Source organism: Pinus tabuliformis, chromosome 8 (genome assembly GCF_031772625.1).
Source record: "Pinus tabuliformis cultivar Carrire ecotype Pingquan chromosome 8, CPIR1, whole genome shotgun sequence".
Taxonomy (NCBI): domain Eukaryota; kingdom Viridiplantae; phylum Streptophyta; class Pinopsida; order Pinales; family Pinaceae; genus Pinus; species Pinus tabuliformis.
The window spans coordinates 315,847,576-315,991,754 of record NC_142294.1 but is presented as its reverse complement, the minus strand read 5'-3'; the positions used below and the strand labels follow the sequence as shown (position 1 = coordinate 315,991,754).

The window sequence follows — 144,179 nt, the reverse complement described above, 5'->3', positions numbered from 1 at the left end:
AGAGGTAGGATTGGTCGGAAGCATGGGAAGAAGGGAGGAACAGGAATTTAGGACCAAAGAGGAAGAAAGGGAAGCTAGTTAAGAAAAAGGAGATATGCCTGAATTTGGTTCTTGGAGTCGACATCCAAATCGATAGGGTACTGGAAGCCACATAAGTGGCTATGCTTGGGAGAGCGAAGGGGAATTAAGTCTTTGCAAATTATATATCAGAATGGATATACAAAGAATGGAAGGAAGTCTTGGATCAACAATCTGAAGTGACTACTTTAGCAAGGGGGTGGTTTATGATAAATTCAGTAAGGGAGAAACCCTAGAAAGGGTAATGAGGTGGAACTAGTGTTTTGGTAGAGTGCCAATCGTATTCAAAACATGGAACCCTCTCTTTGATGCACAGAGAGAAAAGGTGGTGGAGATTCCAGTTTGGGTCCGTCTTCCAGGACTCCCTCCACAATTTTGGATGGAGGAGGTTTTCAGAGCTATTTGGAATACCCTGTGTCTTTTCCTAGAGGTAGACATGTCATTTGTTGAAACAAGGGATAAGAGGTTAGCTCAAATTCTAGTAAGGTTGGATAAAGGGGAGGGAGTGGGAGAGGAAATGCATGTAAAATACAAAGAACTAACTTATACCCAAATCATAGATCATTAGAAACTCCCTTTCCACTATCAGAGGTGCCATAAGTATGGTCACTTGGCAAGGGATTGTCCTCTAGGGTTCAGAGGGAGAAGAAGACGTAGAGGAGAGGAAGGAAATGAAGAAAGGTGATGGAAAGAGGAGGAGGGTTTTCCACAAGTATAAGGAATGGGGATCAGGACAGAAGGAGATCAACTGTCGATGGAAATTCTAGAACCACATGAAGTACAAATGGAGGAAGTGGTCGAGTAGGAGCAAGAACAACCTCGAGAGTTGGTTCGGGAAGAGCAGGAGGAGAGAGGTGCCACAGTGCCTACGACATAGTTAGAAGGTACTGTCTCTTCTAACTCCCATTCTATTAAAAAATCTTTTATAGCTCTACTCAATTAGATTCAGAGGCCTGGTCCCTCTAGGCCTATTTCTTTCGTAAATATGCATGTCGAATCTATATTGGATGCACTAGATAGTATAATCACTTATAATCCGGATATTCACGTGAACCATCCTATGTATTTGAGCTTTGTAACCTCATCCTCTTATGAGAAAATTGTTGAGAAGCCCCCTTTTAACATTCGCCCTCGAGAAAAGAAGGGAATTCCCCAGGGAGTTGTGGGTGGGTTGGGAGACCATCAAACTTTGATTGGGCCTCAAAAGACCAAAGGGAGGAAGTCAAACCTTTTAAAGGCTCAACAAAGAGAAAAAATAAACATTGCAGACGAGAAACAATTATCATTAAAAGGGGCTCTTAGCCTCTTGGAGCAGCGCAGGCCCCATCTCAATTGACTAAATGATTTTGTTGTCTTTTAATTGCCTTGGTTTCGCTAGTTCCTCTAAAAAAATAGCACTTTCCATTATTACCGTGCTGATGTTATTATGCTCCAAGAAACTCTTAGAGCTAGAGAGGAGATCAAATTGGGTCTTATCAAAATGCTGCCAGGATGGACTTTCATAACTTTATATACCAAAGGAAGGTCCAGGGGCCTAACTTTGGGAGTCAAGGATAGGGGTGTGAAGTTATTAAAATATTAGGGGTCAAATCTGATTTTGGGGGCAGAGGTCTATTCTCAGGAGTTATGTTCAGAATTCCTACTTTTAAATATTTATGGCCCATGTTAGGACATTATGAATAACTTGAATTTGGTGGTGGTGGTGGTGGTGGGGACTTGAATTTTCCCCTAGGTTTATCAAAAACCTGGGGCCATGTAGCATAAGATGAATCCCTAGCAGATTACTTCCTAGACAAGATTCATTCTGGAAAGATTTTATATATAAATATGATAAAACCTAGAGGCACTTGGATGAATAGGAGAGTGGGGGAATCCATGGTAGCTAAGATGCTAAATGAGGATTTGACTACTGGGATTCCTTATTTTAGACACTTGGTGGGTGAAGGCGAAGATTCAGACCACCTCCCTATCATATTAAAAATCAAGGGGCCCAATAAAAAGCTAGGGTCTCCATTTAAATTTACCCTAGCTTGGCTTAAGGAAGACTCATACAATAATCTAGTTAAAGCTACATGGAGGCATCTGTTGGGAGAATAGGGGTGGTCATCAGCCCAATCCTTTATAGGGAACTTAAATCATATGAAGAAGGAAACCTTAGAATGGGAAAAATCTAAGAATCATAGAGATGAAGCTGAATTAATCAGGATCGGGGAGGAATTAGATCTATTGGACAGTCTGGAAATGGATGGACATGAAACGATGGAGAAGGGAGAAAGGATTAAATAGTTGGAGACAGAAAGAAGAAAAATTTTAAATGACAAGGAAGAGCAGTGTAGCCTCAAAAGAAGAGTTATATGGTTGGTAGCAGGGGACGAAAAATCAATTTTTTTGTAGAACTATGCTAAAGGTAGGAAGAATATAAATACAATCTAGGGGCTAAAAACAGAGGAAGGAGTAATTGCAAAATCTTTTGGCCATATAGCCTTGCTATGAAATAATCACTTTAAAAATATATTTAAAGCTCTAGAAGAGGTATCAAAAGTTGATGGGATTTGGGTTGCCTAAAGCTTTCCTCGATATGCTGAGGAGGAGGAAAATGATATTCTTATGGCCCCTGTGTCAAAAGGGGAGGTAGAAGGGGTTTTAAAAATCTATACAGAAGGATAAGAGCCTAAGACTGGATGGTTGGACAATGGAATTATTTTAAAATAAAATTGAGCTCATAGGGGATGAACATATGGGGGTGGTGGAGGAATCCTAGGATAAATGATCAGTTTATGAACCTTTCAACTCTACATTCCGGCCTTAATCCCAAAATTGGAAAACCCATCATCTTTTGAGGATTTCAGGACTATCTGCCTATGAGACTGTATTTATAAAATTATAGCAAAAGTTATAGTTGTCTAGTTGAAGCCTATCTGCTCAAGCAACATGTCAAAGGAAAATTTTGGCTTTCTAGATGGTAGATAGATCCGTGAAGCGATAGGGGTTTCCCAAGAGACATTGCGCAATATAAAGGGGAGTAGGAGAAAAGGTGTGATTGTAACAATTGAACTTTCCAAAAAGCATGACAAAATTATTTGGCTATATATTCGTATGCTAAAGACCCATCTAGCGTTTAGTATCGGGTTTATAAATTGGGTAATGGGATGTATATCAAATGTTAGCTTTTTTGTCCTGATCAATGGGGCAACAACCCCTTTTTTCCATAGTCAAAGAGGCCTTAGGAAAGGATGCCCATTGTCTCCTCTTCTTTTCCTATTAGTGGAAAAAGGACTCAGTCAATTGATACTGGAAGCGAAGAGAAGAGGGGATCTAAAAGGCATTGAAGTTGCTATAAACATGCATATCACTCATTTGCTGTTTGTTGATGATATCCTATTATTCAGTGATGGAAGTAGAAGTGACATTCAGTACATAAAATCATCTCTTAATCTATTCCTCGTAACTACATGTATGTCTAACAATGCTAAAAAATTATCTTTGACCCTTGAAGGTTTCACAAGAACAGAAATATTGAGGATTTCATCGACCCTCCCTTCTGAGACAAACTTTTTGAAGGAAAGTTTTAAGTACCTAGGATTTCATCTTAAACCGGATTCATACAGGAAACAAGTTTGGTTCTCGATGGTGGCAAAACTTGAAAATTGGATCAAACACTAGGCTGTCGAGAGCAGGGAGGTTGGTTTTAATTAAATATGTCCTTGTGGCCAACCCAGTATACTGGACTTCTTTGACTTGGATCCCAAAAGGAATACTCTCTCGAATAAGGAAAATATGCAGTAGTTTTTATGGGTAGGATCAAAGGAGGATTCAGTGCTGCCATGGGTGGCCTAGAAAAAGTAGCTAGACCAAAGGAATGGGGTGGTTGGGGCATAAAATACCTTCTATCTTTTTCATCTTCGCTAGCAGAAAAATTGGGGTGGAGGCTAATATGAATGGAGAATATGTGGGCGTTAGTCATTAAAAGGAAATATATAGATTTGACTCCTATGGAAGAATGTTTGAGGAACCTTAAAAGGAAGTCTCCACATGCTTCTGTAGTATGGATGGCAACTTTATAATCCTTCAGGATTATAAAAGAAGGATTGGATTGACACATTGGAAATGGGGAGAAGCTTAGATTAGGCATAGACCAGTGGGTAGGATGTTGTGAGAGGTATGCTCTTTCAAGAGAGCTCATGATATGCTTACATTCATAAGGCTTAGTCTTCTTGAATCATATTGCAAGGGAAGGTCTATCGATAATCTGGCAACAAGGATGGGCTTCAGCAGAGGAACTGCAAATGGAACCCCAATGGGAAGAGGAATGACAAAATTATACTAGAGAGCTCCAAAGAACAGATGTTCATCTAAGGGGTCACCCTGATGTGTTGATATGGGTCCATGCCCCCACAATAAACTATTCCTCAAAGTTTGGCTATTGTTACCTAATTGGAAGAAAGACATGGGGAGCGCCATAGTGGTGGTTTAAATCACTCTGGAAATTAATTTTTTTTGTAAAATCAAGACTCTTTTTTCTGGTGCATCTTAAGGAACAAAATCCCTACATGGGATAATATACATAAAAGGAATAAGATGTGTCCATAATGGTGCACCCTCTGCAAAGGGAAGGAGGAGTCGTTTCAACACCTATTTTTAGAGTGCACCTATAGTATTAGAACTTGGGAGGAAACATTGAGATTATTGGGGAAGACTCATACATGGATCGGGGAAAAGATCTAAGGTGCATGGCAAAGATGGTGGGATGAGGTTCAAGAGGAAAACATGAAAAATATCCCTTTAGTAATATCATGGGGCATTTGGCTGGCTCCAAATAGAAGCATATTTAAGGATTTGGTCCCTGCACACATCCTTGTGCAGTAGAAGGTGCCTCAATCTCTGCACTTATTCCTTTACCAAATCCTGTAAAGACTACTAGGTAAATTAGAGAAGAATAGATTAGGGGTGACATAACATGGGCCTATTTTTATGGTGTGTCCGATCTACATGACCACTATGGTGCGAGCCTTGTAATTCACATCAACAATAAAAAAAACATAAAAGCATCGGTGGGATTAGGTCGTGGAACAAATAATTATGTGGAACTTCAATCCTTGAAACTTTTATTGTGCTCACTAACTCAAATGAGGATCAGATCAATCCATATATTTGGAGACTCATAGAATGTTCTTAAATGGTTTAATGGAGAACAAAGATGTCAAAATTATATTTTGATTTTGTGACTTGAAGAAATCTTACATCTAAAGAAAAATTTTGACTCTATATATGTGTGGCATATTTACATGGATTGGAACATACTCACATACCTCCTTTCTAAGGTAGATATGTAACAGGTTATGGGTAGCTGGCACAACACTGAAGTTGACAACGATAGGATCCATGTATCGGATCAACAACCTTATGCCTCCTGATCGTGAGGGGAAGCCCTCTTTCTACAAAATGGTTATTTTTTCTCTGCTCGAACAATGGTCTCTTTTTTTTATATTATTTTTGTTATTACACAGAAAAAGAACTTGATAGTTTATTGAATCATAAATTTTTTGTAATTTTGTACTTTATCTATGTTCCTGTTTTGGTCGTTTTCTTCACTAATGGGAAGGCCTGGGAACTGGACTTGGCTCGTTACTTTTGGTTTTTTTTTGGACTGAGTAGTTGTCACAATGCTATGAACAACCCATAGATGATTTACTTTATGTTTATTTTCATGGACATACAGTATTCAGAATGCTTAAATGCATCTACAAATGTAACATTTTAGTGCCTTAATAGCAAGTTCAATTTTTTCCTTGGAAAAAAAATTGTTGATACATTTACATTGTTTTTTTTTAAATAACATTAAATATTCAAGACTCAAAAGATTAGTGATTCAAATTTATATATTTAATATTAAAAATAATTTTATTTTAAATATTAATGATTAAGAGTAAAGAATAAAATTTTTAGTGTGAGATATTTAATAAATTCAATTAATAACTAAGAATTAAAGATTGCTCTGATTAGTAGTTTAGTTGGTTGAAGCCTCCATTGCCAAATAATTGCCCCTCTGTCATGAAATTTGGGTTTAATTTTCCTTAAGTCCATCAAAATTAAGTGTCTTTAAGTAACCCCGTTTAAAAAAAAAAAACAGCAGAAAACAAAATATTAAAAATTGAAAATTAAAGATTAATAAGTAAAAATAAAAATATTTAAAATTAAAAATATTTTGTTGATTAATTTTAATGAATATTAACTAGTTTAAAACTTTAATATATATTTATTTTTTAACAATAAATTTCTAAGTAAATAATAGAAACTATAATTTTAATTGTATATTTCTAATAATTTTAGCATATACTTTTAATTATTAATAAATAAATCCACTTTCAAGATATTGTTATTTTAATCCATGTTACAATTTTTGCATAAGCATATGCTAATTATATAATTTCTAACTAAATAATAGAAACTATAATTTTAATTGTATATTTCCAATACTTCTACAATATACCTTTAATTATTATAAATAAATCAACTTTGAAGATATTGTCATTTTAATCCATGTTGACTCATTATATAATTTTCATTGCATTTAAATTTTTTCTTAAATCGATAAAAAAAAATTCATTGCATTTAAAAAATTATTTTATATCGATAAAAAAAAATGTCTAAAACAGTTTTAAGTAAAATTTATTTTTCATTTATAGATTTTAGATTTCTGTGATCCATAATATGTTTGTGAAAATAATTTCGGCAAAATCACATAAAAAATTATTCGTCGACGCTTTTCGAACCAACCAGTGTGATTCACTGTCAGGACAAGTTGAAGATCCAATCTTAGTGACAAGTTAAATAGGGACAACGGGACAGTCCAACATCTATATTTTACAGAGTAATAGATAAACAAGACCTCTAATGGCTAGATTTAACCAAGGTCCAAGATTGTTAAAAAAAATTTAGTTAAATTATTTATATTGTTAAAAATATTATTAATATAAATTAATATTATTGTTCTTATAAATATATTAGTGGAAAATTCTATTAAAAATAATATATTAATATTAACCATGTAAATCTTATGGTAAATCCCATATTATTTTTCATTTGTTATTACGCCGTAAGGCGTTCCCTCTGAGAGGAACTCCCCTCCGTGCCGCGGTGTCTCGTTATGGGCCCTTAGATCGATTGTTAGACGATGGAATAAACTCCAACCATTAGATCATCGGCCTTTTTAGAAACCAAGCGTCAGCGAAGAGAGGCCAAGCGTCTGTGGATGGATGAGAGAGGACAGCAATCTGAGGCGCCTCGATCCCCTTCGATCTGAACATCAAGGAGCTCTATGAAGCGGATCATGTCCCTTGACGAAGATGGCAGGGTGTGGTGAGGAGAGTCGTCCATCCATTCGGCGGTGAAGAAGGTGACAATAATGCTCTGCCCAACCAGTTCCTCGAAAGACTTGGGACTGTACTTTTGACTCAAGCTTCTATTCACTAACATGTTTTCGTTAGTCCTCATCTGTAAGGATTCCTCCTCTGTCTCATATTCACTAATCCCTGACTTTCTGGTCCTGTGATGAGCTTGAGCAATAATGCTTTGCCCAACCAGTTCCTTGAAAGACTTGGGACTGTACTTTTGACTCAAGCTTCTATTCACTAACATGTTTTCGTTAGTCCTCATCTGTAAGGATTCCTCCTCTGTCTCATATTCACTAATCCCTGACTTTCTGGTCCTGTGATGAGTTTTGATGAGAGGATGGAGATCTAGCTCACTGAAACGTCTGTTGTTTACATGGGGAGAATCACCATAATCGTCCAGAGGCGAGTCCAAGGTTAAAACATTCGTGTGGGGGGGGGATCTAACCAATGGGGTTTCATCCTTTGAATAGGAGCAATCCGAGGAAGAAAAATCTGTAACATATTCAAATTGAATAGGTTCTTGATAGTGCAGAGTACTAGCAGAATCAGAGAGTGATTTTCTCCTATTGGCAACCAGCACACCACATGAAAACCTCTTCCCTTTGATGCCCTTCAATTTTTTACCTCTACCATTTCGCCTTCCAGACCAGGACCAAGGAAGTCTGCATCCATTTCTTTCAATTGTTTGACAAGCCCCAAACTATTCAACATTTCTTTGTATATCGATGTTGTTTTGCAGATTTTCCTCCCTTAAAGTTTTATGATCATAAGGCCCAATGTAAGGGTCTATAGTATAAGCCCCATTGTCATCTAAAACAAGTTCAAAGCTTTCTTCTTTGCAAGTATTAGCAGGAGAACTAATCAATGAAAAATCATCTTCATCTATAGGCAGTGTAAACTCATGGAAGGAATTCAGAGCTGCAGGATGGTTTTCATCGGTAAATCCCTGGTATATTTTGAATGATCTTGAAGATGTAGATTTGCTCTTTCCAGCAACAAGTTTTCTTTTCTGAAAGTACTTGGGATTTTTTCGGTTGCTTTTCCTTCTATGATATTTGAGTGCACCTTCAGCATCGAGATCCTCTACCAGAGTACTTCCACCAACAAATTCTCTTTTTGAACTCTTAATATTTTGTATGATTTTCTGTACTGTATCATGTATGCTGTTTTTATCAGAAGTTGTCAAGTTGGTATCAGACACTTTTCCTTCTTGTAAGGCCATGGAACTCATTTATATTGAAGCAGTTAAAGATAATTTTGCATAGGTTATTCACATTAAGGACTGTAGCCTTTCAATTGTTCATCACAGACCAACATTATCAGAATTCAGTCACAAGTCTGGTGTTGAGATAAATTTGCCACGTCACCTGATTTTTCAAATACAAAAACAGATATCTTAGAATACCCAAAATAGGAAAGCTTATTTCCATTCCAAAATCTACTGTGCTTTTTGGCTTCTCTAAGCTCAGGTTTCTACTTTATGCCTGCAAGTTTCCTCATTCACTCAATTTTATCTACATTAAGATACCCATGAGTTCATGGACTCTCATTATGATGTTTTGATCTATTAATTCGTCGCAGAAATCCATCTTGTTTTATCTTACTTAGTGGTACAATTCCATCTTTACTTCGTAAAATTCCTGGATGTACCAATTTCAATGATTTTGAATAATTAAGACTGACACATCAAGGAGTTCTGGTTCAAAATCTCTCAAGTTAGACTCAGTTTCAGAATTCCAAGTCATATAATACGCACACCTAAACAGTTTAAAAGCATTAAAGTTTTATCGGAAATTTAAGGTTGAAAAGGCTTTCTGATGAGATTCTAGCTTTAGGAAAATCTGTGCGAAGATAGAATTTCAGTGCCATGGATGGAGAAAGTCAAAGTTATCCTCTACCGCTAGCTTAGACGCCATTAAATATTCCAAAAATTGAGGACTTCCTGTGAAAGTTCACGCTTTCCCTTCATCATTAATAGAGCAAGCAGTAAGAGCTTATCATTTCCCATGCACATGTACATATTATTCATAATGATCCCTATCCATGATTAATACACAGCAGTTACGATGACTCTACCACTCAATATAACTTCCAATTGCAGGGAACAACACTAAGAAAAGAAAAGAAAAAAACCCTGCAACACAAAAATTGGACGAAAAATTCTATTATCTATAATAAACTCTTTGTGAGTTCATAACACACAGATTATCCTTGAAATGAGAAAAAACCAATAACTTCCCTTTTTGATTCGGAAAGAGTAGGCAGGTTGCTTACTTGAATTTTGAATTTGAATGATGATATTCTCAAAATCAATGCCCAAGCCAGCACCATTGAATTATAATTGCTAATGTGACTAACTATATATATATATATATATATATATATATATATATATATATATATATATATATATATATATATATATATATATATATATATATATATTTATAGCACGATTTCCATCTCTACGACTTAATATAGATTTGGAAATGGTGGCCATCAACTACTCCATCACCATTAGCAGGCCTGCATTTAATAATATTCAAATTAAATTTTGTGCAGGCCTAATGGAGTCATGTAGTTTAAATAAACAAGATAGAACTCTTCTTAAATTAATTAATAGAAAATGCTGGTTGGTGGCAGAATGCAAGGTCATTTTAAGATCAGGAAGGTGACTTTCATTGTATTGTGGATTTGTGTTGGTTTATTAATCACTTATTTTGATTCATATATGTTGATCTCATTATCTATATGATCCGAATATAAAAAGCAGAGGATTCCTGAGAATAGAGAATATATTCATTAGTTTATAATTTATGTTCTAGCATTATTTGGCTAGCTGACCAAGTCATTTGGACATGGCTTTTCCCTGGTTGCAGGTATTCTTCAAAGTGATCCACTAGTGCAAGTGTTTATCATAGATCTCCACAAAAACAGTGAAGTGTTTATCATAGATCTTTATCATAGATCTCCACAAAAACAGTGAAGTGTTTATCATAGATCTTCACAAAAACTATTAACAGTTAATCCATATGGATATAATTTCGAAAACAGTTTGGGATACAAAATTCAATTCATTACGCCGTAAGGCGTTTCCCTTTGAAATGAATTGCCCCAGCCGATGCCGTGTCTTATTGTTGACCAAGTTTGGGATACAAAATTCAATTCATTACGCCGTAAGGCGTTTCCCTTTGAAATGAATTGCCCCAGCTGATGCCGTGTCTTATTGTTGACCGTAGATTTGTGGTGTTAGACGATTGAAGGAAGTTTGGTCGTTGATCCTCACACTGTCCTTTTCTCTCCCAACCCAATGGCCTCTGTGTCTTCTGAGTTATTGTTCGGGCGGTGGCAGATTAAACATTTCTTGCTGTCGAGCCTCGCACGGACACTGGAGGCCTTTCCTACGATGGTCATGATTTTCGCCGACTATGAACCCCATTGGCATTGCAATGGAGGGAAAACCCCAGAGGATTTCCTTTCCGTGAAGCCAAGGTTCGAATCCTGCAGCCCGACGGGATCTATATGCTCCATGGACCGGGCCTCATGGGACTGGGACGGAGGCCCCGGGGTTTCGACGGTCTGCGGATGGGATCTCGTCTGCGGCCAGAAATACAAAGTTGGGTTTCTGCAGTCTGTGTTCTTTGTCGGGTGTTTGCTTGGTAATTGATATTTTCAGCCCCTGTGCGCTTTTATATCTGACGGCTGATCGCCATTAAGATTTTCTTTCAGTTTCTGATTTATTTTTTGATACAGGTGCAGGGATATCTGGGCATCTATCGGATTCTTCGCTGGGGCGTGAGGGTGTCCTGAAGTTGGTCTGCATCTGCAATGCCATTTTTGGTTTCTTGACGGCAATGTCGCCGAATTTCTGGGTTTATTTAATTCTCCGTCTATTGACGGGAATTAGCAATGGTGGCCTGGGGTTGTCGTCGTTCGTCTTGGCGACGGAAGCCGTCGGACCGTCCAAGAGAGCACCGGTTGGCATGTCGACTTTCTACTTCTTTTCTCTCGGCATAGTAGTGCTGCCGGCTCTGTCCTACTTTTCCGGCAACTGGAGATATCTGTACGTCACGGGTTCGATTCCCTCGGCCGTGTATTGCATCTTCGTTCTGCCATTCGTTTGGGAGTCCCCGCGGTGGTACCTGGTGAAGGGCAGGCTGAAAGAAGCCATGGGCATCATGAGATAATAATCATCATCCCTCCATGATTCACATTATAGAAATAATAATTGACATTATCCACATACACAACTCTTGTGATGCATCTTTCTCATATGCTCAGGTCATTTTTTGAAATAAGTGTACTCATCCAATGATGGAGACTCAACACGCATGAGGTACATTAGTCATTTGTTCATAAGAATATTTTTCATTTAGTATATTGGGATGTAAAGATTGTGGGTTGAAGTTGGAAATGAATCATGATGCTTGGAAGTTATACTTGTTGCATTATTTCATTTTTGTGGTTATATCCTCCTTCTAGTGAAGTGTAACCATATAGGGACTTGTCCAACCTCATTAAGAATAATAAGCCTAAATAAATTAAAATAGAGTGGCTATATCATTTCATACTCAACACCTTCCATGCATCCCTTTTTTCCATTCTCCTGTCTTTTAACTTACTTAGTGTCATTAGTTTGCAAGTTTCTTACTTGTCTCATTAAACCGATCGAGTATGATGTGTAAGGGTGTCCCTCCATCATCAAAGTTGAAATTTTGCTCATATCCACCAAAATAAAATAAAAAATAAAACTTTACAAAAACAAAAATAAAAAAAATAACCGCACAAAACATTAAAATAATATTTGTTAAATAAATTAAATCCCTCTAAACTCATGTTAGATTTATATTTAAAATAAATCTAAATTAATTCTATTGGAAAAAATGGTGTCCATTTTCCCTGCAGTTCAACCTCGCACTTTATTTCATTTCATAAAAAATGAACACCACTCCATTCAAGTACAGCCTTTGACATGTTACAAAAATTGAAAGATCCATATAACCAGCATCCATATGCTCTTAATCCGTGCTGCTATGAAGCCTTCACATGGGTCCCCTCGACCTAAAATTATTTAATGAGAAAGTTCAAAGGGGAGGTGCATTTTCGAACGGGCTCGCCTTTTAAGAACCTGCGGATCCTCACTTGATTGTCCGTGCTGCACTAATTTGTTTATCCTGTCGCACAAAAATCCTGTTTTCAATGACAAATTTTACAAGTAATAATAATTTTTTAAGATACAGTGAGCATTTACAATGATTCAGTGCATGGTTTAACGACGTTTTAGGAGCTAGCAACGAGAGATTTCAGAAGACTATGCTGCTGCTGATGCCTAGAGAGGTTTGTCTATTTTGTTCATGTGTGAAGTCCCGAGGAGACTGCATTTGTAGTTGGGACACTGTTGCCTGCACCTTAAAGGCCTGCTTAGACCTTCATAAACAAAGTTACATTCAAATGAAGCATGCCAACCGAGCCAACATACTAAATAAGTAGCTTCCACTAGGTATTTAGTCATATATTCTCTGTTTGATATGTGCTTATTTATTTTTTATTTTTCAACTTGAAAGGGTGTACCTAATGTCTGTGCATATCCTTCTTACTTCCAGAACACCTAGAATAGGTTACATCATTTGCATTATCAAAAGTAGAATCACAACACACGCAAACAAATACATACGCCCACCAAGCACAAGAAAATAGTGTGATGGCTATCAACTTTTTTAAATCAAACTTGTAATAATCTCAATAATAAATCTAATGTTCTTTAGAGAAGACCTGCTACTCTAGTTTTTGTTGGGTTTCGTACAATTTATAGTGTATCATAAGGAAATACATTTCTTGAAGGGATTGCATCAGAAGGCTCAACGGACCTTTGAGCATTTTTGTAGGGGTTTATGTTATCCAATCATTAAAACTTTTGATAAAATTAGTCTGGACTATCCACATGCCTATTTTTTTCAATAAATTTGAAGAAGTGCATGTTTTTGCTTTAATAATATGTATACTCCTAAATTTTCTGAACTGTAGTTTTGTGGGCCAATTGTTTTCTGTATTGTACGATATCCACATTTGAATTCAGATTCTATCTTGATAACTATCATTTCTTAGTATGTTTTTATGAATATATTGCATTGTAAGTGTTCTCTCTTCTTACATTGGACAGGAGAATACGACTGTCTTTGACAATGTGAAGTTGTGGAAGATGCAAAATTTCCCTTGCTTTACATGAGCCAACTTGACCTTCAATAGAAATGTTGCTGAACACAATGAGAAGTTTCATGCTTCTTTAGAGAGCATCCCGAAAGGCTTGTGTAATTCCCGCTTTGTTTTGGTTGATGCCTTGCTGAGGAATCATTGAGACTCATCATGGTTTTGTGGTCCAATCAGAACCTATTCAATACTCACCTTCGTTGACTATATTAGTCGAACACAAACCCTGTCAAAACTCTCAAGCCAGTAGGGCTCGGGCACAATGTTAGTTCCTCAATATGGTGATCAAAGTCTGTCTTCAACATTACAATTGTCTTCACGCATCCTTTTTCTAAATGAATCTATATTACATGCACTTGAAGAACTAGATTTGAAGTCTCTATTCTCAGGCAATGTTAAGGTCTAAGTTCATGTAGGCAATTCTATGTTGAAATTATACTTGCATACCAGAATCTTATATTGGCGGAAGACCGTTACTCAAATGTCTGCCAAAAAGAGAACCCATTTTGACACACCACCTATGCAGAGGAAGAAGCTTCACAAGTGTTTGGGCTCCTTTTCTCTATCATGGCTGGGGAAGTAGCCAAGAGTAAATATCTCTACAGGCATGAAGTCCAATAAAAATAATGTATAAGACATATTTGACAACCAACAATTGCATCTAAAATGAAAAATATGTTCCCGACCTTTCAGAAAATGTGGAGTCTAGCAGAATGTGAGGCCGTCATTATCATCGAAATTCCAACCAGATATGAATCTTTCAGTCTTATGGTATTATGGGACAATAACATCACTGATATATGAACTATATATCAAGCTTTTAATCCTAAAATATAAGTGATGGATGCTTCATTACAAAGCCTAGAAGTCTTCTTTCAAATGTAACAATTGGATGATGCACAGAAGTTGATGCTAATAGAAGTCCGTATGGAGTGACCAACCCATAACATGGTGGTGGGCTCTTGTACGAGAAGCCTTCTTTCAAATATAACAACTGAATGATGCACAAAAGTTGATGCTAAAAGAAGTCAGTATGGAGCGACCAACCCTTAACATGGCGGTGGGCTCTTGTACGAGACTTAGTCAACTCAAATTCACCTCCTACACAAACTTTGATATGCTTCAAGCAAGAAATGCAAGATAGGTTATACCTGAAGGGGAAAGCAGAGGAAATCATGAAGCAATGGATTCATGTAAGGCAAGTACCTAGTCAAAGGCATCAAACAATATTTTTGATGGCTTCAAGTCCATGGTGACGAATTGGAAGTTCCTCGACTCACTTCTCAGAGGACTCTCAACCAAAATATCCAAAGAAAAATGGACCTGCTTAGTATAAATGCTTTGGAGAATGCTTTACAAGTAGCTTTCGAGTTTGAGGCCAAAGCTTCAGAAGAAAATGTACTAAGCCTCCACCAACTAAAGTAAGGTTCTCGAAGCCTTATCTTTTAGAACCGTCTCTATTAGTAACTCAGAGCAGCCTTTAAATCAGGGAAATGATTACACAATAGATAAAATTGGCCAGCGCTTATCAAAAATTCCATCCAGCCAGATAGTCGATGCTCAATCCTACTTTATATTTTCTAAGTGCAACCAATAACTCCACGAGGATAACATGATCCCTATTTAGCAAATACACCCCCTGCCTGCTCAAATGGTTGGTACCTATAATCATAGCCCTGTATGGATAAAAATGATGACTACGAGTTACATTGGCTCTATACATTGATGGCAATTTCTTTAGCTTTGCCAACAATCATTGTACTCTAGTATAGACTAAATGGACACTAGAATTTCCGTTATCCAGAAGATCGAATCTTACCCAAGGAATTCACAAAAGTTGTTGCCAACCCACAACTGGTTGAAAATAATCTCCATCATCATAACCAACTTTATGCCCATAATATGCACAAATGGTAACACATGATACATCTCCCAAACCAACGGAGTCCAACTAAAGTCTAATCCGAGATCCTCCATTCTCGACACTTTATACATAAAAAAACTTGTTTGTAATCGACCTCTCTTTGCACTTTTTGGGGCAATTGCTAGTTATATTAAGTTACTTGAAAAATCGGTCTCCTACAATGTATTTTAGGTATTAGAGGAGGGAAATGGTTATTTCCATTAATTGAGGAATCATTTAGGCAATTTCAGTCTTGTAGAAAAGATTTGTGTTGGTTCAACCTAGGCTCGAAACTTTTTTGTTGTCATCTAATTAATGAATGCATTAGGTTGACCATAACAAAATATCCATTTTCAGAATACACATTATCGTCCACCCTTGCTTTCAACAATGCCCATTCACATGTCGCTATTCTTCCCCACTCTATGCCTTACCACTCTATGCCTTACGGCGTTTCCTTTGCAACATAAGGTGCAAATGCTAGTAATATATCTTTTCATCTCATATTATATGCGCTATATATTTATATTTTGGCTAACACACTCACATATATAATTGAACTGTTACTTTGTATTCTATTAAAATGGATGGTTTTTGTTAATACTTTAGACTATAATATTATATGATATATAAATTTCTTTAAATAATTATGAACTAACTATCACAAATTTATGAACATATGTTTATCGGTTAGTTATATGTTTTGGATCTAAATTATGTTATAATGGTTTTAATAGCAATGCGTATAGTTGACGCTTAAGCGTTTCAATAGTAGTGTTTAAGGATAACTCTTAAAGATCAACGTTTAAGTAAAAGTAAGAGTTTTGATGTTTTCTCAATAAACAATTATTTTAATTTAGTTTTTGATTTACATTATATAAATTAATTAATTAATTAATTAAAATTATATATTTTTTACGAAATCAAATACAAACTCATTATATGTATCTATATATTAATATGTTAATTACATATTAAATACTAAATTATTATTTATTTGGAGTCCACTGAAATACCTGTGATTTTCATTTCTCTCATAGCAGTAGTGTGATTTTTTTTTTTATAAAATCGTAAAATAGATAAATGAATATTTGTGACCAAATTGAAAATTAATGGATTCAAATTATTCTTCTACTGTATGGATTTAAGAATGAAGAATAATAAGATTAATGATTAATTGGATATTTGTCATATGAGAGTTAGTTTTTACTTGTTAATAAATTAACTAGTTAATTTTGGGCAATGATGTATCCTTGTTATTTATTCTTTTAGATTTAGTGATTTCTCACCTTATCTCGAGAATGAACCACATTAGTTGGGTTAACTCTGGGCAATGATGCGTCCATGCTATTTATTCGTTCAGATTCAGTGATTCTCACATTGTCTTGAGAATAAACTACATTAGTTAGTTTGAAACACTGACCCAATCCTAACAATGTGATTAATAAAAAAAAACTGATATTTAGAATAATTAAAATTATAATTAAGAAATAAATAAAATTAAAAAAAATCTCACTCCATGCTTATTAGTTTATTTTTGTTATTATTTTTAAGCCCGTAATACTTTTTTTCCTTCAATATAATTTTATAGTTAAAAAAAAGAAGTAAAAACATGTCTAGAGATACAATTATGTGTTGTTTTACTCACTGCGTTTTTTTCGATTAATAATAACTTTTAGTTGAGTTATTAAAATTTAAAAAGATTTAAATAATAAAAAATAATCATTCATATATATAATTTTAAGTTGAAAAAACAATGTTGGTACTGTGGATTTGCAATTATGGAAGCTAAACTAGTAGCAGAAATATGATTTTTTTTAAATGATTTTTTTTCGTTAAAATAAATAAATAAACATAAATATTATAATTAACTTATTATAGGGTTAACAATAAGGCTAAATAGTGTATTTATATCTATTATATATTATTAAGAGTAAATTAAAAATTAAATACTCTTAGTTTTAGATAGGGGAGAATCTATTTGTTAAGTTGAAAATTTAGCCCCATATTCCTTACTAGTTAAGAGTTTTAAGTTTTTTTTCTTTCCTAGAAAGGGTGGTCACCTTTCAGTCGAACTTTGATACATATAGTTGCAATGCATCTATCCACAACAATATTTCCTATTTCCTATTGTGCTTCACTTTATTCTACCATAATCTTTCTCATTATATTATGGTCTTAATATGGTTGTAGAGATCAATTATTTGCATGTATTATGTTTCGTTCAAATAGGTATTATAATCAATTATTTTCATGTATTATGTTTGTCTCAAACATGTACTACCTATATATTGATTGCATTATCCAATGTCTTTCTCAATGCCTAAATCCAAGAGGAAACACCTTTATACTCTTGTCTTATTTTCAAATATATCAATTTATTCCCATGTAGAATTGGATGTGTGGTCCCAATAGCACATATCAAAAGAGCTAGCATTGGCCCAAGCTCTATTCCAAGAGGGTGTCTCACATCCACATCTTGCATGAATACTACGTACAAACGTAGGGTGTTGCATGATGCGCAACAAAATGGGGCATAGGAGGAAGTGAATTCTACAATCAAATAAAAGTAGTTATAGGGGTTTGAGAATAGAAGTAACCATTAGCAAGATAAGTGAAGAGGAATGATTGAGGAATTTAATTAAAATAATATTTGTAAAATTAATGAAAATAATATTATTCCTCTGAAGAAGTAGAATTCTTACCTTAAAAATCTTTATGAATCCCCTAATACCATGGATACCATTCGGAATGTTGTTATAGAGGATGTTACCTTTTCCTTTGATTGCCTCTATAGGGGATGTGACATTTTCTCTAGATGACATTGACTTTGACGTTAAGAATTAGTAATGGAAAAGATAAGGATATCGAAGGCTACAAAGATGAAATTTTATAATGGGAGGGCCTATCCTCAACCATCACATACATGAGATATTCAATTTGGTAGTGAAGTAAGGATCTCATAAGCCTTGGATACAGAGCCTCATTGTGTCTATAATTGAAAGTGGGGTAAATCCATTCCTCTGATTAGCCACATTTTAGTCAATATTTAAGAAATTATTTTGGTAAATAAGATTATCATATGGCTAAAATGTTAGTGTGAAATTTTTTGGAAGGCGTACCAAAAACACTTCACTTAAGTCAATAGGTGACAACTGACTCTAACAATAATTTGTGGCTGTTTACGATTCAGATCTGCAATAAAAGGTGGAAAACATGCAACAAAAACATATACGATCTAGAATAACAAACAACGGTAAAGATATCCAATGCAATAAACCAAATGGAAATAATTTAATTGAGTAAATTCTTTACTGATAACACCTAGTGAAAGAGATCTACAAAAATCGTATACAAAATCCCCCTCAGTGGAATGGGTTCTTTGATGTCCTTTATGCTTTAGTAATTGATCTTCTCTCTCAGTGTGTGAATAACCCAAAACAATGCAGAGAACTTAAATGGGAGCTCAAAAACATGAGATGATAATGGTGACGATGATAATGATCATGATAAAGAATGAATGAAAATCCCTCTTATTTATAACAAAGTATTGAGTTAATCTCGAAAATGGAGAATAATAAAATAATATTGACCAAATGAAGATCTACTTCCTAGGAATACTTTAGTATATTTATTGGAGAGGGAAAATATATTTAAAATGGTCAAATATCTTTATTTAGAAATAATCAACAAATAAAATGATTTAATAATTATTTCACAAGGATTAAGAATTGTGTGAAATTGCAATAATCATTAAATAGTGATTTAACAATTATTCGAATAATAGAAATCAGGAATAATAAATAAAGAGTGATTTATTTAATTATTCCTAGGGGATTTAGTCAAATGTGACAATGAACAATTATTTAAACAACGATTTAATAATTATTCATAGAGAAAATTAAATAAATAATGGTTTATGTAATTATTATCATGAGTTTTTTTATTTTAGTAAAACAAAATAATTTAATAAAAGTAGTTTACTAAATTATTTTCCACAGTGAAAGTGATTTTACTATGGAAAAATTAATCCTACATGGTGTATTTCGATCCACCTAGTTAGAAATGGCTTGGTGATAATTTTTTGGTGACAACAAATTTCCCCCCAACGTATGAGTGTTAGAGGCAAACTGTATGACCGAAATATGTTTTAGGTTACACTTCCATGAGACACCAAAGGGGAGTCAAAGAGAGAGAGAGAGGTAACTGAAGTAATGCAAGGATACATAAAAATAGAGGGGGCGAGACCTACTAAAATGATAGAAGTCTCCTTTTATGTGGGAGTACATGATATCAAATGAGGCAGGGGAGGCACACCCATACCCATCGAGATAACTAAGTACAAAGAATAATGATTATCCCAGGAATGTGGGATTGAGATACAAAGTACATGATACATGATACACTGGCATCAATGGGCCATAAATAATACAATGGATCCAATATACATAATGTGCTTGGAAAATATAGGCCAGGACTAAATACAATATCATCTAAGTACATGAGACACAAAGCCCCTCAAGCTGGCTGAACAGAAAATGGATTTGAAGATCTGAATGGATCATTTGAAGGAGACATGTGTGTTATGGACGCTGCAAGCAGCAGAAACCGAACCCATCACATCTGTAGAACTCCATCTGAGGCTGGATCAACATCTATGGTCATCCAGGCATGTGGGGGGCTACCTGAAGTGCCCACCCCTCCCGAGGTCTAAAAAATCTCACACACACCCGAAAAGCACTGGGACAATCGTTTGCATCACGGAATCGTCAAATGTATGAATCTCAATCGTGTGATAAGGAGCTGGCGGCAATCACATGAGAAAAAACCAAGTCAAAGGGAAATGATCATTCCCTTTGATTGATCTGAGTCATCGAACAAAGATGGAAACTAGAACCAGGGTACAAAACCCTCAACATAATAGAGCCTGCTAGAGTTAAGGCAATAAGGATTCCTTAACCAAGGCATGAGGAATCATAGTAGAGTGATTGATGGACTGACACTAGGGATGATAATACAAGGAAACAACATGAGTGATTGACTTATGACTTCCTTTATCATAGTATAATAAGGATGGTTTACCTGGTAGTGACTAACTAAATTCCGGAGGGGATGGTCAATGACTCAAATGGGTATTCAGAAAAGATGGAGAAGTAGAGCTGAAGGTGAAATATGAATAAAATGGGATGGATGTGACACAACGATGTATGGAACAATGTAACTGGACTCAAGGGGGCTTAGAAAAGACTCCATAGATACAAGGGTGACTCATCTTGAATGCTCTTAACAAGGGGGACTCGATGATGTTGCCACATTGGGGAAGCCTAGAGCGAACCATGAAAACATGAGTAAATGATGGTTACTCATGAAATAAATTGACACATGAGTTAACCAGTGCAAAGGTAAAGTGGTGCCAAAGTATAGGTGGCTCAAATGAAGAAATTTGATATTAATCGGCGACAAATTGAGACCTCATGGAAAAGCTGGTTTCCCAGTGAAGTTTCAAATTACTAAAAATGAAGGTAGACCCATTATAAAGCTCGGTGAGAGATTTCCAATGATGTTGACAGTTCATTAAACAGAGCTACGATTTGGTCACAATGGGTGAGGGAAAAACAAGGTTTTTCCTTATAAAAGGGCTTCTTTCCGACAAATCCAATTCATTTAGATAGCGATCTGTGCAGAATTTGGAGAGAATGAGAAGGCCCTAAATCTTGTGGACATTGTAGCAGAAAAACTGATTGTAAGAATCAAGATCTACAACTTTCAGGTATGTGTCCTTACTTGTCTAAATATGGTCTTAATGCTTCTTGGAAGGATGGTTCCTTATGAAGAATCAAGGTAAGAAAGGAATACAAGAATGAACTACTAGAAAATGTCTAGGATCATCCCCACCCACCAAGTCAAACATGGGGGCTAGTTGGTAAATGGTGCATCTCATAGAGTAGAATGTTTGAAAATATGCAATCAATCATCTACAATATGCAATGTTTATATGCTCACCAGAGAGGCTGGTAGGACAATCCATCCAAGGAATGGAAGGATAATTGACCATACCTTTATGATTAGGGTCTAGGTTGAGACTTATGCTGATCAAGTGATGGTGCAGGTAGGAGCCATCATGCCCCCAAGCATGGGATATTGCACCCCAACATATGATGATGAAGGGGGCTGATTAGTTGGGAATTGTTAGGGTCCTATAAAATAGATAATAAGAGTATGTTTGTTCATTTATTTATTTGGAGAATATTCTTGTGAATTTTAGCCTATGATTCACTGGGTGTTATAGCCTAAATTTTCACTTGTCAAAAAGTCATTCAATCCTTGAAATTATGTGGTCAAATCAGTCTTAGTTTGGGAATGATTTCTTCTTTTGTAGATTATGTAAATTACCTAGTAGGTATTTTCTGTTGAGTGTGGAGCATGATTGTCCAGAGGTCTTTGTTTTAGCCGGATGTATACCCCAGGAAGTTTGTACACCCCTCCACGCGGGGCGGGGGGGGGGGGGGGGGGACTTGTCCCCCCCGCGGGGGTCCGGGGGGGGGGGGGGTTGATCCCCCTCGCTTGGGGAGTTTGGGGGCCAGCAGTCCCCCAGCGGGGGTTCGGGGGCAGCGCCCCCAAAGCTAAAAACAGATGTAAAATTGCCTTATAAAATATAGTAATTTCTAGTCAATCTGGGCCATTCATTAGGTGGATGATATGACAGTAGAACTTATGTTTAGTTTAGGGTGTTTTGCCCTAGAAGGAAACCCCTCTCTTTGTTTGAGGGAATTGTATTTGAGGCTGAGATATAGATGTGTATTCTGTGAGCGAGAAACAGAGAGGTGAGACTGTGAAAGAAAACAGAGGATATTTCAACGGATCTGCTGTAGGTTGTGTCTCTTCATTTTGCTGGATAATAGAAAGGAAGGACTGGTTGTTCAGGGTGGACATAACCCAAACTGGGTGAACCACGTATATCTGTGTCTCTCTTGTTTTATGCGTTTTCTGTGTTTATATTTTTGCAATATTTTATGTGTTCCATTGCTTCGTAATATATAATTTTATAACAACTGGTATCAAAGCCGAAGGTTGATTTGGCTGATAAACTGGCAGGAAAGAAGGATTCCTTGTTCAAGTGGGAGCAATGGTGGAAGATGGTAAGTTTAGGGTCGAGAAATTTAATGGCCAAAACTTCTTGCTATGGAAGATGCAGATGGAAGATTATTTGTATCAGAAAGATTTGTACCTACCATTGAGTGAAAAATCAAAGAAGCCTATGGCTATGACAGATGAACAATGGAACCTTCTGGATAGAAAGGCACTCGGAAAAATACGGTTGTGCCTCGCTGTGTCAGTCGCCTTCAACATTTCAAAGGAAACAACGATGGAGGGTTCGATTCAGGCATTGTCGAAACTATATGAAAAACCCTCGGCCTCAAACAAGGTATTTCTTATGAAACGAGATGTCGGAAGGTGGATCTGTTGCAGATCATTTAAATCATTTTAATATAGTTACAAGTCAATTAAGTTCTGTAGGGGTAAACTTTGAAGATGAAGTTAGAGCTCTGTTATTCTTGTGCTCATTACCAGAAAGTTGGAATGGTTTAGTAATGGCCATTAGTAACTCTATCTCTGGATCTAGTACTTTAAAGTTTGATGATGTTGTCGGTGCTATCCTTAGCGAGGAAATGTGACGGAAAAGCCCCAGTGAGACATCGGGTAATGCTTTGAGTGCAGAGTCTAGGGGAAGAAAAATGGAAAGAGGAAAGAGCTCAGGATATCGCAGTAAATCAAGGAAAGGCAGATCCAAGTCCAGATTGGGGATAGTGTGCTGGAAATGCGGAAAGAAAGGACACCTAAAGAAAGACTGTAGATCTTGGAAGGGAAAAGAAGGAGATGCACAACAAGAAAACAATCATGAAGCAAATGCGACAGGTGAGGTGCTACAAGATGCTTTGATTCTCTCTTTCGAAAATATCACTGATTTCTGGGTGGTAGATTCAGGGGCCACATTCCATTCCACACTTGATAAGAAATATTTTCATGACTATGTTCAAGGAGATTTTGGACAAGTTCGTTTGGGTGATGATAAACCCTGTAAAATTGTTGGAATGGGTAAGGTTCTTGTAAAATAGCAGAATGGAAACCAATGGCTACTAAAGGAGGTAAGGCATGTTCCAGATCTAAGGAAAAATCTGATCTCAACAGGGCAGTTAGGCGGTGAAGGTTGTGTGACAACTTTCACAGATAAAGCTTGGAAGGTCACCAAAGGAGCCCTGGTAATAGCAAAAGGTGAAAAGGTTGGTACATTGTATTTATGCAATGGTATTTCTAACTCTGTTAATGCTTTAACTTCCAAAGGAGCAGATGCAACATTATGGCATCATAGGCTCAGACACATGAGTGGAAAGGGGATGAAGATTCTTCACTCAAGGAATTTGTTGCCGGGTTTGAAGAATGTTGATTTGGACTTTTGTGAGAATTGCATTTATGGAAAACAGAAGAAAGTCAGATTTCTCAGAGTTGGGAAAGAAAAGAAGAGCGAAAAATTAGAGCTTGTGCATACAAATGTATGGGGACCTGCTCAGGTATCATCTCTCGGTGGCTCTCGTTATTATGTTATTTTTATTGATGATGCAACTAGAAAAACTTGGATTTATTGTATTAAGAATAAATCTAATGTATTTGATACTTTCAAGAAATGGAAAGATTTGGTTGAGATTGAGACAGGAAAGAAATTGAAGTGTCTTAGATCAGATAATGGAGGTGAATATTGCAGGAAAGAGTTTGATAGGTACTATTTAGAGCATGGAATTCGCAGAGAGAAGACAGTTCCAAGAACACCACAAGAAAATGGTGTGTCAGAAAGGATGAACAGAACAATGATGGAGTGTGCAAGGTGCATGAGATTGCATGCAGGATTGCCTTTATAGTTTTGGGCAGATGTTGTAAATACTGCTGTTTATCTAATAAACAAAGGGTCTTCAAGTTCCTTGGATGGTGGTGTTTCAGAGCAAGCATGGACAGGAAAAATGGTAAACTACTCTTTTTTAAAGCCTTTTGGTTGTGAGGCCTTTGTCCATATTGATAAAGAAAATAGAACAAAGCTTGAGGCAAAGTCAAAGAAGTTTACCTTTATTGGATATGGTGTTAATGATTTTGGTTATCGCTTATACGATTATGAAAATCACAAAATCATTAGGAGCAGAGATGTAATATTCAATGAAAAGGTCTTGTATAAAAATCAGTTGCAGGAAAAGAAACAGGAAAAAGAAAACAAGGAATATGCAGTTCTTGATGAAATCACTGAAAAAGTAAAGGTGCCTAAAAATAATAATAATCAACAACAGCAACCACCACAACAGCAACAGGCACCCCAAACACCTGAAAGTGGTGTTAGAAGATCTACCAGGATAAGTAGACCCCCTAAACGATACTCTCCTTCATTATATTATTTATTGTTGACTGATTCTAGTGAACCTGAATGTTATGAAGAAGCAATGCAGGTTGAAAGCAGGAAGAAGTGGGAGGTAGCCATGGAAGAAGAGATTGACTCCTTAATGCATAACCAGACTTGGGACTTAGTCAGGTTTCCTACAGGAAAAACTATATTGAAGAATAAATGGGTTTATAGGATGAAGGAAGAAGATGGAGGAAAACAGAGGTACAAAGCGAGACTTGTGGTGAAGGGGTTTGCATAGAAGAAAGGTATTGATTTTGATGAAATATTTTCTCCTGTTGTTAAAATGAATTCAATCAGAACTATTTTAAGTCAAGTAGCAGCTGAAGATTTGCATCTTGAGCAGTTAGATGTAAAGACAACCTTTCTCCATGGGGATTTGGAGGAATAGATATATATGCAGCAGCCCCAACGATATGAGGTGAAAGGGAAGGAGAAACTAGTGTGCAGGTTGAAGAAGAGCTTGTATGGCTTAAAATAGGCTCCAAGACAGTGGTATCTAAAATTTGACATCTTTATGTCTGAAAAAGGTTATACTAGATGCCACTCTAATCATTGTGTTTATCTAAAAAAGAAAAATGATGGCAGCTATATTATATTGTTATTGTATGTAGATGACATGCTTGTTGCAAGTTCTAACATGCAGGAAATAAATGTGCTCAAAAGAAAATTGGCAAATTCATTTGCAATGAAGGATTTGGGAGCTGCAAAACAAATCCTTGGTATGAGAATCACTAGAGACATGAAAAATGGCAAGTTAACATTGTCTCAGAATGAATACATACAAAAGGTGTTGAAAAGATTTAATATGCACAATGCAAAACCAGTTAGTACACCTTTTGCTAGCCATTTCAAACTTTGTAAGGAAATGTGCCCAAAGACCCAAGAAGACATGGATTATATGTCTAAAGTTCCATATGCATCAGCAGTTGGAAGCTTAATGTATGTAATGGTCTACACAAGGCCTGATATTGCACATGCAGTGGGAGCTGTAAGCAGGTACATGAACAATCTGGGAAAGGAACATTGGATGGCAGTGAAATGGATTCTCATATATTTGAAAGGTACCACAAATCAAGCATTATGCTTTGGTGGTGCAAACATGTCTCTACAAGGATATGTTGATGCAGATATGGCAGGTGACAGAGATAACAGGAGGAGCACTATAGGATATGTATTTACTATTGGTGGAACAGCTGTCAGTTGGGTTTCAAAAATCCAAAGTGTTGTTGCACTTTCAACAACAGAAGCAGAGTATGTTGCTGCTATAGAGGCTAGTAAAGAAATGATTTGGTTACAAAGGTTTATGGGTGAATTCGGTAAGGAGCATGATATGGGCACGCTATATAGTGATAGCCAAAGTGCCATTCATCTTGCAAAGAACTCAACATTTCATTCTAGGACTAAAAACATACAACTCAAGTACCATTTCATACGATAAGTGTTGGAAGATGGAGAGTTGAAGCTGGAAAAGATACACACTACCTAGAATCCTGCAGATATGCTAACAAAAGTTGTAACCAGGGAGAAACTGAGAATATGCTTAGTTTCAATTGGTCTTTAGGGATGATGATGAAGATGAGAAATAGCCAGGTCCAAATAGGAGTCATTGTCCATCAAATGAAGCAGCGGTGGAGTTGCTACAATCATTCTCCAAGTGGGAGATTGTTGTGTGTGGAGCATGATTGTTCAGAGGTCTTTATTTCAGCCGGATGTATAACCCAGGAGGTTTGTATACCCCTCGACGTGGGGGGTGCAGGGGGGACTGGGGCGGCCGATCCCCCCCGGCTGGGGGGGTTTGGGGGTTAGCGGTCCCCCAGTGGGGGCTCGGGGGCAGCGCCCCCGAAGCTAAAAATAGATGTAAAATTGCCTTATAAAATATAGTAATTTCTAGTCAATCTGGGTCGTTCATTAGGCAGATGATCTGATGGTAGAACTTATGTTTAGTTTAAGGTTTTTTGCCTTAGAAGGCAACCCCTCTCTTTGTATGAGGGCATTGTATTTGAGGCTGAGATATAGATGTGTATTCTGTGAGCGAGAAATGGAGAGGTGAGACTGTCAGAGAAAACAAAGGATATTACAGCGGATTTGGTGTAGGTTTTAAAGAGAGATTCCATACAGGCTGGCAGAATGTTTTTTGTTAATGGAAAACCTGTGAGGTTGTGTCTCTTCATTTTGCTAGATAATAGAAAGGAAGGACTGGCTGTTCGGGGTGGACGTAGCCCAAATTGGGTGAACCACGTATATCTGTGTCTCTCTTGTTTAGTGTTAAAGTCCTGGGAAATGTCAAAACAAATTTACAAATTAATTTCTTGTAAAACCAATCCAGGTTGGGCCTTTTCTCTCTCCTCCCAAAGATACGCATGACAGTCAGTGATTGGTTCTGATAAAGCCCATGTGGTAGCTGACATCACCATGAGGTGGCTATATGGTGGACACGTGGTAGGAAAATTCACTATTTTCACAGTCTCAAAGGGCTGGAAAAGGGTGACACGTGGCAGTGACGATGTCGGGATCAGAGTTCGCAAGTCAGAGGTTGATGGATATCAACTTTTTGTAACTTATGACACTTTAAAATTTTTGATAGAGAGGAGCTCCGATAAAGGGATGAAGTATGTTCATGTGAAGACTCAAAGGACCAAGGTCTATCACATATCAGCAATTGCAAAGGAAACGATATGAAAACATATATTTTATGTGTTAAATCATGAAATGGGGAGGAAAATTTTTAACAAGGTTTTATGTGTTAAAACCTTCACGTGAGCCCTCCCTTTTCTTTCCCTACCTGAAATCAGGCTAGGCCGCACATTCGCGATCGCAAGTTTTAGGTAGTGCAAACAATTATAGTGTTATGAAATCACCGATTTTGATGTTCTGGTATCCTAAAGAGCCCAGGTGCATATGTTTGATCCTATGCGGGGATGCTTTATAATGCGATATTTCAAATAATCAACCCCCTTTCTAGCGAAAGAGTTTTAACACACAAAGAGGTTTTGGCCCTGTGATTCCACTTGAGCCTTGGGGGCTGGGTGCATTAGAGATTTCACACCCCACATAATATAAAGTGGCACACAATGAAAACCTATGATTGAAAGTTCTGATATTGGGACTGGCATACACTTTTTCCAATTTAAAGATTTCAGGCACCAAAACAATTTACAAAGGAAAAAATAGTCCCAATAATAAATAAAATCCTTAGCACCTTAAGGAAAAGCACCAGATCACAACCCTTGGTCCTATGCGAAGAAGTACAGGAAAGGGTTAAACATAAAAGGGCCAAGGGAATATCATAATTCATTATCATTTTCATGTTTCTTAAGTAAAGTTCTAATGAGGAAAAATCTTTGAAATAACATCACGGCGATATTACACGGTTTAAAGGCTCCCATAATGAAATAATTTGAAGTGTTAGAGCATGAATGGATCGAAAAATGTTGAATCACAGGAAAGGAGAAACAAAATGTTTTATATGGACAGTGCTACAAAAACAACTACAACCACTTAGATTTCAAGAAAGAGGATTAGTATTGAAAAAATGATTTCCTATTGTTAAGGCTCAAAATTTTTAGCGGAAATGAATGAGAAAGAAGAAGTAGTTGCAGAGGGACCTGTTCTACTTTGAATAAAAGAATATTTCTTATAGCTATTATAGGACATTCAAAATATCTTAGTTTATCTTTTCATTCATGAATTTGAGAGATATTGAAAATATCTTTGTTTCTATAATTAAGTCATAGCTATTACTTTGAAAAAATCTATTATGTCAAAACATTATTTAAACAATTTATAAATATGTAATAAGGGTTGGAACTTGTATGAATAAAGGTTGTATATTGATGTAAGCTGTGCATTGTACTAGAAGGGATGAATTTACAATAATATAGAGAGATTTCTTCCAGGATTCCAGTGTCAAGCAATTGGTGATGTGATTTCTCTTGTGAAATTGTTTATTTCTTTAGTTTTCCATATGTTTTCTATCTCTATTGTTTCAAGAAGATTAAGGGTTGAATTTTCTTAATTGTACTCTGCTTTGGCTTGTAAACAATATGAATGTTTTATGTCTGATGTTAAATATAAAATTCATCTCAGTATGCTCCATATTTAATTGAACCTTAGTCATATTCATCTTTTCCACTACACAGACACTTTATAAGATCAAAAAGCTTGCCTATCCTTCCCCGTTATAACTACTCTGTTGTTTTGTGATTGATTGACTCAAGTTTCATGACTTAATGCCCAATGGACTTTCCATGCATCTTTCAACCAAACCTTTGAAAAATCCCACCTTGCACTTTCATGACTAGCCTAATATCTTGAACAAAAATCTAAATCAGATAGAGAGATCCCTCTCTAAAGTTTGAAGGGCTAGATCTCATCTTTAAAAGTGGTTTTGTGGTTACCTTTGGGTTTCTCTCTTCAGTCTAAAGAAATTATAGAGTGATAACAGGAATGATTCCCCCTAGTTAGAGGAGTTTGTGGAGTGCATGGAGTTCCAATTTCTCAAATAATGGATTCAAGAATTTGACCCCACTGGCACAATATCCTGTAGAGGATCATGAGCAGATATACGGGCATATGTGCCCCCCCAGCATGTAATTGACATACTAGGTGCATTTAGAGTAATGGACTTCAAAAACATTAGGATGGTACATAATATAGTTATGAACGATGTGGTTCACCATTTGTTTATGTTATGGATGTCTTCTTGTGGGAAGAGCTACTGGATGCAGTGAGAGAAAGGAAATGGTCGATTAGCAGTCTTTCTTGGCATTGCATATATAATTCAAATGGATTGAATTTCTAGGTTCGCATAAATGGTGTCACTATACCAAAGAGTGGTTTCAGATATAATGAATTGATGCTCACCTACACAACATGGTGGTTGAAGAAAAACAATGTCTAGGGGATTGGGTTGTTGATGTAAGATGAAGGAATGATTAAGTGGGTCATCCCCAAGGTGATTTGGAGTGATATGAGACCTTATATTTTCTTCGAAAAGGGGAAGAATAGTGGCACTTGAGTCGACACTACGATATGCACTAGGAGGGTTAGGGAGAATTACTTCTTTCGGACTCTGAAAAGGGGATACCCCTTACCCAAATATTGGGTGTCAGTGTAATGGCCACAAGGTGTATGTGGTTTGAATTCATGGGTTCAAACTAAGGGGTCATTAAACAAATTGACCTCACCATGGATGAAGGATTTTCACTCCACAACATATTGGTCATGGGTTTGTTGCGGAATTAAGTACGCATGATGGTGCATATCATCCCAAGGATAATCAAGAGTGGTCATGGCTTCTGTGATGTATTCAACAGAATGAAAGTTTGGGGGACTGGAGTAAGAGGAACCACGTGATGAAGAAGAGCTACTTGAGTCATCTTCATGAGAGACAAGGTTCACATACGCATCATCAACGTTGGGAGACATATAACAAGTAGATGGAATATCTACAAATGTTGAGATTTGGGTGTTCATCGAAGAAGGTTCAATAAAATCACAATAGGAGACATCAAGGGAGTTCAAATGCATAAATCTCATGGATGATGATAGGTAGAGAATGGTAGTGGTATTATCCGTGATCTCGACATTACGGGGAGGGATCACAATGGGTGTTTGAGAGACCTTTTTCGGTGTAGGAGTGGGAACAGAATCCACGTGTAGAGGAGAGGCAGACTCACTAAGAGTAGCCTCTAATTCACGAGACATTTGAAGTGTATCACGAAAATCTTTGATATAGGGACAACGACGAGAATAAAGGCCATAATTATCACACAAAGCAAATGGGTGATTTGTACGTAATGATCTATTCTTCTTATCTAACTCAGGTAAGGTAAAATGGACCTTAAGAATGTTATAATCAGGGAAGGTGTTAGAGACCAAATTATTGACATGAGGGATTTCAGGACAATTATTGGTGGCAAGACAAACAACATCACACAAAGTGCATGGAGGAATAGGCTTTGGGGGCTTAGGAGGAATTGGAGCTACTAGGGATGCCTTTTTTTCAGTTCCCTTTTTATGGGTTTTTCCCCCCTCATCAGATTCTTTCATAATAGGAGTAGGTTCTTGTTGAATTTGTTGTGGAACTGAAGCAAAGGGAGGGGTAGGAACAACAGGTTGGACCAGGGCCAAAGCAGTCTAAAGTATGAGTTGATTGGTTGGAGTGTTTGCAGGAGGACCGATGTACTAGGCTAGGATCCCCAAGTTAATGTTGGGTAAACTCAATGTAGCCATAATAGGTGTAGAATAAACTCTCGGGGGGAGGGAATAAGAATGATATTTGACCAGAAGGGTAATGGCTTCGGGGAACTTCTCTGAGATGCTTAAGGCTTGGGGGAATGGTTCCGGGTGGAAATAGACTAGGAGAGATACCAGCAGAATGAAATAGTCCTTAAGGAGTAATACCAGAAGGCTGGGTTATGTTGGGAACAATAGTTTGTAGAGGTGCTGACTGTTGTGAAGACATAGCAGACTGTTTAAGGGCAGCCCGTGATGCTTGGAGCATGCAAACACTAGATGAGCTAGGCTCAAAAGGAGTAGGTGGCAGACCATAATAAGCACAAAGAAAAGTGGAATCTTTGTAGACTCCTAGAGAGACATTGGTGAGGGGTGAGGTAGTTCAGTTGTAAATTGTTGGAAATAATACTGAGAGGGGGGGTGAATCAGTATTATCAGATCAATAAAACCTTTTGAATTTCATACTCAGAAACATATACGCGACTTCAGTTAAGTGAATCCGCGTGTACACGCGACTGTGTCTAAAGCAACTAGCGTATATGCAGATATCTTATGATTCAGTTAATCTTATCTTCAGTAAATGCATCAGAACATTATTAAGCAATTTAACAGTAAACAGGTGCAGTATAACAGAACAGAACATCACACAAGAGCCACACACATGAACACCATGATATAAGGTGGAAACCCAATGTGGGTGAAAACCACCTGCTGCAATTCGTCTCTTTCTTCTTTAATGAGAAACTTCTTTTACAATATACTGGTGCAGTCCTTTACCAGTATGCAGGCTACAACCTGCAGAGGGCTACAACCCTCTCTTTCGTTTTCCAACTACTTCTGGAAGGGAGCTACAACCCCCTCAGCTCTTGTACTAGCTGATCCATTTACTAGTACGTAGGTGCTGACCCTACAACCTTCAGGGACCACGTTTCATCAATTTTCAGACTGGATCCAAGAGTACAAAGCAAACATTACCGCAATACAATCATCAACTTATACTTGCATCATAATTCATTAAACAACCCAATACCGAATCACTGAAACCCTGTCATCAAGAACACAGAACCCAAACCAGAATCTAGAACTCTGCAACAACCACCAGAATCAACAACAACCTGAAATATCAACCCTTATCATGCATACGCTACTTCACTGTACCAAAACCGCGTGTATACGCGCTTTCTCCAAAGGCAACCCGCGTGCAGATCTAGAAATGATTACTTCTGCCTTTTCTGTCAGATCCGACCCTTGCCAAGCGTCCCGAACAGATAACCAGCAATACCAGATCCTCTCACTGCGTCAGACACCCACACACCTATCTTTGCCTAGTGATCTTCTCCTTATATAGCCTTAGGCCTTGTTCAATACCAAGAGCCAAAACCATAGAAACACAATACCATCAACTTCAAAACTAGGGATCGACACGCCCGTCGAGACACAATGGTCCGAAACCATAGGCACAACTTCCAATGACTAACCGCCATGGACCAAAGGTACTTTTCCACATACACGCGCTTTTTCTGAAGCCAACCTGCGTGTACACGCGACTTGGGCTTAACAAACCTGCGTGTATGAACTTCCTTGGTAAGTTGTACTAGGATCTATCTTCTGATTAAGTTGCCATTACCTGTACCAACTTCTGAGCATCTGTACGAACCTCTGAGTGATTTGCCATCAAGGACAACACTTGAATCATAATGCCAACAATCTCCCCCTTTGGACTTGATGGCAACCACTACACCAAGTCACTCTCCCCCTTTGACATCAAGGGCAAAGGGCGGACCAAGATATTCTCTTCTTTGGTATACCTTCTGCTGTCCATACTCCCCCTGAGTACTTGCTGAAATCTCCAACTGTGCTCCCCTTTGTGTATGCCAAAGTGTACCAATCTATCCATCCTGCTCTTGCTGAATTGTGCTGTTCATGCTCCCCTTGACTGTAGGCAAGATCTGCAAAAGATGTTCTTCAAGAAGAACAAGGACTCATACATCATAGAAGACCTTCCTATCACCAAAAGACTCAACATACATTCATCATTCATCCCAGGCATAGTGGGGAAACCAACATAGGCCGTTACATGACCTTGACACCATAAAAAGAGATATCACAAGAGATACATGACATAGAGACGAAATATCTAGACCAAGACTTATGAAAGCCACCAACAACATCATGATCTGTACCAAAAGACATCAGCCTGCAATCCCATTCCTAAACAGTAAGATGTATCATTTAGCTTCATAGACTTTATCAACAACTTCTAACCATAATGCCAACAATGCATTATTTGAAGAATATTCTCCCCCTGAGTGTGAGCCAACCATGTCTGAACCATTTCCTGAGTCTGTTCTGCTCCCCCTGAGCCTGAGCCAACCATGACTGAACCTGGGTCTGTTCTGCTGCCCTTTCTCCATATACGCGACTTTGCAGCCTGTAACTTGCGTATATACGCGACTTGTCTTCATTATCTCAGCGTATGCAGGATGGAATACTGAATCTCATCACTTTCAGATTCCCCTGTGTCTGTTATGTCAGCTGACTGAGTTGTCCCACACCTTTCTGTCTCTGTCTTCTTCAATTCCTGCAACTGTGATGATGTATGGTCCCCTTGTCTTGAATTTTGAAATCTGCTCCTGCATTCCCTTGCTTTATGCCCATAGTTGTTGCATGTATAACACCTTATATTTTTCATGTTCCTTCTATCACAATCAATTGCTTTGTGTCCATATGCATTGCAGGCAAAGCAATACCCTCTGAAATACTTGGGATGCGATGATCTTTCTTGAACCATTCTACTTCTGCATCTGGCTGCAACATGTCCAAGATTATGACATACATAACATTCAACATTATTCAGCGGAGGAAATAATCGTCTATCACGTCCATAGTTAGGAGTAAAGGATCTTCCTTGAGGAATTTCTTTCCTTGGTTGTTCCTTGAGCATTTCAGATTTCTCATTAGAGTTTCTTGCCTCACCTTGTGAACTAGATTCACCTTCACCATATTCATGAAAACCAAGACCAGTCTTGATAGCAGGAGATCTTTGACTATTAAGAATATCATCCAAGACTTTAGAACTATCTTGAAATCGTAAGAGCTTATCCTTTTCTTCTAGTTTACCTTTCAAGATATTTACCTCAACCTAATGTTGTTCTTCCTTTTTCAGATACTGCTTCCTTAGGTCTTCTTCAACTTTTCTCCCTTCTTCCACTTGTCGCTTTAGTTTGATCACTTCATGTTCTTGATCTTCAAGATCTTCTTTTAGAGAGAGGATCTTTGATTCAAGTCTCTGAATAGTTGTGCTCTGATCTTTTGCTATATCCTGCAATCTCTCCCTTACCCTGGTTTCTGTTTCCAATAGTTCTTTTAATTTGGCAGCTTCTTCAGTTTCTGCATTCTTCTCTTCATGTGCCATGAGACTTTTAATATCCTCGCTATTATTGGATGAAGCATTCTTCTTCTTGTGCGCCATGAGACTTCTAATATCTTCACTATCATTTAATGAACTTTTAATGTGGGAATAATAGCTTCTACCATCTTCTTCATATATCCTTTCTTTGTTATGAGGACATCTAGCAGCATAGTGACCAACTCTACCACATAGAAAACATTTGAAAGGCAGCTTATCTTTGAACCGTCCAGTTCCCCGTTCAAGATTCTTGACAAAATTTACCTCATCTTCTTCCTCTGACACTTCGAATGCGGCCTCTGGTGGTACCTCTTATCGCATTTCAAAAGCAGTTAAGATCCCGTGAAGCTGTGACATGGTAATTTTCCGCACATTCTCCTTTTCTTCTATGGCAGATACTTTAGAATCAAATTTAGTAGACAGAGATCTCAAAACCTTTTGAACTAAGACAACTTCCTCAAATTCTTCACCCAGATCCCTCATACAATTCACAATCTCATCCATACGCAGGAAATAATTAGCTACGCTTTCATTACTTCGCATCTTAAGAGTTTCATACCGGATTCTGAGAGTTTGAAGCTTCGCTATTTTTACCTGATCATCTCCTTCGTAGCTTGTAACGATTTTGTCCCATATTTCCTTAGCTGATTTGAGATGCATGATCTTCATAAATTCTGATTGAGTCAAAGTACTCAATAGGACATTAACTACTTTGGCATTGAGCTCATATTGCTTTTTCTCTGCTGGATCTGTAGGAGTTGCTGATGGGAATTTGTATCCTCCTTCTACGAGTCCCCAAACTTCTGCTCCAAGAGACTGTAGATATGCAGTGGTTCTTATCTTCCAGTGAGTAAAATTGTTCCCATCAAAGACTGGTGGCCTGATGTGTGCCTCTCTTTCTGGATTAGCCATTTTGATGGATCTTTTCCTTCAAGCGATCAAGCTTCCTCTGAAGGACCTGCTCCGATACCAATTGTTGGAAATAATACTGAGAGGGGGGGTGAATCAGTATTATCAGATCAATAAAACCTTTTGAATTTCATACTCAGAAACATATACGCGACTTCAGTTAAGTGAATCCGCGTGTACACGCGACTGTGTCTAAAGCAACTAGCGTATATGCAGATATCTTATGATTCAGTTAATCTTATCTTCAGTAAATGCATCAGAACATTATTAAGCAATTTAACAGTAAACAGGTGCAGTATAACAGAACAGAACATCACACAAGAGCCACACACATGAACACCATGATATAAGGTGGAAACCCAATGTGGGTGAAAACCACCTGCTGCAATTCGTCTCTTTCTTCTTTAATGAGAAACTTCTTTTACAATATACTGGTGCAGTCCTTTACCAGTATGCAGGCTACAACCTGCAGAGGGCTACAACCCTCTCTTTCGTTTTCCAACTACTTCTGGAAGGGAGCTACAACCCCCTCAGCTCTTGTACTAGCTGATCCATTTACTAGTACGTAGGTGCTGACCCTACAACCTTCAGGGACCACGTTTCATCAATTTTCAGACTGGATCCAAGAGTACAAAGCAAACATTACCGCAATACAATCATCAACTTATACTTGCATCATAATTCATTAAACAACCCAATACCGAATCACTGAAACCCTGTCATCAAGAACACAGAACCCAAACCAGAATCTAGAACTCTGCAACAACCACCAGAATCAGCAACAACCTGAAATATCAACCCTTATCATGCATACGCTACTTCACTGTACCAAAACCGCGTGTATACGCGCTTTCTCCAAAGGCAACCCGCGTGCAGATCTAGAAATGATTACTTCTGCCTTTTCTGTCAGATCCGACCCTTGCCAAGCGTCCCGAACAGATAACCAGCAATACCAGATCCTCTCACTGCGTCAGACACCCACACACCTATCTTTGCCTAGTGATCTTCTCCTTATATAGCCTTAGGCCTTGTTCAATACCAAGAGCCAAAACCATAGAAACACAATACCATCAACTTCAAAACTAGGGATCGACACGCCCGTCGAGACACAATGGTCCGAAACCATAGGCACAACTTCCAAGGACTAACCGCCATGGACCAAAGGTACTTTTCCACATACACGCGCTTTTTCTGAAGCCAACCTGCGTGTACACGCGACTTGGGCTTAACAAACCTGCGTGTATGAACTTCCTTGGTAAGCTGTACTAGGATCTGTCTTCTGATTAAGTTGCCATTACCTGTACCAACTTCTGAGCATCTGTACCAACCTCTGAGTGAGTTGCCATCAAGGACAACACTTGAATCATAATGCCAACAATCTCCCCCTTTGGACTTGATGGCAACCACTACACCAAGTCACTCTCCCCCTTTGACATCAAGGGCAAAGGGCGGACCAAGATATTCTCTTCTTTGGTATACCTTCTGCTGTCCATACTCCCCCTGAGTACTTGCTGAAATCTCCAACTGTGCTCCCCCTTTGTGTATGCCAAAGTGTACCAATCTATCCATCCTGCTCTTGCTGAATTGTGCTGTTCATGCTCCCCTTGACTGTAGGCAAGATCTGCAAAAGATGTTCTTCAAGAAGAACAAGGACTCATACATCATAGAAGACCTTCCTATCACCAAAAGACTCAACATACATTCATCATTCATCCCAGGCATAGTGGGGAAACCAACATAGGCCGTTACATGACCTTGACACCATAAAAAGAGATATCACAAGAGATACATGACATAGAGACGAAATATCTAGACCAAGACTTATGAAAGCCACCAACAGCATCATGATCTGTACCAAAAGACATCAGCCTGCAATCCCATTCCTAAACAGTAAGATGTATCATTTAGCTTCATAGACTTTATCAACAACTTCTAACCATAATGCCAACAATGCATTATTTGAAGAATATTCTCCCCCTGAGTGTGAGCCAACCATGTCTGAACCAGTGGAAATAGACTAGGAGAGATACCAGCAGAATGAAATAGTCCTTAAGGAGTAATACCAGAAGGCTGGGTTATGTTGGGAACAATAGTTTGTAGAGGTGCTGACTGTTGTGAAGGCATACCAGACCATTTATGGGCAGCCCGTGATGCTTGGAGCATGCAAACACTAGATGAGCTAGGCTCAAAAGGAGTAGGTGGCAGACCATAATAAGCACAAAGAAAAGTGGAATCTTTGTAGACTCCTAGAGAGACATTGGTGAGGGGTGAGGTAGTTCAGTTGTAAATCTTGGATGAGATGTTAGAGTGAGGTGAAGTATGGAATTTGGGATCATAGTACTTCAATTAATTGAATTTGACGATATTTCCATCATCAGGAAAGCACATATTAAGGTGAGCTGAAGATGCGATAGTTGACATAACATAGGTATAAATACGACACAAAAGAATGCTATAGTTTAAGGGAGCATCAATGACTTCAATGTCAATAGAGACAGTCTTTTTGGCAACAATGATTGGAAAGTTGCAACATACGCCAAGGGGATGTGAGGGATGTTTGTCCCAAGCATAAAGAGTGATGGTGGATGGGGATAGTTTGGGGGAACCAAGTCACTTCCAAACACTATCAGCCATCACACACGTGGAGGTTCCTTCGTCTATGATACATCGTTGAACAATGTCGTTTCTAATGGAGACTAGTATTTTAAATGCAATGGATGAAGGTAGGGGAGGATTTTCTGACTTGTGCAGATCAAAGATAATCATATGATCACCTTGGGGATCCATGAAGCCTAAAGTAGAGGGTAGATATTTTTGTTAGGATGGGCACGCCTGAAGGATTTCCAGTGTTGACATGGGAGCAAGAAATTGCGTGAAGTCATCTATTATGTTATACTTTAGTAGAAGAAGCATTTCAATGTAATAGACCTTTAGGGATATTGGGAATAACATTAAGCTTAGGCTGAGGGATCTGTAAGGTACCATTAGATGAAAATAGAGGCTCAGTGGAAACTTGAGGTTGGAACCCAGTCGTTGACTTAGTGGGTGGATTGTCATAATGGCACAATTGAGTTTGAAGGTTGACTTGTTCGGTATTTACCTCATCAGAATTCATCATAAGAATCTGATAATCATGGTGACTAGATGGTGGAGCTAGTGGAGCATCCTAACATGGTGTAGGTTGGGTAGAAATATATCCTTGGTGAGGAAAAGGATTGGTAAGCACCACCAGTTGAGATGAAGCATGAGGGGGAGGAGGAGCGATGGGATGTGGTTCTCATATAATAGCTCCTTACCCTTCCCATACTTGATACATTTGAGGTAAAAGGAGACACCCATGAGTATAATGACCATGTACGATGCAACAGGCACAAGTTTTCTTCATGTGAAGACACTTTTTTTGATTGGGATGTTTGTCTTGTTGCTAGGTTGCGGGATTAAGCTGAGGATGCTGAGGTGCACTGGGTGGAGAACCCTAGTTACCTAGATTACCTTGAGATTTCTGGTTCCATATACCTTTCCCCTTGTTCCTTTTCTTAACGTTGGGAGGTTTGGGTCCGCTCTGCTGAGCATATGCCTAACCTTGTGGAGGAGGTTGCTACTATGTTAGAGAGAGAGTAGGCCTGGGGGACTGGGGTGCTGGTGCCAAAGGGGTTGGGGTACTAGGTGGTGCATACAGATAATAATGGGGTAAGGGCAACATTGGGATAAGTAGGTGCTGTAATAGTTGTTCTTGGCATATGTTGATGGTGATGGGGATATTTATATGGTGTGTTGGGACCTAGATAAGAGTTTCCATGTGGAGGATTGGGGGAGGGATAAATGTAAGAGGAACTGGTCACTCCCTGAGGTGAACCATAACTCATCAGAGGTGGAGCATATGGTTGAGGGTCTGAAATCATTCTAGCTATGGCATCCGTGGCAGGAGATGTCGTCAGTGCATTAGGAGCACCAGGCCGAGGCAGATTAGGGATGACAATATAGACATAACATGATTGGTCATAGATCAGATCAAATTTTAAGGCTACTTGAGTGCATCTTCTTGAGACTAGGGGAAGTGTGACACGGCATATTTAGTAATGGGGGCCAGAACTGATATAAGGAACCAATCCATATAGAAGGGGTTTTTGAATTCAGGACCTCTACAAATGCTTATCCTTCTACATCAAACATGGCCAAATAGGCGGATGGTAGAAGTTTTGATGAAAATAATTCAATAGTTCGGTAGCAGTGTCATAAGAAAGAGGTAACTGGAAATAGAAAAAAAATTCTTTGGAAAGAGTAGCAAAATTAGAATGAGTGTCTCTGGGTTGAGAAATACCACTTAGCAGCACCTCTAGTAAGCGTGTGTTGGAATAGATGAAGACAGATGGAGTCTTTAGTGATAGAATTGGATGAACACCACATGTGGAATGAGCGAACATGATTGGTGGGATCTTCTCCAGGATCAACTTCCAACATTGGGATGTCTGATGGGAGTTTAGTAGGCATCTCTTACCAAGTGGGATGATAGAGAAGAGAATCATTGATAACCTGGTTGAAATTAGGGAGACTCAAACCAACCATAAAAGGAAGCAATGGAGGAGGAGTGACCACAGCTGTGGGGCTTCTGCTGGTGGGGTTACCCTTATTGGTACCTGGGTTACCACCCTGGTTTCCCACACCTAAGTTGGTGCCTGACATGGTGGTAATACGTGGTTGAGAAGACATGGAATTAAAGGAGGATCTGGAAGAATCAGTAGAACTAGAATCAAAATGATGAATCGATGGAGGACTGGGAGGATGCAGTCAGACTCGATAGGGAGGTGTAATATGTCCTAATGGGAATTGAGGGTGAATACGTCAGAGTCTCCACTACAAACACCTAGGGCAGAGCAATGATGTCAAGACAATAATGCCCCTAAGTACTAAAGGGTGATGATATAAATAAAAGAGCAACAAACAACAAGAAAACACGTAGTGCAATGGTGCAAAGTGTAATCTAACTATATTAATGATGTTACTCTAATACAAGAAAACACATTCTATTAAAGAAAAAGACCTCTAGCCTATAGATGATCTAAATCCTCAAACAATACCATATGTATTGTTTCATATGACCTTCTAAAGAAATTTTTACTTGACGAAATCTCATCCCTGCAAGAAGAGCTGTCTAGAGAAAGATGGGGTAGAGAACCAACTGTTTCCCACAGCTAGTCCTATAAGGTTTTTCCCTGAAATTGGTTAGTATGGTTACCTTCGTCCCATAGGTGTGATTGAGTCTTGACATTCTTAGTAGTCATCAAACGCATAGGATTCCTGGCGACAGGTTGGGTAGCCTTGAGGAGAACCACTAGCACAATGACCTAGACTAACCACTTATAAAACATGTTTATAACACACTCCAACTTTGGATTGTGGGATGATGAAGGATTTTAAGCTCCCTAGTATGTAAAATTTTATGTGTCAATGAAAGAAATTGATGGGTATTATTCAAAGCCTATCCCATCGATCCTACACCTACCCTACAAAGATTGTTTGGCCCTCGTGCCCAAGCGGGCTTAATCTATGTGTGTTGATTTATTAAGGTGTAGTGTTTCAAGCCTTAGCTTGGCGGTGTTAAACAAGCTCACATTTGCTTAAGGTGTGAGTCTGTGAAAATAATGTGTCAAGTAGATGAGTTAATTGAGCATATTTGATGATGTCGTGTGCTGCCAGAAATAAAGTGTTGAAATACTATAAATAAATCTGAAAAATACATAAAATAAACAGCCAATCAAGCACACAAAAGCCCACCCATGAAGGCTATAAACAAGCTAAGAAAAAGAGGGCAAACAAGCTACTCAAAGACACATAAAAATGCCTAAATTACAAAATGTCAAGGGGTTGATATATAGAGGCACTAATCTATTGTAAATGGTGTAGACAAACAACAAAAATCAGGGGTGAAAAATTCTGCAAAGGATAGGTTTGAAGCTCTAAAACCTAGGATGCTCAAGGGGATCGTAAGGGGGAAAACGAAAACTAAATCTCTAAAGGGAGAAAAGGAAAACCAGAACTCTAAAAGGAGAAAAGGTAAAAGAAACCTATCCAAAAGTGTTGAAAAGTAATGGATCAAACTCTGAAAATCGGTGGCTAAAAATGCTGAAACCTTAGACTCTTCACTCAGCCAATCTCTTCCTAACAATGTGGAGGTGTACCCTAAAACCTGGGGGGATTTTTTGTTCCTTAAAGGGAAAAATTAAGTGTATCTAGGTTGAGGGTTGATTGAAAATAGAGGTGAAGTACCCTACCCAGTTTGCAGACAACACTGTCGACAATTTGAAATTTTTTTGGAAAAATACCAAAACACAGGTATTGACATGGAACAGTGGAAAACGTAGTTTTTGGGCCACAAATAGTGTGCTATGGAATGCAGGTAAGGGGTTGAAAAGTGAGTTTTTCTCCCGTGGCTCTCGGTCAACAAATCTCGCACAAATTTCACTATCTCCTGCTCAACTAGTACTTGTTACCTACAAAAAGAAGCAGAAAACCACTAGAATCCGAAAATTTGACAAAAAAGGAAATAATACTATAAATAAAAATAGGGAGGCTAAACGTAGCTATAAAAATCCCTGAAATTTACTGCAACTTCAATCACCCAAGAACATTGTTATTACACTAGTGGAGTTGCCATTTGTTGACGACAAATGTAACTAAAAACCAATGGAATTTCCATTTGTTATTGTGAAATTTCATGGAAAGCATACCAAAAACACTTCACTTAAGTCACTGGGTGACAAGTGACCCTAACAACAATTTTTGGCAGCTTACGATTCAAATCTCCAATAAAAAGTGTAAATCAAGTAACAACAACATTTACAATCCATAATAGCAAACAACAGTGAAGATATCCAATGCAATAACCCAAATGGAAAGACTTTAATTGAATAAATTATTTATTGATAGCACCTGGTGAAGTAGATCTACAAAAAGGGTCTACAAATCCCCCTCCATGTGATGGGTTCTTTGATGTCCTTAGTGCTTCACTAATCGATATTCTCTGTCAATGTGTGAAAAACCAAAAACAATGTGGAGAACTCAAATGGGATCTCAAAAGAAAAGAGACGATAATGGTGACGATGATAATGATCGTGGTGAAGAATGAATGAAAAACCCTCCTATTTATAACAAAGTATTGCGTTAATCTCAAAAATGGAGAATAATAAAATAATATTGACCAAATCAAGATCTAACCGCTAGGAATAATTTATTATATTTATTGTAGAGGGAAAATATATTTAAAATCATCAAATATCTTTATTTAAAAATAATTAACAAATAAAATGATTTATTAATTATTTCACAAGGATTAAGAATGGTGTGAAATTGAAATAATTATTAAATAGTGATTTAATAATTATTCCAATAATGGAAATAAGGAATAATAAATAAAAAGTGATTTATTTAATTATTCCTATGGGATTTAGTCAAATGTGACAAGGAACAATTATTTAAACAATGATTTAATAACTATTCCTAGAGAAAATTAAATAAATAATGATTTATCTAACTATTATCATGGATTTTTTTATTTTAGTAAAAAAATAATTTAATAAAAGTAGTTTACTAAATTATTTTCCACAGTGAAAGTGATTTTACTACGGTAAAATTAATCCTACATGGCGTTTTTCGATCCACCTAGTTAGAAATGGCTAGGTGATCATTTTTTGGTGATAACGTAAACTACCATGGTAGACGAGTTAAAGGACAAATTGGGTTTAAGATATACCATTTAATTGTGGACTACCTTTTTACTCTTAGGATGATTCTAGAGGAATGTTTTAATAATAAAGCTAATCTCTCTTGTTGTTTTGTTGAATTCAAAAAATATTTTGACATGAGTTCTAGGATGAAACTATGGAAGAGGCTAGAAGAGATAATGGTTCAACTCAAGTTAACAATTGTCGTGGTAAGGATGTACAAGAATATTATTTCCAAGTTTAGGACCATTGAGGATTGGTAGGAAGAAATTAAATCCAATATTGGTGTCAAGTGTGTCCCTTATCCTATACCTTTTTTGACATATAGATTTATAACCTAGAAGATTGTTTGGAAGATGCATGTTGTTTTGGCCCCACACTCATTGGTATTTTGATAACTCTTGTCATTTATGTTGATTATATTATTATTTTAGTGATGATCCATTACAATCTTGGAAATAAATTAAGAATCCTATAAGATTTATATTTTAAGATGGGTATGATTGTTAATATTGAAAACAATAAAGTCATAGTAATTAAATTAGATAAGATCGCATATAATACTTTTGTATATTAAAACAACTACTTGTGGGAAGTTTATTCATAGGAATATCTCATAATTGATATCCACAAAAAGCTAAATTGGAATTATAACATTGGGAAAAGTATAAAAGGATGATGGAAATATTTTTATTCATTTGAAAACAATTGTAAGTGAGAAATATTTGGATATGCAATTAAAAAAATATCTCTTTGAGACACTCATCATTCATATTATTTTATATGGATGTGAGGTCTTTGGTTGCAATATATATATACAGATATATATATGCAAGTGAAAATGTAAGTGAAAATGTCTCCTAAAATTCCTTATAACTCTAGTAGATACTCCCTTATTCAATTGAAATGAGAATGGAACAAGATGCCCAATATTATTTAGACCACTAGGGGATAAATGAGGAACTCATTTTTTAGAATAAGGATAATATTAAGAATATTATTGCTTTAAAATATAAGGAGAAACCGTGGGGTGATAAATGATGAAGGGGAAAAGAAAACTAATAAATTGGAAGGGGGTGATAGACCTTGCTCTCAAAAATAAAAAAGTTCTCTTTGTCATGACTAATGCTAAGAAGAAAATGAACATTTGTTAAATAAGACCAAAATCTCATGATATTCATAGTGAAACCAGGAATTGGTTAATTGCCAAAAATTAGATGGGATGAAAGAGTGTGTCAATTTTCTAACACTAAGAGGGTTGAACATGAAAAGTAATCCTCATATATTTTCCATATTATACTTACATGTGATATAATTTTTAAAATCTTTATCACACTACCAACTTTCTTGACATTTCAAGTCAACAAAAATATGGAAGATCTTGGAACACTTACCTTAATGGTTTTGAGGTATATAAATAAAATGATAAAGAATTCTAAGTAATATCTTACATTCTTAATATTTTATGAACCTTATAGATCCTACCAAACATTAATCTTCTTCGTCATATAATATTTTAATTATAATAAATTTAGAATTATATATAATATTTTGGTTAAAAAATTATCAAGGAAAAATTAAATTTATATGATTTTTAATACAAATAATTTTAATGGTTTGATGTGAAATTATTTATTTATAATTATGTACACATGGAAAAATGGTTCAATGTTTATAATTTCTATTTAAATTCCATATTTATGTATTTTTATTATAAATATATGATTGAAAAATATGTATTTGTAATCAAACTTTCTATCAATAATAGGTATAATTATATATTGTTATAATTTAATAAGTACATAGATAATTATTTATTTTTTTCTCGATTAAGACTAAATCAATTAAGTAAAAAATAATGTACAAGAGGATACATCCCAAAGATGCAAGAAACCGACAACCGGAAATGATAGACCTATCAACCTCGGTTCCGGAAAAAGAGCTAAACAAGCAAGGAGTTACAGCAAGTCACTAGAAGCTGAAAGAAACATGGAAAACTACCCAGAGAGGGTAGAGGCTTCAACACGAGGCTTTTTCCCTTTTCGATTTTTGACTACAACCCAGCCATTTTGAGGTGGATGGGCGATTACAACTTGAAGATTGGGATCCTCCACCGGGGATCCCTCCTTGGGGAAGCCCTCCTTTTCTGAATCCGAGGAGGAGGACAAGTGAGCACGTTTCTGAGCAATGGCTGAGTCCGAGGGAGGCACCAGAACATCCGTGGAGGGGGCCACAGAATGAGGGGCCTGTTCCAGATCTTCATCGTTGTCTTCATCTTCAGAGCTGGAGGAACCCGAATCCACCACTGGCGGTGGAGAGCAAGGAGTCCAACGTTTGGACTTGGGCTTGGAGGCATTGGCCTTGTTCTTTTTTGCCGGGCGAGATGGGCATGTATTCTGCAAGTGCCCAGATTGGTGGCAATGGCGACACCGAAAAGCAGTATTCTCGTAGTCCAGCGTCTGGGTCCAGACAAAGTCGTTTATCTTAAGGTTGATCTGTTCTGGAAGACCTTTGCTCAGGTCTAACTCCGCACATATTCTTGCATATGAGTAGAGACCTTTAGATTCCCTCCAAAAATTTCCACTGAGGAAGTTGCCCAAGGTGTCTCCTATAGCTCTGAAGACCCGAGTGCTCCATAGGTGGGCAGGTAAGTTTGGAAGCCTAATCCATACCGGAGTCTTGGTAATGACTGCAGTGGCTGGATCAAAATCTGGGAACCAAGGAGTCAAGAATAACCCTGCAGTTCCCATGAACCACGGGCCCTCTTCTAAGGCCTTTTCATAGTGCTTACTGTTATCAAATAGCACTATGAAATAGCCTTTCGAACAGAAAAAGATCTTGCAGTGATGTGTCCAGTTTGCATGGATCCAGGAGTAGAGATCCTGAGAACGCGGTCACACTCCATTAAATCTGCAGATGATGGCTCTTTCAGCAAAATCTTGAAGCTGGGAAGTCATTTCTTCATGAATGAGTTCAACAAAGGGAACTTCTTCGATCTTGTCAACCAAGAAGACCTTGGATTTAGGGGCTTCAGGAGATTTCGGGTTTTCAGAGTGGACTGCATCTTTGTATGAGAAAGGCCGGGTAGAGGAAGATTGCCCCACTGCCCCTCCTCTTAAACGAAGGGTCGCCACCACCAAGCTGTTCCTAGAAATGCTGTAAGCAAAGAGCGGAAAAGGATCTTCAAGTTGTTTACCTTGATAGAGAAGTCGCAGAATGCTTGATGGAATCCCCAATCTGCACTCTAGCTTCAGTTTAAGTTCCTGCACCAGGTCTGAAGGGCGAACCCATTGCATGATGGTTCTGCCTGAAGGCTGAGAGATTAAAATCTGAAAGGAGTCAGATACAGGCCTTGATCCAATGCTGATCTCTGGATCTGACCATGGTATGTCTTGATCTGCCTGCTGGATGACCTGATCTGGCCATTCGTTGACAGATCTGAGGCTACGATTGCCTTTCGGAGAGCATTTGATCGCCCCAGGTCCGTATGGAGACCAAGCGAGTGATGAGGGCAACTGCTCTGGCTCGTGGCGGAAGCAACCAGATATTAGACCGATTAAGACCCTAATGGTAATTGCAGATCTTCCGTGATGGCAAGAGGGGCTTGAGCTGAACTTGCTGCGGCTGTCCTGAACACTGGGAAGAAAGATAACTGTAATAACCTGCACGGCTGTGGGTGGAGATCGAAATCCCCGTTCGAGTCCAAGCTGAGCAACTGCGTCCTGAACGGCAGAGAGCCGCATCAAAACGGAGGCCGAAGGCGCTGAGTCTGCGATGGCTGAAGTGTTCAACTTCGAGAGCTTTAGGGTAAATCTGGTTGCTTCATATGAGGACCACGAACAGTCTGCCCCAGCGACCAGATCGGCCAAGAGAAGATGGGGGGAAACTCTCAGTGAATATTTGAGATCACGCATGCCAGAAAAGAGAGCCAATACCTGCGATTCCTGTATTGGATTCGCATCATCGACTGCGACATGGTTGATCAGGGGCCGGGCGGCGGCCGAAACAGGGGAGGCGGCGAAGAGTTGGCTAGGGTTCATCGTCGGCTCCGCTCCAGGAATCCCAGGCCCGTAATAGAATATCTGAGTCGGTACATAGATAATTATTAATAATATTCTTAAAAAATATTTTTATAATAGGTGATTTTTGTATTGATTTATATAAAATATTTTAATTTCTTTTTATGTGTATAATTGTATTTTATATTTATTTTATTTTATATGGTTGTCGTCATAATAATAATAATAATTATTATTATTATATATTAAATGGCAAGTAATATAATGTCAAGAATAAATAATGTTATAATGACTTTGTATCAAGTATATGAAAAATGCGATTATGAGAATGGAGTAGAATAAAGAAAAAACTTTTACAACTTTAGGAGGAAAGACTATGTTGTGGCATCATGATTGAGGCATATTAAAGAGAAGGGTTTTCGATTACTGCATGGTAATAGTATGGTAGAAAGTTGTTGGGCCTTAGAATTGGTATAATTCTTCACCTTATTTCCTTAGTTTATAGTTAGTTTTTTAAACCTTTAGAGCATAGATTATAATAATTTGAATGCTAAAGAGTTCTAGAAAGAAGTTAATAATTGTTTTTTATTTTACCTCATTAGTGAATCGATTTGAATCTTGAAGATGTCATTAACTCACGATTTGGGTCGATATTTGGACAGGAAATATCTGATGCTGATTATTGTTCCTTGAATAGCTGAGGAAGGCCAAGCCATGAGGAAATTGTTTAGTCTATTTGTGACCTACTGACCGTGGATCAAGATCTTGTACATGTGAGACAGTTAAAAAGAGGATCATGACCTGTTATTCTAAGGAAGACGTTGCATATTTCACAGCTTGAATTAAGCATCCTGAGAATATCTCAATTCTCAGGATAGCTTTACCATTTCGAATTTAGGATTATTTTGTAATATAAAAGTAGGATTAAACTCTAGTAAGGTAGTTAATTTATCCCTGTTAATTGTAAAACAAGATTGGAGAAACATATTATCTTGAGTTTTTACAGACTTGTAATTTACTATTGCATGTTAATGGAGATTTCAACGATTCAGTTTTAATCTAGTGCATTGAGTTAACTACAAGGTGGTTAAATTCTAGTGACCATGGGCCCAATCCTGGGATGAATATTGTCTTCCTTTGTATTATTATTGCATCTTACTTTCAGCTTTTGAATGATTAATTGTTTCTTAGATTAAATCATTGTTTGCTAGATTTACCGTTACTATTTTCAAAGAATTGTAGCAAATAATATTAAACAAGATTTCCTTTACAACACTATCTTTTGTTATTGCTTTCCGTAGCAAGTATCAATTGTTCGGTTCAAAGACTTAGCATTTTTTCCGATAGATGCATTTCAGTTCTTTTATCATAGTTATCATTCCCTAGGAAACAACTTGATTTCTCTATGATTTCTGAATAGAAACTTAACAATTTATTTTTGTTATTAGTTTGATTGTAGTTTAGAGGTAGAAAGTGAGTGTTCTTTTAGTAAATCTTTTGTTGTTCCTTTCATTTCTCAGTCTTTGCTTCTTATTAGTTTCACCTAGATCAAGATAATCTCAACACTACCCTTGCACCAATTGTGCAGACAACCTTGCAATAAAAAGACGAAATCCCAAGTTGACAATTTAATGTGTAGAGGTTTAAGTTGATTCTTTAGGAACAACTTAGTGCCCAACATTTTGGCGTCGTTGTCGGGGAGGTTGTCAAAGAAGTGTTTAGATGTATCCTTGTGGGATTGGCTATTAAATACAGAAGGTAAGAACCTACACATGAACTAGGTGAAAATCTTATGCCAGTGCCTACCATGAGCCGATACTTTTAGAATTGTTTAGTGTGCATGGCTAGGGAAAAGCATAGGATTGTAAATCAGGAAGTTATAGATTCAAAACCCATTTCAAAAACCACCAAAACTCAAGGTCATTCTAGCCTTGGAAGAGCGACCTTCATAGATGAAATCATTCAGAAATATGAATCTCAAGCATTGGTAGGTCCCCAAACAATATCTGGGAAGGGCTCTACTATTTCCCCTTGAGTGGCAAGATCATCTACTGCAGCTCATGCTAAGATTCACGATAAGGCTGAAGGATTTGAATGAAGTTTTCAAGATATACCCATTAGACACCTCAGTCCTTCTAGTAAATTTGAGGGGAATTATTGTAATTTAAAAGAGGGGGAAGGTGAAACAAGTGAAGCAGACCCATAATATGCTGAAACATACCCACAATTTTCTGAACCTAAACCTCTTGCAACCCCTATTGTAGGGAAAGCACCTGAAATCCCTGACTTGAATAGTGTTGTGAGACCCATTCAAGGGCCGAACATTAGCCAAATTCCTCCTGCTTAGATAATACCTCCTGATCACGAAATCCCTGAAGGCTACTGGCAGATTTTTGACCAAATGGCGAACGCAACACCACAAACACAAACCTCAACCATAGAATACCCTATAGTCGATCCACTAGCCAATGCACCAATGAAATCCATTCCATTACAAAATATCCCAAATTTTCATGGAATGACCTCCAAAGACCCTGATGCATTCTTGTTTGAGTTCAATGTCATATGCCGAGATTATGATTGTACCATTGAACAAAAAAAATTGAAACTGTTTCCTTCTACCTTGAAAGGAGAAGCTCTATGATGGTTTATGGGACTAGGAGGCAGTACTATAAATTCATGGGATGAAATGAAAAATGCTTTCCTTAAAAAATACCAAGATTATTGCTGATCTAGGGACTTAAGAGAGGAAATTTTTAAAATGATGGAAAAAGAGGGTGAGAATTTAGAAGAATATGTTGAAATATTTCAATATAACTTACAAGGGTCACCTTACACCACTTTAGCCAAAGAAGTAATGAAAACTACTTTAATTAAGGGAATGAAAGATGAGTGGATAAAAACATTTAATTTAATGGGGCACGATGATATTTCCAAGGAAGATTATGATGATATTATTAAACTATGTATCAGGTGCTCGTGAGGAAGTACACGAACTAGATCTGGAATTCAAGATCCTCTCAGCAGGACTAGCAAGACTGTAGGCAGAGGTGTAAATTGAGCAGAGATCAGTAATATTTTAGAAGATTTTAAAACTGATATTTTGAGAACATTAACTACACAGTTGGATTTCCTATAAATCATACAAAAATAGGCTGAATCAGAGCAAGCTCTGGCTATTTTCTGTCCTCGTTCTTGGAAGAAGCATAGCTGCAGAGAGTGTCCATTGGATATGATTGAAACATGTGTTATTTGCACTAAAGATAATTTGATAGAGCGATGTCCCTCACTCCTTGGATTAAAAGTTGTTTTCAAAGAAGTTAAGGAAGATCCAAAGCCAACGTATCTTATGACACAATGACAACAATGGTAGACTTTCCCTTCATGTATGATGTAGAACCCTTCTCTGTTTTATTCTAGAAAATATGCTCAACAACATATTCTTGAATCAACATGGCAGGTCTAGAAATCTTATAATCCCACTCAGAAATGTCATCCATAATTTTCACTACCATGGGAAAATTAGCCATTCATTGGATCTATGTGGCCAAATAAATAGTATTCTACACCTTCATGGAAAATTCCAACAAACAATCCATATCCTTCACAGTGGGAAAATTCATATACAAAAGGACTAACGTGGCCTCAAAATTGGCAGTGTCCTGCAAGACCAATCAATCCATTTGTTGAAATGCTACCCATGTCACAACCATCATTGCAAGATCCATTTCAATTTCCCCCAAATCCTGAACCCCCACTACGTTCTCAATTACCTGCTTAGCTGAATTCTAATCCAAAGAATCAGCCTCTCTAATATTTTGAGATCATTGAAAGTTTTTATTTTGAATACAATCCTCTTGAATGTAATGAGTTATGGCTAAGATTTGGATGATTTATCTTTCCAGAAGATAATAAAGTTAATCAAGAATGAGAAGATAACAAAACCTGATCAAAGAGCAACCTTTAGCAGATCGTATTTCTTCAACTATAGTTGTTTCTGAAACAAAGGCACCTGGTGTGTCAACTAAACAAAAAGACCCCGTTAAAACTACAGTTGTTTCTCCTTCATTACTCAAAAGACTCACAATGTTTAAACCACTAGTCTATTTTGATTCTAATCTTGTAGGGGAATTAAAAAAAGTATGCATAAAAATCCCACTCCTCCAGGCTATACGAGATGTTCCAATTTATGCTAAAATTATTAAAGAATTGTTTGTCAAAAATCCTACGAGGAAACCCAACGATCCTCCTACAATCCATGTCTTAGGGACACTCTATGGCCTTATCTTAGGAAACCGATACCTGCTAAATATGATGACCCTGGGAATCTAGTATTCATTGTTTATATTCAATGTCGTAATTTCCCAAATACCCTTGTTGACCAAGGAGCTGCTATAAACATCTTAACTTTAGAAACCTATGGTATCCTTGGGATCACAACCTTAAAAACGACTTCCTCTATGTTGGAACTAGCTGACAGATTGGTAGTCAAACTAGAGGGCACTCTAGAAGATGTTAACGTTTTTGTAGATTCTTGGGAGTACCCAGTCGAATTTTTGGTTATCAATCCTAGAAATATACTAGATGGGCATCCTCTAATATTAGGGAGACCATGGATGGAAACTCCAGACGCATACATAGGATGTCAGACAGGGAATATGACAATTACAACAAGATCTGTTGTCAAAAATCTTGTCTTATACCCACCTGCTAAACCCAACCTACAATTAAAAAATTACCAATTATTTCTGCCCAAATATGAGGAGTAAAACCTATGTTCTCCTCTTATCTTGGATGAAGATCTTGCATTTAAAATCCAAATCGAGGATGATATAATTAATGGCTTTATTAACAAACCTTTTAATGTTGGGAATCCAACATATCAAATGCTAACATCCATGTTTGATAGTGAGGCCCTGGAAGATCTACTAGAGGTTTTGAATAATGACCATATACCTACAACGTTTGTCCATAATAACATTCCGATCAAAATTGAACCTGCTAAAAATTTGAATATCAATGTTGATCTAGACAATCAATAATGTAAAAATTTAATTTAGATTCTCTAGAAATATAAGCGCGATTTTGTTTGGGAATATTTTAACATGAAGGGCATCGATCCACAACTATGTACCCATCACATTTATTGTTATGAAACCAGCTCAAAAAAGATAGAATGGATAGATCAACGCCTTAGAATTCAACCTCTTCGAGGGGGCAACCTCCTTTACATTACATAAATGAACAATTTTTGGATGATTCAAATGACAAAACCTCCTTTCTATATATAGGAGTCTAAGGAGTCACAATATAACCCAACCGACCTAACAATAATAATATAAAGCCACAAAAATAACAATAGAGGGATTCTATGGGGCACAGTAATAAAAATATGGGGACAATAGGGGCACAACAATATTAATAAGGGATACAACTACAATAGTAATGGGGTAATCACTAGTATTATATGGACCTAACATGCCCCTCTCCTTCAAAAAAGTGTTGTACTCAATGCTTGAGTAGTTCTGGATGCTTTTGTCTAAAATTTGGATCCTCCCATGTGGAATCTTCAGTGGATAAGTTCTTCCACTTGATAAGATACTCCGAAATTGATCGATTTCGTAGCTGTCAAGTTCTTGTTTCCATGACTACTTCCGGTTCCAATATAATTTTTCCTTCCTCGTCAATTTCTGGCAATATTGTTTGAACTGGGAGCTTGTCGCCTATAACCTTCTTTAAACATGAAACATGGAAAACTGGGTGCGATCGAGAAGTTGTAGGAAGCTCCAATTTGTAAGCCATAGTACCAATCTTTTGCAACACCTTGTACGAACCATAATACTTTTATGATAATTTATTATCCTTCATAGCTTGATTGAGGGACATTTGCTTATATGGTTGTAGCCGTAGGAATACCTAATCACCTACATCAAAACTTCTTTCATTGCAATGTTGATCTGCCTGTTGTTTCATTCTTTTCTGTGCCAACACGAGGTTATCCTTTAAGAGTTGGAGGATTTGTTGTTGATGTTCGATGTGATGTTCCATTACTTGAACCTTAGAATTTTCTCTTAAATATGATGTGATGGATGGTGGCTGATATCCATAAAGTTCCATAAATGGGGTCATTTTTGTTGCTGTATGGAAGGAAGTGTTATACCACCATTCAGCGAGAGGCAACCATTTGACCCATTGTGTCTGTTTATCAGATACAAAGCAACGAAGATATCCTTCCAAACATTTGTTTACTATCTCAGTTTGCCCATCAGATTGAGGATGATAAGATGAGCTACGAGCTAACCGAGTACCAAGAAAAGAAAATAATTCTGTTCCAAAAATTTCCAGTGAAAATGGGATCTCTGTCACTTAAAATAATCTTTGGGTTTCCATGTAGCTTTTGAATTATTTCCATAAATGCAGTAGAAACTGTATTGGCTTTAAATGGATCTGATAATGCACAAAAGTGTGCATACTTGGTAAGTCTGTCAACTACCACCATGATGACACTCTTTCCCTCAGACTTGGGTAAACCTGTGATAAAATCCATTGAAACCTCCTCCCAACATTGGCTTGGAATGGATAAAGGTTGTAATAGACCCGATATCTTAATTGTTTCAACTTTATTTTGTTGGAAAACCAAAAATTCCGTCACAAACTTTTGAATATCTGATTTAAGGCCATCCCGAAAAAATTCCTTCTTAACCCTGTGGTAAGTTTTTAAAAATCCTGAGTGCCCTCCTAAGTGAGAAGTGTGCAATTACATAAGAATCTTTTATTTTAGTTGGGAATTCTTACAGAGGTATAAGCGATCTTTGTACCATAACGAATCATTTTGTCAGCTAAATGTATCAGATGTACTGGAATCTTGTTGTAACTTTCGAATAAGTGTCCACACTTCTTCATCATTCTTCCATTCCTCCCTTGATTCGTTTATCTAATCTGGTTGGATAATAGAAATGGTGCACAACAATGCTTCCACATCCTCATCCTTTTCTGAGAGTGCATCTGCCACCACATTTTGCTTCCCTTTTTTGTAAATGATTTCAAAGTCATAACCCAACATCTTTGTGACCCACTTTTGTTTCTCTTCAGAGGATAATCTTTGTTCTAAAAGGTGTTTAGGGCTATCATGATCTGTTTTTACCTTGAAGTGTCTTCCCATTAGGTAGGGTCGCCATTTCTTAAGTGCATGGAGTATTGCCAACATTTCCTTCTCATAAATAGCTTTGTGTAAAAACTTTCCCTTGATTGGACAACTTTCAAAAGCAATGGGTCTTTCATCTTGCATTAAAACAGCACCAATTCCATTTCCTGAAGCATCACATTCCACAATAAAGGTTTTTGTGAAGTCCAGTGTAGCTAAGACCGGTGCTTGGCACATTGCCTCTTTAAGATGTTCGAAAGCCTTTGTTGCTTCTGGAGTCCATGAAAATGCATCTTTCTTCAATAATGTTGTTAGAGGTGCTGCTATTCTCCCATAATTCTTAACAAACTTCTGATAATACCCTGTCAACCCGAGAAATCCTCGCAGATGCTTTATGGATGTGGGGATTTTCCATTCCTTAATGGCTTTAGTTTTGCTAGGGTCTACCTTAACTCCTTGATGAGATACAATATGACCCAGATATTCCACCTCTTGTACTCCAAAGAATAATTTGGATCTTTTTGCATATAATTGTTTCTCCTCCAATAGTTGTAGCATCTTGTTAACATGTTCAACATGATCCTTCCAAGACTTGTTGTAGATTAGTATATCATAAAAAATACTAACACATATTTTCTAAGGAAGGGTTTAAAAATGGAATTCATCAAACCTTGAAATGTAGAAGGTGCATTGGTAAGGCCAAAAGGCATGACCAAAAAGTCATAATGACACTAATGAGTTCTAAATGTTGTTTTTAGAATGTCTTTAGTCTTTATTCTGATTTGATGATATCCTGAACGAAGATCCGACTTGGTGAAGTAAATTGATCCATGCAATTCATCCAGTAATTCATCAATGACAGGAATGGGAAACTTATCTTTAATAGTGAGCTTGTTGAGCTCCCTATAATCTAGACACATGCTCCATGTTCCATCCTTCTTGTGCACCAATACTACTGGAGCAGAGAAAGAACTTTGACTAGGTTGAATTATACTCGCCTCTAGCATTTCTGCAACCATACGTTCAATTTCACTCTTTTCGGCATAGGGATATCTGTACGGCCTAATGTTTGGAGGAACACTTCCTAGAATCATATTAATAGCATGATCATGATCAAGAATAGGTGGGAGACCTTTGGGAGTCTCAAATACCTTGGAATGATTGTCCAAGACTTTTTGGAGATCTAGAGAAATAGACGATTCCAATGTGGAAACATCTGGCAAACATAATTGTGCAATTACACCTCTTTGTTCCCTTTTTAGAAGCTTTGTCATACCATTAGAGCTGATTATATTTCCCGGTTTCCGTGCAATACCCCTTAATTCAATTTCCTTTCCTTCCACAGAAAATTTCAGGAAAAGTTATTGAAAATTAAAAGCTATTGTACCCAAGGATTGTAGCCATTGGACTCCTAGTACAACATCAACACCTCCCATTGGAATGGAAAGCATTGGGCTATTCAATACATATTCTCCCATTGATAGCTTGATATTATGGCACTTTCTAGAACAATTTATTGTTCCTCCATTTGCAACCATTACTTGACACTCTGGTGCTGGATATAGGAAGCAATTCAATTCTTTTGCTATCTTAAAATGAATAAAATTGTGGGTACTTCCTGAATCAATCAACACTATTACCTTTTTCTTCTTGATTTGTCCTTCTATCTTGATTGTTTAAGGAGTGGTAATTCCAGCCAATGTATTACAAGATATGGTCGGATTCATTTCTTCTTTATCTAGGCTTTGTCCCTGGAGTATATCCTCTTCTTTTGACCTTTCTTGCTCATTTTCTTCTTCCTCTTCACAATCGACGTAGAATAATTTCTTCTCAGCACACTTATGACCTTTAGTGTATTTTCTATCACAATTGTAACAAAGCCCTTTTTCTCTCTTTTCTTCCAATTGTTGTGGTGTCAAACTTATAGGTTGTCGAAGACTAGGGGCAACAACACTTCCATCTTTATAGTTGTGGGTAGTATGCTTCCTGATTGCCATAATTTTGCTTTCCATTTTTCTTGCTAACCTGAAAGCCTTCTCTAATGAATCAGGTTCCCAAAGGTGAACATCATGTTGGATATTATCCTTTAAAGTCCCTATGAACACATCAATCCTATGCTCTCGAATATTTTTACCCTTATGTTCAATTTTTGGAACTCCTCAATATGCTCCATTGTTGAACCCTTTTGTTTGAGACTTATCAATTGGCTCAAAAAGTGTTTCTTTTTGTATCCCCATAATGTGTTGTCAATTCTTCCTTAAAAATTGCCCAAGTGATAATTTGTTTACGAGAGAAAAGCCATTAATACCATACAAACTGATTTGGTTCCAAATACAAAGTTTCAATACGTACCTTTTGTGTGTTTTGCACATTATTGAGATCGAAAAATCACTCCATTTGTAATATCCATGTTGCAAGATTCTTGCCATCAAACTTCCTCATATCGATTTTTAGAATATGGTGGGTCTTCGGTCCAACATTAGAGTCTATGAAATCATGATTAACATTTCTTTTGTTCTCATCATGAGTTTCCTTTACTACCCTTTCACCATTAGTAAACATTTCTTGTAGAAACTTTGTCAAATCTGTCTTCAAATCTATCTTCAAACCATCCATCTTAGCTTCCATGCCATTCATCTTAGCTTCCATGCCCTTTATCTTAGATTCCACGCCATTTATCTTAGATTCCACGCCATTTATCTTAGCTTCTGTTAGCTTTTGTGAGAGTGACATTTGTTGCACTTGGTCTTGTAATTTTGATATATCATGTAGCATTTCTTCCTCTTCTTCATGAGTCATGCTAGGGCTTTCAGGTTGCTTACTAGGTGTTTGCATTTTCTTTCCTCGGGGCATCAATTACCGATAATAATGCTCTACTATGCCCTTTGAATTCTTCAAAATAATTTTTCAAACCAAGCTTAAGAAAAAATTTAAAAAATCTACACAGCTTTTTTCACCTTGTAGGAGCTCGATATTGCCCCTGATGTATCTCTGTAATTTCGGATCCAAATTGGATTCTCGAAGGAATAGTTATGCCAAATCTCCCATAGTGACCTGATTATAGACTAGTTCAGTAGAGCGAAATTGTACGACGTTCCACGAGTCACTGTTTCGACCTTTTTCTTTGAGAAATATATACAAGAAACTACAGTCCGTCCTCTTTCTATACCTTCTTACGAAATTTCAATCCGATACTCGGAGAGAAAGTTATGACGGTTTTCCCCAGGTCACCTGCTTGGAATGTAATTCAGGAGTCTGCAAAAAGACCAACTTCCTCAGATCATATCTCCGCAAATATAGAGTGAAAAGCTCTGAAATTTGGACCCAAGGTTCAGTGTGATTTCTTCTCAAATGGATTTTTTTTTAGCTTCTGTAACATCGTAGAAAAAAAGTTCTAGCGAAAATTCCACGATCACCTATTTGAAGCAACGAAACCCTAGAATCCAAAGCTCTGATACCAAATGTTATGAAACTAGCTCAAAAAAGATAGAATGGATAGGTCAACACCTTAGAATTCAGCCTCTTCGAGGGGGCAACTTCCTTTACATTACCTAAATGAACAATTTTTGAATGATTCAAATGAGAAAACCTCCTTTCTATATACGAGTCTAAGGAGTCACAATATAACCCAGCCTACCTAACAATAATAATATAAAGCCACAAAAATAACAATAGAGGAATTCTATGGGGCACAGTAATAACAATGTGGGGACAATAGGGGCACAAAAATATTAATAAGGGATACTACTACAATAGTAATGGGGTAATCACTAGTATTATAGGGACCTAACATTTATATAGAAAAAGATGAACTTTCTATTCGGCAGCCTCAGAGAAGATTAAATCCACACCTTAGGGATGTAGTAAAACAAGAGTTGCAAAAGCTCCTGGATGTTAATTTTATATATCCTATTTCAAACAGTCAGTGAGTTTCACCATTAGTTTTCATCCTTAAAAAAATGGTAAATGGAGAATTTGTGTGGACTATAGAGAATTGAACAAGGCTATGCAAAAAGACCATTTCCCCCTTCCATTTGTAGATCAAGTCCTTGACACTCTTGCTAGGAAGAAATTTTTCTCCTTTCTAGACGATTTTAGTGGTTATAATCAAATTCAAATTTCTCCCAAAGACCAGGATAAGACCACATTTACCTGCCCTTGGGGAACGTTTGCATATAGATTTTTACCATTTGGGTTGTGTAATGCACCAGCCACCTTCCAAAGGGAAATTTTGAGTATATTTTCTGATTTAATTAGTGAAGGACTTGAGTTGTACATGGATGATTTTACTCCATATGGTAACGAGTTTGACCAGGCCTTATAGAATTTAGAAAAAGTTCTTGAATGATGCATTACTACCAGATTATGCCTTAGCCATGAAAAATTTCATATGATGATGACCAAAGGTGTAGTTCTAGGACATTACATTTCTACTACAGGTATTCAAGTGGATCCAGCAAAGATTGAGGTAATTCTTATGTTTTCTACTCGTACACCAACTGAGGTACATAGTTTCCTTGGATATGCTGGTTATTATTATAGATTTATAGAAAAAATTTCAAAGATAGCAGCATCACTATATGTTTTGATAGGAAATGTTGAATTCAAATGGACTGACATTTGTGGTGTTGATTTTGCAGAACTTAAAAAGTTGTTCTCAACAAGCCCTGTGTTAAGAGTGCCAAACTAGCATTTACCCTTCCACATTTCATCAAACAAATCAGACACAGTGATAGGAGCTGTCCTTGGACAGGAAGAAGACAAAAAGCCTTATGCTATTTTTTTATCAGCAAGAATCTTACACCGATAGAGCTAAATTATACAGTGACGGAAAAAGAGTTTTTAGCTGTTGTGTATTCTATTAATAAATTTCATCACTATATAATGGGATATCCAATCTTCCTGTATATTGATCATTCTGCCATTAGATATCTAGCTAATAAACCTATTACCAATGGTCGAATAACTTGATGGTTTTTGTTATTATAGGAGTTCGACATTACTATAAAGGATCGCCCAAGAAAGGAAAATCTTGTTGCAGATTTTCTGTCTAGAGTACCTAAAATAGTAGATCCTTTACCAGTGGAAGATCAATTTCTAGACGAACACTTGTTTGCCATAACAATCAAGACACCTTGGTATGTTGATGTGGCCAATTACCTGGCAGTAGGAAAACTTCCAGCACATTTTCCACCCCAGGATAGGAAACTTATTGTTCAGCACAGTGCACGATTCTCTTGGATAGATGGTTACCTCTTTCATACAGGGTATGACTTTTAGATCTGAAGATGCATCAGAGAAGATGAGATTTATGACATTGTCAGGGCCTGCCATGACGAACCATACTATGGACATTTCGTTGATCGTAGGACTAGGCATAAATTACTCCATATGGGCTATTATTGGCTCAGGATATCCAAAGATACCAAGAAGTATGGTTGGAGCTATGATAATTGTCAGAGAATGGGTCGTCTCACTCAAGTTGATGAGATGCCCCTGCAACCACAATTTGTAACAGAACCCTTTGAAATATCGTGTTATAGACATTTTTGGGCACTGCAACACCAAGCATAAAATATACATAAACCAAGGGCTCCTAAGTCCCTAAAAGTGTTGTTCTAACCCCTAAAGGAACAAGGTCAACTGATTACAACCTCTCTCAGAAGTTCTCCATGAAAAACTGCTCAGAACTGGTCAAAATAGGATCATTTCACCTGCTCCATAGGCAAAGTGCGTTGCATCTCACCTAAGCACAATTTGTGGGTGCGTTGCATTTCAAAAAGCCCTTATATGGGGTGCGATGGGCGAGAAGTGACAAATGGCAGTGTCAATCCGCGAGGTGGAGAGGCATGGAATCTTCCAGAAACTTCTCCTGTGACACTTGCCTCTCTGAATTCGACCAAGGATGAGTAAGAGATCATCAATCTCCAAGTGGAAGCAAGAACTATCAGAGGGAAGATGCTAATCAAATCACAAGCTGACTCATCTCCCTTACAGAGATCTATATATGGATCCCTCATCCCAGAGATCCAGAGGCTGGAATTTTGCATCTTGTAAGGAATTGTTGTTGGTTTCTTGAGGCAACATCATAGTGTTGGGTGATCTAAGCTTTACATGAGGTGAAGAAGGGCTTACTTGTTGAGAGGATGATGTTGGGTCAGAACAACTGGTTGTAACTCTCTTGGCTCTTTCTTGATTATCAATAAAGCTATTCAAGTTTTCCTCCATACTCTTGTGTCATTTATGTTTCATGCATTTGTATGGTCAATTTACATCTGATCCTAGATTGTTTATGATAATAGATGCACGTTCTTGTATAGTGTTATGCTACTTTGATTCTACAGGTACTCTGTGAAACTGGGTGTACAAAGAAGCAAGTAGCAAAGGACTATCAGAAGAAAGAGGAATCGAACTAGGAACCAAGCACAAGACAGAGGTTGGTCTCCTTTATTCTTCTCTCATCTATATTTCATAAAGGAAAACGAAAGTAGCTTTACTTTGTTTGTTTCTAAGGTAGCTACGACACCTTAGTGGGATTAGCAGTTCTGCATAGACACTTTTCCCTGTAACAAAATGGTGACTCCGCTGGGGAGCGACTAGGTTGTTTGTTTATCTACATTTTGTTTACTTTATAAACTTACAGATGGAGCCTGAAGTTGAGCCAGGTAGCTTTCGAACTGCATTTGCTATGCAAATGCAAAATAGATAAATGCCTCTTCAGTCAATCTCCGGGTTTTGTTTATGAATTAAACAACTGATTTACAAAACTCTCTAATTGCCCTTGTGGTGGCTCTAGTAACCTCCTTAGATCTACTCCTGTTGTTGATTTACTGATTACCACTTGCTCGGCTAAAATCCCTTAACTGAACTGCAAACTGTGACCCGGAACCCAAGAAAAGTCTCGTCTCTGGCCCAACGCACTCTCTGTTCTGTGAATATGAAATTCACTGCACTTCCCGAGTGTAGTAGGTGCACTGCATTTCAAATTCACTGTGTTACAAGTGCGCTGATCAGACTAGGCATTGTTTTAGAATTTTGGTTTCTGTGTTCATTCTTTTCAGTTCTATTCATGAGTTTTGCTGCCTATGGTCAGTACACCTCTGTTTGAAACCCATTTCCTTGCTGATATTCTGCCTCCATTGTGAAAAGAATTGTAAATGTTTTTATGTATTTGTTGAGTCATTTTCAGTTCTCCTTTGCAAAAAAGTAATGTAATTGTACTGTCGTTTCTTGATTTGAAAGTGTCGCAAGTGTCGTTTTCAGTCATAGAAAAGAGTCTGATTGCTCTTGATAGTCGATTACCCTGTTACTGTTGTTTTTGATCTGAATTTGTAGTTTTTCTAGTGTCGAAAGAAAGTCTTCATTTCCAAATCGCAAAGTGTTGTCATTGTCTTCATTTTTGATTTTGGAAAGAAACTTGTTAGTAATTGTCGCTTGAAAAGTAATTCAAACTTGCGCATTAGCTTTCTTTTTATCATTCACATATTAAGAAGGCTGAAAACAAATACATGCATGTGCATTTGCATTTATACTGTTTGATTGGTTTGATTTAGGATAGTGCATATAGTGTGTGCTCTTTGCTCTTTGTTGAAAGAATTCTGTCTTTCTTTCCTTAGTAGCTAGGATTTTCATTGCACAAAGAAGATAAAAGACTGTTTATCATCTTAGATTGCATTTTAGGAATTGTACATCTACATCATGTGGTGAACCTGAAAGGCAAATTTCTTAAGCAAGATCAACTATAAAATAAATTTAATGAATCTAACAACGCTTTGGAACCTAACGCACAACATCTAGAAGTCTAGGCTAGAGACATATTCCGGCGTCGTAAAGCCTGGTAACTGTTGTTCTCACTGTTGGTTGGGTGATTCCTCCACTTTGAGATGGTAAGTGCCAGTACAGACTTGTGCTCCCATGTACCGTCGAGTATACTTTGGGAGACCACAATAGGCTTAATCCTTTATCCATAGGAAGCCGTGTCTGCCGCCCTATCGATCGCAATGCACTAAACACAGCATTCGGGAAGATTGACTGCCGTACCGTAAAAAGTATTCTTCAGTTTTGCGATTGGTTTGGTAATCCCTCTGCCTAGATTTCCAGAGTAGTCCCTTTCGTTCCTTTTCAAACTCCTTAATAGAAAAGGTCCATCTGAGCACTTGTCACTTCAGGCTCATTAAAAATCGAAGGCAACTAGAGTCATCTTTTGTTTTTTATCGACTCTTTAAAATTGAAAAAACAAGTTGTGTCAAAGCGTCTAGAATTTATTTTAAATGGAATAATCATCACCTTTCCTACGTTGGTCTTAGGTTGAGAGAATGGAGTCCACCAACCAAGGAATTCCCCTTGGAGGAAATCCTAGTCCCTCCTCCTCTTGGGGAGATGTTGGTGCACCCCATATGGCCACATTGTCACTTCCAGGATTGACAATCGGCTTGCCCGTATGGCTCTTCTCAACCTCTGTCATTCAGAACACCGCAATTCCTAAACAATCGAGTCAACAACTAGACGATTCCAGAGTTAACCCCCAACCCTCTACTTCCTCCAATTCTTCCTCTCCTCCTTCCTCTTCGCTTGATGAGGCTGGTAAAGCCAAAAATCAAGTACCAGAGAAGAAGAAGGAAAAGAAGAAGAAAGAGAAGAAGAAGAAGGAGCCAAAGGCGAAAAGGGGCAACCAAGTGTCGTCTAGTGAAAATCCACACACTGCACCGACCAGGCCTAAATCGCCATGTGTCATTTACAAAGGAGACCATTATCATAGAGATTGTCTTTGCATCCCTCAGATTTTAAGGGACTGGTCTCCTCATTTGCACAATCCGGTGTCGTCAACCTCTGATGATCATGTTGAAAACACACCGTCGACTAGTGAAAGTGAAGCCCCAGGACAAAAAGGAAAATATAGATTTCCTTGTAAATTGTGTGAAGGCGATCATGCTGTCCACCGTTGTCCCTTCTTAGACGAGGCTAAAAGAGTTTTGGACGATTGTCCTGTTTCACCGTTACGACTTCCTCCTGGATATAAAAAACTCTTGCTGAGTCCGTCACTAGTTGGAAAACCGGCTGACCCGTCCAGGTGGTCGGCCGAAGCATCTATCATTGAAGACGAACCATCTGAACCCATACCAGATGAAAGTCAAAAGGTCGAGACGACAGTTGACCGGTCTTGCCTTCAGAGGTTCCATATTCAGATGATACAGTCACTGAAGAGAACAAGGATGACACCGTCTAGATTTGTTTCGTAAGCACAGACTCCGATTTACCCATTCCTTTACTGCAGGAAGGAAGTTCGTCAGAGTCATACCCGGCTGTCTATTCGGTCCCACCTCCAAGCAACCTAGTTGTTTCCTTTGACTGGAATCAACTAGGCAGACCCCGTTTACCGGCTAGTGTACCATTCCAAATCATTGCTCAAATATATAGAATGGTTATGGCTAGTACCATCATAGATGAAGGGGCTTCTGTGAGTATCCTTTCCTCGACTTCTTGGAAAGAACTTGGTTTGCCATCGCTTTTGCCTGAAATGAGAAGTCTAACAGGCTTTGACAAAGGAACCAGTCAACCGTTAGGGATCCTTCCTAATGTGCCCATAACATTGAGAGGGAAAACCATTCATATGAACGTAATGGTAGTCCAAGGACCCCTGGATTATAATCTACTCCTTGGACGAGACTATATTTATTGCATTGGAGCCATTGTCTCATCACTCTTTAGAGTAATGTGTTTTCCGCACGAAGGAAGAGTGGTCAAGCTCATAGACCAGCTTTCATTTCCCAGATCACACATAGCAAATAGTCATATACCATCCCTGAATGGTCTTTTCACACAAGGAATGTCTCATCAATCCCTAGTCCGTCCACCTGATGAGCGCGAGTGATTCGGAGGACATGACTGAAACCCAGGGGGCATGCACCCTGGTCTGCTTCGGCAGGAAAACTTCGGGTATAAGGTAAGTTTCCACGAGAGATATATGACTAGTCTGTACTCCCGTCTGTGATTGGAAAAGGGGGTTAGACTGGAATAAGATTCCCTCGTCAAAAGTTATGTCAGCGGAGGCGTCTGCGCCACTCGCCTTTGTCTATTTCGGTAGGCATCGCCGAAGAAGTGTTTTGTTTGCAGTCTAGATAGAACAATCTTTGGTAACCTGAAAGAGGTAGACCTTTCCTGATAAAACAAATGTTTTGTCGGTAGAATAAAAGGTGACCTTGAAGCTTTATTTTATACCTGGGGGCATGCAAACCTTTTGGCGTGCAAGCGAAGAGCGACCATTTATTTTTTAAATTTGTAGGTCCTCTAACCTTTTAAACTCATAGGATTGGTCGTTTCCTAACTTGTTTAAAGAAAGGATGTGGGGCAAAACTCTAAAAATCGCCATTTTCATATATGAGACATTCTTATTGTACGACTGGATTAATTGAGCAGTTTTAACGCAGACTTCATGCTCGTTAAAAAATAAACATAAGCAATGAGCAAATGTTTCCCCCAACGTTTAAGCTCAATAAAAAATGAACCAATTCCCGTAAATAACCATCGTGAATGTAGTACTTCAGCCTTTAAAGCCTTGGTTGTGTTCCCATCATCACCTCCACTCTGTATCGGCCGATCATTCACCTCCATTTGATTGTTTACCCCTTTTGAGGAACAGCTGCGAAGAGTGATCTCGCTAGCCATCCTTGTAACACTGTTGTGATTGGAAAATTCCAAACCTTACCTGGAATAAGCTGCTACCCAATTTTATCACTCGTTCCTCAAAGACGAGTATCCTTTAAGCTCTTTTCAACTGACTTGTAAAATATGAAAATATTGCCGAGCCATTGGCCTCTCCAGCTCGTTAAAGGGATCAGAAGTGCTATCCCTCCTTTAGATTTTAATCTTTTTGGAACTGAGGGATTATTACACAAAAAGATCGAGCGCTTGTTTTGTTCGGCTCGTTAAAAGTATCGAAAATTCATCCCTTCTGTATTGTTTTATACTTTTTCGGACTTAAGGGATTAGATGACGAAAAAGGATTTTTGGAGTTTCCTTTACGTCCCTTTTCAGACTCTCTAAAATTGAAAAGGACCGAGTTATCTTTGTCGTTAAACTCGTTAAAACCTAATAGCGACAAACTTGTCCATAGCAGACAAGAACGAGTTTCACTATCGCTAGGCTCGTTAAAACATAGCGATGGGTTTGCCCGAAGGGAAAATTATAGAACAAGCATATGTTATCCTCCTCAAGCTTGACAAAAATAAAGAGGTACTGGTCAGCAATGACTGGGGAAAATTGGGAAGAAAACTTGAAGAAACTTTGTTGGTAGCAAGTCGCTCTTGAACATGACACTTTCACTCCACATCCAAGTCGGGTTGGGTTGTTTCATTCACCGGTCACATCACCATGGTCCCATCACACCATCCACATTTGGGGTTAATGCTACCAATCCATCACGTCAGTGTCACCGATATGTTCAAGAGAAGTCACTCAGAGAATTCACATGTGTCTCACTCGCTGCAATACATTTACGCTCCATTCTTTCATGACCGCCACCCTGAACCTTATATCACCAGATCGTTTTCACCTCCATTAAAATCATTTGCTCTGTTTCGTGTCATTGATGTGGGATTCCTTACGGCCCTCCTATGACGAATCGCTTCTTGTCGACTTCAGCTCATTATCCAAGAAGTCGACCTAGGGACACCCCTTTCAGTACTTTGAAGCTTGCATGCCTCAATGGCAAGTTTCTCACTTCCGGCGACAAGTTTACATCAATGGCCTTCGACCGAAAGATTTTGCGTGGTGTTCGATGCCAAGTCCTTTATTCACACCATGTGAATTGTACTGCAGTACCTTGAGGATCATTATCATTATCGGTGATTCCTCTTGCGCCTGTTAACAACTTACATCATTGGCTGGTAATCAGGCGATGTCTTTCCATGTTCGACTCCAGAACATCTCTCACATGGATCGACTTGTACTTTGAGTGAAGATCGAACGAGATTGAAGACCCCAGATCTAGTTTCATCCATCCGGGCTGCGATATATATTCAGGTAAATAAAGACATCAAATGTACATTATTGCTGTACAGATAATCATCCAATCAAAGGGATGATGGCTCTACCAGAATCATCAGTCTGCACTCAGACGATTGTCTATCCTATGTACATGAAAATGAATTTATAAAGCTGAGCATGGGAATGCCCGCCTCAGCTAGATCATGAAAATATTATGAAGATAATGTATTGTATTGTATCTTATTACAGGTCTCCTCCCAGCTTGAAGGAACTTTGGACCCCCATGATAAAGCATTTCACCCGACATAAAAAAAAAAAAAAAGATTAACGACCTCATGCTTTAGGGGGCAACTGTTATAGACATTTTTGGGCACTGCAACCCCAAGCATAAAATGTCCATAAAACAAGGGCTCCTAAGTACCTAAAAGTGTTGTTCTAACCCCTAAAGGAACAAGGTCAACTGATTACAGCTTCTCTCATAAGTTCTCCATGAAAAGCTGCTCAGAACTGGTCAAAACAGGATCATTTCACCTGCTCCATAGGCAAAGTGCGTTGCATCTCACCTAAGTACACTCTGTGGGTGCGTTGAATTTCAAAAATCCCTTCTATGGGGTGCGATGGGCGAGAAGTGACAAATGGCAGTGTCAATCCGCGAGGTGGAGAGGCATGGAATCTTCCAGAAACTTCTCCTGTGACACTTGCCTCTCTGAATTTGACCAAGGATGAGTAAGAGATCATTAATCTCCAAGTGGAAGCAAGAGCTATCAGAGGGAAGACACTAATCAAATCACAACCTGACTCATCTCCCTTACAGAGATCTATATATGGATCCCTCATCCCAGAGATCCAGAGGCTGGAATTTTGCATCTTGTAAGGAATTGCTGTTGGTTTCTTGAGGCAACATCATAGTGCTGGGTGATCTAAGATTTGCATGAGGTGAAGAAGGGCTTACCTGCTGAGAGGATGATGCTGGGTCAGAACAATTGGTTGTAACTCTCTTGGCTCTTTCTTGATTATCAATAAAGCTATTCAAGTTTTCCTCCATACTCTTGTGTCATTTATGTTTCATGCATTTGTATGGTCAATTTACATCTGATCCTAGATCGTTTATCATAATAGATCCATGTTCTTGTATAGTGTTATGCTACTTTGATTCTACAGGTACTCTGTGAAGCTAGGTGTACAAAGAAGCAAGTAGCAAAAGACTATCAGAAGAAAGAGGAATCGAACTAGGAACCAAGCGCAAGACAGAAGTTGGTCTCCTTTATTTTTCTCTCATCTATATTTCATAAAGGAAAATGAAACTAGCTTTACTTTGTTTGTTTCTAAGGTAGCTACCACACCTTAGTGGGATCAGCAGTTCTGCATAGACACTTTTCCCTGTAACATATGGGCATTGGATTTCATGGGCCTCTTTAACCCACCATTTAATTAGAAGTAATACATCTTGGTTTGTACATACTATCTGATCAGGGATCAATATTTTAGCTAAAAAATGAAAGTGATCATAATTTATTTAGACTTGAATGACTAGATAGAGTACATCTCCAAGATTCCAACACCATAAATGGTTTGAAAAACTGACATCATATACAAAAGTTAAAGCTTCTGAAAGTTCGCTAAACAAAAAGCCCCGCGGGGCCAGCCCCCACCCCATGTGACTAAGTGCCCGAACTAGGAGCTAGGGGTCAACTGTTACTCAGGATTAGTGTGCCACTAGTCAATTTAGCATTTAATTCATCCATAATTAAGTTGGCGGAATTTATGGCAGAGCCACTAAATCCGGAACCACCACCAAACATGCCAGACTTAACTGGAAGTTCTCCAAATTTAGCGGAGGTTTTGTAGGAAAAACTGTTTGAGCCGTGACTTACTCAATTCTCAGCCAAATTTCAAAAATGAATAGTCATTTTTGGCTAATTGGCATTGTGATAACTCATTGGAGTAGGTTTTAGAGGCATAAGAGGTCATCTATAGGTGTTTTTGGTCACTTGAAGATTTTTGAAGCATAGGGCCACTAGGTGTTGGAGGCCATTACCAGAGTAGTTGGTAACCAAATTGAGTAAAAAAATAGTTATTTTTGGCTAATTGGAATGTTGGGAACTCATTGGAGTAGGTTTCAGAGGTAGAATAGTTCATCGATAGGTGTTTTTGGTCACTTGAATATTTTTGTAGCCTAGGGCCACGAGGTGTTGGAGGTCATGCCCAGAGCAGCTGATAACCAAATTGAGTAAACAAATAGTCATTTATGATAGATTTGAATGTTTTAAACTCATTGGAATAGGTTCCAAGAGCATTGGATGCATGTAACAGCAATTTGAGCACTATTGAAGCTAATACAAAAGCCCACACTATGAAGCTGGACCAAGGAGATGTAGCCCAGAAGGGGTGAACTCCTTCAACATAAATTTATGTATTCAGCTCTGTTATTTGTGCTTTTCGTGTTTTAATATGTTGCTTTTCAGCCCTTTAAATTCATGCTTTTAATTTCATGCAAAACACTAAATTTCACCAAGTTAGACGAATTGACAATCACATGCTCATGGATAAACTCTCTATGGATAAGCAAACCAAAGCAAAGAAAATTTTATATCTGGAAATGATACTAGCACAACATTAACTAGAAATCAATTTTAGATCAAGTAGGTCTTAGAGCACAAGGTTTATTGTTTGATTTGCTTGAAGGGTTTAATAGTTGCAATTGTTGTTATGATTACAAGGTTGAAGTTGCAGAGAGGAGAATGGAAGCTACTGATAGCTAGTCCTGAGATTAGGACAAGAAGGAAGAAGGCTAAGAAAGCACCATCCTCACCCAAAGGACCACTCAAGGCAACACCTGAATCACCTCAAGTTCCATCTCCATCAGTTGAGATAGAAGAGGCACATATTGCACAAGAGGCTGAAGTGATTGAAGAGGTACAATCAATACAAATTTTTGAGCATAAATCCATAGTCATTATGTCTGGAGAAGGAGAGAATGGAGGTCCTCCTTCAGAAGAGGAAGAATTAAAGAAAGCTTTCTATACTTTGACTGAGATGGTTAAAGTCCTTTATGAAGAGAGGAACACCAAAATGGTTGGAGAGAGTTCTAAACCTCCACGTGGAGAAGGAACCTCAGAGAACAAAAAAGATGAGAAGAAGGATTCCAAAGGGAATGGTGGAAATCCACCTCCATCTCCACCATCCTCATTCCACCACTGCCACCACTGCCCACACTCATTCCAAAACCCCAAAAGGAAAAGCTCCATTACTGAAATTGGACACAAAATTTGAACTTCCCACGTACAATAGAGAAGTGAATGCAGAAAAGTTAGACAATTGGATTCAAAAGTTGGAGGTATACTATAGAATTCAGAAACTTCAAGAGGACAACATAAAGATCCCTAAGGCTATAAGGAATTGCACTAGTTTGGTGGGAAGCAAGGACTCAAGAGGAAATGCAAATCCATGGTAAGATATCCATTTCTTGGGTTGAATTTGTTTCTACAATTAAAATACAGTTTTATCCTTTAGCCTATATGCAAAAAGCCATCATGAGTTGGAAAAACTTTAGGCAACTAAAAGGCCAAATTTTTGAAGACTACACTTAGGAGTTTAGGAAGAAGGCTTTGATATTAGGAGTAAACTTGAATTCACAAGACACACTTTTGAAATATATTGGAGTTTAAATTCCTATTTGCATCATACTATCCTGATGTTTAACCCAAGCAACTTAGATTGAGTATGTGTGCAAGCCACGCATCTTGAGTGATCCAAATTGGATCCATAAATGACTATGATAGAACCATGACTGTATCGGGATGAAACAAATCCTTGAAGAATCCAAAATAGCAGTCAAAAACACCCTGAACTAGTGGCCATGGTAGTCGGTGCAGAACGACGAGGACCTTGGTCAAAGCCCGCTGACCGAGGCCCATGGAGAATATGCAAGAGGTCGATGTAGTCCCTGGGAGCCCCAGAATGGGAAAAGGCCGACGCACGATTAGCACCTAGCTCTCGCATCGCTAGGCAAACAGGGCCAAAATGGAGGGGCCTTAAGCCCTTGGTCACGTTGGGAGCCGGAGAACTACGGGCGGAGAAACAAAAAGCGCCAATGTATGAAGGTGGGGCCCCAAGCCTGGAAACCGACGGTTTTGATTTGGGTGCCCTTGAGCGGTAAGAGGTTCTGGAGGAGAGCGGAGCGATCCCACGCAGCGATTGATGCATGGTAGCGGAGGTGAGAGAAAAACCGCCATGATCACGCGTTATCGGTTGAGCAAGTCAACCGCGCTCGACGTGCATATGACGTTGGATCGGGAAGAGCCTAGATCGGACAGCTGAGATTGCGCCCAATAGACAGAAGCGGAGTCGATAGGGAATTAAGCCACGATTTAAGGGGATTTGGAATCCGTTGACCACCATGGTGGAGAAAGAACGTATCCATGACATAACCGAAGAAACGAATCGACGAATAGGCTAGCGTTGTTCTGATGGAGACACATGGCTAATTTCTGGGCATTCATGCTAACGCCAAACAGGGAACTCCAAGCTTGCAAGCGGTAGGTGAATCAACGCAGGCGGGAGAGGAACCAAACAGGCATGGAGGTCGAATGGCTAAAGCCATGAACAAAGACAGTCGAATGGGGAGATTGAGAGAAGAGGAATAGAGAAGAGTCCAAGAAACCAAGAGTGGAACAGCGAACCCTGAGAGGAGGACTGAACACAGAGAGTAGTAAAGCCAAGCAGAGGAGACAGAGGTCTGAGCTGACCACAGGAAGTATCGAGCACTAGAGAGCTTGAAGAATCAAGCCTTCCCATAGAGGAATCTGTCCGGATTGGGCATCATAGTTGGCTCTTTCCACTGTAGACCAAGGGTCACAGAGCTGGTAGGAAGAACAAGAGTCTATGTACTCTGAGTGGCTTGGGGAATCCAAGAACCACCCTGCCAAGAAAAATCTGCTTCAGGAGAACTCATATTGAGTCCCTGCATTGTAATTTCTTTGCTGAAAGACAGAATAAAACAAGGCCACCACTGAAGTTGGACTGGAGATGTAGCCCTGGAGAATAGGGTGAACTCCTTATTAAAAAATGCTTTTGTCTCTATGTTTCTTATTGAATTTCTCTATTGTCTTTCGATTTATTTTCTATGTATTGGCAATCTGATCGATCCGTTGTTTCAATAACACAAAACACACACACCAGCACATGGCTGTAATACCTTTTTTTTAAATAAATCTTCAACTGAGGTCACTCATTGGGTGATTATCAGATCAAGTGGTATCAGAGCTCTAGGCTATAAGGTTAGACAAGCTTGTGTTGGTTTAGCTGTGAATTCTCACTAGATCAAAGCTCAAATTAGGAGAAGGAGAGTTGGTGGAAACTAATCCTGAAATTGGGAGAGTCTATTCTCGGAAGACAATGTCAGAGGAAGGTTCTATAGGGCCAAACCCTTAATTTATAGAAAGTTTCCTAGCCATAAAGTCTATGGTAGAAGAAATGTATAGGGACTTTAGAAAGCATAAGGGTGAAGATTCATCGGGCTCTAAGCAAGATAAAGAAGAAGATGAATCTCATTCCCATGACCACTCTAAAGGAAAGGGGAAAGAGGAAAGCTTCCCTAAACCTCCTAGTAGCCCTGTGCATCATAAGAAGGCATCTTTGATTAAGTTAAATGTTAAATTTGATTTGCCTATATATGACAGAGAGCTAAATTCTAAAAAGTTGGACAATTGGATTAGACAAATTGATGTGTATTGCAGAGTACAAAATATAGACTCAGACAAGAGTAAGATTCAGTTGGCAAGCCTACGCCTAGGAGGCACTACCTTGGTTTGGTGGGAAGGCAGAACCCAAGCTGATATGAGGAAGCATGGTAAGACCATCTTTGTCTAGAGTGAATTTGTTACTGCAATAAAAAAGCAGTTCTATCCATTGGCCTACATGCAAAAATCCATGATGAGTTGGCAAACTCTTCAGCACTTGAAAGGGAAAAGTGTACAAGGGTATACTCAAGAGTTCAGAAAGAGAGAATTGATGTTGGGTATTTCATTAGACTCACCAGAAACTTTTTTGTAGTACATTGGTGGTCTACACAGCTACACGAGGCATACAATCCTCATGTTTAATCCCACTGGTATAGATGAGGTATCTATACAAGCTACTCCTCTAGAAGCTAGAGGAAAGAATAGAGATCCAGAAGTTGGGGGACCATCCCAACCCACTGTAAGCAAGAGCAAGGAGAAAAGAAAGTAGAAGTGGAAAGCAAGGAAGGCTAACACTGCACAGAAAGGCAAAGCTTCATGCACTCACTGTAAAAAGGAGGGGCATGATGATGAGCACTGTTGGATTCTGCATCCAGAGCTGAGACCTAAGATGCCCGAGGGAAAGAAGAAGAACACTGCTACACCTATTCAAAAAGATTTGGGGTCAGACTTGGGAGATGAAACAATCATTGCAGCCACAGGTATAAAAGGTAAGAATTCTGAAGCATCTACTAGTAATTCTACTCAATCTGTTATTGATGAAGAACATGAGAGAAAAATGCATGAGCTTTTCCATATTTGAGTTGTTTCCAAAAATCAAAAGATTGATACCTTGTTTGATAGTGGCTCACATGTAAATCTGATTTCTGAAGCAATTGTAAAGAAATTGGGATTAGCAACTACACCTCATAAGAAGCCATACCCATTAGGATGGTTGAATGATAAAGCACAACTACAAGCGACTAGATAGTGCAAACTTAAGTTTTCTTTTGGGTCAGCATTTGTAGATGAGGTTGAGTTAGATGTAATTCCTCTGGATATATGTGGAATTGTTTTAGGAAGTCCTTACTTGTATGATAGAAAGGCTATTTTCTATAGAGCTGAGAACAAGTATCTAATTGTTAAAGATGGAATCGAATACTTTGTAAGAGCTCATAAGCTCAAGAATAATTATACTCTCATAAACTCGGGACAGATGAAAAGAATGATAAATTCATGCAAACGGTTCTTACTAATGGTTGTAAAGGAAAATAAAACTGATAAAACCAATGTATTTGAGGGTTGTAATTCTGATCAGCAAGCTGATATAGAAAAGATTGTTTTAGAGTATGATGTCTTGTTTCAAGAACCTTAAGGTCTGCCACCCAAAAAGGGAATAGTACATGATATTATTTTACAGCAAGATGTTCCTTTGCCTAACATTGGGATGTACAGGTTATCTGCTTTAGAGAATGCTGAAATAAAGAAGCAGGTGCAAGGGTTGCTTGACAAAGGGTTCATCAGGCCTAGCACATCACCATGTGGGTCACCAACCGTTTTGGTGAGAAAGAAAGATGGCTCGTGGAGAATGTGCATTGATTACCGAGCACTGAAGAAGATAACAATAAAAAATTGTTATCCCCTTCCTCGCATAGATGATCCTTTAGATCAACTGAAGGAAGTTGTTTCTTTCACCAAGCTGGATTTGCACAATGGATACCATCAGGTCAGAGTTGCAGAGCAAGATGCATGGAACACTACTTTCAAAACAAAGCAGGGATTGTATGAATGGCTGGTTATGCCTTTTGGCTTGACCAATGCCCCTGCTACTTTCATGAGATTAATGAATGATGTACTCATACTTTTTCTTGATGATTTTGTTATTGTGTATCTGGATGACATTCTAGTTTTTAGTAAAACATGGGAAGAACATTTAAAGCATGTTAATCATACATTAGACGTTTTGAAAAGAGAAAAAATATATGTTAAACTCTCCAAATGTGAATTTGGCAAAACCTATCTAAATTATTTGGGTCATATAGTAGGGGGAGGTGAATTGAAAATATATCCCTCTAAAGTGGCAGTCATTGTAAACTGGCCTAAAACCAAGTCTGTTACAGAAGTGAGAAGCTTCTTAGGAGCAGGACAATATTGGAGGAAGTTCACTTCCAATTTTTCCTCAATTGCAGCTCCCTTACATGCTTTGACAGGATTGAACAAGGTGTTTCAGTGGGGAGGCAAACAACAGAAAGCCTTCGACACCTTGAAAGAAAAAAATAGGACAACACCTGTACTAGCACTGCCGGATCTACAAAGACCATTTGAGATCCAAACTGATGCCAATGACTATGCCATGGGAGCATTGTTGACACAGCACGGTAAACCCATATGTTATCATTCTGAGACTTTTAATCTTGCATTAGGAAACTATCCTATATATGATAAGTAATCGTATGCATTAGTTCAGAGTGTGAAAAAGTGGAAACATTACTTAATGGGAAAAGAAACAGTAATACATACTGATCATCAGCCACTTCAATACCTACACTCCCAAACTAAGTTGCAACAATCAAGACATTATAGATGGATGGGTTTTCTACAACGGTTTCATTTAGTCATCAGATATAAAAAGGGAATACATAACAAGGTTGCAGACATGTTATCTAGACCCATTATAAATGCATCTACCATACTTAAGCATTATTCAGTGCTGCATGAAAGCTACATAGAACAGTATGCTCAGGACATGGACTTTAAAGATGTATATGAAACTTTGAGTCAAGGCAAAAGAGTAGAAGAATTGGACTATCATGTAAAGGACTGACTCTTATATCATTATGGGAAACTCTGCATTCCACAAACTGAGAGAGCAAAGATAATTAGGGAAGCACACACTTCTCTGATATCAGGTCACTTTGGGGTAAGTAAAATAGTTGCACAGCTGCAAAGGTTCTGCTATTGGCCAAGAATGAGTGAGACAGTTGCTAGATATGTAAAGGGGTGTGCTATGTGTGCTAAAAGCAATCCCAACAACAGAAAACTAGGCTTATACACTCCCTTGCCAGCTCCTCCTCACCCTTGGGAGAGCATTTCCATGGATTTCATGGGAGGACTGCCTAGATCTAGGAAAGGTCATGATTATCTATATGTTGTTGTGGATAGGTTCAATAAGATGTGTATTTTGATACCCTGTAGTAAACAAATTATATCTGAAAAAACTATAAAATTATTCTTTGAACATGTATGGGTTCATTTTGGATTACCCACTTCTATTATATCTGATCGAGACACCCGATTTGTGGGAAATTTTTGGTCTAGTCTGTGGGAACTAATGGACACCAAATTAAAGAAAAGCACAGCTTTTCATCCACAAATAGATGGCCAGACAGAAGTAGTTAACAGGACAGTGATCCAGATATTGAGAGGATATTGCAGCAAACACCCTAAGCTTTGGGATGAACACTTGTGTTATGTGCAACATGCTTACAATAGAGCCAAACACTCTTCTACCCAAAGATCTCCTTTTGAGAGCTGCTTTGGTTTCATACCAAGGTCTCCCTTGGATTTTGTCTTTGGTAAAGATACCATGGTTGATAGACACAGTGATGAGGACAGGGCAACCAGGTTCATTGAACAGATCCAGGAGATCCACCAGGCAGTATAGGAATAGCTGGAAAAGAACCAAGCCAAGTAAAAGCCTAGCCATGATAAGCATCGGATGGAGCATAGTTTTCAAGTTGGAGACCAAGTCTGGCTATATATTAGCAAAGACAGGATGCAAGGTGAAGGCAAGAAGCTGAAACCTATCAGGTATGGACCCTTCAGGATACTTGAGAAGATTGGTGAAAATGCTTTTCGCCTTAATCTGCCAGCTTACATGCACATCTACTCAGTCGTGAATGCAGATTGCTTGAGGTTGTTTGAAACTTCAATGATTGAGGACCCAGAAGAGCAGAGTCAATTACCTTCTGTTGATGACCTGCTACCTGAATATCTTAATGAGTTGCAGGAAGATACAGTGCTGGATAGGAAGGTAAGGATGACGCACAGTGGACAGGTGGAATACCTTAGGATTGGGCTTAAAGGTTCAAAGCCGAGCAGTGTGAAGTGGATTGAGATTGGACAAGTGAGACAACAATTTCCTCACTTAGTCGATGCTTGAAGAAAACCAACTTTTGGTGGTCCAAAAGCTTTTCAATAGGGAGGCCATGATCCAAATCGGATCCATAAACAACTGTCATAGAACCATGACTGTATCAGGATGAAACAAATCCTTGAAGAATCCAAAACAGTAATTGAAAACACCCTGAGCTAGTGACCATGGCAGTCGGCGCGCAATGACGATGACCTCGGTCAAAGTGTGTTGACCGAGGCCCATGGAGTCCCTGGGAACCCTGGAACGTGAAAAGGAGCTGATTTTCAATGTGTAATTAGCGCCTAATCGCGCATCGCTGGGCAAACAGGGCTGAAATGGAGGGGCATTAAGCCCTTGGTCACGTTGGGAGACGAAGAACCGCGGGCGAAGAAACGAAAAGCGCCAACGTATGAAGGTGGGGCCCACGGCCTGGAAACCGATTGTTTTGATTGGGGTGCCCTTGAGCGATAAGAGGTTTTGGAGGAGAGCGGAGCGATCCCACTCAGCGATTGACGCGTGGTAGTGGAGGTGAGGGAAAAACCGCCGTGATTGCGTGTTATCGGTCGAGGAAGTCGACCATGCTTGACGTGCATATGACGTTCGATCGGGAGGAGGCCAGATTAGATGGCTAAGATTGTGCCTGATAGACAAAAGCATAATCGACAGGGAATTAAGCCGGGATTTAAGGGGATTTGGAATTCGTTGACCGCCATAGTGGAGAAAGAACGTATCCATGACATAACCGAAGAAACGAATTGATGAACAGCCTAGCGCTGTTCCGATGGAGACACGTGGCTACTTCCTAAGTGTTCATACTGATGCCGAATAGGGAACTCCAAGCACGCAGGCGGTAGGCGAATCGATGCAGGCGGGAGAGGAACCGAATAGGCATGGAGGTCGAATGGCTAAAGGCATGAAAAATGACAGTCGAATGGGGAGATTGAGAGAATAGGAATAGAGAAGAGTCCAAGCAACCAAGAGTGGAACAGTGAACCCTGAGAGGAGGAATGAACACAAAGAGCAGTAAAGCCAAGTAGAGGAGATAGAGGGTCGAGCTGACCACAGGCAGTATCGAGCACCATAGAGCTTGAAGAATCAAGCCTTCCCATAGAGGAATATGTCTAGATTGAGCATCATAGTTGGCTCTTTCCACTGTAGACCAAGGGTCACAGAGCTGGTAGGAAGAACAAGAGTCTGTGTACTCTGAGTGGCTTGGGGAATCCAGGAACCACCCTGCCAAGCAAAATCGGCTTCAGGAGAATTCATATTGAGTCCCTGCATTGTGATTTCTCTGCTGAAAGACACAATAAAACAAGGCCACCACTGAAGCTAGACCGGAGACGTAGCCCTGGAGAATAGGGTGAACTCCTTATTAAAAAATGCTTGTGTCTTTATGTTGCTTACTGTATTTCTTTGCTGTCTTTCCATTTATTTTCTGTGTATTGGCAATCTGATCGATCCGTTGTTTCAATAACGCAGAACACACACACCAGCACATGGGTTTGTAATACCTTTTGTTTAATAAATCTTCAACTGAGGTCACTCATAGGGTGATTATCAGATCACTGAGGTAAGGGGAAAACAAAACATAGAGGAGAAAGGTGAAAGTGAGGGTAATGGAAAAGACAAGGGAAGAAAATGGAAGGGAAAAAAGAATGCAAGTATAAAAAAAGAGAAGGAAAAACTCACATGCAAAAAACTGTTCAAAGACTGGCCATGATGAAGATCACTGTTGGCAACTTCATCTAAAATTAAAACCAAATAGATTGAAAGCCAAAGAGAATGGAAAAACTGTTACTATAGCTAAGAAAGACTTAGGGCCAGATTTAGGAGATGAGATAAAAATTACAGCTATGGGTTTGAAAGGTCAACATGTTGAAAGTACTAATTCCTCAAACAGTCACAACAACACTCCAAATGAAGACAAAAGGGAAGAGTTGTTCACTGTGAGAATAATCTCAAATCATACCAAGATTGATGCACTCTTTAATAGTGGATCACAAGAAAACCTGATTTCAGAAGACTTAGTTAAAGAGCTTAAACTTGAAACTGTACCACATCATAAACCATACACTTTGGGTTGGATAGTTAAGGATGCCAAGTTATAGGTTTCAAGGAAATGCATTTTTGGATTTGCTATTACTGCAAACTTTGTTGATGAAGTCGAGTTAGACATGGTTCCACTTGACATTTATGGAATTATCTTGGGTAGTCCATATTTGTATGACAGGAAAGCGGTGTTTCCTGACTATGAGCACAAATATCATTTTCTTAAAGATGTGGTGAAGTATATTGTGAGAGCTCACTGCAAGAAACTGAACATTTCTCTAGTTAATGCAAGGAAAATGAAGAGGCTAGTGAATGCAGGTCAGAACTTGACATTGTTGATGATCAAATAAAGAGATGTTTTAAATCATAATTTTCATAAAGATGCTTATATCTCTAATGAGTTGTTTCATAATGATAACATGTTTCCTTTGAAAGAAGGTGAAAAACATTTGCAGCAACCAACATTGGTGTTGAGCATTGTTGAAAACAAGGTGTCAGTGCACGAAGTTGCAAAGGTCAAAGAGAAGAGGACAAAGCAGCTTGGAAAAGAAGGCATGGGTTTCACAAATGTTCATTTTTGGTTTACAAAAGGCACATTACAATTGCAAAGAAGCTTGGGCAAAAGTTGACTCAAGTACAATGCAAAAGCAGCTAAAAATCGCCATAGAGACAAAGTGCAAGGTGAGAAAGATTCCAAGTTTCATTTGATTTTTGACCAAGGTAGGAACAAGATGTTTTCTACAAAATTAGATTTTTGTTCTGCAAATTCAAAAATATTGCAGCATGATAGTGTCAAAGACAACAATAAATGGTCGTGGGAATCAAGGAAAAATCTGACTTTTTATGAAAAGCTCCAAATGATGAAATTAGGAAACTTTCAATGGATAAAGATATGAAGGATGAGGGAATAGTCCCCTCATCGACATAATCAGTGATCAAGAGAGCTTTTGGAGTCCAAAAGGCATCTAGTGGGGAGGAATGATCAGGGATCAGTATTTTAGTTAAAAATTGAAAGTACTCAAAATTGCTTCATACCTAAATGATTGGATAGAGTTCATCTCCAGGATTCCAACAACATGAATGGTTCAAAAAAATGACATCGTATGCAAATGTTACAGCTTCTATATGTTTGGAAAAAAAAAGTCCCGTGGGGCCAACCCCCACCCCATGTGACCAAGCGCCTGAACCAGGAGCTAAGGGCCAACTGTTAAGCGGGATTAGTGCGCCAATAATCAGTTTATCATTTAATTAATTCATAATTAAGTTGGTGGAATTTATGGTTGAGCCACTAAATTTGGTTCCGCCACAAAACTTAGCGGACTTAAATGTCAGTTCTCTAGATTTAGTGGAGGTTTTGTAGGAAAAACTGTTTAAGCCATAACTTACTCAAGTCTTAGCCAAATTTCGAAAATGAATAGTCATTTTTGGCTAATTGGATGGATGGAAACTCATTGGAGTAGGTTTCAGAGGCATAAGAGGTCATCTATAGGTTTTTTTGGTAACTTTAATATTTTTGAAGCCTAGGGCCACTAGGTATTGGAGGCCATTCCTAGAGTAGCTGGTAACCAAATTGAGTAAATAACTAGTCTTTTATGATATATTTAAATGTTTTAAACTCATTGGAATAGGTTCCAAGAGCATTAGATGCATGTAACGGAAATTTAGCACTATTGAAGCTAATACAAAGGCCCACACTATGAAGTTGGACTAAGGAGATGTAGCCCCGGAGGGGTGAAATCCTTCAACAAAAAATTTTATATTGAGCTTTGTTATTTGTGCTTGCTATTTTTTATATGGTGTTGTTCAACCATTTAAATTCATGCTTTTAAGTTCATGCAAAACACTAAATTTCACCAAGTTAGATGAATCGACAATCACATGCTCATGGGTAAACTCTCTATGGATAAGCAAACCAAAGAAAATAAAATTTTATATCTGGAAATGATACTAGCACAACATTAACTAGCAATAAAATTCAGAACACTATCTAACTAAATGGGTGGAAGAAATAGCTCTTCTGAAAGCTACAAAAGAAGCAGAAATTAATTAATTATTTGAACTATTTGTGCAATACAAATTGCCTAGAGAAATAAAAATAGATGGGGGGTCACAATTCACTCCTCATAAAAATTTTGCTACTTTATAGAAGTACCACATTAAGCACAAAGTCACTTCTCCTTACCATCTTCAAGCAAATGGATAGGTGGAAAGTATCAATAAGGATTTGGAGTCAATTTTGACCAAAACGGTATCTGCGAACCACCTAAACTGGGCAGTTAAACTTCCTAAGGCCTTATGGGCTTATCGAACTACATGGTACAATACTGCTATCTATTCACCATACCACCTTGTTTTTGGTAAGCAGCCCATTTTATCTACTAAAATTGAGATTATGACACTCAAGACTGCAAGAGAAGATGGATTGGATTTCACAGAAGCACAAAAACAATGTTTACAACAACTTAATGAACTGGAAAATATGCACTTATTGGCCTTGCAATGTATAAATGTTTTTCAACAGTAATGGGCCAAATTACATGATCACCTTATTAAAAAGAAAACTTTTCAAAAAGGCGAATAGGCATTGTTGTATGATTCCAAGTTTCAATATTTTCCTGGAAAACTTCATACGAGATGGTTAGGACCATATGAGATTATTGAAGTCTATAACAACGATACAGTGACCTTGACTACCATTGATGGTTTTGACATCTTTTTTATTGCAAATGGTCATTGACTCCGCCTATATCATCTACCACTTACACGAGAGTCTTTCTGCCATCAGATAAGAAATGATTCCAATTTGCAGATCATAGTTGATTGGGGAGGTAACCCCGCAGCTACATCTAGCGATTTTTTTTCAAAACTCCTTTCATTTTGTACATAATGTATATATTTTCATGAAATTTATGTTTCACAATATATATATATATATATATATATATATATATATATTGAAATAAGGGGAAAGGGTTGTTATTATTTTTGTCACAGTTGTTGTTCCTTCACTAGTGTTCCCTTTCATCACATCTTGTTGTTCCCTTTTATCACAATTGTTGTCCCTTTGGTCGTAGTTGCCATTTCCTTTGGATATAGTTTTTGTTCCATTAGGCCACAGTTGTTGTTCCCTTTGGACATGGTTGCTGTTCCCTTAAGACACAACTGTTGTTCCCTATGATTGCTATTTTATTACGATTTTGAAGCACTTTTCTGATATCATGGTGACAAAATTATGTCATCCCAATGATTACCATAAGAGAATATTTTACTTGACTTCTCAACTTCATCAAAACTTAACAATCCTGATATTGTAAATACATAAATTGTTCATAATATATCTCTTCAATTACCACCAGAGGAGTTTTTTTTCTTCCTTATAGTCCTATGATTTCCTTGACAAATAAAATTTTGGGAAGCAAATAGCAAACTAAAAGGATAATTATTACAATAATTTTTACACCATCCCTAACTCTTAAAGAGTTGATGAACCACCCCATTCACTAATCTCTTATCATAACAAAATGGGAAAACTACTAATAAATCAAATTAAAGAAGAAAATTGTACCAAAAGGATAGGAGGTATCATCATGAGCCAACCTACCATGATCATAGGAATTAATAAGGTGACATTACCATTCTGGTCACCAAGCTAGGGTAATGGCCTTCGACACTTGGGTAGAAGGACAAGAGGTCTCAACATGAGCCGACTTTCTCATCTCATTAAGATCTAGTGAATGGCATTGTTAGTAGCTAGTCACCACACTAGAAGAATGGCCTTTTGTGGATAATAAGACAACCAAGTTAAGAATCCTTTTTAGTAGAATGAGATACTAGCACATCAACGGGGTAAAAAGAAACCCTATCAAGGTTATGGACACTTGTTGGAAGCAGAGGCCATGCCTGTGGTGTTGGAGTATATCTGAAATCACCTTATAAACACTTTTCTATCTTGTATTCCCTTTCCAATAATAAATGAGGATCATCGGACCATTATGGAAATTTATTACATCAAAAAGGTGGTAATGTTGAGTATGTGTGAACAATCATTTATTCTAAATTTCATATATCAGGAATGCAATTCTAAAAAGTTTTCAAGTCTATCTTTAACTTCTTTCTTTTGGTAATCTTTTGGTGTGAATCTGTCTTAGCCATGATTAGAGCTTTAATTCTATCCCCATGTTTTGATTCTCATGAAGATTTAGTCACGTCACTGAATCACATTCAGTGCACCCTATAATCATGTCACATGTCTCCATTACTATTTTCATGTTTTGACGGTCGTCCATTATGGCATTTAATTTGTTTCTATTTGGTTAATTATGTTTGTCTTCCACCACATGATTGAAGGTTGTGGTCAACCTTTGATTTGATTAGGAACGTGAAGAACCAGACATATGATAAGACATTTAAACCATAGTAGTAACTTTGTTTTGTATGTCTTAACTCTTTTCTTACTTGTAATTACTAAACATTGTTACTACTTGCACTTGTTACTTGCTAAATATAGATGGAAAATATCATCTAATGAAATTAAGAACATAGAACGCTTGAGTTTCAAGAATTTTAATCTGCAATAAGCAGGTTATGGGATTATGTTCATTTGATCTTAGAATAGGGCCCCAACTGGCTTGGATGTAGGTACAAATGCCCTATAATTTGGTACCCTTCGAATGACTATAAAGCTATGTATGAGATAATGGAAGCATGTATGTTTGTAGCATTCCAAGAAGTCAGAAGTAGGAATGGATTCACACACTATGGAGAGCATCCTTACCTGGCTTACTCTCTAACCTTACTTCATGTCAACCATATCTTTGCATGAGGTCATGAAAAAAGGTAATCTTGGTGGTGATGTAGGGCCTTAGAATTGGTATAATTATTCACTTTATTTCCTTATTTTATAGTTAGTTTTTCAAACCTTTCGAGCATAGATTATAATAATTTGAATGCTAAAGAGTTCTAGAAAGGAGTTAATAACTATTTTTTTTATTTATTATTTTACCTCATTATTGAATCTATTTGAATCTTGAGTATGTCATTAACTCACGATTTGGGTCGATATTTCGACATGAAATATCTGATGCTAATTAATTTTCCTTGAATAGCTGAGGAAGGCTGAGCCATGAGGAAATTGTTTGGTCTATTTGTGACTTGCTGACCATGGATCAACGTCTTATATGCACGAGACAGTTGAAAAGAGGATCATGACCTGCTATTCTAAGGAAGACGTTGCATATTTCATAGCTTGAATTAAGCATCCTAAGAATCTCCTGATTCTCAGGATAACTTTACCATTTCGAATTTAGGATTATTTTGTAATATAAAAGTAGGATTAAACTCTAGTAAGGTAGTTAATTAATACCCATTAATTGTAAAATGAGACTGGAGAAACAAATTGTCTTGAGTTTTTACAAACTTCTCTTGTAATTTATTGTTGCATGTTAATGGAGATTTCAGCGATTCAGTTTTAATCTAGTGCATTGAGTTAACTACAAGGTGGTTAAATTCCAGTGACTGTGGGCCCAGTCTTGGGATGAATATTGTCTTCCTTTGTATTATTATTTCATCTTACTTTCAACTTTTGAATGATTAATCATTTCTTAGATTAAATCATTGTTTTCCAGATTTACTGTTACTGTTTACAAGCAATTGTAGTGAATAACGTTAAATGAAATTTGTTGTTGTTTTCCACAACAAGTTTTAATTTTTATCTTCAAAGACTTAGCATTTTTCTGATAGATGCATTTCAGTTATTTTATCACAGTTATCATTCCCTAGGAAACAACTTAAATTTCTCTATCATTTCTGAATAGAAACTTAACAATTTATTTCTATTGTCAGTTTGATTGTAGTCTAGAGGTACAAAGCGAGTTTTCTTTCAGCGAATATTTTGTTGTTCCTTTCATTTGTCAGTCTTTTCTTCTTATTTGTTTCACCTAGATCAAGATAATATCAGCACTACCCTTGCACCAATTGCACAGACAACCCTGCAATAAAAAGACGAAGTCCTAGGTTGACAATTTAATGTGTAGAGGTTTAAGTTGATTCTTTAGGAAAAACTTATTGCCAAACATAATTATGTATAATTTCTCTTTGGATTTTCATTTTTGTGAACATTGTTTATATGGGAAGCAAGATTAGGTGAGATTCTCCTTTAGTGCTAAGAGGACTAAGGAAATATAGTAGCTAGTGCACAATGATGTGTTTGGATATGTGTTGGTTCCATCAATGTGTAAATATGTGTACTTCATGATTTATAGATGAATTCCCGATGAATGCATGCATATATTTCCTTAGGAGGGTATCTAATTTCTTTGAAAAATTTAAAGAATTTAAGGATTTAACAAAAGATCAGAAATATAAGAAATTAAACGTATTGAGAATAGATAATGGTGAAGTGTTCTTGGGAAGAAAATTGAATATTTTTGTAAAAAGTGTGGTATACCATGGAATAAGTGTACACCATACACACCTTAGCATAATGGAGTTACAAAAAGGAAAATAAGGGAATCTATGCGAGAAGAAAGGAGCATGGTTAGTGGGTGCGGATTAGGACAAGAATTCTAGGAAGAGGTAATGGATACTGCATGTTAATTGGTAAATATGTTACCCTCATCATTGTTGGAATATGACTCCACATGAAGTATGCACCGGTAAGAAACCATCTCTCACACATCTCGAGGTATTTTTCTATGATGCATATGCACATATTCCAAAGGAAAACATAAATAAGTAGATACCAAATCTAAAAGGTGCATATTTACTAGTTAAAACTATGGGTTAAAAGGTTATAACCTTCGGAACCAAGAAACAAAGAAGGTTGTGAAAAATCAAGCGAAGTTAAATATGTTATTAAATAGGAATTCCTACTAAGGGAGAAAGTACCCAAGAAGATAGAGTTTGAACTAAGGGATTATGATTTAGAATCTGCAGAAGAATAAGAACAAGAGAAGAAGAACCACACACTTTGGTTTTGAGGAGATTGCATTAGGAATGAAGGAAACTAGAAAGGTATACTCCACCTTCAAATTTTTCGTTGTTTATTATTAATGATGATCTAGGAACTGTTGGAGGTAATGGATTCATAGAGTGGAAAATTGTAGAAAAAGGCCATGGTTGAACAAATGGTAGCCTTGGAAAATAATTAGGCATGGGATCTAGTGGAGTTCTTAGCTAGAATAAAATCCATTAGTAACAAATGGGTGCTCAAGAAGAAGTTGAATGCGTAAGGAAAAGTGGAGAAATACAAATCTTTTTTAGCAGCAAAAGGTTATTCCTAGGTGTAGGGAATTGACTTTAGTAATATTTTTTCTCCTATTGAAAAGAAAGCATATATTAGATTTCTTGTATCTATTATTGTTGCTTTTGATTTTGATGTAGAATAGTTGGATGTTGAGAGAACATTCCTACATGTGAATCTAGAAGAAGGGGTATACATGAAGCAACTAGATGTCTTTGCTATGATGGCTAAGAAATATTTAGTATGTAGGTTGAAAATGTCCTTGTATGGGTTGAAGAAATCACCAAGGATGTGGTATCAATAATTTGATACACATATATAGGGACTTGGCTTCAAAAGGAACAAAGCGAATCATTGTTTGTATTTTAAATTAGTCGATGGTCATATTATTTAGTTGGTATTGTATGTATATGATATGTTTTTATTTCGAAATGGCATGATGATCGTCTAGGAAGTAAAAACCTAGTTGTCTTCTAAATTTTACATGAACGATCTTGATGTTGCAAATTTAATTTTGAGAATGCAAATTAAAATAGAATAGGAATAGAGGAAACTCTAATTAAAACATAGGAACTATATCAAGGCAATATTACATAGGCTTAATATGTAGGAAAGTAAATCAACAATGGTCCTTATTCTTATGTGTAAAGTTATCTAAAAATTAGTGTCCCAAGACACAAGAAGAGGAACAAGACATGTGCCATGTTCCATATGCTTCTGTGATTATAATTTTTATGCATGAAATGCTCTATACAAGACTAGAAATCACACATGTAGTGGGAGTACTAAGAATTTATATGTTAAAACTAAGGAAGGAGCATTGAAAAATAGTAAAGAGGGTTTTCAAGTATCTGCATGACACTACTTGTTAATTTTAGGGCGTTTGTTGCATATATAAAATTTTAGACTTTTCATCACAGTAAATTGATTCCATCACCATTAGCAGTATACATAATAGTAATGCAATGTAAGAATAATTAACAATAGAAGAAAAGCAAAGACAATAAGGTTACGAGTATTTAAGTCAGAGACTAAGGAAAAACAAAACAAGGGGGAAAACCCAAACTTAATTCTTCTTATTATTAGAATAATATCAAGGGTCGGCATAAAGAGATATAATGAAATGTAATAAATCAAGCCATTGATGGAAAATAACATATGGTTTCCCATCAAGCCCATTCATAGTCAATATTATTTCCCAAGAAGTCTAATAAATGTCACCAATTTCATTGTCATTTTGATGTAAATAAGGGTCCAAATGTCACTATTGTTAAGGTCCTCAAAAGAGTTACCATATTGTCAACTAAATTTAACATTGCCCAATATGAGTCATCACAAAGTAGGGTTTCTATGAACATCCCAAGTACACTGTAATCAATGCACCAACTGAAATATATATGAAAAGAAAACGGAGAAAAAAGAGATAATTGTTAGGATGATAATTATCTCTTAACACTAGGTGTCATAAATATGCATTGTATGCCAACATAACTTCAACTAGTAATACTACGTGATGTAGTTCCACAACCATTTACACTAATATATATTAGACTTTTATCCATTCATATTGTAACGTAGCCTTGGTCCAGTATATACACCCTTAGCTCGGTCCAGTTACAAATCTACACCCTTATTGTTAGTTCAGTCATGTCCTATAGCTCAAACAAAGTCTCAGATTGTAGCCTCTCTTTTTTAGATAGCACGCTTTTTTGTAGCCATAATGGTACTCCGAACTTTTATCCCACATAGCACCAAACTTGATCATCCTTTGCACGAGCCTTAACAAGATCTGAATCTGGAATATACATTAAATTGGCTCAAGTGCCAAGATCATGATTAAATTGAATAAGATATAAACATAGTTTTCCACTACCCCAAGTTGGAGATCGAACTAGTCTTCATGTATCTGAATGGTAGCTTCATAATAATATTCCTCAATGGAGGTCTGAACTAGGATGAGATAATACCATTCACCGAAATGTGCCACGAAGGTCTTCAAAACAATCTCAGAGAAATATAAATTGTGTTAAGGGTGTCTTCTTTACTCTACCAAGGTAGACCTTTGAATTCTACCATAGTAGAATAATTGCTATTCCATAGACAACATCCCTAAATAACCTCAAAGAGAACCGAGCTTCATCTTAGATGATATCCAAATTTTTATTTTTTCGAACCAATGAAGATTACAGGTGTATATTTATAATGATTTATGTCAAGGGACATGTCCCTTCGGAGGAGGAAGTAAACATTAGGATGACCTAATAAATTTCAATTTCAATTTTCATCTAATTCATTTTCCCTCGAATAGGTTGATCAAGCTGACTTGACATTAATTTAATTTTCTTTTTCCCAATACTAATTCATTAATCCATTTTGTTCCATTATAGAAACTTGATTAGATGGTTGGGGAAGGATAGGAAATTCTTCCCTAGCTGCCCAATTTTAACACTCCCTCTCTGCTAGGAAGGAATTTCAATAACTATTGCTACTAACCATCAAGCCATTAAACCATGTTCATATTTTGAAGATGCTCATCAATGCATCAAATCAATGACATGACTCATAAAAAAGTAATCATCATAGAATAGGTCCACATAGGACAATGCCATCCAGTTTTCAATAAAATGGTCAAAGAAAGGGTCAATTTGGGACATTCACATTTCATCTCCTGTTAGAGAGGAATCCCATTTACCATGTTAATTCCATCAAGGCTACTACAACATGCCATCATGTGATTGTTTTATCTTTTCTCATTTATTTTGAACAATGGATATCCATGTAAACAATAATAATTAATGGAGAGTGGGTCACAAGACCCTGCCACCCTCAGAAGGGACAAAGGCAAGTACTCATGTCCTAAGGGAGAACCTGTACTAGGCTTGATCCTTAGTGATCAAATTGTTGAAAATCATGAATCTTAGTCATAGGAAATATAGTAGTACCTAACAGATCCATTAGTAGTACTAATTGACCCTGACCACTTTTCCCAACTCTTTGGCCATATGAGACTTACTTCCCAAAAGTAACAAACTACAAGGGTAGGATGTATCCTAGGGTATCCATAGGGGAAGGCGAAACAGTCACCCTATTCTCATATAGCATACTCCAAAGGGGAAGGTGAACCACTCACCCTTTGCTCACATGCTTGGGTATGTACTCCAGAGGGGAAGGTGAACCACTCACCCTATGCTCACATGCTTGCATATGTACTCTAGAGGGGAAGATGAACCAATAACCCTATGCTCATATACCTCCAATAAGTACCTCATGCCACTAGGGTCTCCCAGAGCTCAATTTTCATCCAAACCAAGATCCCACCATATAGGGAATGTTGCTCTCTAAGAACCAATACTTCTTCTTGGTGACAATAATGATGACCCTTTTCTCCATGGGAGGCTCATTTCTCCTCCCAACAACATATATATGATGGCACACAAATCACTAAAGAGCTTCTTCAAACACATTGTCTTATAGCTAACAATTCTAGTAGCAATGATTTCAGCGACACTTAGCAATCCTCTATTTCCTGCACATCCATGATCAAAATCATATCAGAGAAAATATTTAACTAACCTTACTCCCTCTTACTCAGGGAGACCACAATCCTAATCTTGTCTTATGAAGGTTTCCTAGTGCCTGCTCCACACAATTTTCTTTCATACAACTAGACTCTCTCTGGTTTAAGGTGCATCCTTTAATACAAAGGATTCACCTGGTATCCTACTCATCATGGGACCCATCGACCTAAAGATTTTGATCCAACATGCCATGCTTCTTACAATTCACTTCCATAGGGAAGTCCTTGGCTATAATTACTAGAAGGGTTCAATGAGAAACTCCCTCTCAGAATGATGTGATAAACCATTCCTGCTAGAGATAAATTGCTCATTAAACTAAATGCCATAAACATACCTTTACTCTATTAGATCAGGTCCTACTTCAATTTGTAATCATGAGTCCTACTCATATTCCTTCAAAAGCCTTAAGGTAGTTTCAAAAGGGTGCTTCACCCTCAAGCATCAGTAACCAACGATTCATTCAAGGATCATATTTTAATCCTGTCACTCTAAATAAGAAGGTTATTCATTAATGATGGAGACATCAAGTCTTTCTCCAAGGACTGGGATCTTTTATTTTTTTATTCAAGTGCCATATCAATCAGAGATGGCCACGTATCATTCTCAATTTTGATATTGAGACTTTGAACCAATTCAACCATTTGAGGAAACTGTCACTCCAATCAATGCAAGATCATAATATATCATATATATCTTTGATCTATTCTAGGATCCATAAAATGGATCGGTGCACAAGAGTATATGAAAGATGTGTTGGAAATAATACTGAGAGCGGGGGTGAATCAGTATTATCAATTCAATAGTTTTTCATTTCCCAAATAGATTTATATACGCTACTTCTGTGAAGTGAACTAGTGTTTACACGCTACAATGATTAGAGAAATGAACGTATACCCAGAGAATTTATGATGAAGTCAATTTATCATGTGTTGATCTTTAATCATTGCATCAGTTACTTATTAAACAATGCAAAAAATAGGAAAAAAAATCACACTTAAGCAACGCACATGAACACCAAGATTTAAGGTGAAAACCCAATGTGGGGAAAAACCACCTAATGTTGTTGTCTTTGCCTTCTTTTAATAATAAGAAAATATGTTTACAATCTTGTATTGGTGTAGTCTCATACCAGTACGTAGACACCCACCTGCAGAAGGCTACAACCTTCTCTCATTTTCCATCTTCTAGTGGAATGGAGATGCAACCCCCTAGCTCTTGTACTAGCCAATGTGTTTACTAGTACGTAGGCACCGACTTATAGAAGGCTACAACCTTATCTCTTCTTCCAAGGACCACGTTTCAAAATTTTTTAGACTGGATGCTCCTAGCACAGAACAATACACATGAAGGCCTCGTTTCATCAAATTTTCATACTAGACCCATCAAAACTTTCAAACTACATCAACCAATAATCAGTTAATCTGAACAGTCATATCACTATCACCAGAACACTGTGCTGAACCTCGAAACCTGCATCTTCATTCAGAACTAGTTGCAACCTCAAAAACATGCATTAGAATGTATGCACTACTTTACTAAACCTAACCTGTGTGTTTACACTCCTTCCTTTAATCAAACCTACGTATAGCTTCAAAATTATTAAAACATAAAACTTCTAAATCAAGTCTGTATCAACCAAAAATATATTGAAAATATACTATCAATTTACAAAGCTTTACATAGGCAGTAGCCGAGATCACCCTTCTCACTTATACAATGAATCAGATAGCAAACTCCTTATGCATTTATTTTAACATTCAGATCTAAGAAGACTTCATTGACAGACATCAGTAAAACAACATAATTGATAAGATATATCAGTCAAATCTGAAGAAAAGGCTTTTCCTTTGTTTACGCTACTTGGAAGAGTAGAACCTGCGTGTACACATGCTTTTACCGAGACGAACCAGCGTATATATCTGCAAATATTAACTCATAACTTCACTGCTATTCCAGAATTTAGACAAACCCGGATCATGACATTTACAGGTGTACATACTCAAATTTGCCCCAACTAATATTAGATCATTCAATGATAAGTCATTTCAGGTCTCATGATCATGATCCAACATTGAATTCAAGGTGCACAAAATATTTCAGATCAAATCACAAACATAGCCCCTGCAACATAAAATATACTTCAGATAGAAGTATTCCTTAGAAACCCTTTTCACTTGCATACCCTGGCCTTATGATATTCTCCACTTATATAATTTTAGGCCGTTTTGAATGCCTTTGAGCAATACCACTTAGGAGCCATGCTATTCTTGGATAGGATCAAATAGTCATTACTTCACTCAATATTGTGGGCTAATACCATGTTATTGACCCTTGGTATTCTCTCCTCTAGGATTTCCTTGATTTTCCAACATATACGTGCTTTTCTTCTTGTGAAAGTGTGTGTATATGTATATGCTCTTTTTGTTCTATGAACGAGCATGTATATGCTGTTTTGACTAAGTGGACCTACATATACATCTTAAACTTCTTTTCACCATCCTTTACCTTTAAATTCTTCATTCTGATTAGTAGACTTTAGTTCCATCTTCCTGTTCTTCTGTACCAATGCCCTGTTACATCAGAATGGACCTGTTACACTCTGGGTTTCCTTTCATCAAAACTAAACTGACCTGTGAGTCAGTTGCAATCAAAGGCAACACTTGTATTATAATGCCAACAATCTACATACTAAAACTATATACTGTAACTTATAAACTGCAGTCAAAATCAGATTCAATCATATAAAGTCTTGAAACAATCCTGTAGCATTACAAAACTTAGTTCCAACTAAAATATATAACATCGCAACTCCTACAACTAATTATTGTAGCAACATCATGCAACAATGTACATTATTTATCATTTGCAATACCATGATGAGGACTTTGGCATACATAAGGTAATATATAAAAAATTGGACAATTAATCAAGTATTCTTGGTGTCCTTCTAGTTCCAAGGTAATATAAAAATCTCAAACTATGGAGCATGCCATTCATCTATGCATACACTTGATTGCAACTAGGCTATCAGAATTGAACCAATCATATAATATTCTTAATTCTAAACTTGTAATAGAAACTATGGACTCATTTATCAATTAAAACATTGATACTATATGAGGTAGTCTTGAGATTACTTAAACTAGAGATCAACAATATATACAATGCAATAGTATATTTATCATTGTAGGTATCAAATATATTCTATTGTAATGCAATTATATATAATTAGGACAATATATTGCAATAGACCTCTATAATAATCAATAAGGTATTCCATCATAAAAGTATCATGTATGCCATTCCAAGGGAACAACAAGTGTGCCATATATTGTTTGTTATGCAATACTAGTAACAAGTCTACCGTCATCTATAAGATTACATCTGACATCTGAATTAGTGATGTTATGTATCATCTAAAAATATTTTTCTGCCATCATAAAAATATTTTATCCTTCATGATATTATGTTGCATATGCAAATTGGTAAATTATGTAATGTAAGAATGTTGTGTCATCAACACTTGTCTACCATGTGAGTTATTTTAATTGAAATACATACTATATAATTCACATAATTCATTGGTTCATGGAAACATATTCACATACATACTTCTCATCATATGTTTCCAAACCATAGGAGATGGCTTGCATCCATTACTGACGTTTGAAATATATTCTTTTGCAATTTGAGCATTCTGTGTGGGTCAAGTAATTGTAGTATTTGTCATTTCTAAATAACTAAGGTTTAACATTTGGAAAATTTAAGTATAAATTTTAATAGCCCTTTTATTAATCTTCTATGGAAGACCTTCAAAACTTTTGACAATATTCTGAATTGTGCTATTATAAGGTTCCAAACTACCTTCAACAAACCTCAAAAATCACCAAAGGGTACCACAGTGATGATCGAGCTTGTGTGTCATGATAATCCTTTAGGATATCTGAACTTGATGCTAGAATATCCATGGATAAGACACAACAAACCTCCATAGGAACTTGGACTACATGCCATAATAGTCCTCCAATAGAGACCTCCAAATTGATGCACTTTATTAAGGAACATAGTTGTACAATCAACTGTAACGAGTCAGTTCCTTCAAAAATGAAATAGTCATAAGGATACTTATCTTGAATAAGGATACCAATTGCCTCTTAATCCAGGAATCATCTCAATGATTAGATACCAAATCTCATTAACCATGATTCTATCAAAGGGTTCAGTTGTGCTATTTTTATTCCCATGTCCAACCACTAATTTTCTTGAAGACAGGCTCAACTAGAGTTAATCACTAATCATAACCAAAAGGTTCCAATACTAATTTCAATAAATACTTCTTTCCAAAACTTAATCATAAAAGGTCCCTAGGGTTTCTCTTAAACCTTATGATTCTTTTAGGTCTCCTACAACCCCATCTCAACTAGTTTCTTTCTCACAAACTTTTCTTCAACCCAACTCTAATACCATGTTAATTTTAGGCCATTTGTTTCATGTAGAAAATTTTAGATTTTTCACTAGATTAAATTCATTCCATTATTATTAGCAATATACATAATAGTATTGCAATGTATCAATAAGGAGAAATAGAAGAAAGGAGGAGACAATAAGGACACAAGTATTTAGGCCAGAGACCAGGGAAAAACCCGAGAAGGGGAAAAACCCAAACTCAATTCTTCTTATTATTAGAATAATATCAAGGGTCAACAAAAAGAGATACAATGAGATGTAATACATCAAGAAACTAAGGGCCAATAACATATGATTTCCTAGCAAGCCCATTCATACTCAATACGCTTGCCCAAGGAGCCTAGTCAATGTTAATGCCATTGTCATTATCATTCAGATGTAAATCAAGGTCCAGCTATCATTGTTGTCATGGTCCTCGAAAGAGTTACTATACTTTTAGCTGAATTTGACACTATTCAATATGAGTCATCAGAAAGTAGGGTTACTATCAACATCCCAAGTATAATGTAGTCATTGCACCATTGTGAGAAGCATAATGGAGATTAATATTTCATTATATATTTAACAACCCAAACATATATATACATATAAATAAAATAGTGATAAAAGTGATAATTGTCACGATGATAATTGTGGAGTACTAAAGAAGGTATGTTTTTGATGATTATTTCAATATCTTTTCATTAGAACTTGCAAACCTTTTTGCATCATGAACTCAGAAAATGATAAAGAATTATAATAAAACATGTGAGATTAATATGCAAGACTAAAACGCTGACAATTGTCATTTCCTTATGCAGGGAGGAGTGAAAACGAGAAGTTTCCATTCCAAAGGAAAGGACAAGGATGGGTTAACCGTTGTCCCTTTGACAAGAGAACGAATGCAAACAAGGCAAAGCAAATCAAAGCGAATCAGCCCGGAAAAGGAGGTGGAGATATCAGCTCAGCGCAGGAGAGAAAATAAATGACTGAGGACTAACGGTTCGGCGAATCCCTTAGGATCCTTGATCCTGAGGGATCATTGTTTTATCTATTTTTGCACTTAGACATCTCCGCCATCACCCTTATAAAAGGGACATCACTGTTAGCTCGGGAGGGAGTTAGACATGGTTATGCTTTTATGTAATTTCTTTTAAGATCAAAACTTTGATCATCGAGTCTCGCTAAGAACTGGTTTACTGTAATTCTGCTTTCTGCATTAATACAAACTTGGTTATTACTTCATCTCTGAGTCTGGATTAGATTCAAGCGGTGTACCCCTGGAGGCTACGGGCCCGACCCTGGAGGACACTTGCTCTTGTATTATTACGTTGGTTTAAGCGTGGTTTGCCTGTCGTCATTATTTGGTAATCTGATGTGTTTTATAAGTTTACATCACATGCTTTGTTATGTTTAATTCATTAAGGTTTCCACAGACATAACTATTGTATTGACTCTGCATCATATTACTGTTCTTTTAAGAGTTGATCTAATATTGCTAGTCTTAATAGAATACTGTTACTATTCCATTACAGAGCTTTTGTGCTGTGCACCTGTTCATTCATGTTACGGAATTCATCTTGGGAGTTATGTTCTTTACGATTGTTGGATTTATGAACAATGCTGTTCTATTTTGAAACGCAGTCGTATTCCTTCTAACTGAGATTGATACTTGGATCAGATTACTATTTAAGTGTGTTGTGTGCGTATATGGCTTTCAAGCGCTATTCCATAGTTTATCAGTAATCAGTGTTGTTCCATTGGTGTGTGCTATTCGATTCGCCCTTAAGAGTGAAAGATTGCCATTTGATTACGATTAATGCATTTGATCTGATAGATTAAGATTGTTACTGCTTGTGAGACTTAGTTGTTGTTCTATTTCTTAGCTACTGTCCTATTTCGGAATTGTTGTTCCATTACAGACTTGCTGTTCGATTTCTTATTTGTTGTTCCATTTCTTATCTGCCGTTCCATTTCCTGTCATTTGTTATTTTGGTGTGAGGAACGATCTAAGGCTGTAGTGAGCATTGTCATTTACTGTCGGGCTCCCACATCCACGATCTGTTCTTTGATTTACTTTTCCATTAGTTTCCAAAGGGATGGGTTATTGCTACTGAGCCCTTGACTGATAAGTTGCTTAATCTTTTGAATGTGTGATTTACTCTTTTGAAGAAGTTAAGTTGTAGACAAGCATCCATTTACTCTTGTATTTCTGAACACTGTACTACTAGCATTACTTTGGCAAATGATAGCCTCAGACTGAGACACTCTTTGAAATAACAAAAAGCTCCAGGATTGACATATTAATGTGAGGTAATTAGAGGTGAAAGAGACCCTTTTTATAGCTCTACATTTTGGCACCGTTGTCGGGGAAAGAGTGTAGCCATTTGTTCCTTTTTTCAGAGTAGTGTAGGAACCTGCTAGGGAAGAATTGGATTTTAAAAATGGAAGGTAAGACCCTACGTGTGGAGCATGTAAAAGCCCTGCTCCTCTATCCGCTTTCCTACAGATTTTCTGTTGTTTTGTTTGAATAGAATTTAGTACTTAATTTGAGTGCATGACTAAGCAGAAAAAACCAGAAAAAAATACCAAACCTCCACCCAAGCCAGAAAAAGCTAAGGGGCCGGTGACCCTTGGCCGACTGACCTTCATAGACGAAATCTACAAGAGAGCAGAATCTCAGCCCTCAGTAAGACCCAAGAAAATCATTTCTAAACAACCTACTAATTCCCTTCAGGCCACAGGATCACCATCTATAACCTTTACTAAGGTGCATAGTCAAACTGAAGAGTATAACTTTCAAGAAATTGAAAATTCTACTCCAGAACTATTGCAAGAAGGGAATTTCAGCAATCTTTGTGAAGGAGAAGGAGAGACAGGGGAAACTGAGGAACCAAGATCTCCTATTGGAACAACTCAGCCATTAAACAGCCCAGATAAGGGAAGTGCTGCAAAAATCAATGTTGAAGAAACTCAATCTCCTCAGACATCAAGAATTCTCATTATCCCATATAGAGGAAGTGCTATTAAAACCATTCCTATCAAAGCCATTCCCTCTCAACCTAGTAATACCCTCCTAGATATCCCAGAAGGTTATTGGCATATATTCGACCCAATGGCTCAAAATCAGCCAAACACCCAAACCTCTACATTACAATACCTTATAGTGGATTCTACAGCAAATGCGCCTATGAAAGCAATCCCTCTTTAACATATCCCTACATTTCCTGGTCTTACATCAGAAGATTTGGATGCATTTTTATTTGAATTTGATGTGTTGTGCAGGGGATATGATTACACCACCGACCCCCAGAAACTGAAACTATTTCCCTCTACATTAAAAGGGGCTGCTTTAAGATGGTTTATGGGATTAGGTGGCGGGGTTATAAATAACTGGGATCAAATGAAAGAATCTTTTCTAAAAAAATATCAGGATTATTGCAGGTCTAGAGAACTGAAGGACGAAATATTCCAGATGACAACTAGACCGAATGAAACATTAGAGGAGTATGTGGAACGTTTCTAATATAATCTACAAAGATCTCCTTATGCATCACTACCTTTACCTGATAATTTGTTAAAAACAGCATTGATAAGGGGCATGAAGGAACAATGGATCGAAACATTAAACATTATGGGAAAAGGGGATATTTATCAAGAAATTTTGCTGACATTATTGATTTATGTATCAGGAGCTCAAGAGGCAGCACAAGAGTAAAACTGGCAGAACATGATCGGTTTGTAAGAGATAATAAAATTTCGACAGAAGGAGTAACACATGTAGAAATTGGAAATTTATTGGAAAATTTTAAAACTGATATACTAGGGACACTAACTACACAACTTGATATTATGCAGGCCAAACAGAAGCAAATGGAGGCAGAATAGAATTTGGCGATCTTCTGTCCCCGATGCAGGAAAAAGCATATCCACAAGGAGTGTCCACTGGATACAGTCCAAACATGCGCCATCTGTACAAAAGATCACCTTACGAAGAGCTGTCCCTCACTTCCTGGATTGAAAGCGGTATATAAGGAAGCGGAAGAAGAGCTAGAATCAGTGTATTTGCTCAACCAGCGCCATCAGTGGTAGCCGAGACAATCTGGTATGTTTCTAGACCCAACTTCTTCTTTTCAGCCTCCGCAGTATAATTCTCAACAATATAATATGTGGCAAAGTTAATCCCAAACCCCGTTTCCAAACTGGTCACCACAGTCGTTTCCTTCTTCAAACTCGTGGCTGAATCAGGCAAACTAATCTGGTTGGCCGAATTTTCCTTATACCCCACCATATTGGCAATGTAACTCATATCCACCGCAATGGACTCCACCTACCTCACAAAGTTCAGTCTGGCAGACAAACTGGCAGAGACCTATGCATCAGCTAGTAGGTACCATTCTGCTCCCTCAACCTACATTGCCAGCCTTACAACAAAATCCCCAGTCTAATCTGAGACCGCAACTCCCAGCCCAACCCAACCCCAATCCAAATAACAGACCGGTTCAATCTGTTTAAATCATAGAAACACCTGAGATAGGAGCCGATCTGAGGGAGTGTAATGATCTTCAGTTAAGATCTGGGTGTATTATTGAAACTGAGGGAGATAAGACAGTCCAGATTGAAGATCAGTTACCCAGAGAACATCTGTCACAACAAGAGGACGTGAATAAACAACAAACTCATAATCAAGCAACCACATCCTCTCCTCCGTTCCCAGAACGATTAGTCATACCTTAACCTATACAATATCCTGATTTTGACATTCTGGGGGAACTACAAAATCTGTACATAAAAATTCCATTCCTCCAAGCCATTCAAGACATCCCGATATACGCAAAAACTATCAAAGAATTGTGCATAAAGAAACCAAGGAGGAATATAACAAATAATCCAAGAGTCCAAGTAGTCAGCACTTTATCTGACTTGTTATCAGGGAAAGAAACACCCATTAAATATGAAGACCCAGGAAATCCAATTGTAACTATCCAAATTTATGGTCAGACCCTGTCCAATGCCTTAGTTGATCTAAGAGCTGCAATTAATATCTTAACAACCACTACTTGCCAAAAGCTAGGCATTACATCTGTAGAACCCAGCTCTACCTTGCTAGAATTGGCTGACCAATCCGTGGTTAGGCCGGAGGGTACTCTACATGATGTCATGGTCTCTGTTGATTCCTGGGAATATCCAACCGATTTTTTGATAATAAATCCAAAAACCTGACTTGATGGACATCCATTGATTTTAGGTAGATCTTGGCTTGCCACTACCGATGCTTATATTGGCTGCCGGCAAGGAAATATGACCATAACCAAAGGACCAAATATCAAGAATTTAGTTCTATATCCTCCAGCGCAGCCAAGTGTCACAATAATCAAAACTAATAAGCACCCTGTATCATACCTTACTAATAACATTAGATCTCCATTAACTATACAATAGGCACTTGATTTCAAAGACCAAACAGAAGATGACACCATTAATAATTTCATTAGTCAAACTGAATCTATATCCTACACACAGTGTCACATGATAGAAGTAGCATTTGATAATGAATTAGAAGAAGATCCTCTGAAAGATACACATGATCAAACAATACATGTTACTTCTGTTGCAAATAGTAAAATTGTGGAAATTGAACCGGGAAAAACCTTAAATATTAATGCCAACCTCACACCTGAACAAGAAATGAAGCTCATCCATTTGTTAAGGAAATATAAAGAAGCATTTGCATGGGATTACCCTGATATGAAAGGAATTGACCCCCAATTATGTACACACCACATTTATATAGAAAAGGATGCCAGACCTATTCGTCAACCTCAAAGGAGACTTAATCCTCATCTAAAAGATGTGGTAAAAGCTGAACTTCAAAAACTTTTAGATGTCAATTTTATATATCCTATCTCTGATAGTAAATGGGTCTCTCCACTTGTGATGGTACCAAAAACGAATGGGAAATGGAGAATCTATGTGGACTATAGGGAGCTAAATAAAGCAACACAAAAAGGCCACTTTCCTCTCCCATTCATCGACCAAGTATTAGATACTTTAGCAGGAAAGAAATTATTTTCTTTCCTGGATGGCTTCAGTGGATACAATCAGATTTAGATTGCCCCTGAAGACCAAGACAAAACTACTTTTACTTGTCCTTGGGGAACATTTGCCTACCGAGTTCTACCTTTTGGCTTATGCAATGCTCCTGCCACATTCCAAAGGGCTATCCTTAGCATTTTTGCAGATTTAATAAATGACGGACTTGAAGTATACATGGATGACTTTACACCATATGGAGATGATTTCGATCCAGCATTGGATACCCTAGAAAAAGTCCTACAACGCTGCATTGCTACCAGGCTTTGTTTAAGCCACGAAAAATGTTATATGATGATGACTGAAGGACTTATCCTAGGACACTATATTTCAGCAGCTGGCATTCAGGTAGACCCAGCCAAAATCCAAATACTTTTGCTTATTCCCACTCCTACCACTCAAACAAAGGTACACAGTTTTCTTGGATTTTCTGGTTATTATAGGCGATTTATAGAACATTATTCGCACATTGCTGCACCTCTATATGCACTAACTGGTAACGTTGATTTTCTTTGGACAGAAAAATGTGAACGTGCTTTCAAGGATCTGAAGAAGCTCGTATCCACAACCCCAGTCCTTCGAGGACCAAATTGGGACTTGCCATTCCAGATATCATCTGATGCCTCAGATACAGCCATTGGAGCAGTCCTTGGGCAGGAAGAGGGTAAAAAACCATATGCAATTTATTACATTAGCAAAAATTTATCCCCTGCTGAATTAAACTACACTGTTACTGAAAAGAGTTTCTAGCTGTAATACATGCAATCAATAAGTTTAGACATTACGTTACTGGATATCCTATTATCTTGTACACAGATCACTCTGCCATAAAATATTTAGCAAACAAGCCTATCACAAATGGCAGAATAACTAGATGGTTGATTTTATTGCAGGAATTTGATATTACAATCAAGGATTGACTGGGCAAAGAAAATCTTGTAGCCGATTTTCTCTCAAAAATGCCAAAGCCAATCGATGCAGCAGCAGTTGAAGACCAATTTCTAGACGAGCATCTATTTGCTATGGCTGTTCAAACACCCTGGTATGCTGATGTTTCCAATTACCTAGCAATAGGTAAATTACCAAAGCATCTAACCCCTAATGAGCGGAAACAAATTGTTCAGCGGAGTGCTCGATTTTTGTGGATTGGGGGCTATTTGTTTCACACAGGGGCAGACATGTACATCAGGAGATGCGTTCGAGAAGATGAAATCTTTGACATTTTAAAAGCCTACCATGACGGACCATGTGGTGGGCATTTCGCTGATCGCAGAACTGGACATAAAGTGTTGCAGACAGGGTATTATTGGCCCACGATTTTCAAAGATGCAAAGAAATTTGTCCAAGCCTATGATAGTTGCCAGCGAGCAGGATGCCCTGGTCAGTCTAATGAGATGCATCTGAAACCACAATTAGTCATTGAACCATTCGAGCGATGGGCTCTTGATTTCGTTGGACCAATTAACCCATCATCAAACCAGAAAACATATATTTTGGTGGCAACAGAATATGTCACCAAGTGGGTTGAAGCAGAAGCATTGCTTAGAGCTACAGAGGACTCTGTCATACAGTTCCTGTTCCATCTATTTGTATGTTATGGCCTTCCAAGAGAAATAATTACAGACGATGGACCACAGTTTGCTGGGAACAGAATAGCTACAACACTCAACAACTATCATGTCCAACATAAAATCACTACTCCATACCACCCACAGGCGAATGGACAGGTAGAAAGCAGCAATAAAATAATAGAAGAAATTCTAACGAAAACCATTGCGTCACATAGACGTGATTGGGTTGCCAGACTACCTGAAGCACTGTGGGCTTGAAGAACAACATGGAGAAGCACCACTGGTTACTCACCTTATCAATTAGTGTTTGGAAAACAACCCATTTTCCCCATAGAATTCGAAATCCAAACATTACGAACAACACAAGAAGTTGGCTTAGATCTAACCGAGGCACAGATTAATTGATTACAACAGATCAATGAGCTGGACGAAATTAGGCTCTCTGCACTTCAAAACATTGCCCTGATCCAACAGTAGCGAGCTAAATGGCATGATGCTCTCGTTAAAAATAAAGTCTTCCATGAGGGAGACAGGGCTCTGTTGTACGACTCCAGGTTTCAGGACTTCCCTGGGAAACTCCAGGCTCGTTGGTTGGGACCATACGAAATCCAGAAGGTACATAACAGTGGGACCCTTACTCTAATCACTATTGACGGTTCTGGATATGCCTTCAAGGCAAGTGGCCACCGAGTTCGTCTCTATTACAAACCACTCACTCGGGAGTCCTTATGCCAGCAGCTATGCTGAGACTCTAATATGGAGATTTTGGGGGAGAAAGAGAAGTCTTCCTCACCTGTAATTCATTAAGGAATTCATTTCTTTCTACAGTTTGTACATAAGTTCTTTTCTTGAATCATTTTTGTACATATTTTTGATGTTATTATTTTTGTTGTTCCTTTCTTTTTTTCAAAAGAACATCATTTTCTTCTTACTGTTCCTTTTGCAAAAGAGTAACCCCCTTTGGATCAACCGTCATCTTGTTGCAATTTGGTTATTTTTCTTTATTTTTGTGTGTTTTGTTGTTCCTTTTACAAGGGAACAACATCTTTTATTTCTGCAGTTCCTTTTCCAAAGGAATGGCATTTGTGTGTTTTTGTTGTTCCTTTTCCAAAGGAATGGTATTTGTGTGTTTTTGTTGTTCCTTTTCCAAAGGGACAACATTTTTTATTTCTGTTGTTCCTTTTCGAAAGGAATGACATTTTTTTTGAATTTCTGTGTGTTTGCTGTTCCTTTTTCAAAAGAACAACATTTTTTATTTTTGCTGTTCCTTTTTCAAAGGAACGACATTGGTATGTTCTGCTGATACTTTTCCAAAGGAACGGCATCTATGTGTTCTATTGTTCCTTTTTCCAAAGGAACAATGTTTTCCATCTTTGTTGTTCCTTCTTCAGAGGAATGGCATTTGCATTTTCTGCTATTTGTGGTCTCTTGTTGGCCCTTTTTCCAAAAGAAACACTTCTTGCATGCTTTTACTCTCCTTGTGAAACAGCTTGTTCCTTTTGTTGTCCTAAATTGAGGATGTTATTTCTCCTGTTCTTTCAAGTCTTTTAGAATACAGCTATGCACTTATGCAATGGATACAAAATCACAACATACTGAAATCCGCCAATCATAAATCACTATTTTTATAAGGCTCTGCATTGGTAAAAGGTCAGAAGGAAGGACACACTTATTTATCATCTTTTGTTGTCATTGTTCTACTAATTCTACTATGATTGTTCATCTTTATCATGATGACCCCTTTTTAATCCTCCTTGATTATTATTTAGGAATAAGAGCAAGGGGTTTATATCTTCCTGTTGAGATGTTAAGACTTCTTCCACCATTCCTACTCTTAAGGAGTGTTGAACCACCCCTTGTGTATAAATAAGGGAAAGTACTTTATGAAAAAAGAAAGAAAAAAGTAAACATGACTCATAAGTTGTCAAATGCAGGATAGGGGGTCTCATCAAGAGCCAGCCTACCATGATCATGAGGATGAAATTGAAGTGGCATTCCCACTATGGCCACCACACCAGGGACATGGTCCAAAAGGTATATCAAATAAACAAACCTTGGAACAGGAGGTCTCATCACGAGCCGGCCTGCGCACTTTTCGCTCCTTCCTCGTGAATGGCATTATGGTTAACTAGTCACCAAGCCAGCATAATGGCCTACATTTTGACATCACAAAACATTCCCTAAGTATACACAAAGGATCATGGTTCCATGGGTGAAATAAACAACTCTGCCAAGGTTATGGACACCTGTCGGTAGCAGAGCACTGTTAATGGTATTGAAGTCACATTATTTACACCAATAGGTGAGTTATTAACGCTCTTCTATTCCTTATACCTTAGTAATTAATCATATATCATTTCCCGAATTATATAACGCATGTAAATTTATTATCACCAATCATGGCAGAGTAATTGACAATGACCGCATGAGATTTGGAATGTACGATAGATGTCCTATCCTCCTAGCCTTGCATCATATCACAGCGGCCTCTTACGTAATAAGCGATCTAACTCTACGCCTCAATTTCGGTAATTCACTGTTTTTGTAAACATGGCGTATTGCCATACGCTGTTCCTTTATGACTCTATTTCAAAGCGGGTGCTGCTCCTTTATTTGACGACTGGGATAGCTTATCACATTGCGAGGGGGGAGGTTAACCTCATTATTCCCTGGATTACGTGTCAGCTCACTATTCGGGAAGGTTGTGTACTAGGGTATGGCACGGCTCAACGGCATACTATTTTTATTTTTTCTGCACGAATTGCTGTTCATAAGCCATTTCTATTGTATACTCTATTTTTTTAACAAGTCTTGCATTTATTAGCCTCTCTGCGTTTCAACAGCACGAATAGTTGTCGTTCCATTGAGAGTTTACAGTGAAACCATGGGAGGAAGATCAATTCGGAGGGAGCCGTAGGTGTTGACAGTCTCCGCTGCTACCCAGGAAATCCTGGAAAGAGCAGGGTGGCTGACTTATCTCAACCGCTTGCAAGAGTCTAACGAGACGGTGGCAATTGAATTCCCGTAGAATTTGCAAGAGAATTACTCCACAGTGAGGGGGAGACATATAGCAGTCATCGATGACATAATTGCAGAAGTCTCAGGACTACCAGCCACCAGACCTGTATGGACGTTAAAAAAGGAGAGATTGTAGAAGATTATAGAAATCTTCCGGGATGAAGGCCAGAGCCTGGCAATTAGAGGAAAGGGAGTTCTGCCAGCAACGCTAGGAGAGCCCTGGGCAGAATTGGCAAGGACCATTCAAAGCTACATCACCTGTGAAGGTAGAAAAGACGTGGTAAGACCATGACATCTTAAACTCTTAGCTGTACTAAAGCAGAAATGCTCTGTAAATTTACCTGCATTTTTGAATTCGTTACTTCATGACGTTGCACAGAGCATAAAAAAGGCACAGCATGTAGAGTCAGTTGTTAGTCATCATGGGTTGATTCGGTTAATTGTCAGCCATAGCCTCACCCAGCAGCAGAGCAGCTGGGAAGAGCTAATTGCCATGATAAATGGGGGATTGACCGCACCATCCCCAAAACGTAAACATGCCACCAGTACACCAGAGCGTCCAGAAAAACGCAGGGAATTAGCAAAACGGAAACATGCCACCAGTACATCCGAGCGTCCAGAAAAACACAAGGAATTGGAAAAATGTAAACATACCACCGGTACACCCGAACGGCTAGAAAAATGCAGGAAATCGATCCGGCTAGCATGGATACGAGGAAGGTTGGAGAAGCTCCAAGAAAACACTAGCCGGCCGGTAGAAATTGCAGATGAGCAACCCTCACGGCCAGAAGGGGAGGCCAAGCAATCTAAAGAAGAAGAAGAAGAGGCTGAGCAATCTGAAGAAGAAGAATAAAATGAAGAAGGAGCCAAGCATTCTGAAGAAGAAGCTGAGCAGTCCGAGCAGGAGGAGGAAATGGAATAGCAGGAAGGTAGCCCATTGCAGGATCCAGTGGGAGAAGATGAATTGGCTGAAGTCTTGGCCAATATGGGCAAATATGGCCAACCTTCTAGTCCATCAGACCTCCATGACGAAAAGAAACCCTAGGAGGAAAATGCACCTGAAGAATCACATGTAAAGGAGGCAGAAGAAGAGAATCTGCCTGTTCATGATGAAGAGATGATAGGAGATACTGAACAGGAACAATCCGTTCCTAACCAGAAGACACCAGAAGAAATTCCGGAGGAAGTAGGGGCAGAAAGAGAAGTCGCCCAAGAGATGACAGAACCAGTTAGGGTTCCTGCCCCAGAATAGCCAGAGCAGAACAGTGAAGAAACACCCTAGAAGGAAAATTCGGGAACTAGTCACAGTCCAGGCCGCAGTGAACAGCCTGTTGTTCCTTCTAAGGAAATTTTGGAAATTAAATAACTGCGAAAGGAACAACATAGATTATTGAATATAATAGTCCAGCTCCACCAGGAGATTAGGATCTTGAAAGAAAGGAAAAGGGTAAAAAGGACTTCAGGAAGGAAAAAGGTGACCACTTCAGAAAAACCTCGCAAGGCAAAGGGGCGGAGGACCATAATTCATCCTGTTTTTCAAAACCCTGTCGAGAACCAGGCTGCTGTTCCAAATGATGCTGAGAAACAAACTGCTGTTCCAATTGAAAAGGAACATCAACAGACTGATATTCACGTTAAAATAGAAATGGATGAGATGATGACCTGTGATAAGGAAATTCAAACGGAAGCACCACTTTCAGGAGTGATAAGGGTTATGAACTCAAAGCAACGCAATAGGAAGGTTCAGGTAAAAATCTCAGCCTCCACTGCTGCATGGAGAAAAGATCCAAAATCAGTAACCCTGCGAAAGGGGTTGAAGCAAGCTCAGCAAGAAGCATAAAAGCTTAGAGAGCAAACAGTCCCTCGCGAAAAGTATGAAGAGCTACAGTAGCAGCTTAGGAACGTCAATCAATCCGAAAGCCAGGCTTTTGAAGGTTGGCGAAAGGAACAAGAGAAAGTCGCAATGGTAACTTGTAGGCTCGATATCGTTATCAAGCAGATGGATACCTTGTGTTCTTTATAGAGTGACATCTTAGCATGTAGAGCCCCTACCAAAAATTATGCCTTGTTTCTACTGGAACGATATTTTCAACTAAAATAAAGGCTGTTAAATCAGGTGCTCCCATACAAATTAACACTGTCAATGATTTTATAGACTGCTGTAAGCACTACGGGGTAAAAGTCCAGAGACTATTGTGTGAGTTCTATTTACATAACCTTGTATTAGACCAGGAGACTGAGCTGAACCTTGGCCCTTTTGTTGAAGACATCCAATTACAGGCATTCATCTCATTTGGGGTTAATCAAATTAAATGGCTTAAAGCCTATAATACTTTCCAAAGGCAAGAAAACAGCTTAGATTTGTGGGTAAGGGCTGAGCCTAGGAACCCAGTACAGTTGTGGAAAGCACATAGAAACCTCATGAAGACTCCGAGTGTAATTGAAACATTAGGACCCATGCAAGAGGCACTCATTCGATAGGGATTAGAATACTTTCTTTCTATCAAAGACCTTGCCATCAATGCAGGTAAATTTTGGTATCAAATCTCTAATCCGAATATCCAGCTCAGGGATCTGTTTAAGTATGAGAATTTTAAATTAGCTTCCAACCGCTTGCACCTCTATGGCGAAATCATTTTGAGGGCAGGGCCATCTTGGTTAGGATATAGGTTCCGTAGTCCAATTATTTGGTACCCTTCACCCGAATACCAAGCCCTGTATGAGATGCTCGAGGGTCAGACAGGCCATTTCTTTGACTACTTAGTTACTCATTATGGCTATAAGACTCCAGATGAGATTCCATCTCCAGCCTATTCTCTCACTGCCTTGCATGTCAACTACAATGTTTTCATGAGGGCATGAAACAGGGTAAGCAGGGGGGTGTGTGGAGTTCTAAAGAAGGTATGTTTTTGATGATTATTTCAGTATCTTTTCATTAGAACTTGCAAACCTTTTTACATCATGAACTCGGAAAATGATAAAGAATTATAATAAAACATGTGAGATTAATATGCAAGACTAAAACACTGACAATTGTCATTTCCGTATGCAGGGAGGAGTGAAAAATAGAAGTTGTCATTCCAAATGAAAGGACAAGGATGGGTCAACTGCTGTCCCTTTGACGGGAGACCGAATGCAAACAAGGCAAAGAAAATCAAAGCGAATCAGCCCGGAAAAGGAGGTGCAGACATCAGCTTCGCGCAGGAGAGAAAAGAAATGACTGAGGACTAACGGTTCGACAAATCCCTCAGGATCCTTGATCCTGAGGGATCGTTGTTTTATCTATTTTTGCACTTAGACATCTCCGTCGTCACCCTTATAAAAGGGACAGCACTGTTAGATCGGGAGGGAGTTAGACATGGTTATGCTTTTATGTAATTTCTTTTAAGATCAAAACTTTGATCATCGAGTCTCGCTAAGAACTGGTTTACTGTAAATTTGCTTTATGCATTAATATAAACTTGGTTATTACTTCATCTCTGAGTCTGGATTAACTTCAAGTGGTGTACCCCTAGAGGCTAAGGGCCCGGCCCTGGAGGACACTTGCTCCTGTATTAGTACGTTGGTTTACGCATGGTTTGCCTATCGTTGTTATTTGGTAATCTGATGTGTTTTATAAGTTTACATCACATGCTCTGTTATGTTTAATTCATTAAGGTTCCCACAGACAGAACTATTGTATTGACTCTACATCATATTACTGTTCTTTTAAGAGTTGATCTAATATTGACAGTATTAATAGAATACTGATACTATTCCATTACAGAGATTTTGTGCTGGGCACCTGTTCATTCACGTTACAGAATTCATCTTGGGAGTTATGTTCTTTACGATTGTTGGATTTATGAACAATGCTGTTCTATTTTGAAACGTAGTCGTATTCCTTCTAACAGAGATTGATACTTGGATCAGATTACTATTTAAGTGTGTTGTGTGCGTATATGGCTTTCAAGCACTGTTCCATAGTTTATCAGTAATCAGTGTTGTTCCATTGGTGCGTGCTGTTCGATTCGCCCTTAAGAGTGAAATATTACCGTTTGATTATGATTAATGCATTTGATCTGATAAATTAAGATTGTTACTGCTTGTGAGACTTAGTTGTTGTTCTATTTCTTAGCTGTTGTTCTATTTCGGAATTGTTGTTCAATTATAGACTTGATGTTCGATTTCTTATTTGTTGTTCCATTTCTTATCTGCCGTTCCATTTCCTGTCATTTGTTATTTTGGTGTGAGGAACGATCTAAGGCTGTAGTGAGCATTGGCATTTACTGTCTGGCTCCCGATCCATGGTCTGTTCTCTGATTTCCTTTTCCATCAGTTTCAAAATGGATGGGTTATTGCTACTGAGCCCTTGACTAATAAGTTTCTTAGTCTTTTGAATGTGTGATTTACTCTTTTGAAGAAGTTAAGCTCTAGACAAGCATCCATTTACTCTTGTATTTCTGAACACTGTACTACTAGCATTACTCTAGCAAATGATAGCCTCAGACTGAGACACTCTTTGAAATAACAAAACGCTCCCGGATTGACATATTAATGTGAGGTAATTAGAGGTGAAAGAGATCCTTTTTATAGCTCTACAATAATCATCTCTTATTTTTAGCACTAGTTGTCAAGAATATGCATACTATATGCCAACGTAACTTCAACTAGTAACACTACATGGAGCAGTTCCACAATCGTTTACACTGTAATGTATATAAGCCGTTTATCTAGTCATATTGTAACTTGCATAAGGGCTCTGTCCAATTACATATAGATACCCTTAGCATCAGTTAGGCATGTCCTGTAGTTCAAAAAAAGTCTCATATTGTAGTATCACTTCTTCGAATAACATACTTTGTTGTAGCCACAATGGTACTCCAAAATATTATCCCGCATAATAGTAAACGTTATCATCCTCAGCATTAGCCTTAACAAGATCCGAATATGGAATTTAAATTGGGTTAGTTTAGGTGCTAATATCACAATTAAACATAATAAGATTCAAATTGTGTTTTCCACTACACCAATTTAGAGATCAAACTAGTGTTCATGTATCCACGAGGGCTTCAATGAACCCCTCACATATCACGTTTGTTTGTGACATACTAAACAATACCCTTAATTTGACTACATATTGGAAAATATCTCTAAAAATAACATTATTTAGCCCCCTACCAATATGAAACCAATAAACCTTCCCAATTGAAAAAACCCATACTTTCACTAGATATTGTAGGTATTCATTTTTTCATTAACATTTTTTATACCCTTTTATATTTTTTCATTAAATTTGAGCTCCATGTTTTGTACTTTCCAATATAAAAACCCTTTAACCCCCTTTATATACTCAATATATTATTTCATTTTTTCCTCAATGTGAATGCACATGGTATAGTATTGCTACCCCAGAGAAGCCCTCATGCATGTATCTGACTAGTAGCTTCATAATAATCTTCCTCAATAGATCTTTGAATGAGGATGAGATAATATCCTTCAATGAACTATTACAAGATGGTCTTCAAAATAATCTCAGAGAAACCTAAATTGTGATAAGGATGTATTCTTTATCGTACCAAGGTAGGCCCTTGAATTCTTCCTTCATAGAATCACCTCAGAGCCATAGAAATCATCTCAAAATAACCTTAGAGAGAACTAAGCTTCGTGGTATCTAAATTTTTCTGTTTTCAATCCAATGGAGATCATAGGTGTATATTTATAGTGATTTATGTCTAGGAATGTGTCCCTTTGGAGGAGGAAGCCTACATTAGGCCGACCTATTAAATTCAAATTCCAATTTTCATTTGATTCATTTTCCCTCCAATAGTTTAATCAAGTCGACTTGACATTAATTTAATTTTCTTTTGTCCAATACTAATCCTTTGGTCCATTTTGTTCCATTATACAAGCTTGATCAAATGAACTAGGGAAGATTAGGGAAATCTTCCCTAGCTGCCCAATTTTAACACTAATGATTATGGATTGGATTACTAAGGAAGACAAGGAATAGAAAGACTGTTGGACATGCATGGATTTTTTGATGCAAACTGTTGGGTGTGGAGCGTGATTATCTTTTGTATTCAAAGGTTTCAGCCGGATGTATACCCCAAGAAGACTGTACACCCCTCCACGCGGGGGGGGGGACTTGTCCCCCCTGCGGGGGTTTGGGGGGGTAAATCCCCCTCAGCTGGGGGGTTCGGGGGCTAGTGGTCCCCCGGAGCCAAAAATAGATGTAAAATTTCCTTGTAAAAGTCTAGTAATTTCTAGTCAATCTGGGCTATTCATTAGGCGGATGATCTAACAGTAGAAGTTATGTTTAATTTAGAGTTTTTTGCCCTAGAAGGCAACCCCTCACTATATATGAGGGAATTGCAATGCGTCTATGTAGATTTGTATTCTAATTGAGGAAGAGAGAGTAGATTGAGAGTGAAGAGGGTGTTATAGCGGATCTACTGTAGGTTGTATATATTCAATTTGCTGGATAATATAATAAAAGAAGGACTGGATGTTTCTCCGTGGACGTAGCCCAAACTAGATGAACCACTTATATCTATGTCTCTTGTTTTATGCGTTTTCTGTGTTTATATTTCTACAATATTTTTATGTGTTCCATTGCTCCGTAATATATAATTTTCTAACAACTGGTATCAGAGCCAAAGGTCTATTTGGATGATAAATTCGCAAGAGAGAAGGGTTCCTAGTTCGAGTGGGAGTAATGAAGGAAGATGGTAGGTTTAGGGTAAAAATTTAACAGCCAAAAATTTTCATTGTGGAAGATGTAGATAGAAGATTATCTGTATTAGAAAGATCTGTACCTACCATTGGGCAGAAAAACAAAGATGTCGACGGGTATGACAAATGAAGAATGGAACTTTCTCAACAAAAAGGCACTTAGAACAATACGGCTATGTCTAGCGGCATCGGTAGCGTTTAATATTTCAAAGGAAACGACAACACAGGGTTTAATGTTAGCATTGGCCAAACTATATGAAAAACCCTCGGCCTCAAATAAGGTATTTCTTATGAAGCGTTTATTTAATATGAAGATATCAAAAGGTGGATCTATTGCAGAGCATTTAAATGATTTTAATACAGATACAAGTCAGTTAAGTTCTGTAGGGGTAAATTTTGATGATGAAGTTAGGGCTCTGTTATTTCTACGCTCATTGCCAGAAAGTTGGAATGGCTTAGTTATGGCCATTAGTAACTCTGTCTCTGGATCTAGTACTTTAAAGTTTGATGATATTATCGGTGCAATCCTTAGCAAGAAAATGCGACGGAAAAACTCCAGTGAGACATTAGGTAATGTTTTGACTACAGAGACTGGGGAAAGAAAAATGGAAAGAGGAAAGAGCCCAGGATATCACAGTAAGTCAAGAAAGGAAGATCTAAGTCCAGATCGGGGATAGTGTGCTGGAAATGCGGGAAGAAATGACACCTGAAGAAAGACTGCAAGTCTCGAATGGGAAAAGAAGGAGATGCGCAACAAGAAAACAATCATGAAGCGAATGTAACAGGTGATGTGTTGCAAGATGCTTTGATTCTTTCATTAGAAAATATTATTGATGCCTGGGTGGTAGATTCAGGGGCCTCATTCCATGCCACACCTGATAGGAAACATTTTCATGATTATGTTCAAGGAGATTTTGGATAGGTTCGATTGGGTGGTGATAAACATTGTAAAATCATTGGAATGGGCATAGTTTTCATAAAACAACAAAATGGAAATCAGTGGCTATTGAAGGAGGTAAGGCATGTTCCAGATCTGAAGAAAAATCTGATTTCAACAGGGCAATTGGTAGGTGAAGGTTGCATAACTACTTTCACAGATAAAACTTGGAAGGTTACTAAAGGATCCTTGGTAATAGCGAAAGGAGGAAAGGTTGGTACATTGTTTTTATGCAATGGTATTTCTAATTTTGTTAATTCTTTAACCTCTACAGGAGAAGATACAGCATTGTGGCATCATAGGCTCGGGCATATGAGTGAGAAGGGGATGTAGATTCTTCACTCAAGAAATTTGTTGCCAGGTTTGAAGCATGTTGAATTAAAATTCTGTGAGAATTGTGTTTATGGAAAACAGAAGAGAGTCATATTCCTTAGAGTTGGGAAAGAAAAGAAGAGCGAAAAATTAGAGCTTGTGCATACAGATGTATGGGGACCTGCTCAGGTATCATCTCTTGGTGGCTCTCATTATTATGTTACTTTTATTGATGATGCAACCAGAAAAACTTGGATTTATTGTATTCAAAATAAATCTGATGTATTTGATACTTTCAAGAAATGGAAAGCTTTGGTTGAAAATGAGACAGGGAAAAGGTTGAAGTGTCTCAGATCAGATAATGGAGGTGAATATTGCAACAAAGAGTTTGATAGGTATTGTTCAGAGAATGGAATTCGCAGAGAGAAGATAGTTCTATTGATCCAGGTGGATATTGGTGGCCACCTGCCAAGTCCACTTGGACCCCCACCATTGTTTCTCTCACCATTTTCAGTCTCCTTAATTGTAGCACAACTTACTATTTTTAGCAGTTTTTCGGGTCCTGAACTTCCGGAGCCGTTTTGAGGCCCTAAACGACGTTTTTTGGGAAATCTAGGGCAACATGGGTCCATGGATCCATGTTGCCTCCAAAGTGGTAGTTCTCAGATAGATCTTTCTAACGAGCTATTGTACGCGTCAAACGGAGATCGTATGCCAAAGTTACGATCCCGGGAAGTTGGTGTACCAATTTACCCAAACGGGGCCCACAGTTTGGCGTTTCATTTTCTAGGGTTAGGTTCTGGAATGTTAAGGGTTTTCCATTGTTTCTCAACAATAAATAGGCCTTCGAGCCTCATTGTAACACATTTCAGAGGCATGTAGTCACCACATCTATTCTCAGAGATAAGCTACCATCACCCTAGCTAGTTTATTTCCATTACTGTTTGTAAGCATATTTCAGTATTTTACATTAATGAAATGAAGTATTATTTCCGCTGCATATCTGTGTTTATGGTTATCTCTGTAATTTGTTGCGTTCCTATTTAAGTCTGGATCAGTGGTATCAGAGCGGTCTGCTTTTTCTCTGTTTTTCTTTGCATGTCCCCAACAAGGTCGGGATATAAGGAGTTAGGGCTTGAACTGGTCGAACCTTTGCAAGACCAGCCTCACAAATCCCGACGGCCTCCCATGGCGGATGAGAAGAAAGACGAGGGGGTAGGAGATCCTATCAAAATCTTGCTTGAAGAAGCCCTCGAGCGACAACGGAACGCGATGATGGACAGCTTTGCCCAGATCCTTCAGCGGCTACCCAGAAGCGACGCATCGGCTTCCAACAGCTACTCTGGAAACGCCACGCCCTTTAAGGTACAAGTTAATTTTGAAATCCCCATATTCGAGGGTCAGATAGACGCAGATGCCATAGATAAATGGTTAAATTTGCTAGAGGGTTATTTTTCTGTTCATGAATTTTCGAGTCGGGAAAAGATTGTTTTCGCTCTTCTCAAAGCAGCCCCCCACGTCAAGGACTGGTGGGAAACCTATTGCGAGCAGAAGGATGAAAGTACTGGCTCACTATTTTCAGCCGCACCCACCTGGAATTCATTCCGGGATGCCATCAAGGAGCAGTACTACCCTGTCGGAAGCTATGAGGATGAATACATAAAGTGGACCACGCTGCGACAGGGAAGGGACCAAGATGTGTCAGAGTTCACCAATATTTTCCATACCCTTCACACAAAGTTGGGTATCAAGGATTCAGAGTAGCATTTGATACTCAAATACCGTGGCTGCCTGCACAAGTACATCCAGGAAGAAATACAATTTCTGAACATCTCCTCGCTCGGCACAGCATATCGATATGCCGTCAAGGTTGAGCAAAAGTTTAAACAAAAGAAGCGAGACTTTGGATCTGCGAATCCAAAGCAGGGGAAAGGTGCCCCTAAACCACAGAACAAAGGACAAAGCCAAGGCAGGGCAACCTAAGACAACCCACCGAAGCTGCAAGCAAAGAATAGCACCGCGAAGCCAAAAAAGGACACGGGAAAATGGTGTGAGTTCCATAAGAGCTCCACTCACGACACAAGTGAGTGTCGGGCCAAGCAGTCACTGGTGGCTGAGCTAAAGGTTTCAGAATCAGATGCATGTTCCAACTCTGAGTCAGAACCCGATAAGGGGAATGACAAAGGGAAGCATATCATTGATGCGGATCCCAACGCCACTGTTGCTACCACCAAGATCCAGAAAAATGAACCAGAAGATCCAGAGGAGGAGGAGCGTCTCTTCCACTCCCAGATGTGGGTAAAGGGCTCCCCGATACAGTTCATTGTTGATAGCGGGATCCAAAAGAACCTCATTTTGGCAGAGGTCGTGAAGCGACTGGGCTTACCAACCACAGCACATCCACAACCGTACACCATTGGGTGGCTTCACCAAGGACGAGATCTTCGCGTGAGCTAGCAGTGTCGCCTTCAATACAACATCAAGCCCTTCACGAATGAGGTATTGTGTGACATTGCTCCAAGTTTGTGATGTATTATTAGGACAACCATACTTGTGGAAGCGACATGCTGTGTATGAATCAAGGCCCCGTGCTGTTATTATTACATTGGGAAATAAGTTGTACAGAATACCAGAGGTAGCACCACCTACCTCCATCTCTTTGATTACTGCAAAGCAATGCAGTAAGATCATTTCCAAAACCAGGAAATTTGTTTTCCTGATGATACGCCCTCAAGGAAAGAAGAAGACGGTGGCCGCGACCTCCAGACAGGGCCCCTTTGCACGATAACTACAGATGGACAAGGTTGTGGAGGAGTACGAGGACATCTTCACCTCCCCCGCAGGGGTTCCTCTGCACTGTCAGGTCAAGCACTCCATCGATTTGACCCCAGGTGCGCCACTACCAAATGGACCAATTTATCGGCGCTCCGTTCTAGAGAACAATGAAATCAAGAGGCAGATTCAGGAGCTCCTGCAGAAGGGTCACATCCGTCCGAGTTCATCACCTTGTGGGAGCCCGATCGTGTTGGTACAGAAGAAGGATGGGATGTGGAGACTCTGTATTGACTATCGGGTGGTGAACAAGATCACTGTCCGTAATAGGTACCCGATCCCGCGGATTGATGACCTCCTGGACCAACTAAGTCAGGATATCATGAGGTGCCAATCGAACCCTCTGATGTGTGGAAGATTACCTTCAAATCCAAGGAGGGCCTTTTCGAATGGTTGGTTATGCCTTTCGGATTGACGAATTCTCCTGCAACCTTCATGAGGCTAATGGATGACATCTTGCAGCCATTCACCAACTCATTTGTAGTAGTATACTTGGATGACATTCTGATCTTCAGCCAGAGTTGGGAAGAGCAGCTCCACCACATCCGACAGGTTCTCCAAACATTGTGGCAACACAAGCTATGTGCCAATTTGGAGAAATGCACTTTTGGCATGACCCAGGTTCAGTATCTGGGATACATCATTGATGAACAGGGGGTGCATGTGGATCCAACCAAGATCCAAGTCATTCAGGATTGGCCATCTCCAACCACTCTAATAGAGCTCCGCAGCTTTCTAGGTCTTGCCAACTTCTACCGTAGGTTCGTGTTGGGGTTTTCTCATATTACCTGGCCCTTGAGTCAAGTCACCAAGGGAGGGGCGAAAGAAAAATTCTTTTGGTCTGAAACTCAACAGAAGGCATTCATAGAGTTGAAGGATCGCCTCTGCACGGAAACAGTGCTCACGTTACCAGATTTACAACAACCATTTGAGGTCGAGACAGATGCCTCTGACTGTGCTATTGGGGCAGTCCTTACTCAACTTGGACATCCAGTGGCATATCACAGTGAAACACTTTCAGACACAGTCCGGAAGTACCCCACTTATGATAAAGAGATGTATTCCATTGTGCAGGCCTGTCAACAATGGAAGCATTACATTTTGGGGAAGGAAACGGTCATCCACATAGACCACCGACCCCTGCAGTTCATACAGACCCAAGGGAAATTGTAGAATGATCGCCATCAGAAGTGGTCTACATACCTACAACAGTTCCACTTGAATATCAAGTATAAGAAGGGAAGCACCAATAATGTTGCAGATTGCCTCAGTCGACCACCGATCATGGCGTTAACCACCGTGCTCAACTCTTGTGGGCATGAGACTTCTGATTGGCCACTTCTCTACAAAAGCGACCCAGAATTCGGCCACACATACCAGAAACTCTTGGAGGGTCAGCATGTTCCAGATTTTCACCTCCAGGATGCCTTGTTATGCCACTTGGGTCACCTCTGTGTTCCTTCAAGCGAGTGTGCCAAGATGATTTGGGAAGCACACTACAGTCGGGCTGCTAGGAATTTCGGGGTCGAGAAAACAGTGGCAGTACTGCAAAATTATTTCTATTGGCCGAATCTTCGACAGGATGTTGGGAAGTACATCAGATCATGTATTACCTATGCCATTACCAAACCGACCATCAAGAAGCACGGCCTCTATACCCCATTGCCTACCCCTAGTTGACCTTGGGAATCCATCTCCATGGATTACATGTTAGGCCTTCCTTCCACTAAGCATGGAAATGACTGTGTTTTTGTGGTCGTCGACAGGTTCTCGAAGATGGCCATTATGGCAGCATGCAAGAAGAATATCACAGCAGAAGCCACTGCTAAACTCTTCTTTGAAAGAGTGTGGGTGCACTTTGGGATCCCACAGTCTATCATCTCAGATAGGGACAGTCGGTTCCTCAGCACATTTTGGTCCAGTCTTTGGTCAATGCTGGACACCAAACTCACGAAGTCCACAGCCTTACATCCTCAAACTAATGGCCAGACAGAGGTTGTTAATAGGATGATTGTGCACATTCTGCGCATGTATAACTCAAAGCATCCACGCACATGGGACGAGAGCCTCCCCTATGTTCAGCACAGCTACAATCGAGCTCTTCACAGCTCCACTGGCCATAGCCCTTTTCATGTGGGTTTGGGATTCCAGCCATTATGCCCCATTGATGTGGCCATGCCACTTGCAGCTACTCACATAAATTCAGCTCATGTCCAGTCCGAAACAAGTAAGGCCACAACCTTCATTGAGCGCATCCAACATATTCGCCAGCAGGTCCATGAAATTCAGGAGAAATCAAATTCCAAGTACAAGCAGCGACATGATCAACATCGGGTGCCACACAAGTTTCAGGTGGGTAACAAAGTTTGGTTGCATTTGCAAAAGGAACGCCTTACTGGAGCCTCTCGGAAACTGAGACCACTCTGATATGGTCCTTACACCATTACTAAGGCTATGGGAGACATTGCATTTGAGCTCAGCATTCCCCCATTCCTTAGCCTACACCCAGTGTTCAATGTGGACCGCCTTCGGCCATACTTTCCACCATTGCTAGACGCATCCAACATTGCAGAACAGCTCACACCCACAAAATTAAATCGAGATTGCATGGAACAAGCTGCAACTGATCGGATCATGGAAACACAGATCAAGAACAATCGCCAACAGAATATCCAACTGTATCGAGTTGTCAAAGCAGGCCAACTCCTTTACCAGGGCAAGTGGCTCACCAGGGAACAAGTTCAACAAATGTTTCCTCATCTCATGGAGGAACTCAACGCAATGGGGACCATTGCTTCCTAAGGGGGGAGGAATGATCCAGGTGGATATTGGTGGCCACCTGCCAAGTCCAGCTGGACCCCCACCATTGTTTCTCTTAGCATTTTCAGTTTCCTTAATTGTAGCACAACTTACTATTTTTAGTAGTTTTTCGAGTCCTGAACTTCCGGAGCCGCTTTGAGGCCCTAAACGACGTTTTTTGGGAAATTTGGGGCAACATGGGTCCATGTTGCCTCCCTAAGTGGTAGTGCTCAGATAGATCTTTCTAACGAGCTATTGTACGCGTCAAACGAAGATCGTATGCCAAAGTTACAACCCGGGAAAGTTGGTGTACCAATTTACCCAAACGGGGCCAACAGTTTGGTGTTTCATCTTCTAGGGTTAGGTTCTGGAATGTTAAGGGTTTTCCATTGTTTCTCAACAATAAATAGGCCTTCGAGCCTCATTGTAACACAATTCAGAGGCATGTAGCCACCACATCTCTTCTCAGAGATAAGCTACCATCGCCCTAGCTAGTTTATTTCCATTACTGTTTGTAAGCATATTTCAGTATTTTACATTAATGAAATGAAGTATTATTTCCACTGCATATCTATGTTTATGGTTATCTCTATAATTTTTTGCGTTCCTGTTTAAGTCCGGATCATCTAGGAACACCAAAAGAAAATGGTGTGTCAGAAAGGATGAACAGGACAATCATGGAGCGTGCAAGGTGCATGAGATTGCATGCAGGATTGCCTTTACAATTTTGGGTAGATGCTGTAGATACTGTTGTTTATCTAATAAACAGAGGGCCTTCAAGTTCCTTGGATGGTGGTATTCGAGAGGAGGCATGGACAGGTAAAAAGGTAAACTACTTATTTTTAAATACTTTTGGTTGTGAAACCTTTGTCCACATTAATAAAGAAAATAGAACAAAGCTTGAAGCAAAATCAAAGAAATGTACCTTTATTGGATATGGTGTTAATGATTTTGGTTATCGCTTATATGATTATGAAAACCACAAAATCATTAGGAGTAGAGATGTAATATTGAATGAAAAGGTCTTGTATAAAAATCAATTGCAGGAAAAGAAACAAGAAAAAGAAAACAAAGAATACACAGTGCTTGACGATATCACAGGAAAAGTGATGGTGCCTGAAAATCATAATGATAAACAGCCAGAACAACAACCACAACAGCAAAAAGCACTTCAAACACCTGAAATTGGTGTTAGAAGATCTACCAGGATAAGTAGACCCCCTGAATGATACTCTCCTTCATTATATTATGTATTTTTGACTGATGCTGGTGAACCAAAATATTATGAAGAAGTAGTGTAGGTAGAAATCAAGAGGAAGTGGGAACAAGCCATGAAAGAAGAGATGGACTCCTTAGAATATAACCAGACTTGGCACTTAGTCAAGTTGCCTGCAGGTAAAACAGCATTGCAGAATAAATGGGTTTACAGGCTGAAGGAATAAAATGGAGGAAAAGAGAGGTACAAAGCTAGACTTGTGGTGAAGGGATTTGCATAGAATAAAGGTATTGATCTTGATGAAATATTTTCTCCTGTTGTTAAAATGACTTCAATCAGAACTATTTTAATTCTAGTAGCAGTTGAAGATTTGCATCTTGAGCAGTTAGATGTAAAGACAGCCTTTCTCCATGGGGATTTGGAGGAAGAGATATATATGCAACAGCCACAAGGATATGAGGTAAAAGGGAAGGAGAAACTAGTGTGCAGGTTGAAGAAGAGCTTGTATGGCTTAAAACAGGCTCCAAGGCAATGGTATCTAAAATTTGACAAGTTTATGTCTGAGCAAGGTTATACTAGATGTCACTCTGATCATTGTGTTTATCTCAAAAGGCAAAATGATGGCAGCTAAATTATATTGTTATTGTATGTAGATGACATGCTTACTGATCCAGGGACTGCAAGATTGGCCGAAATTTGCCTGCGATCAACTGTTTTCACCTTCCAAGGAACATATTATGAGCAAACAACTGGAGTGGCAATGGGATCCCCCCTTTCACCAATCGTGGCAAACCTATACATGGAACATTTTGAAAAGAAGGCCCTAGATTCTTACCCTTTGAAACCAGCGTGGTGGAAGCGATTCGTTGATGATACTAATATAAAATGGACTCATGGTAAAGCTGAGCTTGACAAATTCTTTATTCACCTGAACTCCATCTCCTCAGATATAAAATTCACTATGGAGCTTGAAGAAAACATGAGCATTCCTTTTTTAGACATCCTCATCATGAGAAGAGATGATGGCTCCATTGGGCACAAAGTTTTCAGAAAGTCTACCCATACTGAGAACTACCTCCATGCTGACTCCCACCATCACCCAGCCCAGAAGCTTGGTGTTCTAAACACTCTTGCTATCAGGGCATTTCGAATTTCTGACGCTGATCATCTAGATGAAGAAAAGAAGCATTTAGTCTCAACCTTTAAAGGTTTAGGCTACAAAGAAAACGAGATTAAAAGAGCTATTCAGAATTCCGAGAAAAGATTGTTATCTCATGAACCTAAGACCAGAGATCAACCTGAGGGTGGTAGGGTTTTTCTTCCTTACATTCATGGAGTCACAGATAAGATTGCGAAAGTCCTAAAAAGGAAAAACATAAGCACGCAATTCTCAGCCCCTGGGACAATCAGGCAAAGTATGAGATCAGATAAAGATAACATTGATAAACATCAACTTAAAGGGGTCTATAAAATCGACTGCTCATGTGGGAAAAGCTACATTGGTGAAACTGGTCGTTCTCTGCAGACAAGACTCAAAGAACATGGGGCTGATATTAAAAATGAAAGGTCTCGTTCCTCCGCCCTTGCAGAACACTCGTCAAAAACTAAGCACCATGTCTTCTTGGAAAGCGCCTCCATTATCGCCAAGGAAGAACAACACGAGAAGCGAAAGATCAGAGAATCCCTGGAGATTATCAAACACCCGCACAATCTCAACAGAGACAACGGTATGGAGATTAGTGGAAGCTGGTTTCCCCTAATCAGAAAAATTAACCCAACAGTATAATAATAATAATAATAATAATTCTCCATTAAAAGTTTATAATATTAGTTAATTAGGTAGTTAATTGAATCTCCCTTATTAATTTCCTATAAAAAAAAAAAAAAAAAAAAAAAAAACCTATTTTTAATATAGTAAATACAATAATAATAATGATTAAGATTCAAATATTTATAAGAATTTTATAAGAAATAATAAATAGTATTAATTAAGATTATTAATTATGTTTTTATATTAATATGATTAATTAAAGATTACATTAATTATTATATTAAATATTAATTATTATATTAATTAGCATATTAATAATTATTAATTTAATTAATTTAATTTATTTATTTTTATTATTATTTGATTAATATTAGGTATTACTGTAATTTTAGTCTTCTCATTTATTTTAAAATTATATATTATTATATTATTAAGTTGATATTCTAATTATTAGATTAATAACAATAATTAATAGAATTATATTTCATTTCTATCATTTTTTAATAATAACATTTTCATTAATAATAATTAATAATTATTGATTTTAATTAATAATAATTAAAGTTAATAAGTAATTGATTAATATCCAATTAACTAACAAATAATAAATATCAATAATTAATTCATATTAATAATAATAATTAATTTCTAATTAATAATAATTATAAGAATTAATTCTTTATATTAATATTATTCATTATTATAATATTTATTATAAAAATTTTATAACTATTATAAAAATAATTAATATAACAAGTTATTACTTTATAATAATAATTAAAATAACTATAATATTTTATTTATTATTTATTTGATTTTACAAGTTTTACTAATTATTTTATTAATACTATATTAATTATTTATTATTTTAATTATTAATTATTAAAAAAAAAAAAATTATAATAATTAATATATCTAATTATTATTTTAATCACTATAATAAATTATTAGTTCATTGATTTTAATAAAAATATATAGTAGTATGTTCTTATTATAAACATTAAGAACCTCCTAATTTTATATTAATAATAATTATTAAAGTAACATTCAATTTTGTTCATTGAAAAAAAAAGAAAAAAAGAAAAAAAAAAAAAAAAGAAAAAAAAATTAAATATTAAAAATTATTAAAATAAAAATTAATTAAATCAAGAGGCAGCCGACTTCTCAAGAAATTGAGAGCCGACCTTCCCCTCTTCTTTCCTCATCTCTATTTATACCATAATAAGCTGCTCTTCTTCTATCAAGCTTCAAGTTGCCCTGATGATGGATCCCGGTTGGGATTTGAAACGTTGGCAGAACAATTTTCTTACTGTGGAATCTCCGATGACTAAATCAAAAATATTGTACCACAGAGGTCTCAAATCCAGGACATGCTTGTTGCAGGTTATAACATGCAGGAAATAAATGTTCTCAAAAGGAAATTGGCAAACTCATTTGCAATGAAGAATTTGGGTGCTGCAAAACAAATCCTTGGTATGAGAATAACTAGAGACAGGAAGAATTGCAAATTAACATTGTCTCAAAGTGAGTACATAGAAAAGGTGTTGAAAAGGTTTAATATGCAGAATGCAAAACCAATTAGTATACCGTTGGCTAGCCATTTCAAATTAAGTAAGGAGGCATGTCCAAAGACTCAGGAAGAAATGGCTCATATGTCTAAAGTTCCATATGCATCAGCAGTTGGAAGCTTAATGTATGCAATGGTCTGCACAAGGCTTGATATTGCAGATGTAGTGGGAGTTGTAAGCAGGTACATGGACAATCCAGGAAAAGAACATTGGATGGCAGTGAAGTGGATTCTCAGGTATTTGAGAGGTACCACAAATCAAGCATTATGCTTTGGTGGTTCAAACATTGCTCTACAGGGATATGTTGATGCAGATATGGCAGGTGACAGAGATAACAGGAAGAGCACTACATGATATGTATTTACTGTAGGTGGAACAACTATCAGTTGGATTTCAAAAATCCAAAGTGTTGTTGCACTTTCAACAACAGAAGCAGAGTATGTTGCCCCTACAGAGGCTAGTAAAGAAATGATTTGGTTAGAAAGGTTTCTAGATGAATTGGGTAAGAAGCAGGAGTTGGGCAGGTTATATAGTGATAGCCATAGTGCCATACATCTTGCAAAGAACTCTGCATTTCATTCCAAGACTAAACATATACAACTCAAGTACCATTTCATACGGTCAGCATTGGAAGATGGACAATTGAAGCTGGAAAAGATACACACTAGCCAGAATCCTGTAGATATGCTAACAAAAGTTGTAACCAGGGAGAAATTGAGAATCTATTCAGTTTCAATTGGTCTTCAAGTATGATGAAGAAGATGAGAAACAACTAGGTCCAAAGTGGAGTCATTGTCTAGCAAATGAAGCAACGGTGGAGTTGCTATAATCAGTCTCCAAGTGGGATATTGTTGGGTGTGGAGCTTGATTATCTTCTGTATTCAAAGGTTTCAGCCGGATGTATACCCCAGGAAGACTGTACACCCCACCACGTTCGAGGGGGTCCGGGGGCTAGCGGTCCCTCAGCGGGGGTTCGGGGGCAGCACCCCCGAAGGCAAAAATAGATGTAAAATTGCCTTGTAAAAGTCTAGTAATTTCTAGTCAATCTGGCCATTCATTAGGCGGATGATCTGACTGTAGAAGTTATGTTTAATTTAGAGTTTTTTGCCCTAGAAGGCAACCCCTCACTATATATGAGGGAATTGTATTGCATCTATGTAGATCTGTATTCTGAGTGAGGAAGAGAGAGGAGATTGAGAGCGAAGAGGGTGTTAAAACGGATATGTTGTAGGTTGTATATCTTCAGTTTGCTGGATAATATAATAAAAGAAGGATTGGCTATTTCTCTGTGGACGTAGCCCAAACTGGGTGAACCACGTATATCTGTGTCTCTCCTGTTTTATGCGTTTTCTGTGTTTATATTTCTGCGATATTTTTATGTGTTCCATTGCTCTGTAATATATAATTTTCTATTAGGTTGGAGATCTCAATTTTAGAAGAAAGTGGTTGTGTGTTTAACTTATTTGGAGAAGCTATTAGTTAAAAGAGAAATATATAGTCTACAATGGTACTTTCAATTATAGAAGCTAAATACGTGGTAGCCACTCGTGCAATCATGGAATAAATTTGGTTAAAAATATTTTTTTAGGTGTGGGGTTGGTACAATAAGATATAAGGATAAATTGTGAAAGCCAAAGTGAAGTTTTCTTATCAAAGAACCATACTTATCACTTGGAGACAAAGAATATTTATATTTAGTATCACTTTGTGAGGGATATGATTGAAGACAAAAAGGTTTTCTTGCTAAGGTGGACATATTGAGGAATATTGTAGATGCATTACAAAAAATATGTGACCATTGAAAGTTCCCTTGACAGAGAGAAAATGGGCATCATTGACCTAAATTGTTGACTATATATTCTTGTGGTCCAATATATGTAAAGAAAACAAAAGGTGGGAGAATGTTTGGTATGTGTTCAATTATTTTCAAGACTTGTATGCACCACAAACAAAGGAGGATCCCCTTACGGGCGAAGGTGGGATTAAACCCCCCCTGTTAAGGGGGTATTCAAGGGGACAAGATCTCCCCTGCATAGTTTTAAAGGGCAATTCCATGAGAAAAAGAATTTCAACTTTTTTTGCATATGTTTTTTTGTAGATTTTTTGCCCATGGTTTTGCTAAAAGAATTTTTTTTAGAATCCTTCACCCATAAGAACATAGACATGTCCTAGTGAGGGATCATTTCCTTTCTTGCCTCAAATATGGTCACATTCTTCCTCTTTTCTGTATTTTTTAACCCTATACAAAAATTACCTGCATACGAATTCTAAAACACAAAAAATAAACAATGCGAGAGCATAACATATAAAACACATATACACAGAGATTTTCCCCTGGATCCCAAAACCGGGACTACCAGCTTGATTTTTCATTATGTTCCTTTCAATGTTATAATACACATTTAGACATGCCAAAGCATCCAATACCATGGACCGAAAAAAAACATCGCGTCCAAAACCATGGACCAAAAACCATCGCATCAAAAACCATGTGCAAAAAACATCCACAAAACCATAGGTGGGTCTGCCCAACCTAACATAGGGTCCAAAACCAAAATTTTCTGGGGCACTGACTCGGACCCCATGAAGTGGGGTTATGGTTACCCCTCAAACGCCCTATGACTTCCCCCCCCTCTGACCCCCGGTTAACTACGTGTGCTAGTCACGGAAAGAATATAACACAACCCAACATTCTCCCACTTGTTTTTTTCTTTCCATAAGGGGCCATAAGAGAGCTTAGTCATTTATCCAGCCCTGCCATGCCCATTATTTCTCTACACCAAGAGAACTTCTCAGAGCTCACAAATTTTGTCAATGCATCTGCAGTATTCTTCAAAGTGTCCACCTTTACCAGCAACACCTTTTTGTCTTCTATCATATCCCTTACAAAGTGATACTGAACATCAATGTGCTTTTTCTTTGAATGATATGCAGGGTTCTTTGCCAAGAAAATTGCACTTTGGCTATCAAAGTCTATCCTTATAGCCTCGTATACTAACCCCATACTTGAACACAATCTCTGCAACCAAACTACTTCCTTGCTTGCATGAGTGGCTGCCATGTATTTTGTCTCTAATGTTGATATTGCCACTACAGATTGTTTCTTACTCATCCAACTAATTGCACCTCCAAATAGGTTAAACATATACCCACTTATAGATCTTCTCTGATCCAGATCTCCAGCCCAGTCTGCATCAAAAAAGCCATGAATATCGAACACTTTGGCCAATCCTGGTCTTCCTTGGTAGCACAAACCATAATCACTAGTGCCACGCAAATACCTAAAAACCCGCTTCACTGTTGTCCAATGCTCCTTTCTTGGTTTTGACATAAACCTGCTCAATACTCCCACTGCATGTGCAATGTCTGGTCTAGTATAGACCATTGCATACATTAGGCTACTGACTGCACTTGCATATGGAACACGGGACATGTCCTCTTCCTCTTCTTGTGTCTTGGGACACTGTTCAACAGATAACCTCACACCTACATGAATAGGAACCTTCACCAGTTTACTATCCTGCATATTAAACCTCTGTAGTATTGTCTCGACATACTTCCTCTGGTTTAACCAGAGCTTCCTCTTTGCCCGACCTCTTTTAATTTCCATGCCCAAAATATAGTTTACAACACCAAGATCTTTCATGTCAAATTTGGAGGACAATTGGGTCTTCAAATCCTGGATAATTTCTTTGTCATTTCCAACTAGTAACATATCATCCACATACAAGACCAGATAAATAACACGGTCACCAATTCATTTAAAATACACACAGTAATCTGCTTTGCTTCTGGTGAAGCCAAGTCCCCGTATAAATGTATCAAATTTTTGATACCACATCCTTGGTGATTGTTTTAACCCATACAAAGACTTCTTTAACTTACATACCAGTTCTTTCTTACCCTTCACTGCAAAGCCTTCAGGTTGCTTCATGTAGATCTCCTCTTCCAATTCCCCATGAAGAAATGTTGTCTTCACATCCATCTGTTCTACCTCAAAATCAGAAGCAACAACAACAACGAAAAGTAATATAATAGAAGTTACCTTGGTAAGAGGAGAAAAAACATCACCAAAATCAATTCCCGGCACCTGGGAATAACCTTTTGCTACCAACCGAGCTTTGTATTTCTCCACTTTTCCTTCTGCATTTGTCTTATTTTTGAACACCCATTTGCTACCAATGGGTTTCCTTCCAACTGGCAACTCCACCTGATCCCAAGCCTCATTTTTGTTCAAAGATGCCATTTCATCAACCATGGCCTCTTTCCAGAGTTTTCCATCCTCTGAATCCACTGCTTCCTTCATAGTTCTGGGGTCATCATCAGTAACAGAGAAAGCAAAATTTGAATAGAAAGTAGATGGACTATACCATTCTAGTTGCCTTCTTTCTCGAATTGATCTTCTCACAGCCGGAGTGTGTGGCTCTTCTGTTGGCATTATGTTTCAGGAATGGCTATATATGTTACAGATGTTGTACTTGATGGCAACTCCCATGGCAAGGCTCTCTTTTTATTGAAAACAAAGAAGGATGCAGGAAATCAGTTCAAAAGATGCGTACCCGCAGGTACACCATGCAGAAGCCGCGTCCAGAGACGCAGGCCAGCCATTCAGGAGGTGCGTCCACCCAGTGCACACATTTTAAAGCAGATAAAAGCACACGTGGGGGTTTCTTGTGTTTTACTCTTGGTATCTAGCCGACGGTATTGTGTTACTATGGTGTCGGCTCGTGGTATTGTTCCATGTTTTGAGGAGGAGCTTGCCTATATAAAGCAAAGGAGATCATTTGGTTTGTGTATGTCTTTGGTTGAATATCTTATGAGGTCAGATCTGGTCTAGATCTAAAAAGGTGAATCTTCTGAAAGACTAAGATCTCTTTGGCGCATGATCAGATCTGTAGATCTGACTGTTTGGGTTACTCTTGAAGTCTTGAAATCATCTATGCCCAGAGGTACGCAGGTGCAGTAAGGGTTCAGGTGCACCGAGACGCAGGCGCAGAAGGGTTCAGGTGCGTCCGGGACGCAGTGCAATAACAGGAGATCTACGTTGGGACGCAGGGCGACTAAGGTTCAATTGCGTCCCTGGAGCAAAAGGACGCGGCGCGATAGCATTTCTGAGTGCGTCTCTGCAGCAAAGTACACGGCACGATAGTGTTTCTGGGTGCGTCCCTGCAGCAACAGGACACAGTACAGTTCAAGGAACAGTGCGTGGGCACGCAGCGCAGCAGAAGGATCTCTGCGTGTGGACGCAGCGGAGTGGAAGGTTAACTGCGTCTGGTCGCAGGCCACAGAAGGGAAAACTGCGTCTCTGTCTTAAGATGTTCTGTTGATTGAATTTCTCTGTTGATAAGGTGTTCTGGGTTAGTTCTGTTATTACTGATCTGATAACTGTAGTGGACTGTAACTGTGATGTACTTGATGATCATTTGATGCTTTATGAAAAGAAGTAGGGGGTTGTAGCTCCCTTCCAGGAGAAGACTGGAAAACGAGAGAGAGAGAGTTGTAGCTCTCTGCAGGTTGCAGCCTGCGTACTGGTAAAGGACTGCACCAGTACAAAATCATTGTAAAAGGAGTTTCTAATTTGAAAGAAGATAGAGACATATTGCAGCAGGTGGTTTTCACCCACATTGGGTTTCCACCTTACATCTTGTGTTCTTTGGTGTGACTATCTGTTTTCTTTGTTCATGCTCATTATTTTATGGTACTGACATGCAAAAATAATTCAAAGATCAAATAAGGAAGATTTATTAAATTGCTAGATAATACTGATTCACCCCCCCTCTCAGTATTATTTCCAACAATTGGTATTAGAGCAGGTCCTTCAGAGAAGCTTGATCGCTTGAAGGTAGATCGTTCATCATGAGCAACTACGAGAGAGAAGCATCAATCAGGCCACCGGTTTTTGATGGGACAAACTTCAATTATTGGAAGGTAAGAGTTACTGCATATCTTCAATCTCTTGGTACAGAAGTTTGGGACATTGTAGAAACAGGCTACGCTTTTCCTTCAGCTACTCCTACAGATCCAGCAGAGAAAAAGAAGTATGAAACAAATGCAAAAGCAGTCAGTACTTTGTTAGGATGTATATCCCAAACGGAATTCATGAAGGTAATGCACTACAAATCCGCAAAAGAGATATGGGACAAAATTGTCACAAGCTATGAAGGAGATGAACAGGTAAAGCGTGCTAAACTTCAAACTCTCAGGATTCAGTATGAGACTCTCAAGATGTATAATGATGAAAGTGTGGCTAACTATTTTCTTCGGGTAGATGAGATTGTTAATTGTATGAAAAATTTGGGTGAAGAAATAAGAGAGGCTATCGTGGTTGAAAAGGTTCTAAGATCATTGTCCCCCAAATTTGAATCTAAAGTATCTGCTATAGAAGAAAAGGAAAATCTACAAATTCTCACTATGTCTCAGCTACATGGAATTCTAACTGCTTATGAAATGAGAAAGGGAGGTCCATCAGACAGAAGGGAAGCTGCTTTCAAGGCATCAAGCAAAGAAGATTATTATGAAGCAAGCCATGTTCCAGAAGAAGAGGAAGAAGAATCAAATTTTGTCAGAAATCTTCAAAGGGGTTCTGGAAGGTTCAGAGGTAAGCTGCCTTTTAAATGCTTTGCTTGTGGAAGAGTAGGTCATTATGCTGCAAAATGTCCTTATAAGGATAAAGGAAAGGAACCTGCTAGATGGAACAAGAAACAAGGTGCAAATAAGAAAAGCTACTACACCCATGAAGATAGTGATGGTTTATCAAACAGTGATGAAGATGAACAAGGTAATAAATATAAGTTGTTAATGGCATTTGAAGATGATGATTATATGGATGCTGTAGATGTGGATAACCTTTATGATGAAATTACTAGACTCAAGAGATGTATAGAAGAAAAGAATGTGATCATTGATACTCTACAATTTCAAATTGATGAAAAGGAAAAACACCTTGAAAAACTAGAAGGTGAAATTGTTGGTCTTAGAAAAGAGATTGAGAAAACAAAAGCTATTAATCTTAAGTTTGTCAAAGGATCTGAAACTTTGGATGAGATTATCAATGTGCAGCGGTCCCCTCTAAACAAGACAGGTCTGGGTTATAATGGAGAAACCTCTCAAGCATCCACCTCGAAAAGTTATCTTGATGCGGCAAGAAGAAATGAGCAAAAGAACAATGAAGATCATCAGGTAAAGCAGGGACGTATTACAAACAGAAACTATCAGGGGCAATCCATCTTAAGGGTGAACAAAAGCTACAACCAGCCATAGGTAAAATCTTCTCAGTTTGGTTCAAGAATAGATGAAAATAGAAATTACAATCAGTTGGCTGGTAGATTCAATAACCGCAGAAGCTTCTTCAATGGACAATGCTTTTCTTGCCATAACTTTGGTCACAAAGCAGCTCAATGTGTTGCATATAAAACAATCATGACTAGGGAAGCTCAAAAACAAAGAAGTATGACAGGGATTACAAAAAGGACCTATAACAACTTTTCGGTTCTTGAAAATGAAGTTGAATGTTCTATTTGCAATAATTTTGGTCATGAAGACTCTGAATGCAGGAGCAGGTTTCAGCAGAAAAAGGAACAAGAGCAGAAAAAGGAACAAGCCTCAAGCACCAAAACATGGAGAATAAAGGAACCTCAAACGAAAAGATGTGGGATAGCATTTTATGCAGAGGGACAGGAAAATCTATGGTATATTGACAGTGGATGTTCGAAGCATATGACAGGTGATAAAGAAAAACTTGAGTCTTATTCTACTTTAGAAAAGGGAAAGAAAGTCTCTTTTGGAAATGATACTCCTGCAACTATAAAAGGAAAAGGCATTGCTCAGTTAAAAGAAAAGGTCAAGGCTGGAAATGTTTTGTATGTTGATGGATTGAAGCATAATCTTCTAAGTGTCATCCAGATGTGTGATCAAAGAACCGAGGTTATATTCAGATAAAATGGATGTCTTGTTCGTGATCTTGATACAGGTAAAATAGTGCTCAAAGGCAAAAGAACTCCAAATAATCTGTACATATTTGAAGAAGGACAACAACAATGCTATCTGAGCAAGGATGAAGAGCACTGGTTATGGCATCGAAGGTTGGGACATCTAAGCTTCTCACAAATAAGGAAAGCATGCAAATATCAGGCAGTTTGCGATCTTCCAGATATCAAAATTCCTGACAACACCATATGCAAATCATGTCAGTTTGGAAAACAAACCCGAACTAACTTTCCAGAGAAAGAAGGATCAGCTAGCATGCCTCTTGAGCTAGTACATACAGATACATGCGGTCCCTTCAGAAAAAGGACACCTCGAGGAGAAGAATACTTGATATTATTCATTGATGATTTCTCCAGGTTTGTCTGGTTAGGACTTATGAAGCACAAAGATGAAGCATTCGAAAAATTCAAATCTTTCAAAGCCTTGGTTGAAAATGAATCAAGTCACAAAATTAAGTGCCTCAGATCCGACAGAGATGGGGAATTTACTTCAATTGAATTTTTCGATTTCTGTGATGAACATGGGATAAGGAGAGAATTCTCTACAGCTAGAACTCCTCAGCAAAATGGAGTTGTTGAAAGAATGAACAGAACAATCCAACAAATGGCTCGTGCTATGCTTGATGAATCAGGAACTCCCGCACTTTCTGGGGTGAAGCTGCACATGCTGCGGTTCTTATTCTCAACAAAACAAATGTCCGGGTGAACAACACTCAAACTCCTCATGAGCTCTGGAGTGGTAGAACTCCTTCAGTAAAGCACTTCAAAATCTTTGGGAGCAAATGCTATATCAAGAATATTGATGAGCAGCTTGGCAAACTTGAACCTAGAGCAGATGAAGGCATTCTTCTTGGTTACTCTCCATATAGCAAAGCATACAAATGCTACAATAAAAGACTTGGCAGAATTGTTGACAGCATTGATGTAGTGGTTGACGAGAAGGGATACATTCCTAGGCAAGTACATTGTGAAGACATCGAAGAAGATGAAGGCTACCCTCAAAAACAGAATGATAAAGAAGAAGAACCTCAAGAAGAACCTCAAGAAGAACCAGAGGAGCAAACAAGAATAGAAGAAAAGACTCCATCCAGATATGTTCAGAAGAACCATCCAGAATCTCAGATTATGGGACAAAAAGAAGCAGGTGTACAAACTAGAAGAACAGTTGCAGAAGCTTCAAGCTATTTGGCATTACTCTCCTCGACTGAACCACAAAATGTGAAAGAAGCATGCAAAGATGAATGTTGGGTGAAAGCAATGGATGGAGAACTTGAGCAGATCGAAAAGAACAACACTTGGGAGCTGGTTCCTAGACCAAAAGATAAGAATGTTATCGGGACAAAATGGGTCTTCAAAAACAAATTGAATGAAAATGGAGAAGTAATTAGAAACAAAGCCAGACTTGTTTGTAAAGGATATGCGCAGCAAGAAGGGATAGACTTTGAAGAAACCTTTGCTCCTGTTGCAAGACTTGAGGCCATCCGAATGTTTCTTTCTCTCTCAAGTTTTCAAAACTTCAAAGTATTTCAAATGGACGTGAAATCAACCTTTCTAAATGGAGACTTGGAAGAAGAAGTGTACATTGAACAGCCAGATGGGTTCATTCTTGGAAATGATCCAAATCTTGTATGCAGATTGAAAAAGGCTCTCTATGGTCTCAAACAAGCTCCAAGGGCTTGGTACTACCGTTTGGACAAATATCTTCATCAACAAGGTTTTTCAAAAGGATCAGCAGATAGCAATCTTTATATAAAAGTTGAAAATGACAAATTGCTAATACTTGTTGTGTATGTAGATGACATTATTTTTGGGAGCAATGAAGAAGCTATGAGTCAAAACTTTGCCTCGGTCATGCAGAAAGAATTTGAAATGTCTTTGCTAGGAGAACTGACATATTTCCTTGGTTTGCAAATCCAACAAAAAGAAGGAGGAATCTTTTTATCTCAAACCAAGTATCTCAAACAGATTTTGAAGAAATATGGCATGGAAGATGCAAAACCGGTATGTACACCCATGGTCACAGGATGTAGTCTCAGTGTAAATGATGAATCTGCAGCAGTACATCAACCAACCTACAGATCTATGATTGGAAGTTTACTTTATTTGACAGGTACCCAACCGAATATCATGCATGCAGTTGGAATAGTTGGAAGATTTCAGGCAAATCCGAAGGAGACTCATCTACAGGCAGTGAAGAGAATTTTCAAATATCTTCAAGGGACTCAAAATTATGGCTTATGGTATCCTAGAGATACAGATCTTACACTTCATGCTTATACAGATGCAGATTGGGCCGGAAGCGTGGATGACAGGAAAAGCACAAGTGGTGGTGCATTCTTTATGGGTTCCAGACTCGTATCTTGGTTCAGCAAGAAACAAAGTTCGATTGCCTTGTCTACAGCTGAAGCGGAATATGTTGCTGCTGCATCTTGTTGCACCCAACTCCTTTGGATGATGCAGACTTTGCAGGATTTTCAAATCACTTGTACACCACCTATCCCCATCTTATGTGATAACACAAGTGCAATCAGCATCTCAAAGAATCCGGTTATGCATTCAAAAACCAAGCACATACCAATCAAGTATCATTTTCTCCGGGAACAAGTGCTTGAACAGAAGGTCAAGTTGGAGTATGTTCCTTCTAAGGAACAAGTTGCTGATATTCTCACCAAACCCTTGCCCAGGGACACTTTTGAATACCTCAGGCAAAAGCTGGGGGTTGTTGATGCATCATCTTATTGTTGAACGTTTTCTGATTGATGGTACAGGTTCAGGGGGAGCACATAATGCATTGTTGGCATTATGGAGGATGGTCAGAAGGAGATCTTGGAAATAGCTGCAATATGTCTCTATCTCTTTCATTGAGGATTATGGTTCTTTGTTGCAAATCTGGTTCAGGGGGAACATGATCTTAGGGGGAGCATACCCTTTGCCCTTGATTTCAAAGGGGGAGAATGAAGCAAAGTTTGTGAGGTTGCCATCAAGTCCAAAGGGGGAGATTGTTGGCATTATGTTTCAGGAATGGCTATATATGTTACAGATGTTGTACTTGATGGCAACTCCCATGGCAAGGCTCTCTTTTTATTGAAAACAAAGAAGGACGTAGGAAATCAGTTCAAAAGATGCGTACCCACAGGTACACAATGCAGAAGCCGCGTCCAGAGACGCAGGCCAGCCGTTCAGGAGGTGCGTCCACCCAGTGCACACATTTTAAGGCAGATAAAAGCACACGTGGGGGTTTCTTGTGTTTTACTCTTGGTATCTAGCCGACGGTATTGTGTTACTATGGTGTCGGCTCGTGGTATTGTTCCATGTTTTGAGGAGGAGCTTGCCTATATAAAGCAAAGGAGATCATTTGGTTTGTGTATGTCTTTGGTTGAATATCTTATGAGGTCAGATCTGGTCTAGATCTAAAAAGGCGAATCTTCTGAAAGACTGAGATCTCTTTGGTGCATGATCAGATCTGTAGATCTGACTGTTTGGGTTACTCTTGAAGTCTTGAAATCATCTATGCCCAGAGGTACGCAGGTGCAGTAAGGGTTCAGGTGCGCCGAGACGCAGGCGCAGAAGGGTTCAGGTGCGTCCGGGACGCAGTGCAATAACAGGAGATCTACGTTGGGACGCAGGGCGACTAAGGTTCAATTGCGTCCCTGGAGCAAAAGGACGCGGCGCGATAGCATTTCTGAGTGCGTCTCTGCAGCAAAGTACACGGCGCGATAGTGTTTCTGGGTGCGTCCCTGCAGCAACAGGACGCAGTACAGTTCAAGGAACAGTGCGTGGGCACGCAGCGCAGCAGAAGGATCTCTGCGTGTGGACGCAGCGGAGTGGAAGGTTAACTGCGTCTGGTCGCAGGCCACAGAAGGGAAAACTGCGTCTCTGTCTTAAGATGTTCTGTTGATTGAATTTCTCTGTTGATAAGGTGTTCTGGGTTAGTTCTGTTATTACTGATCTGATAACTGTAGTGGACTGTAACTGTGATGTACTTGATGATCATTTGATGCTTTATGAAAAGAAGTAGGGGGTTGTAGCTCCCTTCCAGGAGAAGACTGGAAAACGAGAGAGAGAGTTGTAGCTCTCTGCAGGTTGCAGCCTGCGTACTGGTAAAGGACTGCACCAGTACAAAATCATTGTAAAAGGAGTTTCTAATTTGAAAGAAGATAGAGACATATTGCAGCAGGTGGTTTTCACCCACATTGGGTTTCCACCTTACATCTTGTGTTCTTTGGTGTGACTATTTGTTTTCTTTGTTCATGCTCATTATTTTATGGTACTGACATGCAAAGATAATTCAAAGATCAAATAAGGAAGATTTATTAAATTGCTAGATAATACTGATTCACCCCCCCTCCCAGTATTATTTCCAACATCTTCATCTTCTGATTCCTCCTCTGCTGTAGAGTCTGATTCTTCCTCCTTTAGCTCAAACTGTATCTTCTCAGGTTCCTTTGGTTGGACTTCATGTTTAATAACATCTTTCACCTCTCTGAACACCACATCTCAATTGTACACAACCTTTCTTGTTACTAGGTTCAAAAACTTATAACCCTTTAAACCATCCTTATACCCAATAAAGATGCACTTTTCAGATTTACTATCCAACTTGGTTCTTTTCTACTTTGGAACTTGTACATATGCATCACATCAAATACCCGTAGATGTGAAAGAGAGGGTTTCTTACCAATCCATACCTCTTGTGGAGTGTTACCCTCCAATGCTGATGAAGGTGACTTGTTGACCCGGTAACATGCAGTATCCACTGCCTCTACCCAGAATTCATGTCCTAACCCAGCACCAGTGAACATGCTTCTTGCCCTTTCCATCAACGTCTTGTTCATTCTTTCTGCAGCTCCATTTTACTGAGGTGTATATGGAGTAGTCTTATGCCGTGATATACCACACTTCATACAGAATTCTTTAAATTCCTTGCTGCAAAACTCTCCACCATTATCTGTCCGTAGCAGCTTTATCTTCTTCTTGTCTGGTTTTCCACCAGAGCCTTAAATTCTTTAAACCTGTCAAAGACTTCAGATTTTTTCTTAAGGAAATATATCCATGTATTCCTTGAACAGTCATCTATAAATTATACATAGTACACAGACTTACCCAGTGATGGAACCTTCACAAGTCCAAACACATCACTGTGCACAAGCTTTAATATCTGTTTCGCCCTCTTACCACCAGAGGGGAAACTCACCCACTTCTACTTCCCATATACACAATTTTCACAGAAATCAAAATCCAGAGAGTTATTACTCATACCTTCTACCATACCTTTACCATGAAGTATTTGAAGGCCCTTCTCTCCAATATGTCCAAGCATTTGATGCCACAACATGGTCTTCTATCCAGAGACCACTAGATTTTTTGCTCCACTTTCAAGAACCGTAAAACTATGGTACCCATCAATAACAGTGCTACCTTGCAGCTTTTACGGAGTTCCAATTCGAACTCCCCGCATCAATACTAGTGCTTCCCGAAGCATTTTGCAGGTATCCTTCTCGAACACTGTTTTTACACCTGCATCATCCAACTTGCTTATAGAAATCAAATTTCTTGCCAATGCAGGAATATGCAGAACACCCGAAAGTGTTCTAACCCTTCCACCTTGCATCTTCAACTTTACTTTTCCGCGACCAATGATTCTAGGCTTCCGATCATCCCCCACGAAGACATCATCACCATCATATTTCTCATACTCACATAACCACTCTCTATGGGGAGTGAGGTGAAAGGATGCACCTGAGTCAATCAACCATGCCTCATGGTCTACATGTGTACTTGAAGACGCCAAGTACACATCCCCACCTTCATTTGAGGTGGTTTTCACCTCTGTAGAAGGAGCATCATCAGATCCCTTTCCTTTATTAGGAGCTTTAGATTTACAGTCCCTTTTGTAGTGCCCTTCCTTTCTGCACTTCCAGCACACCACCTTTACAGGTTTTCCTAGAGATATAGATCTCCCTCTAGATTTAGATCTCCCACTCGATGACTTATTTTTGTTGCTATTTTAGGACCGTCCTCATACAAGCAAGGCATCACCATTCTAGCTCTCTGTATTTTTCCGTCTCATTTCCTCCATCAGCAAGGCTGAGAATATTTTATTAAACTGCAAGGCAGTTGCATTGCTACCTATTGCATTAACTAGACTATCCCATGAATCTGGCAGAGAACACAACAAACTGATGCACTTATCTTCATCTAAAATTTTAATATCAACAGATGCTAACTGACTTACCACAGTATTAAATGCGTTCAGATGCTCTGTCACCGACTCTCCATCTTTCATCCTTAGGTTATGCAACTTTTTCCATAGGAATAGTTTATTCACCAGAGACTTAGGTTGGTACAAAGTACCTAACTTGTCCCACAAAGCCTTCACCATAGCTTCCCCTGATACATTTAGCAATACTGAATCTGAGACATACAATAATATTGTGCTCTTTGCCTTCCGATCCAACTTCTTCCATTCTTCATCGGACACTCTCATTGGTTTAGTACCTAGATCTACTATGATCCACTGATCTTTATCCACCAACAGATCCTCCATCTTGAGTTTCCACAACTCAAAACTCTGACCATTAAATTTCTCGATCTCTATCTTTCCAATACTCGCCATCTTCTTTTACCACCAGAATCGATCTCGTAGATCTCTCACTGAACAGGGTCTACCATAGGCCCGAGCGAAACCCCTCAGCAACAAAGGTTTCCCCTTGAAGCCAAAACTGCTCCGATACCAAATGTATGTTTTAACCCTATACAAAAATTACCTGCATACGAATTCTAAAACATAGAAAGTAAACAATGCGAGAGCATAACATATAAAAAACATATACACAGAGATTTTCCCCTGTATCCCAAAACTGGGACTACCAGATTGATTTTTCATTATGTTCCTTTCAATGTTATAATACATATTTATACATGCTGAAGCATCCAATACCATGGATCGGAAAAAAACGCCGCGTCCAAAACCATGGACCGAAAACCATCGCGTCCAAAACCATGTGCGAAAAACATGCACAAAACCATAGGTACCCCTCAAACCCCCTATGACCTCCCCCCCTCTGACCCCCGATTAACTACGTGGGCTAGTCGTGGAAAGAATATAACACAACCCAACATTTTCCACTACATTCTACAAGGAATTGCAAGAAATCGTTAGTTCTCTCTTATACTCACCCTCATTTTATGATATCACAATTTTGATCTTCTTTCTATTCTGGTCCTCCATAAGAATTTTAAACTCCCATAACAAACAAAATATCTCATCCTTGTGCTTCAGGAAATAAATCCATGTTATCTTGAAATAATCATCTATGAAGGTCACAAAATAAGTACATCTAGAGATAGACTCCATTGACATAGGAAAACCAATATTGGAATGCACCAAATCTAACAATCCCTTGGACTTAGTCTCACTACTAGGAAATGATACATTGGCTTACTTACGAAGTGCACCTCCTCTACATTTTGGGTATGTTTTATATTCTTTCCATGACTTATATGCACCACAAACAAAGGGGGTTCTCAAGTACAATAATTGTGTAGGTTTTTGTGTAAGTTTTTGTCCTTTTCTTGGCCCATAGTTTTGCTAAAAGAAATTTTATAGCACATGATGGGTTTTTCCATGGTTTTGTTGTTTTTGTTATGGAACTACAGTTTGATTGGTGTGCCCATATTCTTTTGGATGTATATTGTATCAAAATTTTGTACAAAAATTATAATGGAAGAAATGCTTATTGGTTTTCTCTCGTTTTGGTTTCTAAGATAAAATGTTTGTGTAAATTTTTATGTTTTCCATTGTATCTTTTTTGTTTTTATTAAGAATTTGATTGAAATGATTAATTATATAGGACTAAAACTTACATTTGATATCAGAGCAATTTTGGCTTCAAGGAGATGCCTTTGTGGCTAAGGTGTTTTGCTCGCACATATGGTAGTCCCTATTACAATGAAAGATTTTTGGAAGTGATTTTTAGGATGAAAATAAGTGGCAAGAATTTAATTGTTGTCTACGGGAATAATTGCCATTAATTTCTATCTATGTTCTCCTTTGGCCCCTTGTATGCTAATAAAAAAATAGGTGGGGGAATGTTTGGTTCATGTCATATTCTTTGTGTGACCTGTATGCACCACGAAGAAAGGGGGTTCCCTCGAGGGGATGGTTCAACCCCCCTACTCAAGGGGTATGCGGGAATATGGGAGCCCCTTAGTGTAAGGTTAGGGGAAGTGCCTTGAGATTTTTTTTTTTGGATAGTTTTTTACATCGGTTGTTTGTGGCATTTTGGCCCAAGGTTTTGCTAAAAGAGCTTTTGTGGCACATGTTGTTTTGTCGCATGGTTTTGAAGTTTTGGCTATGGAACTATTGTTGGATTGGTGTTTTATATTCCATAGATGTATATTGTATTAAAATAATATACATAAAATATAGTGAAAAAAAGTATTGCTGACTTTTCCGAGTTTGGGTTTCCAAGATAGAATATTTATGTAAATTTGTGTATTTTCCATTGTATCTTCTCTATTTTTATGAATATTTTTTGCAATGATTAATTTTATGGGTTTAAATATTACATTGCACACACCATCTTACTACACACTCAACTCTGAAAACATAGTGAACATCTCTTGAAGTAGTTGTAGAGCTCTATAGTGTAGATACCCCATAGTCCTATTCCAAATATCAATTTGGTTGCCACTATCATGGATAAGGGCCTTAACTATTTGTCCTATAAATAGATAGAAGTTTCCCTCTCTGCTAGCAATGAATTTCCTCACACTAGGATTAGCTCCTTTTGTCTTAACGGATACTTCACCTCCTGTGAAAGTAACCTCATGTCCTTTATACTCCATAGTCAAAACAAAGAGAAATTTTTCTCTAACCCGGGTACATATAATACTTCCTTCACCTCCAGAGAACTCAAAGAATTTGATTGCAAGGGTATGCTACCGAGACCCTCCACCGCATACATTTCATTATCACCAAGCTCAACATGAGTATCATAGTGCTCCTTAGCTATAATGGTGAAGAGGTCATAAGATCTAGTCATATGACGATAATCTCTGTTGTCTAGAAACCATTCACCACTTGTCATGCAAATTAAAATACATTATAACAACACAAACAACTCCTCAAATTTCTCAACTAAATCATATATTTTTGAAAATGTAGTTTTTGATGTCTTACCTTTTCCTTTCTTCTTGTTGGGGTACTATCCAACATAGTTACCATATTTTTGACACGTAAAGAACTTGAATTTGATTGCATCCTTCTTTTTCTCTCCTTGTGAAGATCCTCCACCACTTTGGTTATGCCTTCCTTGACCATTTTCCCTCTTTTCTTTCTTTGAAAGAGTGGATTCCTCATGTTGACCTACACCTCTATGATATTCACTATTTATGGAACTTCTCCATATATATTTTTGGGTGAATTCATTCCACAAACTAGTCTAATTAGGAAGCTTGTCTCAAGAAAGGATACCTATTACAAAGGTATCCCATTGCTTGGTACAACCAATCAAAGATATTTTTACATGTTCATCCTCATCCACAGTTTCCCAAACAATTGATAGTTCACCATGAACCCATTGAATCCTTGTGAAGTATGAGAATACATTTTCAAATATGTTCATAATTATCTTCCTTAGTTTTGATCTCAGCACCATCTTCTTCCTTTGGATGTTACTTTGCTAAATGTTCATTAGTGTTGATCACATTTTCTGGTGTACATGATTTCCTAATGTTTGAAGATAATGTGGTCATTCATAGCATCCAATATGATCCCTCTATCCCTCACATCCTTTGGATTATTTTCAATTGCTTGTGGAGGATCCGAAGGACCTTGGATATCTTTTTCTACAAGTTCCCACAATCTATTTTAGATCAAAAAAATGTTGATTCTCTCCTTCCATGAATTTATGTTTGGAATCCCCTCCAACTTGTCTTCAAATATCAAGCTATATGATGCTATTTCACCAAATTAATTTCAACTACAAAACTCATGTTGTAAAACAAACATTCTACCAAAAAAACACAATGGTGTTATTTGAAACCCCTATCCAATGATGTTATTTCAAAGATATTGCTCAATGCTCTGATACCATATTAATTTTCCAATTTTTAGTTTCAAATTTAATGTCTCTTGTATTAATTTGTTCCTTATAAATTATTTTACACAGTAAATGATTCTTCTTTGTTCTTTTTTTCATAGTAAATAAAATATAAAAACCACAAATATAAAAATATCTAGAGATTCAACTTAGCAAATAGACATAGAAAAAAAATTCAAAAACTAACCAAGAGAAATTAGAAAAGACAACAACATAAATCAACCCTCCAACTTCTCATCATTTAATTTCTCCAATAAATCATAGGCTCCCTAACCAGGGAAAATCACCCGCAAAATTTAGAAGGAAATTATAGCAAAACGTGAGATAAATTCTTCAAGAAAAATGAAATCAACCTCCTCAAGCCCATGCACATCCATAAACAATGTCTATCTATCTTACTCATGTGGTACCCTACTAATTCATTCAACCACTGAAAATTCTCCTATTGTCTTGTTCCTTGTTCCTCAACCAATGTGAATCTCTAATAAAAATATGCAATATTAGTCTCACAAATTATTGAGGAAATATCTTTCATCTATCTCTCACATCTCTTGTGTATTCATCCTCTCCCTTTGGTCGCTATTATAATTCTCCATGTGCCAAATCCTAATCTCGAGAGTGATTGAGGTCTAGGATTAAATCCTAATCTTCTTTGATTAATGGTCGAGATTATATATAATTCAGTTAAATAATTAATTATTTATCCTTAGAAAAAGCCATTAGCCAAATTCTACATTAATCAAATAGTTAATCAATGTAATTTTCCTAAGTTAAAACTTATGTAGGAGACCATACTACTATTATACTCCCTCCCAACACCTTATCATATCTTAGATTACAAGAGTTGTTACCCTCTTGATTTGAGCTGATGTCCAAGGTATATTACAAAGACGGGGTTACAAAATAATATTTTTCTCAACATCTTCAAATATCAAAATAGATGTTACTATAAAATTTATCTCATTGATATCAATTTTACCTCAATCTAACTCTTGGATTGAAGGTTATGCCCATCAGAAGTTTAGGAAATCATATTAGGCCACATCAACATTTTTCCACTATGTGGCATCCAAATGGTCCCCATATCACCCACGTGAAACTACCTCATTCACATAACAAAGGTTCATGTCATCATGGCACTACCACATGTTCTTAGTCTAGCCCATGTGGCACTGCCACATCAATCTAGGTGTAGTGCCCACTAGGTCCGCACCCTCAATGTTTTATGACACTTAATCATTATATATGGCCCATGTCTTATCTATCATGGAAACCTGTTAATTCCTCTTACCACCCCTAGACCCATGGATTTATGGATCCAATTCATTTGAAAAAGTAATTGAGTCTAGCGCTCATCTAGGCCTCCATAAGGGTGTGTACCCTTTACCACCCCCTAATTGTGATTACTAGATATAACCCTCACATTATGGGAGATTTTTCCTCAAATCCATCAAGGTATATGCCTATGTGAGCACCATTTTCCACTCCCATATCCTAGATGTTGAGATCCAGTCCTCTATGACAAATGGATATATAACCTCAGAACCATCTGACCCTATGAATATGTGAGCTCCCTTTTCCACTTATAGATCTTAGATGTTTGGATGTGATATGTTGTTGTATGGGAGATCTAGACTATGGAATATCTATCCTCAACCTAGGTGTGCACCCCTTTGCCACCTCTAGATCCCATACCCAATGGATGCAATTGACTTTTTCCATAGAGATTTAGCTTGGAAGGAATCTGGCTTGTGGACAACGGTAATGGCACTTTCCACCATTGGATGCCTAGATCACCATGTTTTTGCAGAAGTGCTCAAGAGAAGTGAAACAAGGGAAATAACATAAATTTATTAAGACAAGGGGTATTTTCCCTAATATCAAATTTTCTTATGATAATGTCGAAAGCCTACATAAAGGCTCTTAGAACTACACTAGATCCATAGTGTGATAAAGACATGGATCTAAGGGCCAATTCACCCAAATTCAACACCATGCAAGGTGATAAACTCAAAGCAATCTTGGTTTTCTCTCTATTGCAAGTTAGTGAAATTCTTGAAGGAGAGATATAGATTTGTATGATTACTCAAGAGGGCCACATGTCGTGTTTTAAGTAGTGAATCTTGGGATATTAAGGTTCATTACAATTGTTACTTATAGTAATATGTAAGTGTGAGCAACCCACAAAATTGTCACATCATTCGTGGACTAAATGACCATGTGAACTAACCTCAAATTCATTTAATACATAACATATAAATAAACTAATAACATCAAAGATAATTGATCCATGATCTCTAAGTTACCAGCATCATCCACGATATTTTCTTCTATTATGTATTCATAATTGCATGAAAGAGCATGCAGAAACCATGTATGTAAACACTTAAAGAAGAAGCAACATAAAGAACATCACATGAAAATGTATTTAAAATTTTGATAATGGAGTTTTTTCTAGTGTGGACTACATCTTTGAGCCTTGCTTCAATAGTGGGGAGGATGCTTCATTCATTTCATCAAAAAGAAAGGAATGTATATGGAAAAATACATCATTATACATCCATTCCTCGGAGTGACTTTAAATCCAACTACTCAAATCACAAAAATAACAACACCAATAGATTTGTCTAATCCTCCTGAGAATTTTCATTGTTAACATGACCTACTTTTGATAGGTGCATTGTGTTGGAAATACTTAGAGGGGAGCTGAATCAGTATTTCTTTTTATGTTGTTCTTTTTATCACCAAAACATATATATATATCTATATATATATATATAAATATATATTATATATATATATATATATATATATATATATATATATATATATATATATATAGATATATAATATATATATATATATATATAATATATAATATATATAGATATGGAACACAGAAATAGATAGCTGAAATAAAATTTTTTATTAACACAAACAGTGCAATGAAATAAATACAATATATAGTTGGTTGTAATCAATTGCCAAGCACCAACTTGGACTTTTGTGAGGCTCCAACCTCCAGAGCACCAACTCTGTTCTTCCAAGGCAATAGTTCTACACTTAGGAGCACCAACTCCCAAGGATTACAGTCCTTTCAGTTTTGAGGCTCCAACCCCGTGGGCTTCAACCCAAACCTGGTATAAACTGTTTTGCTATAGTTCTCTACTCCTAAACCTACTGAGCTTCTGCTTCACTCCTGTTCCCCTGCTTCTCCTGCCTCTGGTACTTCTACCTGAACTTCGGCTTCCTCTCACACTGATTATTCGCGCACTCAACTTTCCTTGTTTTTTTTTTGTTTTATGTATCCCTGATGCCTTTGGCTATTTGTTTTCGCTTTCCACTATCTCTTCGGCTTCCTCAACGCTCACTTCAGCTCCCTCTGCACTCGCTTGTCCTTTGGCTTCCCTCTTCTTCATTGCTTTGGATTTTCAGTTTTCTCTACGCTGGCTTACCCTTCAGCTTCTTGGCTTTTCGGTCGCTGAAGCTTCCTATGTCTCTTCATGCTCACCAACATTCCTAGGACACGTTGATTTAATGGTGAGGACCAAATACATAGAGAAAAAAAAATCAAGGTAGACCCACATGCCATGTCACAATCGCAATTGCAATCACTTTCGTTCAGGCCTCCTGAACTA

The 144,179-nt window shown here is 38.1% G+C and overlaps 1 pseudogene; it reads left to right on the top strand.

Annotated features, from left to right (window-relative positions):
- The first annotated feature begins 10,878 nt into the window (after positions 1 to 10,878).
- On the top strand, positions 10,879 to 11,659 carry LOC149235404 (organic cation/carnitine transporter 4 pseudogene; annotated as a pseudogene).
- Positions 11,660 to 144,179: the final 132,520 nt, after the last annotated feature.